This window comes from Leucoraja erinacea, chromosome 24 (genome assembly GCF_028641065.1).
Source record: "Leucoraja erinacea ecotype New England chromosome 24, Leri_hhj_1, whole genome shotgun sequence".
In the NCBI taxonomy this organism is placed as follows: domain Eukaryota; kingdom Metazoa; phylum Chordata; class Chondrichthyes; order Rajiformes; family Rajidae; genus Leucoraja; species Leucoraja erinaceus.
Window position 1 is genome coordinate 1854320 of NC_073400.1, and position 144179 is coordinate 1998498.

The 144179-nt window shown below is 45.7% G+C and overlaps 1 protein-coding gene and 1 long non-coding RNA gene across 2 annotated transcripts in view; both read left to right on the plus strand.

Moving 5' to 3' along the window:
• The first annotated feature begins 47671 nt into the window (after positions 1–47671).
• LOC129708564 (uncharacterized) lies at positions 47672–88171 on the plus strand. The gene is made up of 3 exons (XR_008725368.1): positions 47672–48333; positions 52859–52940; positions 87755–88171. It is a non-coding gene; the product is annotated as an uncharacterized LOC129708564 (long non-coding RNA).
• Positions 88172–138356: 50185 nt separating this feature from the next.
• The window catches only part of foxp4 (forkhead box P4), a 255301-nt gene continuing 249478 nt past the window's right edge, over positions 138357–144179 (plus strand). Inside the window, 1 exon segment of the mRNA XM_055654369.1 lies at positions 138357–138540. Within this exon segment, the coding sequence (XP_055510344.1) occupies positions 138367–138540 (174 nt within the window). The 5' untranslated portion in view covers positions 138357–138366.

Genomic DNA, 144179 nt, shown 5'->3' on the forward strand with positions numbered 1-144179 from the left:
AGGCAGATGTCGTCCGGCATCTGCTCCAAGAAGGCCTGTTCAAAAAACAGGCACGAATGGTTGCCTTCCATGAGAGCAAGCATCTCCGCCATCAGCACGGACGGCTTGCGATCGCCCAACCCGTCCATGTGCAGGAGGCGGGCGGCGCAGTCCCGGCGGCTGAGCCCGAAAGTGTGAAGGAGGAGGACTTCGTATTTAGCGATCGCTGGCAGGTGTCGCAGGAAAGGCAGTAACCGCGAAGCCGTCTCCTGCGTGAGCGCTCCAATGACGTGGAAGTACTTCGTATCATCCACCACTATGTTGCGAATGTGGAATTGTGCCTCCACCTGAGGCTGTTCGGGCCAGAACGCCGGCAGCTTGACGCTGAACTTGGGGAACGGCATCAGGTACGGCGGCGGCATGTCGGCATCCAATAATGATTGGGTGCATCGGGGTCACCAGTTTAGCGTAGTCGGGACCGTGAGCTGGTTTAACGAGCTTCATTGCAAACGGTTAAACAAAGAACAACGCGAGTCTGTGAGACGGCGAAATAAACAATGTTGCTGCCACAAGGGTGGTGCTCTGAATGAATGGACTCGATCAAAAGCGCATAAAACCTCCTCCCCGCACGCACGTGACTGGGGTAGCCAATCCGAGGGTTCGACTACCTCAAGGCACCAGCAGGTGCTGCTGCAACACTACACAAAACTTGGTTTGACGACAAGCTGGGCAGGTTGTGTGTTAAGTACACAATTACCATTAACCCTGAGATAATCCCAGTTGTCCGTCCAGCACACAAGATTCCCCATGCTATGCGGGACCGTGTTCAAAGTGAATTCAACAGAATGGTGACTCTAGGTGTGATTGCTCCCGTCGTTGAACCCTCGGATTGGGTCTCCATCTTGTTTGCGGCAACGAAGAAGAATAAAGATGAAATATGGATTTGTATCAATCCTAAGGTCTTAAACACAGCCATTAAACAACCTCACTATCCCATGCGCGCTGTGGACGAGATTGCAGTGCAGATGGCTGAGGCAACTGTATTCACTGTACCATATAACCATATAACCATATAACAATTACAGCACGGAAACAGGCCATCTCGACCCTTCTAGTCCGTGCCGAACACATAATCTCCCCTAGTCCCATATACCTGCGCTCAGACCATAACCCTCCATTCCCTTCCCATCCATATAACTATCCAATTTATTTTTAAATGATAAAAACGAACCTGCCTCCTTTAACATTACATCCCATCTTCTATACTCAGATGCCAAGAGTTCATTCTGGCAGATTTTGCTGGAACACAACTCCTCCAAGTTATCCACCTTCAGCACACCGTTGGGGCGGTACAGATTTCTTTGCATGCCTTTTGGCATAAGCTCTGCTAGTGAAGTATTTCGACAATCTATGGAACAGTTGTTTGCAGGTTACCCATGCTCCATTGTGGTGGATGACATCCTCGTTGCTGAACTAACTGTTGAAGAACACGATGCTAATATGTCAAAGGTCCAGGATCGCGCCAAGGTCATTAACTTCAAGCTAAACCCTAAACAATGCAAATTCAGGGTAAGTGAGGTGAAATACATAGGCCGTGTGTTCACTAAGGACGGCCTGAAAACTGATCCGGCGAAAACCAGCACCCACAGACGTGCTCGGTCTGCAGAGATTCCTTGGCATGGTGAACTACTTGAGTAAATTGATTCCGGACCAGTGAAATATCAGCCCCGTTGCGCCACCTTACACTCAAAGACACTGCTTGGACCTGGCACGAGCAACAGCAGAGGGCGTTCGACACTCTTAAGCAGCAGATGTCTTGCGCTCTTACTCTCGCTTATTTCGATCCTAAATGACCGGTCACACTGACTTGTGACGCTTCACAACACGGACTAGGCGCAGCATGTCTTCAAAATGATTGTAATGGCAAAAAGCATGTTGCCTATGCCTCACGTATAATGACTGACACAGAACAACCTATGCCTAAATTGAGAAAGAGCTACTGGTGGTTGTTTTCGCCTGCAAGAATTTTAACATTTTTATCTTTGGACATACGGTCAGGATTGAAACTGACCACCAACCTCTGATCAGCATCTTTAACAAACCGATTCATGCTTCTCCAGGGCACCTACAGCGGATGCTGCTACAAGTTCAAAAATATTTGACTGGCCCTGCATGGCTGAATACATTACCGAGAATGTTGCAGTGTGTAACAGCTTGGCAACTCATCAACAAAAGCAACCACTTCTTTCACATCCGGCTCCTACTCTCCCGTGGCCTACAGTGGCAACTGACATATTTGAATGGCATGGCAAGCAGTACCTGATACTTGGCGATTTGTATTCTGGATGGTTTGACATTGATTTTCTTAGCAGCCCCACTTCTCGCGGGGTAGTTTCGAAGCTTGCTCGCCATTTTGCAGACTACGGAGCTCCGTGCATACTGTTACCTTATAACGCCAGTCAATTTACCAGCCAACACTTCAAGGAGTTTGCTGCACGCTGGGGTTTTCGCCACATCACCAGCAGCCCTGAATATCCACAGTCGAATGGACTAGCTGAGCGGGCTGTCAGGAGTGCCAAACAGCTCATGGAATGATCATACAGAGCTAATTCTGACGTGTACCTGGATCTACTCAACCTGACAACAGACAACATATCCTGCCTGTGAATGAGCCGGCTCCACCTGGGTATTATCCAGACCATACAAGCGTACTGCCGTCCGTGCCCAGCGGCAAATATTGTCTACACCAGCACAACAACCCGCTTCTGCAATGGCTGCTCTGCAGTGGCGACGCCTCCTCCACCTGCGCTGCAGTCCCCTGTTTCATCACCGGGAATGCTGGTTCAATCTCCGTCACCCATGAAGCCACCGGCTCTGTCCCCGGTGGGGAAAAAGGAAGATGGTCTTTATCGCAAACATGCTGGTCGTATTTGCAAGCCCACTGTGAAGTATCCGGGCTATGTTTGACTTTCCTCCAGGTTATTATCAAATGCTATGCATGCGTTATTTAGTCAAGGGTTTTGTACTGAATTCTTTAAGAGGGAGGACGTAGATCAGTGTCACTCATGTTATGAGTCATACTTTGTAGCTACGGCCAGTAGTTTAACAGAAAGCTTCTCAGCCCTTTCTCCTTCAGTCTTGAGTTACGTATTAAGATGAAGTTACCTATGCTGTAACGCTAATAAAGTCTTTGGATCTTAATCACTGTGTGTGACCTAAGTTATTCCAACAGCAGAAGCTCGACAGGCCGAAGGTCCTGTCATAGAATGATACAGTGTGGAAACAGGCCCTCTATGACTATCAGAATTGATAGAAATATTTTCCAATGAGGAGCAATGATTCTTGGTTCTCTGCTTTTCCTCTGTGAATATCAATTTGGGTCACTCGGGCCAGGTTAGTGCTTGAATGGGGGATCAATTGGGAACACCAGGAGTAGGAAGCTCATCATCTGGGGAAAGGCAGATCTAACTAACAAACTGAATTTAGTTTGGTTTATTGTCACATGTACCGAGAAAAGCTTTTTTTGTTACATGTTATCCATTCAGCAAAGATTATACATGATTATAATCATGCTGTCCACAATGTGTAGATACATGATACAAGGAATAATAATTTGTGCACAATAATGTCCCAAAAAGTGTGATTAAAGTTAGTCCACAGGTCTCCAATAAGTTAGATGGTAGCTTCTAGTTCATGTCATCGGAGCAGAAGTCGGCCATTCGACCTAATCTGCCATTCCATCATGGTTGATCTATCTTTCTCTCTCAACCACATTCTCCTGCCATCACCGTTACCAATCAAGTATCTGTCAATCTCTCTCTTACAAATACTCAATGATGGTGATAGGCCAACTAGGAAGAAACTGTCCCAACATTGGGACATAACATTTTAACAGTGTTTCCAACAAGAATCTTGGTCATTCTTAAAACAAGTATTTGTCAATTGCTACATGAGGAACGGCAGATGCTGATTAACGAAAAAAGTGCTTGAGTAACTCAACAGGTCAGACACCATCTCTGAAGAGCATGGATGGGAGGCGTTTTGGGTCCAGATCAGGCAGCACCTTTGGACATGGAGGATATGGATAGGTGACATTTTGTGTTGGGACCCATCTTCAGACTGATATTTAGCCTGACCTCGCTTTTGAAAAAAATGCATTTAGAAAATTATAATACGATTACACAGTTATGCAATTTTATGGCAGAAGTCTGATGAATGATCTAATGTGAACCTTTTGTGGATAATCCATTGGAGGTAAGTACATCTTTAAGATTGTCATTAGAAATAAAAATCAGCACGGTTTCAAGAATACTTTTGCTCTCTGTATGTACGGAGCCTATTTGCTTGTCTCTGTGTTAAAGGCATGCATGGATCTCTTGTTCAATAAAGTGCTTTGTTAATGCAACCTTCCGGCTACCCTGCAGCATCTTGGAGTGATATTGATATAAGGGCAAAACAGAGAGTGTCCAGAGTCTGTATTCTCAACAGGCATTTGACAGGAGCAATATTACGTATAGTTGTATATAGAGGGTGTCAGGACGGGACGGGGGGTGGGGTTGATTACACTGTGGCCAGGAATGGAAGTAATACAGCTTTTGCTGGTTGTCAGACTGCTATGGTGTGTCACAGATATGGGTGCGGGTCTTGACTGTTCTGTTTATACGAATAACAGAAAGAAATGACAAGTAATGTATCCACGTTTGTTGATGCAAAGGTAAATGGTAACATGAGCCGGTCAGAGTTTGGAGAAAGACTGAGACAGTGAGACAGGTTTAATGGATGTGTCAGATGGAGGGCTATCTGGGAAACATGTGCTGGTGCCAGAAAGGGGGGGGGAAGAGTAGAAAATCGCAATTAATTTAAAAAGATGGTTCAGAAATGAGTAAAATGGTGTACAAAGGGATCTGCCATTACTGGTTCGGGAGGCACATAGAGTAAACCAATTAGGGAGGAAATGGCCTTGATGACAAGTATTGGAGTGCCCGAGTAAGGAGGTCTTAGTATGGTTTACTTTAGAGATACCGCGTGGAAACAGGCCCTTCGGCCCACCGAGCCTGCTTCAACTACCGATCACCCTGTACATTAGTTCTATCCTACACTAAGGACAATTTACAGAAGCCAATTGACTTACAATCTGCAGGTCATGGGAATGTGAGAGAAAACCTGAGCACCCGGAGGAAACCCACGCGGTCTCGGGGAAAACATACAAACCCTGTACAGACAGAGTCTGGATTGAGCCCGGGTCTCTGGTGCTGTAAGGCAGCAACTCTACTGTGCTGAACCACTCTGCCATCTTGCTGAGATTGTACAATGATTGTACAGATTGTTGAGATTGTACATTGTCAAGATGCTCTAACTGTGCTATTGTTTGCAGGTGTGTGCAACTAAGGGTCAGTCAGTGTAAGGTGGATTTACAGGATCGCTTCCATGTGAAGATGCTGTCCTTTAGGGGACATAGTATGAGGATAAGGGACTGGGCAGGGAGGACGGAGATGAGGTCTTCACGCAGAACTCCGTAAACTCTTCCACTGAGGACATTTGATTGAATGCTCGCTACATGATGGTAAGATCACTCGAATTGTGGACGGGCAATGGACTGTGTCTTTGGTTGCACAAGGATTTTGGGTTTTGCACTATTCCACTATATGTGGTTACCTGGTACTTCTGTTATTGATTGATTGCATTATTGATTATTATATATTATCCGTGTCTTACTGCGTTTAAGGGTCTAAAGTTGCAGCAAGAATGTCATTATTCCGCTGCTGGTACATGTGACAATTAAACACTCTTGAATTGAATAAATTTAAAATGTTGAATAAATTTTATTAGCCAAGTATGTATATATACAAGGAATTTGCCTTGGTGCTTTGCTCTCATTAAGGGGATCAGAGAAAAACTGAAAACAGTCTGGAACAAGATCATTGATTAACTGTGACCTGATTGACCAGGCGAGCTCTAAGATCTCTGGCCCAATTCCAGCTTGTTTCAAATGATCCAATATCTCCAAATATTCTGTTCTTTGAAACAAATAAATTATTGATATGCATGCAGATATTTCAAGATAATCTACATGCTCTGGTCAGTATCTCAGTTAGTCGTAGGGTTTCCTCATTGAAGATAATGACAAGGCATTCACTTCACCCAGTCTAATTCCGTGAACAGACGCTGGAATGTATTTGGAAAATCCACTCAAGTGGAGATCCATATTTTGGGCATTTTCACGGAAATTTTGAAGCAGCTGACAGTTAAACAAGAAAATATTAGAAGTTATATTAGTAAATGCTGACATTCCCTGCAAAATCTGGGCCAGCGTTTTTAATGAAATTTTACTTTCGGAAGCTTTATGCAAAAATTTACACCCGGCTGTCAGCATAAGAATTAACGGCTCAGATAATGAAGGGAAATTTAGGACATTCATGAGGAAATTAATAATGTAGAAAACGTCACCGGGGTAAAGAATGGGGAGACAAGAAAGTATTAGCAAATAATGATGAATTAAAATAGTGAGGTTTATTTGGAAATATTTTTTAAAAGCATTTAATTTATGGGAGGTGTGAAATTAAATGGAGGGAAGTGATTAGTGATGGTTTCTACTGATACAACTTTGCCACACTGGATTTGCAAAAAAGCAAATTTAAAATAATTTCTGGATGAGGTAATGTTGAACGTGTGCAGGAACTTGGGATGAACTGTCTGGATTGTTTTCTCAGGAGAGAGTGGAGAGACCTGATACAAGTATATAACGTTGAGAGGCAGAGATAGGTAGATGGCCAGAAACGGTCCCAGGATGGAGAATTAAATACTCGAGGGCATTGATTTAAGGTGAGAGGGGCAAATTTTAATGGAGATGTGTGGAGCAAGTTATTTTTTGTGGGGTTTAGTTTAGAGATGCAGCGTGGACACAGGTTCTTTGACCCACTGAGCCCATGCCGACCAACAGAAACCTGCATGTGGGTGGAAACCGGGGGACCTGGAGAAAACCCACCCGGTCACGGGGAGAATGTACAAACTCCGTACACACCATACGGAGGTGGTGAGTGCTGAAATGCATGCACTGGTGATTGAAACAGATATGATTGGGGCTAAGAGACTTTTGGATAGGCACATGGATATGCAGGGAAGGAGATGGGTTATGTGCTGGTGGATACATGATGGTATCGTGTGTGGGTTGAAGGGCTTGTTCTTGTGCTCTAATGCTCCATGTTCTATATCTGAGATCTCCATTAGTAAAGCATTCTTAGCCACTGTTGAATGTGCGGTAAAGGGTTACATGGAAGTTGTTTAAATTGTGTGAATGCATGTATGGGGATTGCTTGATCAATCAGGTATTCTGGAAAAAAAATTCTGTTTAGTTTAGTTTAGAGATACAGCACAGAAACAGGCCCTTCGGCCCACTGAGTCCGCACTGACCAGCGATCCCCGCACATTAACCTATCTTTACAACAATTACGACAATTTACATTTTTTATACCAAGCCAATTAGCCTACAAACTGCACGTCTTTGGAGTGTGGGAGGAAACGGAAGATCTCGGAGAAAACCACGTGGTCACGGGGAGAACGTGCAAACTCCCGACAGACAGCACACTTAGTCGGGATCGAACCCGGGTCTGTGGTGCTGTCAGCGCTGTAAGGCAGCACCTCTACCGCTGCGCCACCATGCCGATCTGCGCCAAGCAAATTTGTACACACAAATATCTAGACAAAGGACACAAGCATAGAATAATCTCCATCAGATGGAATAAAGAATGTGATAAACACACTGTTATGTGCAATGGTTGCTGCAGTGATAGTGATGTATTTCAAGGAAGGCTCTAAGTGAGGGAGTGGGGAATATAATGATGGAGGGAGGCACGTTGAGAATTGGAAATCTGATGAGATGTAGGTTTGAGGATCATGCACTCCAGCATACACCTACACTGCCCAATGGCCCTCCCGGTGCTGTACACCCCTCTCAGTTCCATTGAAACTGGCGATGATGTTAGTGTCACCTGCCACTGGTTTAGGTATCCATGGGTCATTGATTCCAATTTCAAACTGAATTCAGTAAAGTTGACAAGTTGTAACTAAGCTTGTAAAAATGACCATGAAAAATTGCAGATTGCTCTTGAAGTTTAACAGATTCGCTGGTGGATTTCCGAGCCTGACCCACCTAACCCAGAATGCCAAAGCTGGCAGATACATGACAGTGTTGGATGCTACCTCAAGCCCTGTGGCCCAATGCACCAACACCAAATTAAGTGAAACTTCACTTGGCCAGTTTGTTGCTATTTTACAAATGACCTTCCCTTTCTCATTAGATGGGAATTGGAACTGGTGATTGATGGCTGAATGGCTTCTGGAGACATTAATACAAGACAATACAAAACATCAAAGAGATGGACCTATTTGAAAGACATAACAGCTGAACTAAATCGGTTTCACTTTACACTTGGTCCTTGTGACATTGTTAATCTCTAGAGATTATTTAATCAATGTAAACTTTAGATTTTAGGCATTAGAGATACAGCATGGAAACAGGCCCTTCGGCCCACTGAGTCCGTGCCGACAAACAATCACCCTGGACACTAACACTATCCTACACACTGGGGACAATTTCCAGAAGCCAATTAACCTCCAAACATGCATGCCTTTTGTAGATCAGTCATTTTACACCTTTGGAGTGTGAGAGGAAACTGGAGCACCCAAAGGAAATCTAGGTGGTCACAGGGAGAACGTACAAACTCCATACAGACAGCTCCCGTAGACAGGATCGAACCTGGGTCTCTGGCGCTATAAGGCAGCGACCCTCGCGCTGCGCCACTGTGCTGCACAGATTTTATCAACAAATTTAGGCAAGCGATCAATTAGTTCTGCAAACCTCTGCTATGATTCCTGCTTCCCACCTGTGTAAACGTAGCTTGCAAGGTGGGCTAAGATCATAAACACACTCATTTTGCTTCCGATTAGTGTCAGAGTGACACTGCTGACGTAACGGCCGCTGTTCAACACTCGAAGCCAGGGGTGATTCAAAGAGATTTGTGTGTGTTTTCAATCATCTCTTCATCAAGACTTTGCCAGGTGTATACCCTTTGGTAGCATAGTCTTTCTGTACTTCAGTAAGAAGTGGGCCAAGTTATATTTGATGCTGAAAGTTGAATCCCCAGCAACACCTGTTACTGAGAGCTTCTGTAACTGTGTTGACTCCTCAACGGCTCCGCTTCAAATTGGGAGGAATGACGGAACAAGTGTTTTTGTTGCCCGTTGCTAGCCAACAATCGGTCTATCAGGGAGACACCTTGCCTGAGGTCATCTGTTGGCGGGCACAATTTTGTCATGTTTTTACTTCTTGCTTCCAGTTCTCCCCCCTCCCTCCCTCCCCCCCCCACCTCCGCCCATCCCACGCCACTACAATAAGTCTGAAGAAGGGTCCGGGCCCTAAACGTCATCCATCCATTTTTATTTTTTTTTAATCTTTTTATTTGAATTTCACAGCAATTTGCATACATACAATGATAACAGACAGTGACAGTCAAGGCATAATTGTGCAACAGTATGTAAGCGACCCTCAAAGCCCTTACCCTTACCCACCTTCAACCCACCCGAATCAGGTCGGAACCAAACGGGGACAAACATTCACATACATACACATCCACACAAATATAACCATATAACCATATAACAATTACAGCACGGAAACAGGCCATCTCGGCCCTACAAGTCCGTGCCGAACAAATTTTTTTTCCCCTTAGTCCCACCTGCCTGCACTCATACCATAACCCTCCATTCCCTTCTCATCCATATGCCTATCCAATTTATTTTTAAATGATACCAATGAACCTGCCTCCACCACTTCCACTGGAAGCTCATTCCACACCGCTATCACTCTCTGAGTAAAGAAGTTCCCCCTCATATTACCCCTAAAATTCTGTCCCTTAATTCTCAAGTCATGTCCTCTTGTTTGAATCTTCCCTATTCTCAAAGGGAAAAGCTTGTCCACATCAACTCTGTCTATCCCTCTCATCATTTTAAACACCTCTATCAGGTCCCCCCTTAACCTTCTGCGCTCCAGAGAATAAAGACCTAACTTATTCAACCTATCTCTGTAACTTAGTTGTTGAAACCCAGGCAACATTCTAGTAAATCTCCTCTGTACTCTCTCTATTTTGTTGACATCCTTCCTATAATTGGGCGACCAAAATTGTACACCATAATCCAGATTTGGTCTCACCAATGCCTTGTACAATTTTAACATTACATCCCAGCTTCTATACTCAATGCTCTGATTTATAAAGGCTAGCATACCAAAAGCTTTCTTTACCACCCTATCTATATGAGATTCCACCTTCAAGGAACTATGCACGGTTATACCCAGATCCCTCTGTTCAACTGTATTCTTCAATTCCCTACCATTTACCATGTACGTCCTATTTTGATTTGTCCTGCCAAGGTGTAGCACCTCACATTTATCAGCATTAAACTCCATCTGCCATCTTTCAGCCCATTTTTTCCAAATGGCCTAAATCACTCTGTAGACTTTGGAAATCCTCTTCATTATCCACAACACCCCCTATCTTGGTATCATCTGCATACTTACTAATCCAATTTACCACACCTTCATCCAGATCATTGATGTACATGACAAACAACAAAGGACCCAACACAGATCCCTGAGGCACCCCACTAGTCACCTGCCTCCAACCCGATAAACAGCCATCCACCATTACCCTCTGGCTTCTCCCATTCAGACACTGTTGAATCCATCTTGCTATTCCTGCATTTATACCCAACAGTTGAACCTTCTTATGGTAAGATAAACGAAACAAAAAGTACTAAAACTAAAATTAAAAAAAAAAAAGAAAAAAAAAAAAAAAAAAGGGGGGGTCACTAATAACAGTAAATAAGTAAGTAATTAAATAAATAAGTGGGGGGGGGGGGGTTAAGGGGAGAGCAGCTGCAGTAGAGCAGAACAATGGGGGAGAGCACTCAGTCCTCTTCTGAGTCCGGGGACAAGTTGAGAGAGTTAACAAGTTCCAAGAAAGGGTTCCATGTATCTAGGAATGTCTTGGTAGAGCCTTTGAGCGAGAACCTAAGTTTTTCAAGCTTTAAATTGTAAAGCACCTCCTTAATCCAGCGGGCGTGTGTCGGGGGACAGGTGAGCCTCCAGTTAAGCAAGATCAGTCTCCGGGCTAACAAGGTTGTAAAAGCTAGAACCCGTTTCACCGCAACAGAGAGGTTGGTGTTGGGAGGGGTACCGGAAATGGCTGATAGTGGGTTTGGAGGAATAGTCTGGCCGTAGGCTCTGCTTATCAAGTCGAAAGCACTCCTCCAAAAGGCTGCTAGTTTAGGGCAAGACCAAAACATATGGCTATGGTTGGCAGGAGATTGATTACATCTGTTGCAGGTGCCCCTAACAGCGGGGTAAATTCTAGATAATCTTGCATTTGTGTAGTGGACTTTGTGAAGGACTTTGCATTGGATTAGGCCATGACGGGCACATATGGAGGAAGAATGGGTCAAGTCCAAGGCAGAGTCCCATTGCTGGTCTGTTAGTTTCGTATTCAGCTCACCCTCCCATGCAGCTTTTAATGAGGTATGAGGTTTCAATATAACTGACCCTAACAAGTTATACAAAACAGAGATGCATTTCTTCCGGTTGGGATCTAGAGCTAGGATGGTATCGGTCAGGGTTTCAGGGGGGCGATTTGGGAAATGGGGGAATGTCTTCTTCACAAAATCCCTAATCTGGAAAAAACGAAAAAGGTGGGAGTTTGGGAGGCTATAGTTGGACGAGAGATCCGCAAAAGACGAAAAGATGCCATCCTTGTATAGGTTTTTGATACTACTGATACCATTGCTATGCCAGGTTTTGAATACATGGTCTGTACTTGAAGGTTTAAAGATGTGGTTTTTAAGCAGTGGGGTCAAGATGGAAGGGCCTTGTAAACCGAAGTTTTTCCTAAGTTGACTCCATATCTTGAGTGAGAGGGACGCAATTGGGCCTGCACCCGCAGATGTTATAGGAAGGGGGAGTTGGGAGCATAGGACAGACCGCAACGGGAGATGTGAACTCGCCTTTTCCATGTGTACCCAGGTCGGTAGGTGATCGCAATCATCATTCATCCAATACAGGAGTTTTTGCAAGTTAGCTGCCCAATAGTATCGCCTAAAGTCAGGAAGTGCCAAACCGCCGTCACTCTTAGGAGACTGCAGTATCGCCTTTCGGATTCTAGCCGGTTTGCTACCCCATAAAAATTCAGATATTGTCCTTTCTAATTTATCAAAAAAAGATTTAGTGATAAGTATAGGGACGTGCTGGAAAAGGTACAGGAATTTGGGTAGGACGACCATCTTGACCAGATTTATCCGGCCCACGAGGGATAACGGTAAAACTGACCAGCGGTCAAAATCTCTTTCAGCTTTCTCAACCAGAGGCAGGAAGTTTGTGCGGAACATATCAGATAAGGGTGTTGTAATAAAGACGCCGAGGTAGCGAAACCCGTCCTCTGCCCATTTGAATGAGGTTAAAGAGCGAGGGAGCTGCTTAGCCAATGAGTTAATCGGTAATAGCTCACTCTTTTGGTAGTTAAGTTTATAACCAGAATACGCGCCAAACCGTTCTAAAATATTTGTAATCACAGGGAGAGAGCTGACTGGATTCGAGATGTACAGGAGCAGGTCATCCGCATACAATGAGACTTTATGAGTTGTGTCGAACCGTGTGATACCTTTAAAGCCCTTCTCTGAGCGTAACCAAACCGCCAAGGGTTCTATCGCGACAGCAAACAGAAGTGGTGATAATGGGCAACCCTGTCTGGTACCTCTCTGAAGGGGGAAGTGGGGCGACATTGTGTCGTTTGTTTGTACTGAGGCCACCGTGGACGAGTATAATAGACTGACCCAAAGAATAAAACTGTTACCGAGGCCAAACCTGTCCATCGCCTCGTAGAGGTACTTCCACTCGACCCTGTCGAAAGCTTTTTCAGCGTCGAGGGAGACCACTATCTCCGGGGTCTCACTACTCGGTGAATGGATGATGTTAAGGAGACGCCTAGTATTGTGGGAAGACTGTCGGCCTGGTATGAACCCTGTTTGGTCTAACGAGATAATAGAGGGCATCACTCGTTGAAGACGGAGCGCAAGGTCTTTAGAGAGGATTTTGAGGTCCACATTCAGGAGTGAAATTGGTCTATAGCTACTACAAAGCAGGGGATCTTTCTCCTTTTTATTTTCTCCAGAAATGCTACCTGAATTACTCCAGCATTTCCTGCCTGTATGTGAGCATTTGGTTCATTGTAGTTTGCAATGAGAATAGATTGGCACTGAAGTGAGTTGTCAAAAGCAAGTACTCTAACTACAACTCCACTGTGTGACCCTCCAGAGCTGGCAGTATTGTTGCACCAACCTAAATGTGGCACTTCACTCCACTTTGAGTGATTCCTAATCACTATCCGGAAATTGTCATTGGCTTTCACACAAAAGTCTGCATGTACTCTTAGTAAAAATCTAGTTGGTCATAATCATGGCTGGAAAGGAGTTTGCTCCTCAGCATTGATCAATACTCCTCTTGTTTACCAATGAATCAAGGTTGCCGCCCAAAAAAAAAAAAAAAAAAAAAAATTGTACTTCGGTGGCGCTGGTGTCAGCAGCCTCCACCTACAGCCCGGTATCTTTTTGTTTTTTTGTTTATTTAGTTTGAAAAAGTGTGTTTTTTTGTGGTTTTTATGTGGGGGAAGAGGGCACGGTGCGGGGGATACCGTCCTTCAGCCGCTTCCTGGTGAGGACGCGACTATTATTCGAGTCGCGTCCTCGCCCCCCCCCCCCCCCCCAGCGGCCTACCTACCTGGATTGGCGCGGCCTTTCCTGCCGGGATCAACCGGAGCTCCAGCAGCGGCGGGACAGCGCTGGAACATCGCGGGGCTGGCGATGCCTTACCGGGGGTCGCCGTCTGGAGCCCGGAGTGCTGGACCTGCTGCACCAACATCCTGGAGCTGCGGTTTGCGGAGCTCCCAACGCGGGCGGCGCTGATGGACAGCGCGGGGTCCTGTGACTCTGCCCGGCTCGGCCTGTGGACTCAGGAGCTGCAGACTCCGGCAGCGGGAGGCGGCTGATCAGGAGGTCCGGGCCGCTGAGGAGGAGGATGTTCACCGTCGGGGTTCGGCGTCGGTGTTCCACCAGCCCGGCGTGAGGGCCTGAACATCGGGCCACCCGGGGCGGCGACTGCGGGTGCTCGGAAGGCCCCGACCACGGATGAACACGGAGGGGAGGCTGGCTGGACTATGGTGCCTTCCTCACCTTGGTGCCATTTATGTTATGTTGTGTCGTGGACTTTCTGTGTTTGTGCTTTTTTTTAAAAATTTTTATTCAATTTCAATTTTATTTTTAATATGTTTTATTATTTATTTATTATTATTTTTATTATTTTTATTTTTTATTATGATACTGCCTATAAGGGAAATTCATTTCGTTGTCTCAAATTGAGACAATGACAATAAATTTGAATACAATACAATACAAAGCTGCCTGCAGTTGTATTCACTCTGCTTACACCCATGTTCTGTGTGGATTTCAGTGAAAATCCATTCTCTCCAATGTATAGACACTACCACTCCATGTCCCCATTGCATCACCCCTGCTCTCTTGACAACTTGCTGCAATAACCAACGAACAGGTTCATATTATTGTCAAATTCTACTCGCTCTGCAAACAGTGTGAAGTGTAAGCTTAGCAAATGTATGCTTTCAACGTCAGTTCATTGACCTCTTTCTAAGTCTTGCCTCTGTTTTCAGATACTTTTATTGGGAAGACCGCACTGATCGTATTTACCTGAGAGATCACATTCTTCTTTCAGTCTCAGAGTTGTGTAGCACCAGATGTGTTTAAGGTTAATGATACAGCATGGAAATGGGCCCTTCGGCCCATCGAGGCCATGCTGACCACTGATCACCTGTTCGCACAAGTTCTATGTTATTCCACTTCCTCAGCCACATTGGGGGCAATTTACAGAGGGCCAATTAACCAACAAAGTTGCACATCTTTGGGGAGTGGCAGGAAACTGGAGCACCTGGAGGAAACCCATACGATCACAGGCGGATTGTGCAAACTCCATACAGACAGCACTTGAGGTCGGGATCAAACCCAGGTCTGGTGCTGTGAGGCAGCAGTTTTATCAGTTTGGACTTCAAGTTCAAGTTCAAGTGAGTTTATTGTCATGTGTCCCTGATAGGACAATGAAATTCTTGCTTTGCTTCAGCATGCAGAACATAGTAGGCATGACTACAGAACAGATCAGTGTGTCCATATACCATTATATACATATATACACACATGATTAAATAAACTGATAAAGTGCAAATAACAGATAATGGGTTATTAATGATCAGAGTTTTGTCCGAGCCAGGTTTAATAGCCTGATGGCACAACGGGGAAACAGACCCTTTGGTCCACTGAGTCCACACCAATCTGTGACCATCCTGTACACTAGCAATATCCTACACACTGGGGACAATTTACATTTTTCTTTACCAATTAACCTGTATGCCTTTGGAATGTGAGAGGAATCCGGAGCACCTGGAGCAAGCCCACGTGGTCACAGGGAGAGCATGCAAACTCCATACAGACAGCACCCGTAATCAGGGTCAAACTGGGGTCTCTGGCGCTGTATGGCAGCAACTCTACCACTGCACCACTGTGCCGCCCAAATGCAATGATATTCTGATTGGAACTCCTGTACTCATTACGGGAAGAATGCAACAGAAGGCTTGCCCACCTCTGCAGCTGTGACTTTCTAATCTGAGCAGAATTGCATTAGTCACAGCTTTCCCATTGAAGCTGGCCTTTTACACAGTTTACTGCAATGATAGATAGTTGCACGCACTGCCCATTGAATTACACAGTGCAGCCCATTTGCTCTATTCCCCATAAGACTTCAGCAGTGTGATGGTGAACATAAAACATAGAACAATGCAGCCCAGGAACAGGCCCTTCAGCCACCAATGTCCGTGTCGAACATGATGCCAACATAAACTAGTCTCCTCTGCCTGTGTGTGAACCACTCCCTTCATATCCATGTGCCTCTCTAAGGAAACGTCACTAAAATATTTGCCAGAACAAAATACTCCAAAGTATAACTAAATTCCTAAAAAAACTTGACTCTTGTACTCAATGTCCTGACCGATGAATGCAAGCATTCTATACTTCTTATTTACCACACTACCTACTTATCTTGCCACTTTCAGAGAGCTATGCACTTGGACCTCAGGATTCGATTTTACATTGATACTGTTAAAGGTCTTTCTATTAGCTTTCTATTTTGACCTTACCAAGTGCAAACCTCACACTAGCTTCGATTATACTCTGTCTGCCATTTGTCTGCTTATGTCTGTAACTGATATGGTGTAGAACACAAAGCACTGGAGTAACTCAGTGGATCAGACAGCATCTCTGGTGGACATTGATAGGCAACGTTTTGGGTCGAGGCTCTTCTGATCTGTTGTTTGCTATCAGGCGTATCTGATTGAACATCTTGGAGTAAATTTGCTGACTCTTTGAGTAGATAGTGACAATCACAACCTACATGTTAAGGCAATGGATGTTGATCATATGAATTAAATTTCCTCTAGCACCTTTTGGAGGCAATTTTCCTTGGCACAACAGCTTACTGCGCAAGTTCAGGTGTAAAGTTTTGCATGGCCAACAGCTTTGATTGGACCTGTTCATCCACCAGCTGCCATAAAATAGCGTGTGTGGAGCGATCCTGAATAAAATTGATGTACTCACTAAATCCCTTGCTCTGTATCTGGCACCCAGCCCCATATTGATAACTTGGAGTTATTTTTCCCAGCTTTAGTATAAAGTCGTCTCCCAGTTTCTGCAGAACATCTATAAGCAAGACATGCCTCCTATGTTTCTGACCCAGAGACATAGAGTGATACAATGTGGAAATGATACTTCGGGCCCACACCGGCCAACAATGTCCCAGCCACACTAGCCCCACCTTCTTGTGTTTGGTCCATATCCTTCCAAACCAAACCTATCCATGTACCTGTCAAACGTTGGGATAGTCCCAGTCTCAACTACCTCCTCTGGCAACTTGTTCCATTCACCCACCACCCTTTGTGTGAAAAAGTTACCACTTAGATTCCTATTAAATCTTCTCCCCTTCACCTTAAACCTCTTTCCTTTGGTCCTCGATTCACCCACTGTGGGCAAGAGGCTTTGTGCATCCACCCGATCTATTCCACTAATTTCTCTTTTACACTAATGTCTGATTATTTTGATTCCTCAATATCCTCTTCTCCTTCACCGTCACGATGTTGGTTTTACAAAGTGTACATCCACTCATTTGTTGTACGAGCAGGATGCTTTTTGCAATTAATCACGGATGTCAAGGCTGCTGGTGTAGCAAGGTTGTCCGTGGCAAGCCGTGGTTTGTGGATAGTCAGCATGGCTGTCTGCTGTTGCTGAGCCATGCGGTGCTATAGCTGAACGCCGGGACTCGGACAAACAATATTCTGTATGATTGGTCACAGGACGGAGAACATCAGAAAGATTCACTTTGGCTTGGCAGGTTGTTGTACCAAAAGCCATCAATGTCTTTCAGACATGAAAAAAAATACAGCTTCGTCAATGATTTGTCATGTGTTCACAAAGGCATCACGATGTACATTTGCAAGAAGTATTAGTTAATTTGCAAAGAGCTATGTTTGAGCTTTACGCATGTTGAAACTGTGCTGTACACTAGCTGTCTATAATATTGTGACAAAGCAGGCCCAGCCAACAAGATCACAATATGAACATGCTCATGTTTAGAGAGAACAGTCTCCATGGTTCATGATGGGCTCCCCCATCCCATCTGCAGCCCCTCAGATAGTGAAGTCACCCTAGAAGACGTGCTCCACGGATAAACAGCAAGTTACATTCACTGCGCATGGGTGTCAGGCAATGAAAGTTCTGATCAGAGGATCATTTGCTCCATAATCTATAGTGTCACACAGTGACCACATGTAACGTGTGTGTGCATCACCATTCACCAGTAATGTACCATGTGCTGTCAATACCCCAGCCATGACCCCGTCGATGCTGGGCATCCTCTGCTTTGCAGAAGCTCTGTTGTACACACCATCAACAAATGCACACTCAACTAGTGATGAGAAGAGAATGCTGGTGACGTTATTAGCACAAACATCGAGGAGGTACAAGGTACATGGTACATGGATAGGATAGGTTTGGAGGGATATGGACCAAACGCAGGCAGGTGGGACTAGTGAAGCTGGGACTAGTTCTGTTCTGCAGAAACTGGGAGACGACTTTATACTGAAACTGGGAAAAATAACTCCAAGTTATCCACACTGTATCACTCTATGACTCTATGAGTGAATAAGACACAAAGCGTAGATATCAACGCAACCCCTGATCTGGAAAGAGAACTTTGATATTCACTACTCACACCGCTACCAGTAAGCAAAATATTGGAGGAACTCAGCGGGTCAGGCAACATCTATGGAGGGAATGGACAGACGACGTTTCAGGTTGGGACCATTCAGGTTGACCTAAAACATTGTCTGTCCAGGAGATGCTTGATTTGCTGAGTTTCCAGGAACTCATGGCGTCTACCATTCCTTGTGTCTGCACTGTTAATCACCTACTGTGGATGACTATGGGGCTGGGGGTAAGGGGGGGTGGGGGGGGTCATCACCCCTGCTCACCTCTGGGGGAATACAGCAGGAAAGCTGGCAGGAGCAGGTGTAACTTTTAATCTCTCCCTGCACGGGAGACCCGACCTTTTCTTTGTCGGGTCTCCGTTGTCGTTGGGGCTGCAACGAGGAGCGGCCTCCAACAGGAAGACCGGGGGCTCTGGTGCCGATGACTCACCTCACCGTTGCTGAGCTGGCCGAGTCCAGAGCGGGTAGAGCGGTGGTGGAGCGCTGCTGTGGCCCGACCTCCAGAGATTCGGAGGCTGCAACTGCGGGTCTGGCGGACGGCGGCACCGGGAGCCCGCGGGTCCCTGGAGGGAGACCGCTTTTCAGGGCTCCCACAACGGCGACTTCTCCCGCCCGAGTTGCGGGGTCGAAGAGCTCCTGGAGCGGGGCCTCACAGCACCTCCCCGCGCGGCTTGGAATGGCTGCGGGACTCTGTGAGCGCACGCCGGGGCTCTAACATCAAGAACCCGGTGTGCGACCTTGCATCACCCGGCGTGGCTTTAATGGCCGCGGGACAATCGCCGTCGCCAGCCGGGAGCTTTGACTTTGGCTCTGACATCGGGGGGGGGGGGAGAGTGCAGTGGAGAGATAGGTTTTTTTGGCCTTCCATCACAGCAATGTGATAGATGTTTATGTAAATTATGTTGTGTCTTGGGTCTATTTGTTTGTAATGTATGGCTGCAGAAACGGCATTTCGTTTGGACCTCAAGGGGTCCAAATGACAAATAAATTGTATCTTGTATCTTGTATCTTGTAAGGGGTCGTGCAGATCTGTTGGTTTCCAGCTCCAACACAAGGGAAAATGGTGAGCACTTGCTCTGCCACTGTAGCTGCGTGATCCAGTCAACGGAAAGATTATACATAATTACAATCAAGCTGTCTAAAGTGTACAGATGCAGGATAAAGTGAATAACACCGTGCAAGATAAAGTCCGATTTTACTTCAGAGTCACGTGAGTTTATACTGGGCAGTATACAAGGCTTTCAAATTGAATTCTATCCAAATTTGAAACCACTCACTCAGCATATTCCAAGTCGAACACTCTTTTTCTCACAAAAATAGAATATGGAGATACAGGTTGAACTTGAAAAATTATACACAAAAGGGGTAATTGAGAAGTCGGTTCACCAACTCCATCAATTCGTGTCCAATATTTTTCCTATGTCAAAAAAGGATGGAGGATGTAGAATCATCCTTGACCTAACAAGCCTTAACCCCTTTGCACAGTATAAAATTTCAAAATGGAAAAGTTTGTTACTGCTAAAGAACTGGTTTCCAGAGAATGTTATATGGCAAGTACAGACCTCAAAGATGCGTATTACTCAGTGCCTGTTCATAGGGATGATAGGAAATATTTGAAATTTAGCTGGATGAATCAATTATGGCAATTTAAAGCACTACCTCAGCCCCTAGAGTATTTACAAAACTGTTAAAGCCAGTACTGGGGCTACTCTGAGCTCGGGGTCATATTGTTATGGCCTATTTGGATGATATTTTAGTCATAGGAAAGACTCGGGAAACAGCTGAATCACCCATTTCAGTTGTTAAGCTCTCTTTTGAGAGATTGGGGTTTATCATTCATCCAGATAAATCCAAATTAACACCAGTCACAATTATTGATTATTTGGGGTTCACCATTAACTCAAATCACATGTCGGTGACTCTGCTCAGGGACAAAAGGCTAGAGTTAATTGAAGGTTGTATCAAGCTCGTTGGGGAGCAACAACCTTCAATTAGACAGGTGGCCAGCTTGATTGGCAAATTAGTGGCTGCTTTTCTAGCAGTCCAATTTGGACCGTTGCATTGCCAACAGTTGCAACGTGCTAAGGAACAGGCACTCAGGATACACACGGGGCATTATGACAGGCCCATGCTTTTACTAGCAGAAGCCATTACTGAAGTACAATGGTGGATAAAGAATGTCTCAAGTTGTTCTAGCAATATTCTGATTGAACAACCTTCCATTTTCCTACAGACTGATGTCAGTGCCCTAGGTTGGGGTGCTACTGATACTATTTCCAGCTCTGGAGGCAGATGGAATATGCATGAGGCCACGCTTCTGCAATTACATGGTATTAATTATTTGGAGCTTTTGGGAGCATCTTATGGGCTTAAGGCTTATTGCTCTACTAAATATCACCTGCATGTTCTGCTTCAGATTGACAACACTACGGCAGTGGTGTATGTGAATCATATGGGTGGAATTAAGTCGGAATCTTGCAATAGATTGGCTAATCAGATATGGAATTGGTGTATTACCAGAAATTTTTGGCTTTCAGCTATCAACCTACCAAGTAGATTCAACGTAGGGGCAAGACACCAGGTCGTGCAAATTCAATGACCACACAGAATGGATGTTGAATCATGAGGTATTTAATGATGTTGTTGCTCTGTATGGGATGCCAGATTTTGATTTGTTTGCATCCAGACTCAATCACCAGTTACCTAAATATTTTTCATGGGAACCAGATCCTGGGGCAGTAGCGATTGATGCATTCTCGCTACATTGAGGAGGAATGTTTTTATATGCATTTCCTCCATTCTGCCTCATCAGTCAGTGTCTGCTCAAAATTAAGCAGGACTCCGCCTCAGGAGTGTTGGTGATACCCGACTGGCCTACTCAGCCATGGTTCCCTCTCGTTTTGGAGTTAATGCCACAGCCCATTATGACTGTGCCCAAAAGTAGAAACCTGCTGGTGCACCCTGTAACTGGTGAACAACATCCTTTACATGACCGTATTGACCTGTTAATTTGCAGATTCTAAGAAGGCCATACCTGGGACAAGGATTCTCTGATCGAACCATGGATGTGATTACTGCAGCCTGGAGACATAGTACCCAAATGCAAAATATATCTTATATTAGAAAATGGGAGATGTTCTGTTCACAAGAGAATATTACATATCACACAGCAGGCATCTCAGATGTGCTAGAGTTCCTGTCAACTCTCTATTTTGATGGGTTAAGCTATAGCTTGATCAATACAGCCAGAAGTGCCTTGTCCTCATATTTATCGATGGGACCTCACACTCTAATCTCTCGATTAATCAAAGGAATTTTTAATTCCAATCCTCCCAGACCCAGGTATGCTGTAATCTGGGATGTAAGCGTGGTACTCATGCTAATTCGTCAATGGACTCCTGTTGCCTCCCTGTCTTTGGCCAAAGTCACCATGAAGGTAGTCATGCTCATGGCACTGGTATCAGCTCACCGAGTGCAGACATTGCAGAAGCTACGGCTAGACAGGATGGAAGTGGCTGCAGATGCCATTACATTTTACGTTTATGATGTACTCAAGCAGAGCAGACCAGGGGTTTAAGATCATAATTTCGGCATACCCCACGGATTCATGTCTATGTGTGAGGTCACAATTGCTATATTATATCAAGGTCACCAGAATCCTAAGAGGTGTGGAATCAGCATTGTTTATTAACCACAAAAAACTGCATAAGAAAGTGTCGGTTCAAGTGGCTGAAGCAGGTGCTGATTTATGCAGGTATTGACACTGACAATTTAAAATCTCATTCCACCAGGGCGACATCAACATCAGTGGCCAGGGCGATGGACGTCCCCATCGACCATATCCTCGCGGCCGCAGGATGGTCAAGTGAATTGATTTTCCAAAAAATCTACCATAGGCCGATTGCCGAACCAGGGCTATTTGCCCATTCTGGTTTAAGTTCAGTTTAGCCTCTCCCTGAGATAGAGGGATTGCTATTGTTTTTCTTTATTAAAATAAACCATTAATACATTTTAATTAATGTAATGGTTAATGCATTGTTGATTATTCATTCATCCTGAGTCAATCAATGCAGTGAGACACCGGGATTTGAATATACAGCATGAAATCACAGAGCTTTGAACCCTTCATTGAATCACTCACGTGACTCCGAAGTAAAATAGTAAGATTTTTGAAGTTTGATCTTTATTTTATGAGAAGTTACGTTGGTGATTGCTTGCCCTCCACTCCCAATTCTCTCTCACAAAGGTCATTTGAATATACAGCATGAAATCACAGAGCTTTGAACCCTTCATTGAATCACTCACGTGACTCCGAAGTAAAATAGTAAGATTTTTGAAGTTTGATCTTTATTTTATGAGAAGTTACGTTGGTGATTGCTTGCCCTCCACTCCCAATTCTCTCTCACAAAGGTCATCTGGTAGTTCTAGGTTTCTGATCTTACTATGTTACTTCAATTACTGTTACCTGTGATTTCATACCGCTGCTTTGAAGATTGACGTGCGTGCGGACAGGCGGGGCTTCTTCACGTAATCACCAACGTAACTCCTCATAAAATAAAGATCAAACTTCAAACTGGTAAATTCTCATTTAATCTGAGTCCGAGTGTCTCCGTTGAAGTAGATGGCAGGTCAGGACCGCTCTCTAGTTGGTGAGAGGATGCTATCAATGCCTGATAACAGCTGGGCAACTGAACCACAATGGGCAGAACTCATTAAAGATGCTCTGGGTGTGAGCTTCTGAAATTTCACCAAAGTAGAAACCTCCTGCATTTAATAATGAAGTGGAAGGTCATTCTCTGGAACTAATTTTCACTGTCCCATGCTCGGTATGTTCAATGTCTTTCCCTCCAGAGGGGTAGGGCGGCATGCTGGTGCAGCGGTAGAGTTGCTGCCGGGGGCTGTCCGTACGGAGTTTGTACGTTCTCCCCGTGACCTGCGTGGGTTTTCTCCGAGATCTTCGGTTTCTTCCCACACTTCAAAGATGTACAGGTATGTAGGTAAATTAGCTTGTTGAATGTAAAAATTGTCCCTAGTGTGTGTAGGATAGAGTTAATGTGCGGGGATCGCTTGTCGGCGCGGACCAGGTGGGCCGAAGGGCCTATTTACGAACTAAACTAAAACTGAGATGCGTTGGAAAGAACTACAGATGCCGGTTTAAATCGAAGGGGGACACAAAATGCTGGAGTAACTCAGCGGGACAGGCAGCATCTCTGGAGAGAAGGAATGGGTGACATTTCGGGTCGAGACCCTTTTTCAGACTAAGATGCCCTGAGTGACTTGCATGACTAATTCTGCCGCCAGCTACAATGGTGACACACAAGTCCAGCAACATTGTTTTACTCCAGACTTTATTTTTGGTGATGCTGTTTATCTACGGACTCTCTGCCAGCATGCCTGGGGTAATGCAGCAAATAACCTTCCTTTCCTTTCTCTTAAAAGAGATACTTATCTTTTAAAACTATCTTTACATTGGCAGATCTCCCATTAGTGCTAAGGAGATGAGTCACAGTGACAAGTTGGTGCACAGACATTGGCAAGTCTCGGATAAAAGTCAATTGTTTGTCTATAGAATGCATTGCGACGTTCTGCCAGTGCAAGCCTGGACCAAAAGGAAAGGACTTCCATTTAACTACTGCGGCCACAATCCCAATGCCAAATGCCTTTGAAGGAAAATAACAATTTAAATGAACGAAATTATTGATGCTAGGCTGCTCCATCCCTAGTCCTATCTTTAGCTGAAACCTGGGGCACTTGTAGTCATCCAGTATGGAAATGGGCACTTCTGCCCAACTTGGGCCATAACCCTCTACATCTATCCTACCAATATACCACTCCAAATGTCTCTTAAATAGAGAGAGTACAGAGGAGATTTACTAGAATGTTGCCTGGGTTTCAACAACTAAGTTACAGAGATAGGTTGAATAAGTTAAGTCTTTATTCCCTGGAGCGCAGAATGTTAGGGGGGACTTGATAGAGGTCTTTAAAATGATGAGAGGGATAGACAGAGTTGATGTGGACAAGCTTTTCCCTTTGAGAATAGGGAAGATTCAAACAAGAGGACATGACTTCAGAATTAAGGGACAGAAGTTTAGGGGTAACATGAGGGGGAACTTCTTTACTCAGAGAGTGGTAGCGGTGTGGAATGAGCTTCCAGTGGAAGTGGTGGAGGCAGGTTCATCGGTATCATTTAAAAATAAATTGGATAGGCATATGGATGAGAAGGGAATGGAGGGTTATGGTATGAGTGCAGGCAGGTGGGACTAAGGGAAAAAAGTTGTTCGGCACGGACTTGTACGGCCGAGATGGCCTGTTTCCGTGCTGTAATTGTTATATGGTTATATGGTTATATGTTATGTTCATACCTGCCTCAACTATCTCCTCCTATTCTATACACCCATCACCTTTTGATTTAATATAAAGTTGCCCTTCATGTTCCTATTACATCTTCCCCCCCTCCCCCCATCCCCCCCTCCCCCCCCCCCCTCCTTAAACCTATGTCCTCTGGTTCTCTATTCCCCTACTATTGGTTCCCCTGTAATTGTTATATGGTTATATGGTTATATGGTACTATGGGCAAAAGATTCTACGTAATTACCAGATCTATTACATAGAAGGAGTATGCCATTCGGCCCTCTGAGCCAACACCGCCATTCAATGTGATCATGGCATCACAATCAGTACCCCGTTCCTACCTTCTCCCCATATCCCTTGATTCCGCTAGCCCTAAGAGCTCTACTGTTTCTAACTCTCTTTTGAATGCATCCAGTGAATCGGTCTGAGGCAGAGAATTCCACAAAATCACAACTCTCTGGGTGAAAAGGCTTTTCCTCATCTCAGTTCTAAATGGCCGACCCCTTATTCTTAATAATAATAATAATAATAAATTTTATTTATGGGCGCCTTTCAAGAGTCTCAAGGACACCTTACAAAAATTTAGCAGGTAGAGGAAAAACATGTAAGGGGAATGAAATAAATAGTAGAGACATGACTAGTACACAAAGTAAAGACAATACAATTCAAAACACAATATGAGGCAATTAATGCACAGATGAAAAGGGAGGGGGACGTGGGGCTAAGGATAGGCAGAGGTGAAGAGGCGGGACTGGAAGATGGTGAGGGACATAGAATTGCGGATCAGTTGGACGAGAGAGTTCCAGAGCCTGGGAGCTGCCCTGGAGAAGGCTCTGTCCCCAAAACTGCGGAGGTTGGACTTGTGGATGGAGAGGAGACCGGCTGATGTGGATCTGAGGGACCGTGAGGGTTGGTAGGGGGAGAGGAGGTCAGTGAGATATGGGGGGGCCAGATGGTGGAGGGCTTTGTAGGTGAGGATCAGGATTTTGTAGGTGATCCAGTGGGAGATGGGAAGCCAGTGAAGTTGTTTGAGGACTGGAGTGATGTGATGCCAGGATTTGGTGTGGGTGTTGAGTCGGGCGGCTGCGTTCTGGACCAGTTGGAGTCGGTTGATGTAGGTGGAGCTGATGCCAAGGAGAGGTGAGTTGCAATAGTCCAGTCGGGAGGAGATGAAGGCATGGATGAGTCTTTCAGCAGCGGGAGGTGTGAGAGAGGGTTTGAGTTTGGTGATGTTGCGGAGGTGAAAGAAGGAGGTTTTAATGACATGGCGGATGTGAGGCTCAAGGGAGAGGGTGGAATCAAAGATTACGCCAAGGTTGCGGGCCTGGGGAGATGGGGAGACAGTGGTGCCGTCGATGGTGAGAGTGGGGTTATTAATTCTGCTGAGTGTGGCTTTGGAGCCTATGAGGGCAAATTCTGTCTTATCGCTGTTGAGTTTGAGGAAGTTATGTTGCATCCAGATTTTTATAGCTGACAAACAGGAGTTGATATGGGGGAGGGGGGGGGGGGGGGGGGGGGAGGGGGGGGGGGGGGGGGGGGAGGGGGTTGTGGGGGGATTTGGTGCTGAGGTAGATCTGGGTGTCATCGGCGTAACAGTGGAAGTCCAGGTTGAAGTGGCGGAGTATCTGACCAAGGAGGAGGATGTAGATGATGAAGAGGAGGGGGCCGAGTACGGAGCCTTGGTGAACGCCTTGAGTGACTGTGGCTGTAGCAGAGGTGTGGTTGTGGAGAGAGATGAAGTGGGATCTGTCGGAAAGGTCTTGAACTCCCCCAACAGCAGAAACATGTTTCTTGCATCTAGCGTGTCCAATCCCTTAATAATGTTATATGTCTCTATAATATCGCCTCTCATCCTAAATTCCAGTGAATACAAGCCTAGTCGCTCCATTCTTTCATCATATGACAGTCCCGCCATCCCAGGAATTAATCTCATGAACCTACACTGCACTCCCTCAATAGCAAGAATGTCCTTCCACAAATTAGGAGACCAAAACTGCAAACAATACACCAGGTGTGGTCTCACTAGGGCCCTGTACAACTGCAGAAAGACTTCTTTCCTCCTATACTCAACTCCTCTCGTTATGAAGGCCAACATGCCATTAGCTTTCTTCACTGCCTGCTGTACCTGCATTCTTACTTTCAGTGACTGATGTACAAGGACACCCAGGTCTTGTACTTTTCCTAGCCTGACACCATTCAAATGACCCCTGACATCAGTCTGAAGAAGGGTCTCGAACCAAAACATTACCCATTCCATCTCTCCAGAGATGCTGCCTGACCCGCTGAGTTACTCCAGCATTTTGTATCTACCATTCAGATAATAATCTGCCTTCCTGTTCTTGCCACCAAAGTGGATAACCTCACATTTATCCACATTATACTGCATCTGCCATGCATATGCTGACTCACCCAACCTGCCCAAGTCACCCTGCATCCTCATAGCATCCTCTTCACAGTTGTGGCATCCGCAAATTTGCTAATGTTACTTTTAATTCCTTCATCTAAATCATTCATGTATATTGTAAATGGCTGCTGTCCCAGCACCGAGCCTTGCAGCACCCCACTATTCCCTTCATGATATTGTAAACCTTTACAAGATCACCCCTCATCCTCCTGTGCTCCAAGGAATAAAGTCCTAACCTGCTCAACCTCTGGAGTTGTTACTCCAGCACTTCATGTATTTTTTTAAACCAGAATCTGTAGTTCTTTGTTTCAACAATAAACACATGTTTGTTTAGATGGGAAAATATTTACAAAGGTAAGCGCTTTGGAAAGCAAATGATGCATTGGCCTTTATTGCAAAAAGATTGGGGTTTAGAATCAAGTCAAGAGCGTTTTATTGTCAAATGGCCCAGATAGAATAATGAAATTCCTACTTGCTGCAGCATAACAGAATATATTAACAAAGTACACTGTAAACAATATGATAAATGAGAAAGAAAACAAAAGTTCAGTGTGTATATATACATACTCACAAGTACACACACATATATATAGTGCAGTTAACTGTGGAGCTCATGCCTGCAGGCTTGTGTATCTACCTAGGGATGGGTATATTTGTGTTGGGGAGGGTGTCATCAAAGCACATTGTCCACGATAATTCCTCCCTATGAAGGGCGATTGCACAGACTAAGCTTCTGCTCTGTAGAGTTGTGGAGAATGAGAGATGGTCTCGTTGACCATATAAAGTACTCACGGTGCTTGACAGAGTGGCTGTAGTGATGTTTCACCGGCTGGGGTGTTTAAAGCCAAGGGTCACACACTCCAAACAAGGGGCTGGCGTTGCGGGCTGAACTGAGAGTGTTTCCTTCACCCACAGACTGATGGATTGTTGGTGTTCGGTCTAAGAGGCCTCGGAGCCTCGGGCTGAGCCGTCTCAAGACAGAGATTGATGGATATTTGAATATTAAGGGAATTAAAGGAAAAGCAGTTTGTTCAGGAAAGTGGCACTTGAGTAAGAGATCAGTCCTGATCTCATTCACTGGCAGTGGTGGTGTTGGGGCTGAATGGTTGCCTCCTGCTGCTGTTGCTTGTATTGAAATATCCATCTCCTCCCCTCTCCCCCCCTCCCACCCCCCCCCCCCCCTCCCCCCCCCCCCCCCCCCCCCCCCCCCCCATCGTATCCCCATGGAATACGATCACTTAACACAGCTCATTCGGTCCATTGCGACAGCTCTTTGATGAAAAACCATCCAGTTACTCCACTCCCTTGCCAGGAACATACAAATCCTTTTCAAATGATACTTTTGAACCCTCCACTGCCACCCTTTCAGGCAACAAGTTCCCATTCAGAGCAACTGCATGGGCAAAGTGTCCTCATCTTCCTTGGTTCAGTTCCCTGTTAGTAGGGATTGGTTTTGTTGGGTCAATGAACACAGATGCATCGACGGTAACTGTTTCTTCATCAATCTAAGGCCGTGATTGCCATGACTTATGAGAGGTGTGGCATCTCTTGGATCGCTCATCCAAATGGAGTGCTTTTGGGGCCAATGTGATCCTAGTCTCAAGATGTGCTTCAGATACTGGAGCACATAGGGCTGGGTCCACTGTCGTACTTGGGGAGCACGACACTGTTGCAGGACTCTCTCTGGGATGAGATGTTACACAAGGACACCTGCTCCCACTGCTATGTCCATGGAACCAGGTTGAGGAACATGCCAGCCATCATCTGCCATTGCTGAAGGAATGGATGATGCTGTTTAGTGGCTTCTATAATTCTATCATTTTTATTTAATTTCTCTGCTCAAAGGAGACCAACTGTACTTTCCACATGTACTTCATACTGTAGTACCTCAGCTGTACCACCTCTATCTGCCCTAATGTTTGGTATCCAGAATTATGTACAAGAATACAACAGATACTAGACTAAGTGGGTTCCGTTGGGTCCCATCATCACACGGGAGGGCTGGTCCCCCAATGCAATATTTCACCTCTCCACCAATTCCAATATTGGTGACCAGTGAGGGGGGGGGGGGGGGGCGGGGTTCTGGAGTGCTAGTATGGGTGTTGTGGGCTGAAGGGACTGGTTTCCAGAGGGCTAGTATGGACATTGTGGGCCGAATGGATTCTTGGGCTGGCGGCTCAGTCACTCAAGCCTGTTGTGCTGGCAGTTGACTCACTCACGGCGTGTGGGCTGGCAGTTGACTCACGGCTATTCCTCGAAATTCCATTTTAAGCAGGGTGCAAGGCCACCAAATTCAAGTGCAGTTTCATACCATTTCAAGCAGGGTGCAAGGCCATTAAAGAGTCGTGACCTCTCCCTCCTCCATCTTGCACAGACTGAGCCATGCCCACACTTCTGGGTTTTCCCTCCCCCCTCCCAGCAGAAGGGGCGTGGCCTTCATGACGTGATTGACAGGAGAGAGAATCTCAACAATTTTTGAACACTAATAACTTTTTTATTTTTCATCGATGGGAGAAATCCTCGGCACCTGATGAGCAGAGGGGGAATGAGTAAGATGGCCAAAAATCACAGCCGTACGTTGTAGCGTTTTTTCTAAAATCAATATAAAGCGCAAACAGGAAGTGGTCAAGATTAGACTTTTAATTATATAGAAGGCAAGGCAACATTAATAGTAAGATTAAACGAGTACTTACCAGTACGAAGTTTGATCTGTATTTTATGAGGAGTTACGATGAGGGATTACGTGAAGAACCCACCCAGCGCGCAGGCGCGGCATACTTCCAAGCAGCGGTGTGGAATCACAGATAGACACTAGTTGAAGTAAAGATAGTAAAGACCAACGAGACATTAGTCCGAATTTGATCTATATAATGAGGGTGGGAGCGGAGGGCACGTAATCCCTCATCGTAACTCCTCATAAAATACAGATCAAACTTCGTACTGGTAAGTACTCGTTTAATCTTACTATTTTACTTCGGAGTCACGTGAGTGACTACGTGAAGACTTCAAAGGTCTGTGATTTCAAACCGTGTAACAGTTATATCACTCACTGCCGAAAGATCATCGAGGGAGGAAGTGGTATCTAAAGACCAACAAGTTTGTTTAGTTATAAAAGAAATGTTTATTAACTATAACAAAAAATAGCTCCCCTGGGCTTTAAATCATAACTTTGCGGTTTCTAAAATGCTTTCCGCAAAGACGTCCGGTTCCATCAGCGGTTTTCTGTAGAATCTTTGGAATGTCGATTCCCTTGACCATCCCGCTGCTCTGAGGATGTTGTCTAGGGGAACCTGCATCCTATCCGCCGCTGAGGTGGACGCTGCCCTGGTTGAATGGGATTTAAAAACATCTGTGTTAATCCCTGCCATGTTGAGGACCTGTTTTAACCATCTGGATAAAGTCTGGCTGGTAACCCGTCCAAAAGGCTTTTTGTGGCTAACCCATAAGGCTTTCTCTCCCCCTCTAAGTGTTTGGGTAGTGTCTAGATAATGATGAAGGTGGGTCACCACACACAGCCTAGGTTCTGGAGGGTATGCCCGGAAGATCAACGGGGAGTTGGATGTACCTGGTCTACTTTGTTTTACCAACCCCGGCATGGTGAAAGTAATGGTATCTGGGGTGGTCACCATGTAGTTCAGATTTAGCTGGTGCAGCGACTGAACCCTCTGAGCCGAGACAAGCGCCATTAGCATAAGGGTCTTATAAGTGGCCTGTTCCAGGCTCAGGGATCCCACCGGAGGCCAACCTCGAAGGTGTGTAAGAACTACACTCACATCCCACATATGGGTGTATCTAGATGTAGGGGGTTTGGTGTTAAAGATCCCCTTAAGGAGTTTGATGACCAGAGGGTGGGATCCGACACTATGCTGTCCTATGGGCATGAGGTATGCGGACAGGGCGCTCCGAGCTGTATTGATGGCACTGTAGCTCATCTTGAGGTCATGGTGCAGGTGGGCCAGGAACTCCAGCACATCCGAGATCGAAGCCGTCTTGTAGGATGTCCCTGCTTCCAGACAGTACTGTTCCCATTTCCTGATGTAGGTCAGGTACTGCTTTTTGGTGGAAACTCGCAGGGATGCCGACATGGTGGTGATTGTTCTCTCTGATAACCCCAATCCCCGGTAAGATCTGTTCAAAATCTGGAAACCAGGAGGTTCAATTTTTGGTGGCATGGATGGCTAATGCCAGTTACCGGGTGAGTCAATAATTGGGGGTGGCTATGAAGAACCATAGGTGTCTCTACCACCATGTCGTGGAACATTGGGAACCATGGTTGGGTAGGCCAGTCGGGTACGACCAGAATGCCAGAGGCTGAGTCTGCCTGAATTTTCTGGAGTACCCGACTGATGAGGCAGAAGGGAGGGAAAGCATAGAAAAAGAAATTTCCCCAATCCAGCGTGAAGGCATCTACCGCTGCTGCCTCTGGGTCTGGTTCCCAAGCCACATACATGGGTAGTTGGTGATTTAACCTAGATGCAAACAAATCTATATCTGGCGTACCATATTGCTTGACAATCTTAGCAAATAATTTGGGTCCAACATCCATTCGATGTTGTCATTGAATTTTCGTGACCTGGTGTCCGCCACTAAATTTAGCTTGCCTGGTAAATAGGCAGCTGATAGCCAAATATGTCTCTCGACACACCATTGCCAGATAATAGCAGTTAATTTGTCGCATGATACTGATTTTATGCCACCCATGTGCTGGATATAAGATACCGCCGTAGTGTTGTCGATCATAATTCTAACATGCACGTGCTGCATATCAGATGCATATGCTTTTAGCCCATAAAAGGCCGCGAGCATTTCCAAAAAATTAATGCCCAGTGATTGTAGTAGCGATGCCTCTGAGTTAGTCCATCTGCCACCCGTGCTGTCTATGGAGTTAGTAGCTCCCCAGCCTAAAGCACTGGCATCCGTTGTAATGATTATGTTAGGATTGGTTACGGCGATAGGACTGTGACTGTGCCAGATATTTTCAACCCACCACTGAAGTTCTGATTTAGCTTCAGTGGGTAATTCCATTTTGCGGTCATAATGTCCCCTATTAAGACGTAATGCATGAGTCCTTGCTCTTTGTAAATTTTGATAATGCAAGGGCCCATGTTGGGCAGCCGGGAATGCTGCTACGATAGAGCCAATAACTCTGGCTACATGCCGTATCCTAGGTTGCGGTATTGCAATTAAATGGTTACAGGCTTCTGTGAGTGTAACTTTTTTGTCTCTGGGCAGAGTGACAGTCATATGAATAGTGTTAATAGTGAAGCCTAGGTAGTCCATGTTAGTAGTAGGCTCCAATATTGATTTATCTGGGTGAATGATGAATCCCAAAGCTTCAAGGAGTTGCTTAGTGGCTAAAACTCCTGCGACAGCTTGTTCCCTTGTTCTTCCTAATATGAGAACATCGTCCAGATAGGCCACGACTAAATGTTTTAGTTCTCTCAATTTCCTCATGGCCACTTTAAGAATTTTCGTAAATAGTCTGGGAGCTGTCGTTAACCCATTGGGCAAGGCTCGGTACTGCCATAGCCGGCCCATCCAGATAAATTTCAGATATTTATAATAATTTTTATGAATGGGTACCAAATAGTAAGCATCTTTGATATCTATGCTTGCCATGTAGTATCCCTTGGAGATCAGTTGTCTGGCAGTGACAAATGTCTCCATTTTGAAATGTTGATACTCAACAGACTGATTAAGTGACGTCAGATCAATAATAATGCGACATCCACCATATTTTTTGGATTTGAGAAAAATATTTGATACAAATTCTTGCGGCTCGTGTGTGGTCATTTCGATGATGCCTTTAGCCACGAGCCGATCAAGTTCAGCTTGTCCTTCTACCTTCTCAATTGCTGAGGGAAGGAATACCCTTTGGGGCATGTGCTGAACTGGCGGTTCTACGACTGGTTTGAACTCAATTTTGTATCCACTAATACTGTTGAGTATAAACTTATTATTAGTAAGGGAGCACCAAACCTGCTTGAAAAACTTCAAACGTCCTCCTGTTAATATTACACCCTTTGTCTGTGTATGTTGACAGGAACCAGACCCACCTACCTCCATGTTTACTTGTGGGGTCGTTTTCGGTGGGTTTGGCCCAAGGTTGTCCGTGTTGGTGCTGCGGTGGGGCGGCGCATCTTCCCACGGCTCCGCCCTGGGCCCCGCTCTAAAAAAGAGCTCTGGGGGTAGTGGGAGGCGGTCACCAGGCTTTCACCAGCTCGGTACCTGCTGGTGGCTGCCGAGGCGTGCTGCCAACTGGGTGTCTTCACCCTGCTCGGTCCTGGCCCTGCCCTCATGAGGCCTACAGGTTTAGCCGCCTCTTCCAGCTCCTTCAGCCTTTTGGCCAGGTCTGCGCCAAATAGCAGCGCCTCCCGTTCGGGCGCTGGAGCCTTGCAGAGGCCCGCATATGTTGGGTTGAGGGCCGGCCTAATGTTGTCGCGCCGTAGGTTGTTTAACTCGTAGGTGGTGCTGCACATCAGTGCGAGGGCATCCTGTTGGGGTATGGTCAGGTCTTCATTCCCAACGGACCGAGCAAAGGCGGTGACGGCTGCTGAATGGAGCTTCAGGACTCGCTGCATTTTAACTTCCTGAGCCCTGATCTGCTGCCCCAGGTGGTTCCAGATCTGCCCATTGACCGTCTTGACCCTCAGCGCCTCACAATTTTCTGGCGCTGTGTATGAGTTGGGCAGGCAGTCCTCCTGGCTGGTCGCTTCCTAGAGGCCATTATTTCCCTGGAGCGACTCTGTAACAAAAAAGGCACTTACCTGAGGTCTTGTCTTTATGCTGCAGCTGGAGAGCCTGGCTCCAGCTGCTGCCGCTGTTGCACTGCTGACATAATGCCGCGCCTGCGCGCTGGGTGGGTTCTTCACGTAGTCACTCACGTGACTCCGAAGTAAAATTAGGCAAGGCAACTTTAATTAAGCAAGGCAACTTTAATTAAGCAAGGCAACTTTATTTAGGCAAGGCAACTTTAATTAGGCAAGGCAACACATGTGTTGAGGGCTTCAGTCATTCTCTGCAAGATGGGGGGAGCGAGAGGGTCACGTCTCTGAACTGTGAATAACACTGAACATATGTCTACTAAACTGTGAGTGGTTTTACTGACCTGTCAGTGCCCTTAATGTGGTTTGAAATATAGTTTGAAAATGCTAAAGCTGTGTTGCCTTTGTTTTGGAAATGCTAAAGCTGTGTTGCCTTTGATTGTCTACTTGATTGAAATTTTATTGCAATAACTCTATTCCCATTGAAATACATTTTTTAGACACCGATCAGAAGCTTCGAAAGGGACATGACTAGGTAGCTCTACGACAACTTCTGAGATCCTTGCTGAGACTTCCGTACATCTACCCTTCACCATCGTGTCATTGTTTCCATGTGATAACATTTGAACACTTTCCAATGTTTTAAAGCAGCATCTTTGGATTTTCTGCCAGTGATTTTTTTTTTTTAACAGGAGTATGGTTGGGAATCCAGCCATTATTTCCATATAAGTCCATTTGGACTCAGCTGCTTTTCCATTGACTCAATTTACATGGAAATTTTTTTTAAACTTTGAACATATCTACAGTTCAGTCAGATTTGCAATAACAAACTTCTTCTCCATAAAACTGTCAGAGTTGACGACTGGCTCCCTTTGGGAACAGGATCTCAGGTTTCCAGCTGCTATATGATTCGACGGTAATTTCATTCAACGTTGTGCATTTGGTTAAAATATTCAGGCTGAAATATCGTTGGTGCTTGCAGCAGAATGAGAATAGTGAGGGGAACTCTTTGTTATTGTACTTTTATACTAACCAGCTGCAGGCATATCACCATCACAAAGTCCAGATTAATGTTCCCTTTTTAATCGTATCAATGGCAAAGTCAGCATTCTACCCATCCTTACTTGCCCCTTGAACTGGGAGGCTTGCCATTTCAGAGGGCATTTAAAAGTCAACCACAGTGGAGGCTATGGCCCTAGACTACATGGGGATGATAGACTTTCAACCATGAAAGCAAGTCATGATCCAGGGGCAGTTTCAATAGTTCTCTGGTCACATTTTCATTCTATGTTTATTTAGTTGATCGTTGATTGGATTCTACAACTATTGTGGAGGGATTCAAACAAGCATCTTTGTAAAGAAGGGTCTCAACCCAAAGCCTCGCCCATTCCTTCTCACCAGAGATGCTGCCTGTCCCGCTGAGTTACTCCAGCATTTTGTGTCTTTCATCTTTGTATACCAGGCCAGTCACTATCACAATGCATTAGACCAGTGATTCCCAACCTGGGGCCATATGGCAAATTTCAGGGGGCCACTGAAATAATTGGGGATTTAGGGGGCCACAGGTTCAATGAAGGGGGCCACTTTTTTTCTGTTAAAAATGTCAGGGGGGGGGGGGGGGGCACAGAAAAATTAAAGAGCACAAGGGGGGCCACGAACTAAAAAAGGTTGGGAACCACTGCATTAGACCACCAATTGAAACAGTGGAACTGACTTCAGGGATAAAATCTAACTAGTACCAATATTTTCATGCTGACTTCATGCCAGTGGAAGTTTTCCCGATGAAATGTTCCAATTTGTTTCATTAACTATCCTGATAACTGATGGCTCTACACGGCTAAGTTTCCAGGAGGCTGATTGTTGACCAAGAAAATATTGTCAGTTCAGTTTAGTTTATTGTCACATGCATCGAGATAAAGTGAAGAAACAATACGTGATTACAATCGAGCCAGCTACAGTGTACAGACACGTGATGAGGGCATAACGTTTAGTGCAAGGTTCATTAAACCATGCCTTCCATGTGTCTTGTGCATTCTAAAATATTCTCAACCTGTTGGTCTTGTGAAGAAAGCTTCTGTGTAGATTTCTGCAGAAGGAGGAATGAGGTGAGATGTAACATGGACCTCATGTTGACCGTAGTCCAAATATTGTTGCCCAAAGTCAAATTCTAGCGCATCACGGAGTGAGGGTGGTCTGTTGACCCAACCTTTTGAAGGTCCCTCCAAACATCTTTCATCATATCTGCCGTCATCCTCACTTTTGAAACCCCCTTAAAATAATCACCTCTTTAACCAAGTTTTCCAAAGTTGACCAAAGAAAGCTCTGCAAAGGTTTAATAAACATTCCTTTTGTCCATGGAAGCAATTTGCAATCCAGTCCCAGGTCAACGCTTCCGAGCACTTTCCACCGTATGCTTTCTTTCAGTATCTTCCTCAAAATCATGACAAACATTCACTGGTCCTGGTAACTTACTTCAGCCAATTTTCCCTAATGTCCATTGTCTCCAGACTATCATTTTTCCATACATTTAGTATTTCATTCATCTCCTCCAATGCCGTCACTTTGGAAGCACCACCTTCATTCTATACTTCTGGAATGCCTCCGCATCAGTGCGAGTTCCCATTTTTTGTCCTCGATGGTTCTTTCTCTGCCTGAGGATGATGGTTTAGTAAAACCCCAGTCCCACGGTAGGAGTTCATTCCAAGAGTTCTCCCGGGTTTGCCCTGATTAGAACTCGGAGATTGACGGTAATGGCCACTCGTCGGTACTCGGGACTATCGTGGACATTTTTCATCATGGTTAAAAATCTTCACGAGTCTTCCTGTGCTTTTCCTGCAGTTGGCGAGTCTTCCCGAGTATCTGCCGTTAGAGCTAAGAGACGTCCCCGAGCTCCGACGTACCCGTTACGTTCATTCTCCTTGTTTACCATGAGTTTGATTTTTTTAAACTCGGGAGAGCTCTTGGAATGAACTCGTGCCGTGGGACAGGGCCATTAAGTATTCACGTACGAAGTTCGTTATTCAGTCTGGGACATATGACGATAAAACACTCTTGACTCTTGGTCTGCTTTAGATGGCACTGCAGAACACAAGCACCATCTCTCACCCAAGACCATTCCTTTGGAATGATACAGTGAATGTTATGCTTGTAAAACTTTCTCCCCGAGAAAGTCCTACCACCGCATGCATATGCTCACTTAAGAGAGAAATATTAGACAGGGTGATAAGAAGACACTCTGAACTCCTGTTATTCTTCTCCGCCATCAAAATGAATGGAGAGAATCTTCAATGTAAAGTGTGAAGAGGTTGATGTGCATATGAAGATATTTAGCCTGAAGATGTCTCCGATATTTTCAAGAGAGAGTTAGATTTAACTAAAGCCAGAAAAACCAGAACAGGGTACTGATTTTGGATGATCAGCCATGATCATGTTGAATGGTGGTGCTGGCTCGAAGGGCCGATTGGCCTACTCCGGCACCTATGTTTTTATGTTTCTATGTTTCTAGGATGCTCTGCAAACATAATTGATTCCCAAGCTGTGTAGGAAACACCCTCCCTATCATTTCACACATTCTTGCATTCCCATGCATACATTTTCTGAATTCACACCTGGTCTCTGGTAACCAACCTGCTTCTCTTGTCAATATGGCAGGCACAAGATGAAATTTAACACACAAAGATAGTAAGTAATCCCAGATAAATCCAACACCTGACTGCAGCTGCCTATTTCTGCAGGATTCCCATTCCTTTCTGTTTTCTCGGTCATGTACCATTTTGGAGTAAAACGCGTTCAATTGTTGAACTTCGGGTGCTATGTTCAGGATGTACCAATACATTCTTTAAGGTGCCCTGTTTGATATTAACTATTTAACAAATACATGGACCTGATTGTTTTTAGCGGGCTACCTGTGCATAAATTAGCTGCAATCTTTGCTTCATCCCAAGACTGTTTAAGTGTCATCATCAAAGGCGCAAGATTAATTTTCTAAAATGCGTTCCACTTGAACCACCATTCAAGTTCACTTGATGGACCCCATTTTACAATAAGAATAGAGGATCAATTCCCATGTCTTGGGAACCACCTCTGTGAATGTATTCATTGCTGGTGAAGCTCACTGCTGCCTTCTGTGCACCTTGGACAGTCTTGTCATGGGTAGAGATTATCGGGAAGAGAAGATTCAAAATGTGCTGAGAGCTTCCATGAAGGAATGTAATTTCCCAACTGACTACTGGGAATTCTCTGCCCATGACCGCTCAAAATGGAGAAAGAGAATTTGGGATGAGATAGGAGAAGCACAAGACCATGCACTAGGCATGCATCGCCACCTTAACTGCCCACCTTCCTCCCGCCAGCCACCACCTGCCTCAATTGAACACCTCAAAAATCACAAAGCTGGGGAGAAAGCAGGTCCTCTTTGACCACTGTCTTCTGTGCATCTCGAACGGTCTTGTCGTGGGAAGAGGTTGTCATTGGAGAGAGAAGAAGATTCAAGAGATTGTGGAAGACTGAAGACGCTTGGGGATTAACCAAAGTGGAGACTAATGATCTGTTTGACTCACTAGGATATCAGGTCATGGGTATCACAGCAAAGAAATATCCACACAAGTTCCTTCCTTCTCCATGCCCACCATGCTGTCCTGAATGTAGATGTGCCACTTTCACTGAGAACAGATGCATGGAGACAAAGTCAACAGAAAACATATGAAGAGGCAAAAAACATATCAGAAGCATTCTCCATAATCAAAAGCAGCACCAATCCCTCCAACTATCATATGGTTGCACAGTTTAGACAAACCAGCTCTTTATTTGAATTGCATGAGAGTAAAAGAACTACATACGTTTAACAAAGCATTTACTGTTTGTGACCTTAAAGCATTTGTTCCTTCAACCATCTGACTACTCAAGTTCATCTCATTTCTTGCATCTTTTTTTTTGGTCACATTTTCTCCTCCACACACCCTCGTGGACCTCTACCCCGAACGTCCAAAAAGTTCCACTCTTGTGTGAATATTGTGGCTAATGCATAGTTTGTAGGATCAAGACACATTGAAACGCATTGCTGGCACCTCAAGGGCTGACTAGTCTTCCAGTAGCTCAGAAGAATGGGCAAAGAATGGAATAGGGCTCTATCTAGCTCTTCCCACTTTGTGCCAGGGATCATAACAAGAGGAATCGAATATATGAGCAAAGAGGTCCTTCTGCAATTGTACAGAGCCCTAGTGAGACCACACCTGGAGTATTATGTGCAGTTTTGGTCCCCTAATTTGAGGAAGGACATTCTTGCTATTGAGGGAGTGCAGCGTAGGTTTACAAGGTTAATTCCCTGGATAACGGGACTGTCATATGCTGAGAGAATGGAGCAGCTGGGCTTGTACGCTAGTTTAGTAGGATCCGAGGGGATTTCATTGAAACATATAAGATTGTTAAGGGTTTGGACACGCTAGAGGCAGGAAACATGTTCCCGATGTTGGGGGAGTCCAGAACCAGGGGCCACAGTTTAAGAATAAGGAGTAAGCCATTTAGAACGGAGACGAGGAAACACTTTTTCTCACAGAGAGTGGAGAGTCTGAATTCTCTGCCTCAGAGGGCGGTGGAGGCCGGTTCTCTGGATGCTTTCAAGAGAGAGCGAGATAGGGCTCTTAAAAATAGCGGAGTCAGGGGATATGGGGAGAAGGCAGGAACGAACGTGGTACTGATTGGGGATGATCAGCCATGATCATATTGAATGGCGGTGCTGGCTCGAAGGGCTGAATGGCCTATTCCTGCACCTATTGTCTTTTGGGCACCAGCCCAGCACCAGGATCTGGGTCTGTACAACTAATTTCCACCTGGTTGCACTAACCTTCCTATCAATACTTTGGGCAAATGCACATCAGTATTAAACAGCAGTAAAGCCAGAGTTACTGGAGACCACAGATACTGTAAAAATGAGCAGAATGCAAAGAACTGGAGGAACTCAATGGGACAGGCAGACACCCTTTTGAGTCTCAAGGGTCCTTACCAAAGACATCATCTGTCCATTCCCTCCACTGTCCATTCCCTCCACAGACGCTGCCTGACCCACTGAGTTCCTCCAGCGCTTTGTGTTTTGCTCAGCATTTAAACAGCAAGTGGTTTTACTGCTCTTTAGTGGCTGACGACAACTTTGTGAGTTTGCATAACTTTAGGGAAAGCTCATTCATTCAGTCTTGCTGTAACAAGAGAGCAAGGTTGAGATGAATGGGTGCAACCCCTACTTGTCTGCCAAATCATGAGATAATCACTCAATTACTGTACAATGATAAACTCATACGCCACATGACACAGCACAGAAGTGAGCTGGAGAGCCTGTCCTGCCTCTGCTGGCAGTTCAAAACGACTAACTGATTCCTGTGCACTTAACAATGTCCGGCAAATGTTTCCAAGTGTTTGTTCCATTCCCTTTTCCAAGGTGATATTTTCACTGCCTCTGCAGCCCACATCATAATGGTTGCAGCATTAAAATTATTCCTCAACTTCCTCCTAGTTGTGCATCCCTGACTTTAAATCCCTGTTAGACACAGTATGCTGGAGTAACTCAGCGGGACAGGCAGCATCTCTGAATAGAAGGAAGAAGTAGAGCCTTAATCCAAAACGTAGCCCATTCCTTCTCTCCAGAGATGCCGCCTGTCCCGCTGAGTTACTCCAGATTTTTGTGTCTATCTTCGGTTTAAACCAGCATCTGCAGTTCCTTCCTACACGTTAAATCCCTGTTCTTTGCTTGCGGGTTTCCCTGCTGGTGAAGCAGACTGAAGGACACATAGACATCAGGAAAGTAGCTGTGTTGCATGGGCCATCAGTGAGTGCTTTACACCTAGTAACAAAGCTCCAAGTATGGCACATGAGTGCCAGAGAGATGGGAATTAGTTTTGCCGCTTGCTACTTGCAGTAAATGTCTGTTTCCAGCTTTGCTCTCGAAAATGAACCCCTAAATTACCTCAAATCACAATACACAACACTCTAGAAAGTGTGAAATACATGGTGAAGATGAGGTCACGTATATTTCCTTCAGTGCATTCCCCTGTTAATATTAGGGTTGTCATAAAAATATATCAGTCGAATAAAATAACGGTGTTTGATGTCAAAGGCTGTTGTAGTGTGAAGGTTGTATTGGATGTGTTACAGTGAGAGGTGTAGCTGGTGTTACAGTGAGGAATGTGGGTAATATCAGTGTGTTACAGTAGGGGGTGTAGTATATCAGAGAATATTACAATGAGGGATATGTTAGTGTTACAGTGAAGGGTCTGGGGAATGTCAGTCTTAAACTGAAGGTCATGATATAATGGGAGGATCTTGTAGGCTTGGTTCACTATGTAAAGAGGGGTGTGCTATTTACTCATGATATCTTTGGAGAGTTTAATTCAGCCGAAAGTGGGACACTGTGCCTGGAGATAGTTTGGAGTGAAGAGAAGAGCATGTTTTATGGTGCATTTTTAAAAGAAAAAAGAGAAAAGAAGAGAGAGAAACGATTTGTGGGAAGAATTCCTGTTCTTCGTACCTTGACCGCTGATTTGGGGAACTGGTGATGCTTTTTTGTTTGGAAAAGGAGGGGGGGGGGGGGGTGGTGGTCGTAGGGGTTTGAAGGATCACAGAAGGATCCAATCTTTACAATAGATAAAGGGATGGAGTATTTATGACATGCGAGGAGTGGTTGAGGGATAACACGGAAGTCAAAGGAGCAAGTCAGAGGGAAATCCATGCTTGGTCTTTCCCTGATCATATCAGTCTGGAAACAAGGGAGCAAATTGCATTCTGCTCCATAGCACCAGGCAATGTCAGGAGAAAGGTGGTGTGGCCAGCTGCGGCAGGCTCCATGAGCTGATTTGGAAAGAACAAGAAGCTTAGATTACCATTGCCACTTTCACACTTGTAACTTAAGCAGACTGCCGACTCTCAGAAGAGTTGTATCAACAGTGTGACGGGATTAGAGGCGCAGAAATATTCAAACTGTGGTGTGTGGAGAAGGTGTACACTGACATATTCAGAGACCATGGGCCAGAATGAAAGTTTGTAGATGTGGTGACTTGGAAAACTGAGGGGTCAGAAGTTGCTTTAATTGAGAACGTTAACAACTGCACAAGATACAAACTGGATTGTACAACGTCGAAGAATGGGCACTTGGGATTTTTTAATTCATTTGAAGGAATTGGGCGTTGTGGCCAGGTCTGCGTTGACTGTTCAACCATACACAACCTTGACATTTTTCTGGGCCAGAAGGTTGATTTTCTTTGGGAGAATCTACAAGTGGTGATCTTTGTGTATGCCTGCCACCCTCATGAGTTTGCTGTTCAGAATAACTTACTTGTGTACTTTCTTGTTGCTACACACAGCAGCCCCAGGGCCACAGTACATACAAACATGCAATGCTTCGTTAACAGATAGCTATGGTGTGTTTGGAATCTATCCAATCTCACGCAGAGATGGACCTTTTGAAATGGAGGAGGGAGCTCTGTCTGATGACAGCACTTTGTCACTGTGGCACTCTGGACTCCATAAGTGGGTGGGCAAGTAGTAGTAACATTTATTTGGCTCCTGCATCCGGCTGGACTTGATCAGTGTGAGGGGTGCTGCCTTGTGACCTAGTTGAGGAATAGCTTGACATGATCATAGCAATAGAATGGGACCCTACAATCCTCCTGCACTGCCCTCAAGCAGTTCCAACCAGTAGTGGTGTTACTAGAAACTTCCACTGTCTCAGTGAGAACAAGCACCACAGATTGAGACCTCAAACATGCCGCAGACATCAACGTCTACAAGGCAACTAGTCTGAAGAAGGGGCTTGGCCCGAAATGTCACCTCTCCATGTTCTCCAGAGCTGCTGCCTGAATTACTCCAGCACTTTGTCCTTATGTGTATCAACCAGCATCTGCAGTTTCTTTGTGTCTACAAGCATCGCTGCTCCCTGCCCTCCTCTAGCCTGCTGAGACATTGACTACATGCTATAGCCAGGAACTGGAACAATGTGCTGTCTCTGTAAACCCTTCAAATCCTTGGAAGGGAAACCAACTACCATCACCATCTTCACCTCTACCATGATCCTTAATACTGAAGTCTACCCAACCAGCTCTCATGGTTAGATCAAGTTGATCACATACTCAATATCGGACTCCTGAAACACAGTGTTCAGTTTTCCTACAGGTTACCAGGTGGGTAGAGGCAACAGGTCCAAGCATGGTTCAATAGTATTGTTATTGTCACACACGCACTGCAGTGAAATTATTTTTGCATCGCTCGTCAATGCATCAGTTGCCATATTTTGACACCATTTACAAAAGTCCAAAGTTTCCTGATCCAGGTAAGCACCAGTCTGCTGCAGGGAGCAACTTGACTAACCGGTCTTCAGAGCCAACGTTATTAGTTTCTATGGTTTTCTACATCACTTGTGGCACTCATTATCTTCTGCGTTTTGCAGATATAACTGTCCACTATGATAGCTGGGTTTGATCCTGACCTCGGATGCTCTCTGTGTGGAATTTGCATGTACGCATAGCCTCTTTGAAGAGTGTAACCTGCTCACCAACTCATGAAAATCACTGGCTGATGATTCTTCAGAATGGAGAAGGATCGTTTAGAATTTAGAGAGAAGGGGTGGGTAACGTTTTGGGTCAAGACTCTTCTTCAGATTGTGACCCTCAGTCTGAAGTAGGGCCTCAACCCGAAACGTCACCCATTCCTTCTCACCAAAGCAGCCCATGCAGCTGAGTTACTCCAGCACTTTATGTCTATCTTCGATATAAACCAGCATCTTCCTACACATTGAGAGCCTAGAGTTTATTTGTCATTCACAGACAGAAACCAACATAAGTGGTGAAGGAGTCGGCAACCTCTCAGACTATCTACATGCCCGCCCCATTAGGCAGCCGTGACCAACCAGGGCCAGGATCGCTGGGGTCCACGTTGGCCCCATCACCCACTCTAGACCTGACACAACTATACTGGAAGCCATCTCCCTTGACACTGCATAACCAGAGAAGGAAGTTATTATGTGGATACCATTTCTATGCTGCATTTCTGTTCCATATTTGTTTAATTAACCAAACATAATTTCAGCCGTTTTAAAGTAGTGAGCATTTTTTTTGCAAAGTAATCTATGTTTTGTTAAAGCTGAGATGGCAAAATGCCCAGCATTTGAGAAACAATAGCAGGCAATCAGTAAAATACAGATTCATGGTCCTGTGATATGTCTCACATGGTAAACTGTATGTCACACACGGCAATAAATTCCTGAATATTCAACTCCCACATTAAATGCTAGCGTCAATGTTCAGGAAATATAAATATTTATTGGGCTGATAATAATGGAGCTGAATTAAGTTGCATGCAGGGGGAGAAAGGGGCTGCATAGTTCAAGTCAAGTCAAGTCAAGTTTATTTGTCACATACACATACGAGATGTGCAGTGAAATGAAAGTGGCAATGGTCGCGGACTTTTGTGCAAAAGACAAACAACCAAACAACCAAACAAACTATAAACACAATCATAACACACATATTCTTTTACATAATAAATAATGGAAGGAAAAACGTTCAGTAGAGTTAGTCCCTGGTGAGATAGGCGTTTACAGTCCGAATTGCCTCTGGGAAGAAACTCCTTCTCAACCTCTCCGTTCTCACCGCATGGCAACGGAGGCGTTTGCCTGACCGTAGCAGCTGGAACAGTCCGTTGCAGGGGTGGAAGGGGTCTCCCATGATTTTATTTGCTCTGGAGTTGCACCTCCAGTTGTATAGTTCCTGCAGGGGGGGCGAGTGAAGTTCCCATAGTGCGTTCGGCCGAACGCACTACTCTCTGCAGAACCTTCTTGTCCTCGGCAGAGCAACTCCCAAACCAGATGGCAATATTTCCGGACAAGATGCTTTCCACCGCCGCTGCATAGAAGCACTGGAGGATCCTCAGAGACACTCTGAATTTCCTCAATTGGTGCTGCAAGTCCAGTCTGCTCCCCACTATGAGTGTGAGTGCACACGTTATTTCGTAAACTGGGTCGTGCATCACCACCACAAGCACATGCAGACTGCACCACTGACAAGGTCAATCCTTGTACAACTGGTACCACCCCTCCAAGTGTGTGCGGGCTTGAGAGGGAGAGGTAGACCAGCTATGAAAGAATGGTGGTTGACTTGATGGGCTGAATTGTTTAATTCTGCTCCTATGCCTGATGGTCTTAAAATCCAGCTGCCTCCATGTCTACTATTGAGAGGGTGAAAACAAACCTAAGACAGCTTTATTCCAAAGGGTTCGAAGTGATGGGCAGATATGTTAGCTGTAGGTCGGTGTATTAGAGAGAAATCAAAGATAGACAAAAATGCTGGAGACACTCAGCGGGTGCAGCAACATCTATGGAGCGAAGGAAATAGGCAACGTTTCGGGCCGAAACCCTTAAGGAAATAGGCAACGTTTTGGGCCGAAACCCCGAAGGAAATAGGCAACGTTTCGGGACGAAACCCGGAAGGGTTTCGGCCCGAAACGTTGCCTATTTCCTTCCCTCCACAGATGCTGCTGCTGCACCCGCTGAGTTTCTCCAGCTTCAACCCGAAACGTTGCCTATTTCCTTCGCTCCATAGATGCTGCCGCACCCGCTGAGTTTCTCCAGCATTTTTGTCTACCTTCGATTCTCCAGCATCTGCAGTTCCTTCTTGAACATATTAGAGAGAAATCCATTGAATCTGTTACTTGAGGACTTTCTTGTAAAGATTACCATCCATTCTTGGAGCTTTCAATAAAACATGGGTGTAATTTGTTAACTCCTGAACTGTGAAATCCACAATATCATTGTACCTGCCTCAGATACCTCTTCTGGCAGCTCATTCTATATACCCACCACTCTCTGAGGTTAGAAAGTTGCCACTCTGGTTCCTTTTTAAATCTTTCCCATCTCACCTTAAACTAGTGCCCTAGAGTTCTTTATTCCTCTATGCTGGGGATAAAAGTCTGTGCATTTAACCCATCTATCCCCCTCATGATTTTGTACATGTCTATAAGATCCCCCCTCAGTCTCCTGCACTCTAAGGAATAAAGTCCTAGCCTGCCCAATCTCTCCCTATAGCTCAGGCCTTCGAGTCCTGGCAACATCCTCATAAATCTCTGCACTCTTTCCATCTTAATGGAGTGAGTGGAAGTTTGCAAAGGAAAGGAAGGTCCACGGTTTCTTGTTGTGGAGGCGTTAATAATAGAAGATGAGACAAACAATGCAAGGAAAGGTGAGCAATTAATAATAATAGTTAAGAATGGGTCTGTAAGGGAAGCTAGCTGGTCACAGTTGTACGGTATAAATGGCAAGGGAGCAAAAGCGGGAAGTCAGGAGTGAGTCTCTGTCTCGAGGAGATGAGGAAGAAACAAGTGAAAATGGGGGCCTGTCGACTGGAAAGGGATGAGAGGAGGTCAAGGTTCACCTGGGCAAAATTCTGGTATGGAATAGATGGGCTGAACGTCCTTAGTGATACTCTGCTGTAGGTACTACACAAGCAGGACTTGATCAGTAAATGGTGGAGTGTTGGAGAACAGAGAGATCTGGGAAGTGCAGGTGCATGGTTCCCTAAAGCTGGGTCAGATGTGCAGGGTGATGAGGGCATTGGGCAAGGGGTGGGTATTGAGTAAAAAAACTGTACACATCATTGGTGAGACCACACTTTGCATACAGTGCACAGTTCTGGTCACACAGCTTGAGGAAGGATTCCATTAAGTTAGAAAGAGTGTACAAGAGATTCACCAGAATATTACCTGGGCTTGAGTTATTGGGAGAGGTTGGATATGCTGGGATTGTAGGAGGTTGAAGGGTGACCCGATTGAGATGTACAGGATCAAACGAGGGGCATGGATAAAGCAAATGCTCATAGTCTTTTTTACCAGAATAGAGGATTCTAAAACTAAAGGGCATAGGGTTAAGGTGAGAGGGGGAAGAATTTAAGATAGACCTATGGCTACCTTTTTCACTCAGAGTAGTCCTGGAACAAGCTGCCAGAGGAAGCTATAGAAGCGGATGCAATTACTACTTTTGAAAGAGATTTGGACAGATATATGGATGGATAGGAAGGGTTGAGATGGATACAGGCCAAAGAAGGCGAATGTGGCTCGCCAGTATGCTAACTTGGTCAGCATGGGCAAGGAGGGCCAAAGGGCCTGTTGTACACCTTAATCAGTAGGACGATAATCTGGGATGGCTGGGCTGACATACGATGAAAGATTGGATCGACTGGCCTTATATTCACTGGAATTTAGAAGGATGAGAGGGGATTTTATAGAAACATATAAAATTCTTAAGGGATTGGACAGGCTTGATGCAGGAAAAATGTTCCCGATGTTGGAGGAGTCCAGAACCAGGGGTCACAGTGTAATAATAAGGGGTAGGCTGTGATGAGGAAAAACGTTTTCACCCAGAGAGTTGTGAATCTGTGGAATTCTCTGCCACATAAAGCAGTGGAGGCCAATACACTGGATGTTTCCAAGAGAGAGTTAGATTTTGCTCTTAGGGCGCTAACGGAATCCCTGGATTTTTGGATGATCAGCCATGATCACATTGAATGGCGGTGCTGGCTCGAAGGGCCGAATGGCCTACTCCTGCACCTATTTTCTGTTTCTATGTTTCTATGACCAGACCCAGGGAACTTTCATCAGTCAGAGGAAAGGGGAGAAATTCAATGTAAAATATGCTGCAGGTGCCTATTTTATACGTTAAGATAACTTCACTTTAAACGGGCCCCTTTATAAATCATTTAACAGCTCTCATTTCACTTTCACACCCAAAAACAAAACTAGTTAGTGGGTCGGTGGGTGACAATGTCACCTTAGCAGTTGCGATACGCCGACAGAGCGGGGTGGCTGCGATGGAAATTGGGCAGCACCTGCTTTAGGTAGATTACGGTGCTGGCGAGAGCTTCGCTCACCCTCACGTTGCCTGTGTGTGCAGTTCAGACCCTGAGTGTAAAGGCTGCTGCTGTCGGCGGCTGTGTGTGAGAGTCTGTGTCACAGTGTGTGTGTGGGGGTGTGTGTGGGGGGGTCAGTGTGCACAGGGATGCGTCTCACAGCCGTGCGGCTTGTCGCCTGAGTAATCAGAGCGGCGGTTGAAATTAGAGTCGCTCTCTCAGCCACAGAGAGGGAGAGGAGAGAGAGAGAGAGAGAGCAGATCTCCTAAAAAAACAATGCAATCCAATCGTCCCAGGAGCATGCTGCAAAGAGTGGAAAGAAAATATATAATATAGGAAGAAAATTGCATCACACAATCCCGACACAAACAGAGACAGAGTGAGAGAGAGAGAGAGAGAGAGAGAGACGGCCACACACCCGGCTGGAAGCTACTTTTCCGAGAGGGCATCTGTGGGTTCCTCAACATTCTCCCATCGAGTCGCGAACACCTCATGATCCTGTGGCAGTGAAAGGGAGAGACAGAGGGAGCCGGCCGCAGGTTAGTGATTCGCATTCTCCGACTTAGCCCCACATTTATGGGTGCGCCTTGCTGCTGCTAAACTTGTCCCACTTAAAAGTTTTGCACATTTAATGTTCTGTTTTTTTTTTCTTGGGAGGGAGGAAGGGAGGGAGGAAGGGGGGGACAGGACAGAGAAAGAACATTCGTTGCTGTGTGTTTTTTAATATATGAAAGGGACGTGTCACTGTGTAATGTAACGAGCAGAGGCGATGTTTGTAACCGCTGGTGAAAGTTTTCTACTTGTGCCGGAGCTGGGAGACTGGAGAAGTTCCACCGAGCGGATCGATCGGAACTTTGAAAGGCTTTGGGCTTTACAATGTGAAAGTGGGTTTAGAGGCGGGGGCTTTCTTTGGAAGTTGATTGTGGACGGGAGATATTTGAAAGGGGAGAGATTAAACCTGCTTCGGGCCCCCGTTTTGTCTCGGATTAATTAGGTGCTTTTAACGGCCGTAGTGGTCAGCTGGTGACAGACCAGGGCGTCGTTGCATGTGTTAAACTGTTGTCTAAACCCCGGCGCCCTGACTTGGCCGGGTTCACGCCTGACTTTGACCGGGTTTAAGTGTTCGGACTGGTTCTGTGAAACCACGCTTTCGGATTGGGAGAAATCGGCGCTGCTTAAATTCGTAAACCCAGCCTGCAGATTTGAGTCCCGGTCAAAATGGGGCATGTGGCGAGGTGGTAGATTCACCCACGCGGGCTGGATGTTGGAGAGCCAGGCGGTCGGTGTTGGTGGTGGTGGTGGGGGCTTTGATGGTCAAGTCATTGTCAGGGTCCGTGGAATGAGAGCGGGCAGGCGGGGATCGGCGGATAAGGCAACGGAGTTTGGGTTCGGGGCCCCCAGCCGTCGGTGTTTGTATCTTTGTCTCCCGGTTATCTAGTGGCCGCGCTCGGCACCGGGAGAGGGGCCAGTCCCGTTGCCCCGTAACCTAACCACACTCGCCCACCCGCTGTCGTTCGCGCTTCCATCTGTTCCAACTACTCGCCGAGTCTCCGCGCCGGGGCTTCCCTGAAGAGAGTCCTGTTTGCAGATAGAGAGATATTCGATGTTGGGGCCACACGCTGTTGCTCACTTCGTTGGCGGGTGAAGGGTCCAGACTGCCTGCCCGCAAACTGCAACACCCCCCTCCCCCTCCACTCGCCCTTTACACCAGCGCCCGCGACAAGTCTACACTCAAAAGCCACCTGGTTCCCCTTTGCAGTGCCCTAATCGATTTCCTGTTCCGTCAAAAGACGATACAACTGCTACACGCTCGGCACAAAAGCCGCGGCGGAAACATTTCAATGGCCAACCTTTCGGACTCTGGTTTTGAACTTTCTAGCCTGGATTCTTTCATTTTGTAGGTAGACAAAAGTGCTGGAGAAACTCAGCGGGTGCAGCAGCAGCATCTATGGAGCGAAGGAAATAGGCAACGTTTCGGGCCGAAACCCTGAAGGAAATAGGCATCGTTTCGGGACGAAACCCGAAGGGTTTCGGCCCGAAACGTTGCCTATTTCCTTCGCTCCATAGATGCTGCTGCACCCGCTGAGTTTCTCCAGCGCTTCGATTTTCCAGCATCTGCAGTTCCTTCTATAAATTCTTTCACTTTGTGTTCAATTTTTGAAATCGATTGGCCTCGATGTAATCGAAAAGCTCCAGTCCCGGGCCGAGACTAATCTCCAACCCCCCCTGCCCGCCTGTAAATGCGCCGCGCACACAGGACAATCGCCCTCGTTACTCTGTAAACTCGGTGCTGGAGGAATCTCCGCCCGTGAAATAATCATTTGCCCGCTTCAGCGGCCGGCGGGAGATTTGTAGCGAACGTCTCCAACTGCGACGAGGTGCAACATTTGCAGGCGTACGGCGCGGCTGTAGAATTGGCTGCCGTTGGTGACTGTTTGAGAGGGGAGAGGAGAGGGAGAGATTACGAGCTCTCGCCGAGATTACCAACTAGACATTGACACATGGGAGTAATCGTTGAAACGGCACAGCCTCTGAGATCTCCCCCAGTGCGAGCGAACCCGGGACTAGTCAGTCACACACCGTGCAGGCTGGCGGGCAGATGTAGCTTTTAGTCTCTCATCCATCCCCGCGCTCTCCCCAACACCAACTGCACACTCTCTCCCTTCTTGTCCTCCGCCACGTTTTGTGACCTGGGGCAAAATTATCCAAGTTGAGCACCGTGTTTGTAAATCCCAAGCAAACATTCCCACCCATCATTTCTAACACGCAGTCTGTGTAAACTTTAGGGAGAAGGCGTTTGAGTGAGAGGCAAGAATCGGCCGGGTTGAATCCCCGGGAGAAACAGATCATTTCTTCCTCGGAGAGAGTTTGTTGCAAAGAGAAACAGTCCCCCGGGAAGGGGGGGGGGGGGGGGGGGGGGGGGGGGGGGTGCTGTGGGAAGCCTGCATGAATGGAAAGGGTCGGATTCTGCCTGTCCCCGGACCCATTGTGTGTTGACCATTGGTGGCAACCGCGGCCGATTTCAAACTATTTACGTGTCCATACTCACTACCCGTGCACCTTATTTACATTCTGCGCGCTCACCCACAAATTTTTCCCACCAGGTTTAAAGTTTGTTATTTTCGAAACAATTGTAGGCTGTGTATTTTGAAGTCTCAACGCGGCAATGTGGCTAATTGGGAATGTGCGATTATTGTACATAAGTGGCCGGGCCGGTCTGCTGACTATTACCACAGTTTAACAGAGGTATCGTCAGTCCGTGAATTCGCACCGATCGTGTCTGTTTGAGGCATTTACAGTTAAACCGTGCCTCCCTCTCGTGTTAATTTCTTCATTAAATCTCGCATCACAAGTGTAGCAATCTCCTTCCTCGATGACCCCCGGTGGCATCTCGGGGAGTGGAGTTCTATCCTAACCCGAGTAGGGCCGTCACTTGTTCACGGCGAGGCGAGGTGTGGAGAGGCACCAAACGTGTCTTTCGTTTTAATGTCGAGGCACAATTAAAGAATATAAACCAAAACAAAAACACGCCAATACTGAATTATTCCAGGACCAAGCGCAGTGTCCGCTTGGCTGAACCTGGCGCAGATAATTTGGGAACGATGCAAATCTATCTGACCAAGAGATCCCATGGAAGTGAACTATTATTCTGCCTGCGATCGAAGCAGGAATACATGCAGTAGTTGTATCTTTTTAATTGGGCATTCCTGGTGCAATTTGGACGGTTTTGTTCCTGTATCTTTCTGTGTATTTACTAACAAGTTGAAAACTCGTTCATAGTCCTCGTCTCAACTGCTCCTCGATTCCTTCCGAGGTTTGGCACTTTGATGAGGAGAGAGTCACCAAAATATAACGCAACTCCGCCTGATCACGGTCTGTGTGTGTGTGTGTGTGTGTGTGTGTGTGTGTGTGTAGGGATTTGTAGCTATAATTGGTAGCGGCCGCTTCAGATTTGAGTTTCACAAAATAAGGTGTAGAAGGTGAGATGCGTGCGGGCTTGCGATCACGGCTGCAAATACAACTCGACACAGTGGGGTGATGTGTTTTTTTTTTAAACAAGTACTTGGCAGTTTGCGGGCAGTGCATTTTCCACAAGAGTTGTACCCCGCGCACCCCATCACTATCAGTGTCGCGCTTCACGGCATACAGAAGTCATGTCATGTGTTGGTCATCTCACAAACTTGGGAACGTTAGATAGCAGCCACTGCAGTCTTTAGCTTCATGCAAAGTGTTTAATTTGAAAAATGAAATTCCGACATTTCGCTGGGGACGTAGGCACGGGGGGGGGGGGGGGGGGGGGGGGGGGGGGGGGGAATGGGGTGAAGTTTGAAGAAAGCAAATGCGGGTGGGAGGGGAGGGGGGGGGCAAAAGTAGCGATCGGCGTTTGAAATGAGAGAGCGAAAGATAGGGAGATCAAAATAGACGGGAAAGAAGAACGATGGTGTTGGAAATAGGGAAGAATTTTAGAATGGGAAGCAGAGATGAATCTCAGGAGAAAGTGGTTTACTAGAGAGTCGCTGTATGCACCTGCGCTGCCCTCAGTCTCAAGTGTGGACGCGTTTAAATTTGCGAGGAGATCGCGCTGCACAAAATAATCAGTCCTTTTGTGAGAAGCGACTCTGTTTGGAACACGAAGTCTTTCGCTTTAAAAAAAAATTCTTCAGCTGATATTCAATCGGAAACTCTTGTTAATTGTTGTGCTGCCGAGTGTTAATTGTTGCCTTTTCTTGTGTCTTTAAAAAAACCCAAAAACTTTTGGATCGGTATGTCTTATAACGATTTCAAAGTAAGTTTTCTGCAGCTTGTTCGCGCCCACTAATAATTGCATAGTCGCGAAGGCACTACGCAACGAGTGTGTGAGTGATTTGTTCACATCAGACTCCAGGTCTTGACATTACTCTGGATACGGCTCGACTCAGCTCCTGCAGAAAGAGCCCGCTGCAACTTTCCAATTAAACCCTCACTAACTCTCTTCATCAGAACATTGAAACCGAAGAAACAGCCCGTAGAACAATCTTCCTTGTTAGAATATTCAAAACCATTTATTTATTTTGTTTTAATCAGAGTTTATTCCACATTCCATGGAGATTGAGAATTCCCTCTAACTTCTATACGAGGCTGCCTCTACCATCTCGGTATATTAATGGTGAGAGATTTTTTTAAATATTTTTTTAATACGGGAAAATTTGTTTGGAATTTTTCATTTTTAATATGAAGCAACATTTGAAAAAAGTTAAAAAAACAAGTGAATATTTGTCTAGAAATTGTAAAAATAATTGGGTAAAGTTGGTCTTGATTAATCTTACTTTCTGTTTATTTTCAATAATTTAAATGATTAAATATATTAGATTGATCAAAGCTAGATAGACACAAAATATTGCCGTTTTGCCATTCTTGTGTAACAACTGGTGCAATAATTGAACGCCTAACTGGGAATCTCGGTAATCATATCTTGTAAAGTTAGGAATGGTGAATCGATTTGTTTAAGTGGAAATGTTGCGTGTCGCTTTGACAGTTAATAACTTGAAACGGGTTCTACTTTGGTGAAGGAGCTCGATAGTTATCAATGAAACAAGGATTGAAAAATGCAACCACAATATGAGATTCTCACAAACAATGTGCACACGCATTTAATTGCAAATGCTAAAACGTGTTTACGGTGTTCCTCGGTCTCCGTAACACGCTTGAGATTTGTTCCAACTTTCGCCTCATCTGTTCCTCTTCCAAACATTGCTCCTGAGTCTCCTTTCATCCCACAGCCTCCAGAAAGCGGCTGTTCCTGTGGACGAGAGGCGTCCACAAAGAAATGACCACACCACATCATACTAGTGACAATTTTGTTTTGTTATTTTGTGTTGAGAAGTGAAGATAATTCAGCGTGCGTGTTATATTTGGCCGTGTAACCTGATACAAAGGGTCCCGCAGAGGTGTTGTGTTGTAGTGTCGCTGAGGTTAAAGGTCATCAGGGCGGTGGGAGTCAGGGATTGGGTGGAATATCGGACTTGAGTGTACAGTTTGACCAGCCATTCCTAACCAACCGTAGGTCGACACAAAATACTGGAGTAACTCAGCGGGACCGGCAGACAGGCAGCATCTCTGGGTGACGTTTCGGGTCGAGACCCTTCTTCAGTACAACCCCCACTCCCATGATCTGTTGCTCCCCACCCCCGTCCACTTCCGATTTTGAGTTCAGGTCACTGCTTTTGTTGGGCTTCACTTTGTGAGCAACAATGTGAAAGAAGATCACCTGCCTTGTGAACAAGCCACGCAATCTTCACCCCACTGACACTGGCGGCCAAAGCCCCTTGCACAGCGCACACGTGATCCGTCAGATCAGTGCCGTGAAGAAGGTGACAATTTACTCATCGCGTCCCGCTAATGCCAAAGTTGCCCCTTGTCCCAGTGGCAGCTCTTCAGCGCATTTAGACGAACCATATCAGCACTGAAGCTGAGGCCAGTCGGCTGAACTGCCGCCATTCACGGGCGCACATTTTCTAATGAAATGAAGAACGTCTATATTCTCTGCACCCCACTTGGCTGTGGTGTTGTGTTCAATCTGTTGTGTTCATTTATGTGCCTTCAAGTCGAAAGATGCACAACATATTTCAGTAATATTCACAACTAGTGTTTGCAGCAGAGGTTTGTGTGCATAAGGCGCGGGGTAAATGGCCTTCCCTGTGAGACGTGTGGGGTGTTGAAGGCTTCACTGTGTGCGTTATGGTGGTAGCGCAGGCCGGGAGTCTACAGCTCCCATGCATTGTTTTTCCGGGCTGTCGGCACGGGTGCATGAACCGGTGCCCTCCACAGCTCTGACACCCCGCAACATCTACTCTGCAGGTTAGAGACCATCGCCCCGGGCTATCCACAACCATCCCGTCGTTACATCAGTAGAGAAGGAACGAGTCCTCTTGTTGCATTTTAATATTATACGGCAGAGAGAGAGAGAGATAGAGAGAGAGTGTGTGAGCGACAGGAACGTGGGAGCAAACTTACAAATATATTTGGGTTGGGGAAGATTTTAGGAAACACAATTTTATCAGTCTCACACACACACTAAATTATATATTGTGTGTGTCTCTGTGTATATGACTATAGTGCGTGTATATATACATGTGTGGATATACGCACATATAGACACAAAATACTGGAGTTACTCAGTGGGACAGGCAGCATCTCTGGAGAGAAAGAATGGGTGACGTTTCGGGTCGAGACCCTTCAGCATTTGCAGTTCCTTCCTACGCGCACATGTACATGGGCAATACACACACATACTCTATGTATATAAACACACATAAGTATATCATTTAGGTTTTTTGTGAGACTGCAAACATTTCCTTTCTAAAATCTTCCAACCCAAATATTTTGTTTGCTTCAGTTTCTCAAAACGATCCTCTCTCCACGTATACATATACGCGTGCTCTAATGTAATACATGTTATTCTGTAACAGAGCTAGGTCCTCGCCGCTTTAAAATGTAAACTAAGCAAACTAAGTGTCGCCCCTCTGAAGTCTAACCTACTCTGGAGCTTTATACACTGACTGAGAATACTCGGCGTGAATTACCGCTGTGTAGTGGTATAAACAGAGCAAAACCAGGCCTGACCCGAAACGCCACCAATTCCTTATCTCCAGAGATGCTGTCTGACCCACCGAGTTACTCAGGCGTATTTGTGTCTATCTTCGGCCATATCCAGGCCGCTCAGTCCGTCAGTCCCAGACTAGCTCCAGTTTATTTAACGATGCAAATAGATAATCAGAACAATAGTCCCCAACGCCTCTCTCTCTGGAATTTGACCTCGGCAGCCAGTTCCATTCCCGTGTCCCGTCATCATTCTAAGGTACACATTTGCAACCCTTAACCGTGCCGAACCGTTCCAGAGTGGATATGTCCCTGTCGCAACTAGGCAGGTGTAGAGGCAGTTCGGCCGCCACACTAACCCAACACAGTGCCACCATTACAGCATCGTGTTGAAATCGCAATTTGTGGGCTCGCTGTTTGAGGAGATTTAAAAAAAAAAAATCAAAATCAACTTTATGCTTATTTTTGTTTTAATGTGCAAAATAAGAACTGTGCAAGAAATATTCGGACTCTCAGTGGCTAAACATAAATTTGCGTCGTAACGTAGTGTTCACAGATATTTAACCTGGCCACCTAGGGTGATATCCCTTCCCTGTTTGAGGGATGTGTACCCCCACCACAGCCCCCCCCCCCCCCCCCCCAACCCCGATGTCCAGCAGCAGAAGGACCCTACACTGTGGTCATCCCCCACACAGCCATGGCGTTGGCTGCACCGAGCTTTAGTGCGTCCGTCAGCACGTCCTCCTGCAGTCTGGAGCGGGCCAGTCGGCAACATTCCCCGATGGACATCCCGCTCTGCTAGACCGAAGGTGTTTAAGAAGGAACTGCAGATGCTGGAAAATCGAAGGTAGACAAAAGTGCTGGAGAAACTCAGCGGGTGCAGCAGCATCATAGATCTAGGCTGAGTTTCTCCAGCACTTTTGTCCACCTTCGATTTTCCAGCATCTGCAGTTCCTTCTTAAACACCTGCTGGAGCGGACCCGCTTCCTGATCCGCACAGACGGTGGGATAGATCAAACTCCACAGAAACGAAAATAGGCACAAAGCGCTGGAGTAACACAAGGGGTCAGTCGACATCTCTGGAGAAACGGAATAGTTGACGTTTCGGGTCGAGGATCGTCTTGAAAAATAATTAGTCGCAAGGAACTGCAGATGCTGATTAATACACAAAAGGACACAATGTACCGGAGGAACCCAGCGGGTCGGGCAGCATCTGAACCCCAGCACTTTATGTCATTTCAGAGAAACAGCTATTCCCCGTGGGTCGCAGAGGTAGGGGGGTGGAGGAGCCGGGCGCTATATGAATTCCCGCGGAGACGCGCGTTGGCGTGCGGGCAGGCCGGGTCGGGGTTAGTATGAGGTGAATCACCCCAAGTCCCCGCTCAACGTCCAACCAACCCGCCGTCTCCCAACAACACCAAATGCTGGAGAAAATATGCGGGATGGAACTGCAGATGCTGGTTTACACTGAAGATAAGACACAAAGTGCCGGAGTAACTCAGCGGGACAGGCAGCATCTCTGGAGAAGACGGATAGGTGACGTTCAGTCTGAAGAAGGGTCTCGATCCGAAACGTTGCCTATCCATGTTCTCCAGAATTGTGTGTCTAACTGTGCTGGAGAAATTCCACAGGTTCCAGCGGCCTGAACACGTAACATCTTTCCTCCACCGACGCTGCCCGACCTGCAAACTCTTGCCAGTATTTTCCGTTTCAACTTCACATTTGCAACAGCTCCAGAGTGGATGTTAGTTCTATGTGCTGGGGGGGGGGGGGGGGGGGGGGGGGGGGGGCTGGGGGGTGGGGGGGGGAGGGGGGGGGTTAGGGGGGGGGGGGGGGGGGGGGGGGGTGGGGGGGGGGGTTGCTGGGTGGGTGGGGGGGAGGTCGGGGTTTAGCTGCCCTGCCGTTCTAACACCCGCTTGCTGCAAGGAAAAGGGGCATCGGTGAAAAGAACAATCAAATTGAATCGTACCCGAGCGGGAAGCAATAATATTTAGTGAGCAGTTATCACAGACTCGCCACGTCCTCCCATGACCGGCCACGCTTGCAGGCAGACGGCTAGTGCTGACGCCCGGCACATTAATGCGGTGTTCTACCGGCAACCTGCAGGGATTATCGGACAATTCCGCGGTGTTGCCCGCTGCAGCACAATGTATGGGCAGTGACCTGAGCCCTTCCTCAACCCCCCTACCCATCTCTCCCTCGCTTAGCCCCCTCCCCCCGTCCCACACTCTCACTTACCATTCACCCCTCCCCCCACACTGCTCACTCACTCCCCTCCCAACCCACTCACCTCCTAGCCCCGCTCACCAGCCCCTGCCCCACTAACTCACCCCCTTTCCTGATTCACTCACCTCTCTCCCGCCCTTCCAGCCCTGCTCACGACCCACCCCCCCCCCCCTTCTCTCCCCGCCTCCCTTACCCCTCCAGCCCTGTTCACCGCCCCTCTCATACCCCCTACGCCCCTATAGCCCCCCCCCCCCCCCCCCCCGCCCCAATAGTCCCTGCACATTCAGAGCTCCAGCACTCCCCACTCCGGCCTCTCTAAGACTCTCTCCTGTCTCTCTCCTCGGACACACTCTCACTCCAACATTGTGGCTATCGTGTCGCGGTGACTTGTAGTTGTGGGTGGGGGGCGAGCTGGGGGGGAGGGGGGAAGCTGCCCTCCACTCGGGGGGTCACGGCTCCCCTTTATACCGTGCGCTCCGATTCCCAGCTCAGCCTTTAAACTATCTCTTGAGATGGAAGGTAATTTGCAGGCTGGCGTTTGCAAGTAGTATACTAACACTGTAATTACTTGCTCAGAAACACGGGCTGTGTTTTTTTTTTAATTCCTTTATTGCGAAGCTGATACGGCTTGTTCTCATTTGGCATGTCTTTTGAATAGTTTTTTTTTTATATAAAAAAAACGCTAATTGCATTCTGACGGAGCGCAGCGCCCAATCGCGGTGTGACAGGTCTTTTGAACAATGCCGTGCAAGAAACTCTTTATTGTGCTGGTTTGACGAAAGGATTATAGTCCCCTGACATTAGTCAAGGGAGGGGGGACACGAAACACTGTAATTACATTTGCTTAAAGTATCACCATCCTAACTGGATATTTTATAAAGTGACTTAACGAAAAATTAAACCCTTCAAATCAGGGATTGTCAGAAAATCTTAGATCGCTTTCACCTTCACTTTATTTTCTAAGACTGTTTGCAAGATCAAATTAACAAGGGGAACTTTGACAAATAATACGTTTCATTCAAAGAACTGGAACGACTTATTTTTGGTGTCATTGGATTTTAAAAGTTGCGTTTCGGTTGCATTCTATTTCCGATTCTCCGACTTATTAATGAATTGACATTTGTTACCCGGCCTCGACTCTTCTCGCCCGAGGCGGGGGGAGTGGAGAGCGGGGGCGTTAAACATGTGGCGATTTGACCCTCACCGCTCCCTTCCCCTGCTTGTCCGACACCCCCTTCATGAGCAGGGGGGTGGGGGGTGGGGGAGATTGTAGGGCTATCCCATGGACAATTGACAATAGGTGCAGGAGTAGGCCGTTCGGCCCTTCGAGCCAGCACCGCCATTCAATGTGATCATAGCTGATCATCCCCAATCAGTACCCCGTTCCTGCCTTCTCCCCATATCCACTGACTCCGCTATCTTTAAGAGCCCTATCTAGCTCTCTTTTGAAAGTATCCAGAGAACCTGCCTCCACTGAGGCAGAGAATTCCACAGACTCACGACTCTCTGTCTCGTCTCCGTTCTAAATGGCTTACTCCTTATTGTTAAACTGTGGCCCCTGGTTCTGGACTCCCCCAACATCGGGAACATGTTTCCTGCCTCTAGCGTGTCCAAACCCTTAACAATCTTATATGTTTCAATAAGGAATCCCTCTCATCCTTCTAAACTCCAGAGTGTACAAGCCCAGCTGCTCCGTTCTCTCAGCATATGACAGTCCCGCTGGGGAGGGGGGCAGGAGGTGGATACAGGTGAGGAGGATGGTTTGGTGGATGGTGTGGGGTGGGGGAGAGCAGACTGAAGATCACAGCAGGGTCTTGGAGATGAATGATGGCCACCAGCGACTGTGGGTGGTGGGACCTGACGGGAAGGTGGAAGGGTGTAAATCGCTTCCAGAAGTGATTGGTTGGGTAGAATGCCTGATGCAGTGACAGGTACAAATGAACATTGAGACTTTTATTTACTAAGTAAAAAGCTTAAAGCATGGACGGCGCTGAGGACAGGAGACCCGATCTGCTGGCGTTCTTTGCAACTATCCAGCGTCGGGCCCAAGGTAGACTTCTTCCCGGGAGGGTTTCAGCTGCAGGTCCCCTGGAGAAGATGGGCAGGAGTATGTGACATGTGGAAGGCAGAGTTTGCGTTGGAGTGAGTGCCTGCCGTGTCTGCGTGACAGTGCCGCGGGTTGTGGGAGGAGGGGGTGGGCAGGGAGGAGCGGTGATTGACGAGTCTTTTGTCTCTGGGATGCTCTGACGCTGATGGCTGGCTGGGAGCGATAATTTAGAAAGTCAGAGATGTTCACCCTATACACGGTAACTAGTGCGTCATGACACACCAGGACCGGAGTGCCAAAGGTACACAAAAAAGCTGGAGAAACTCAGCGGGTGCAGCAGCATCTATGGAGCGAAGGAAATAGGCAACGTTTCGGGACGAAACCCGGAAGGGTTTCGGCCCGAAACGTTGCCTATTTCCTACGCTTCATAGATGCTGCTGCACCCGCTGAGTCTCTCCAGCATTTTTGTGTACCTTCGATTTTCCAGCATCTGCAGTTCCTTCTTAAACCCGGAGTACCAACCAGCCTCATTCATTGGCCTCCCAACGCTCATCTCTGCAAGCGCACCGTGCAAAACAAAGTCGATTTGGATCACCAGGTCTGCATTGTCTCTCTGCGGAAGTAATCTAACGCTAATCCCGTCGGCCTGACCCTTCACTGGAGTCTAATATTCGTTGACTTTTCCCTTAAAATGTACAATGCATTCACTGTCTCAATACTCTAGGGATCAAAGCATTCCTTGCTCCAATAACACTCTGCATAACAATATTAGTGAACTGTCTGACTGACCATGTTAAACCGCTGGCCCCGCTCTGGCACTGGCACTGACTAACCAAAGGCCAAATTACCAATTGGAATATTTATCCTTTGACTCATTTTTTAAGACCTCAGCTAAATGTTCTCTCCTCCGTCTTCTCTCCAATAGGAATTGTTTCCGTTTCTCTGTACATCCTCTTTCCAGTCTCTAGCATCATCCTGGTGAAACTACTGGGCATCTTACAAATCAGAAACCACTGAAGGAGGAAGGCTTTGGCTAATTCTGTTGAGATGAAAAGGGCTGGGAGGAATCTAGTAGGAGCTGGCATGGGCGAACTGGGCCGAATGGCCTGGTGCATTGCTGTATGCCCCATGTCACCTGATGAAGGACTACACTGTCTCTCACGTGGGCATCATTCAGATCTTTCATTTGCCGAGTTTCTGTTGTCATTTATGTTACAATTATAAACCACAAACTTGCCTTTGATGTCTTTATCAGTCTGCACTTTCTGGGAATTATGTGTCAGAAACCAGAATTCCTTTGTACAACCTGAACTTCAAGGTTTCAAGGTCAGTTTATTGTCACTTGTACCAATTAAGGTACAGTGGAATTTAAGTTATCATACAGCCATACTAAGGGAAAAGCAACACAGCCACAAATGTTAACACAAACATCCACCGTAGTGGCTTCCCACATTCCTCACTGTGATGGAAGGTAAATCCAATTGTCTCCCGCTTTATTCAAATGGATGCAATTTTTTCCATCCAAAATCCTATAGCGAGTAAAAATCTTAATTGTCGATCGCATTCATCATCTCCCACTTTATTATCTAGAACTGTTGCTCTTCATCTGCTATAACCAAGTCCCATTAAGGTGGGCAGGAGAACCTAATGGGAAAAACATTTTTTACACAGAGAAGATGAGAAAAACATTTTTTACGCAGAGTGGTGAATCTCTGGAATTCTCTGCCACAGAATGTAGCTGAGGCCAGTTCATTGGCTATATTTAAGAGGAAGTTAGATGTGGCCCTTGTGGCTAAAAGGATCAGGGGGTATGGAGAGAAAACAGATACAGGATACTGAGTTGGATGATCAGCCATGATCATATTGAATGGCGGTGCAGGCTTGAAGGGCCGAACGGCCTACTCCTGCACATATTTTCTATGTTTCTATGTTTCTATAGCCCAACCATCTTAGATCCAAGTCAACGAGATGTGAGAAAATTCCAATCTTTGATTGGCCAGGGAACAAGCCATGGATCAAATCTGTATTTCCTGAACGGAAAATGAAATCCTGGAGGGATATTTCAGACAATACAGGAAAACATTCCTGCAATAACTTGTGATCTGTTTGGCTGATACATGTCTCCCAACCAAAGTTACTCAGAAGCAATTATCTGGTCACTCACTCTGCCGTTTGCAGAATCTTTCTTCGATCAAATTTGCCGCTGTATTTCTTCAACTACGGCAAGAGTACACCCAGAAATATTTTGCTGAGCCTGAAGAATTTTGGAACATTCTGTGAAGCACCATAGAAGTGCAAATGTTGCAGCCACACGTGCCAGCTGAGGCTCAGTGGGTAGGAGCTCTTGTCTCATGTCACAGATTTGCAGGCTCGAGTCCTTCTCCAGAAACCTGGCCACAAAAAACTTTGGCTCATACTCCACCGACGTGCCGAGGGAGTGCTGCTGAAGAAAGGTCTCGACCCGAAACGTCAGCCATTCCTTGTATCGAGAGACACTGCCTGTCCCGCTGAGTTACTCCAGTATTTTGTGTGTATGCCCAGTTGGAAATCTTTCAGCCAAGCCTGTGAACTGAAGTCCTGCCTGCTCCTTGATACTACATACTATCCTGAAGAATCGAGTCATCTTGGTATCTTGCTCAACATTATCCCTCGCCCAATAGTGCGGTTACTTGGGTGATGCCAGTGGGAGCCAGCTGTGTACAAATTGGCTGCAGCTTTTCGACATCACCATAGAGATTTGCACCTCCAAAACCTCTAATTGGTTGCAAAGCACTTTGGGGTCACCTGAAGGTGACATCAAAGGTGTTGCATCAATGCAAAGTTTTGTTTCATTTCACAACTCATTTATGTTGTGCTTCTGGTGGCCTCGGGATGTCCCTGAGCACTTTACAGCCATTGAAGTGAAGCCACTGGTGTAATGCAACATCCACCGCAGCTAATTAGCAGAGTGAACGGCAATGTGATAATGACTGAATAGAGGCTGTTAGTGGTGCTGGCTGAAGCAAAACCAATTGCCAGTGACCCAAGGAAAATGTCACTTCTCCTAGAATTATAGAATCATTACAGCGCGGGAGGAGGCCATTCGGCCCATCAAATTTATGTCTGCTTTTTCTTGAAAAACGCCCGTTGCATATCCTCTCCCGGACCAGTGTAGGGAGGAATATAAGGAGCTAGGCAGAAGATTACAAAGCAGGAGTCCCGAGTATTGTAATCTCTGGATTTTTCTCAGTGCCATCTGCTAATGAGGATAGGAAGAGGAAGATAGGACAGACGGATGTGTGGCTCAGAAGTTGGTGCAGAGGGAGGGCAGGAATTCAGATCTTCAGACCATTGTGATCTGTTCCGGAGTAGAGGTGACCTATACACGAGGGATAGGTTGCATCTGAACTGGATGGGGATCAGTATCCTTGTTGGGAGTTTCACGTCGAGAAGGTTTGAACTAGAGAGAGGCAGGGGGGTTGGGTACCAGGGGAGTAGGTCAGACATGGAAGGTGGCGGTTAGGACCACAAAGTCTCAATTAGTTTCTAAGGAAGTGCAAACAGGAAGAGGTGAAGGAATATGGTGATGGTGATGGGCTGGAGTGTGTAAGCAGTATAGTTGAGAAAGAAGATGAACTTAGCCCCTGGATTGAAGCTTGGGACTGTTAGGTTGTGGCCATTGTAGATTCATAGTTGTGGGAGGGACATCACTGGCAGCTCAATGTTATGGGGTTTTGATGTTTCAGATGTGATCGAGAGTGGAGGAGTTGCACTACTAATCAGGGAGGACACACTGCACGCTTCGTCTGCTGTGATGGTATGGCTGGAGTTTAGAAATAAGAAGTGTAGGCTTTCCAACGGAATTGTGGAATCATTACAGCGTTCCCCAATAAAAAATGGGAGATAGAGGAAGTGATATGTAAAACGATGGCCAAAAGTTGCGAAACCACCAGAGTTGTCTCAGTGGGCGATTTTAACTTTCCCAATATTGACTGGGACTTGCTCAGGGCCAAAGGCTGAGATGGGGAAGAAATTGTGAGGTGTGTTCTTGAAACTGTATGTGCAAGTCCAACCTGAGGAAGCTACAGTAATGGGTGGAGCAAAGACAAATGGAGTTTAATCCTGAGCAACTCTGAGGTGCTGCACTTTGTAGGTCACAAGTATGGGGAAAATATCCAATTAATGGCAAGACCCTCAACAGCATTGATGTACAGAGGGATCTTGGGGTCCAAATCCAAAACTCGCTGAAAGTGTCAACCCAAGTGTACAGAGTGGCAAAGAAGACACATGGCATGCTTGCCTTCATTGTTTGGAGCATGGTATGATGCAAAAAAAAAACGTCCTCTGTAGGTACACAACAGGCCTTTGTTCAGCCTACATTTGGAGTATTGTTTGCAGTTCTGGTCGCCCCAACCCAGGAAGGATGTCGAAGCTTTGGAGAGGTTACCAAGATGGATGCCTAGATTAGGGGGTATTAGCTCCAGGGAGAGGGTGGACATACTTAGATTGTTTTCTCTGGAATGCTGGAAGTTACGGGGAGACCTGATAGAAACACATAACATTACGAGAGGCATAGATACGATAGATAGTCAGAGGGGATAGCTTTAAGGTGTGAGGGGGTGGGAGTGAGGGGGTGTGGAGGAAAGGGGGTGGCAGACCCTCCTCCCTTCTTGCATTCATCCCCTTTCCCCCACCGGTCAGGTCAGCAGTGGGGTCCGACCTGAAACGTCACCCCTCCATGTTCTCCATAGATGCTGTCTGACCTGCTAAGTTACTCCAGAATTTTAGTCTCTTTTTTTAGTCTTTTTGATCCCCTAAACCTGCACTAGTTGGATTTGCGACTGGTTGTATTGTACAAGCCCTCCTTATTTGAAGCAATGCTATCCTATAAAGTTCTCATCAAAACTTGAAACTCCCTTCTGTTCACATGGGACTCATAAAGAGTTGCTCAATTGGATGCAGAGTTGGCTTGGCCATGGAGGACAGAGGGTGATGATAGAGAGGTGCTTCTCTGACTGGATGTCAGTGACCAGTGGTGTCTGCAGTGGTTAGTGCATTCAGAAATGATTTGGATGAAAATGTTGGTAGTTTGACCAGTAAGTTTGCAGACGCCGTGAAAATTAATAGAGTGGGTGATAATGAGACAGATTGTCAAAGGATCCAGCAGAATATAGATCAGCTGGAAATTTGGAAGGGGAAATGGCAGATTTAATTTAATTCAATTCAGACAAGTGTAAGGTGCTGCATTTTGGGTGGTCAAATACAAGCTGGGGGTCAATGGCAGTGCCCCTTGTAGATAGACACAAAATGCTGGAGGAACTCCGCAGGTCAGACAACATCTCTAGAGAAAAGTGATAGGTGGTTTTCGGTTTGCTACCCTTCATTAGAGCATTGATGTACAGCGGGATCTTGGGGTGCAAGTGCATAGCACCCTGAAAGTAGCAACAAAAGCAGATTGAGTGGCAAAGATGGTATGCTATGGTTGCCTTTATCAGTCAGGGCTTTGAGTGTAAAAATTAGGAAGTCGTATTGCAGCTGCATAAAACTTCAGTTAGGTCACAATGGGAGTAGTGTGTGTATTTCTGCTTGCTACATTACAGGAAGGATATGAAAGCCTGGAGAGGATGCAGAAGAGGTTTACCAAGACATTGCCTGGATTCAATCTGTTAGTTGCAAGGAGAGGTTGGACAAACTAATACTTTCGCTGGGACGTTGGAGGTTGCAAGAATATACAATTATGAGAGGCATATATGGAGTAGATAATAACCATATAACCATATAACAATTACAGCACGGAAACAGGCCATCTCGACCCTTCTAGTCCGTGCCGAACACATAATCTCCCCTAGTCCCATCTACCTGCGCTCAGACCATAACCCTCCATTCCTTTCTCATCCATATAACTATCCAATTTATTTTTAAATGATAAAAACGAACCTGCCTCCACCACCTTCACTGGAAGCTCATTCCACACAGCCACCACTCTCTGAGTAAAGAAGTTCCCCCTCATGTTACCCCTAAACTTCTGTCCCTTAATTCTCAAGTCATGTCCCCTTGTTTGAATCTTCCCTCCTCTCAGTGGGAAAAGCTTATCCACGTCAACTCTGTCTATCCCTCTCATCATTTTAAAAACCTCTATCGTCCCCCCTTAACCTTCTGCGCTCCAAAGAATAAAGCCCTAACTTGTTCAACCTTTCTCTGTAACTTAGTTGCTGAACCCCAGGCAACATTCTAGTAAATCTCCTCTGTACTCTCTCTATTTTGTTGACATCCTTCCTATAATTAGGCGACCAAAATTGTACCCCATACTCCAGAATTAGCCTCACCAATGCCTTGTACAATTTTAACATTACATCCCAACTTCTATGCTCAATAATCAGTTTTTTTTCCCCCAAGTGTGGAAATGTCAAATACTAAAGGGCATTGCTATAAGGTAAGAGGGTGGATGTTTAAAGGAGGAGTGAACAGAGTTTTTCACACAGAGTGGTAGCTTTGCTAGTGGTGACGGAAGAAGCAGTGACATTTGATAGGGACATTTAAGAGACATTTAAGCTGACATGTGAACAGTCAGGGAATGGAGAGAAAGGACCGTGCAGGCAGCGGGGATTAGTTTAGATCGGCATCATGGTCGGTGCATACATTATGGCCTAAAGCACTTGTTCCACTTCATCAGAGGCAACAACGTGTTGAATCTCTGCTAGCACTCTCCAGCCCAGCCACATGCTTCCTGTGGCGTGTACTGTTGTCTATCTTTGCTAGGTCACCACCTCTAGCTACAAATATTAATTGGAATAAACTCACCACAAGGACAGCAGAGTTTGATGAAGATGGCTCCCTAATCCCTCCTCAAGGGCAGTTGGGGAAAGGTAACATATGTCCTCCCAGAACTCTGGATGAGTTAAAGGTAAATCTAGACTGACTAACACTCAGGGAAAAAATGAGATCTCCAAATTCAAAGACAATATAAGATTGTTAAGGGCTTGGACACACTAGAGCCATGTTCCCGATGTTGGGGGAGTCCAGAACCAGGGGCCACAGTTTAAGAATAAGGAGTAAGCTATTTAGAACGGAGATGAGGAAACACTTTTTCTCACAGAGTGTGGTGAGTCTGTGGAATTCTCTGCCTCAGAGGGCGGTGGAGGCAGGTTTTTTGGATGGTTTCAAGAGAGAGCTCGATAGGGCTCTTAAAAATAGCGGAGTCAAGGGGATATGGGGAGAAGGCAGGAACGGGGTACTGATTGGGGATGATCAGCCATGATCACATTGATCGGCTCGAAGGGCCGAATGGCCTACTCCAGCACCTATTGTCTATTATCTATTGTCAATGCTGAGCAGAAAGCTGGGAATTGGTTTAATGGTGAGCGACATCACCAACTCTTCATAACAATCACCAACTCTTCACAAGCAATCGTTCCAGGTGCGACAGAGGTTTACCTGCATCTCTTCCAACCTCATCTATTGCGTCCGCTCCTCTAGATGTCAGCAGATCTATATCGGTGAGACCAAGCGGAGGTTGGGCGATCGTTTCGCCGAACACCTCCGCTCGGTCCGCAATAACCAAGCTGACCTCCCGGTGGCTCAGCACTTCAACTCCCCCTCCCACTCCGTCTCCGACCTCTCTGTCCTGGGTCTCCTCCATGGCCACAGCGAGCAGCACCGGAAATTGGAGGAACAGCACCTCATATTCCGTTTGGGGAGTCTGCATCCTGGGGGCATGAACATCGAATTCTCCCAATTTTGTTAGTCCTTGCTGTCTCCTCCCCTTCCTCAGTCCCCCTGCTGTCTCCTCCCATCCCCCAGCCTTCGGGCTCCTCCTCCTTTTTCCTTTCTTGTCCCCGCCCCCGATCAGTCTGAAGAAGGGTTTCGGCCCGAAACGTTGCCTATTTCCTTCGCTCCATAGATGCTGCTGCACCCGCTGAGTTTCTCCAGCTTTTTTGTGTACCTTCATAACAAGAATTGTTTAGGGTTTGGAATTCCATGTATAAAAGCAGGGATCCCGGGTACATTAAACCACACAGCTGACTATATAAGTGAGATCTTCTGACTCTAAATCACAAGCAGTAATTGTGAAATGACGAATAGCTTTCAAACAGTTTTGAAATAATTTGGAAATTGCAAAATCAGATTGTTGTGTTTGAAAGTATTTCCATTCAGCCCGTATGGGCCTCTTCACCCCTTTATATAACACCATCAATACATCATTCTGTTTCTTTTACACTGGTGTTTATCTGCCTTCCTCTTCAATCTGTCTTGGCTACTCACTTCAATGACTTCTTGTCGAGCTAAGTTCCACATTCCAACTATTATCTGAGTCAAACATTTTCTCTTGACTTGCTGGTAGAATTTATTAGTGGACATTGTGGAAATATTGCTCGTAGTTCTGGTCTTACCTGGAACTGGAACCAGCTTTTCTACATTTGCCTCATTAAAATGTTTTGCCGTCTTAAACAAGCTCATCATATCATCGAGCGTTCTTTTTGGAGCAACGAGCCCCGGCTTTTTCAGCGAGTGCAGATTGTAGTCTGAAGAAGGTCTCGACCTGAAACATTACCCATTCCTTCTCTCCAGAGATGCTGCCTGTCCCACTGAGTTACTCCAGCATTTTGTGTATCTTCAGTTTAAATCAGCATCTGCAGTTACTTCCTACTCAGATTGATAGTCTCACAGTTCAGCTAGAATTCCAGCAACTCCGCTTGGTACCTTTTCTAGGGTCGTTATGCCCCTATTTGTCTTGAAAATTGAAAATATTGTTCCCACAAAGCATGGTCTAACCAAGATTCCCCGTCATGGTCTAACCATGTATGTTCATCATCAGCTTTCTCCTTTTCATTCCTATTCCTCTTTGCCTTGCTTGTTTTGTTTTTTTTTTGTCTGACGACCTTAATAATTGAATTGTAAATGTGTTCTCTCAGATCTCTTTCACTCCAGCTCATTCAGAAACACATTCTAAGGAATCATGGCTATTTCACAGAATAAAACAAAACGTTGTAATGTCTCAGATCCTATAACAAAATGTAACCTCTATCGATACGGAAAAATTAATTTGCAAATTGCAAATATTCTGCCAAATTGTAAATGTTTTCCTCTATCTTGTCACAAGTCTCCGCCATTGTAAGTGCACTCTTCAAATGATGTCACCTGCTGGAGTTTTAAAAAAAACCCCGTAGTTTTGGCATTCGTACCAAATGCAAGATAAATTGTTGCATGATTTATCTCCTTTTATAGTTCTCAATTGGCATCATTCCTTTAGTTAAAATTAAGCTTTAAGTATCATAATAGTGGAACCTTATCTGAAAAAGAAACTTTTCAAACTTACTTTACAATCTTACTTTCACAATATTTAGGAAGACAAAGAAACCAAGATTATGTTCAGCGAATTGTGTCCCTGCTTGCACTAGGATGTAACACCCACCTACTCCCTCAAACTGAAGGGTGGTGAGACTTGCGGACACATGTTTATTGAATACTGCCTGCGGACGGCACACACCCTGTTTCTCAGGGTAACTGGGGATGGGGCAGACAACACTGGCCTTTCACTATAGACAAAAAACTTCAGTGGGCAAACAGGATGAGAAGAGGGAAGTTTCAAGATAAACTGACATTTCACCACTAATGTTTTAACGCAGATATCAAAAGACACAGGGGAAACTACACAGCGACATGTGTATGCGCTGCTATGAAATCTGTCATTGTCTCTGCCTATTTTCTGGTTTTGCATATTTGAATTAATGGGAAAAGATAAATGGCAATTGAAAGGTTCTAATTATGATTTGTTTTAATAGAGTGTGTTTCTGTTTGCCTGGATTGGTTGACTCTTATCATTGATCGAGGGAGAATTCGTAATCTCTCTAAACTCCAGCACAGGAGTTGCCGCTGAGGAGAGACCAACCTTATGATTGACTACATTGCCACGTGTGTGATCCAAATGAGGTTATCTACAGACAAACCTGCGTTAGGTTTGTTATTGTCACGTGTACCGAGGTGCAATGAAAAACTCTTCTTGTTGTCACTGAGGTTCCATGGATTCAAAGATAATGGGGTCAAAGATATCAGCTAAACCTGTATGCTAGAATGTTATTGCAAAAATGATGGATCATATGTTGTTTATGATGATGTTGACTAATGTTTGAGCAATGTGGATGGCCTTTAGCTCATGATAGACACAACAAACTGGAGTAACTCAGTGGATCAGCCAGCATCTCTGGAGAAAAGGAATAGGTGAAGTTTTGGATCGAGACTCTTCTTCAGAGCTCATGGTTGTGTTGCTTGCCACTTGTGAATGAATTAGACTCCTGTCTGATTAGTGAGGCTGGAAGCACCGTGGTTACATGTCTTGATGTTGTGGTTCTCAGCTGGACTCACAATGGACCCTAAAATTGGATTCTGCTTTTGGTAAAGAATAACCTGCTCAACAATGCATCAGTTAAATGTCTTCATTGGATGTTAGTCAGGCAAGAAATTGCAAACCTTTCAAAGAATATGAATGATTCTCATCTGATTGCCCACACACTGGAATGGTAAGTGGCAGGTCAGGGAGACTGTTGGAGGTGAGGCCATTGTGAGGAGCAGGATGGGTCGTAGCATGTACTCCAGCAGTGGGGCGGTACAGAGCCACTGCCTCACAGCTCCAGGGACCCAGGTTCGATCCTGACCGCAGGTGCTGTCTGTGTGGAATTTGCACGTTCTCCCCGGGTTTCCAAAAGAAACAAGGTTTGTCGGCTATTTGGCCTCTGTAGATTGCCCCTAGTGTGCAGGGAATGGATGAGAAAATGGGATAGAAACAGAAACATAGAAAATAGGTGCAGGAGTAGGCCATTCGGCCCTTCGAGCCTGCACCGCCATTCAATATGATCATGGCTGATCATCCAACTCAGTATCCTGTACCTGCCTTCTCTCCATACCCCCTGATCCCTTTAGCCACAAGGGCCACATCTAACTCCCTCTTAAATATAGCCAATGAACTGTGGCCTCAACTACCTTCTGTGGCAGAGCATTCCAGAGATTCACCACTCTCTGTGTGAAAAATGTTTTTCTCATCTCGGTCCTAAAAGATTTCCCCCTTATTCTTAAACTGTGACCCCTTGTCCTGGACTTCCCCAACATCGGGAACAATCTTCCTGCATCTAGCCTGTCCAACCCCTTAAGAATGTTGTAAGTTTCTATAAGATCCCCCCTCAATCTTCTTAGATAACATAGAACTGGTGTGAACGGGTGATCAATGGTCGGCATGGACTCAGTGGGTCGAAGGGCCTGTTTCCATGCTGTATCTCTAGAGATGTTAATCTAAGAATGCCTGTGTGTGAGATGTGATGTGGACTAATATGCTCGTGAATTATCTCGGCGCGGAGACGAAGCTTGGTTTGACATCACAAAGCTGGTACTGTGTGGAAATTCAATCTTGCGCCAACAATGGAAAAATAAGTTCAGTTGAGGAATGATATCATGATTTTCTTAGCTCATTTGGGTGTCTGTCATGGCTCAGTGGGCAAGGCCCTTGCTTCTATAAAAGAAGGTCGAGGGTTCAAATCCCGCTCCAGGGATCGGCACAGATTGAGGTGCTCACATCCTTTCACGTGGATGTAAAAAGGGAAGAAAAGTGGAAAGGGCTTCCTGTTTTAACGACTAATATTCATCATATCATTAAACCAGAGTGTGCAAGAGATTCTTTCACATAACTGCAAGATGGAGTATTGTGGCACAGTTGTAAACCATCTAGACCCAGAGTCGTTCCAAGCTCCGCTCATTTCCCTCAGAATCCAGACTTTTTGGAGGAGCCCTTGTTTACCTTTGCACGGTTTTGCTAACCCTAGAGTTCTTTAGATATGGTCAACGACAGAGAGCATTCATACCATATGCACTGAGGGTTTGAACCTGGCTGGCCTGAATAAAGAGAGTTCCTTTACACTTACAGAACAACTGGGTTTTGTTAACCCTGCTTCCCTCCACACAGTGCTATTTAAAGGGGCAACAAAGAAGGGACATTCGTTGTCTGTCCTGAGATCGGTGAGCTCCTGTGAATGTGAATGCTGCCGCCTCTGTACCTGCAGTCATTGCCTGCGGAGGTCAAGGTCACAGCCACGCACCATTTCCCAGCCTCAAGGTCATTCCTGGCCGTCTCCACTGGGTATCTGGTACATCGCAGTTTGCTGCTCACAGCTGGGACGGGAGGGCAGGCAGCCACCGTGTGTACAGAGTGAAATTAACACCTGCTTTACCTGCAGCCGAGAGGGTCAGCACAACACTGGGCTCCGTTACAGACTTCTCCAAAGTATCAACATGCAAACACCCTGACGGAGATCGCCACGCAATGTCCTACCGCACATGGGTCTTTGTGGCCCACATGTAGATCTGCCAGACACTGGGATTACCAGCATGTTCAGATTACTCTGATGCATGAGGGAATTCTTGAATCTACCCCCCCTGTTACTGTGACATCTGTTCAATAGCCTGAGGAATGTAGTTTTAGCGTTCCTCATGCCTCTCTGCATGAGCTAACTTCAGAGTTAGCATGTGTTGTGTAAACTTGCACCACATCCTCTGGGATCACTGTGCTGGGGCTGACAATGTCTGTTTCAACATGGCATGGCTTAACAACGCTGAGACGTTAGTAATGGGCTCTGAAGAAGGGTGCTGACCCGAAATGGGGCCTGTCCATTCTCCTCCACATGCTGCCTGACCCATGACGTCCCTCCAGCACTTTGATTTTTTTTGCTGAAGATTCCAGCATCTGCAGTTCCTTGCATCTCTCTCAATACTGACCTTCATCTTTGAAGGCCTCAATCTTTTTGAGACTTTGGCCAACTATGGCAGGGTGATCCACAACACTGCTTTAACACAGTTAAAAGGCACTATTGCAATTCCAGCCTCTCCACCTGGCGATTATCACCTGAATATTATTCGTTTTGCACAAATTAGCTGTTGCATTTCCTACATTACAACAGGGGCCAATCTTCAAAACGCATTGAATTGGTTGAAGGCACTTTTGGACACCCTGAGCTTGTGAACGGCATGCTGGAGATGCAAATGTTTTGTTGAAGTTTAATGTTACAGCACAGCTATGAATGAAAAGCTGAGTCCAATCTTGCCAGGTCGTGTTTCCATAGAAACAGGCACGGCCACTTGCCGCTCCAGTGGTCCCATCAGCTGGTTTCCACTTTCATAAGGTCATAAGGCCAAAAATGATAGGAACAGAATTAGGCCATTTGGCCCATCTAGTCTACTCTGCCATTCAATCATGGCTGATCTATCTCCCCCTCCAAACCCCATTCTCCTGCCTTCTCCCCACAACCCCTGACACCCGCACTAATCAAGAATATATCTATCTCTGCCTTAAAAATATCCATCGACTTGGCCTCCACAGCCCTCTGTGGCAAAGAATTCCACAGATTCACCACCCTCTGACTAAAGAAATTTGTCCTCATCTCCTTCCTAAAGGAACGTCCTTTACTTCTGAGGCTGTGACCTCTAGTTCGAGACTCTCCCACTACTGAAAATGTCCTCTAGACATCCACTATCTATGCCCTTCCCTATTCTGTGTGTTTCAATGGGGGCATCCCTCAAAACCCCAGCATGTACCGTCAAACTCTCATCATATGCTAACCCACTCATTCCTGGATCATTTGTGTAAACCTCCTCTGGTCCCTCTCCAGAGCCAGCACATCCTTCCTTAGTTATGGTGCACAAAATTGTTCACAATACTCCAAATAAACCCAACTTTTGGATTTATTCAGCAACCATTTGTGAGCATGTAGGACCAACATAAGTTCATGTGATAGGAGCAAAATGAGTCCATTCGCACAATCAAGTCTACTCTGCCATTCAATCATGGCTGATCTATATTTCTCAACCCCATTCTCATGCCTTCATCCCATAACCCCTGACACCTGTACTATTAAGAATGTATCTTCACTTCAGACAGAGACAGGAACCAGAGCAGAGTCTACATTCCTCAACTGCAAAAACAACATGCTTTGATTTAAAGTCTTTGAAATGTCAAAACATACCCAACATGGGAGAGTCTCGAACTAGAGGTCATAGCTTCAGAATTAAAGGACGATGGAGATGAGGAGGAATTTCTTTAGTCAGATGGTGGTGAATCTGTGGAATTCATTGCCACAGAAGGCTGTGGAGGCCAAGTTGATGGATATTTTTACTGCAGTGTTAGATAGATTCTTAATTTGTATAGGTGTCAGGGGTTATGGGAAGAAGCCAAGAGAATAGGGTTAAGAGAGAAAGATAGATCAGCCATGATTGAATGGCAATGTAGACCAAATGGACTAATTCTGCTCCAATCACTTATGAACATGAAATTATATTTCCAAATTTGATTTAAACGCCCATAAAGTGATAACAGAGCAAGGAACAAAAATACTGTTTTATACTTAAAGAAAAGTGTTGAAGGTAGGAAGGTCAGGGTACATTCGGCCCATTTGTCATGGGATAACACAACTCCACTGACATTTGTGACCAGATGATTGGTGCCTGTCAGTACCACACCAGGCAATGTATTTCATTTAGAGAGTCACAGAGCAACAGATTGTTGTTTATAACATTGAAATAGAAACATAGAAACATAGAAATTAGGTGCAGGAGTAGGCCATTTGGCCCTTCGAGCCTGCACCGCCATTCAATATGATCATGGCTGATCATCCAACTCAGTATCCTGTACCTGCCTTCTCTCCATACCCCCTGATCCCTTTAGCCACAAGGGCCACATCTAACTCCCTCTTAAATATAGCCAATGAACTGGCCTCAACTACATTCTGTGGCAGAGAATTCCAGAGATTCACCACTCTCTGTGTGAAAAATGTTTTTCTCATCTCGGTCCTTAATCCTTAAACTATGACCCCTTGTTCTGGACTTCCCCAACATCGGGAACAATCTTCCTGCATCTAGCCTGTCCAACCCCTTAAGAATTTTGTAAGTATGGTGAATGGACAAAAGGACGCAATATGCTGCGGTAATTCTGCAGGTCAGGCAGCATCTTTGGAGAACGTGAAGAGGTGACGTTTCGGGTCAAGACCCTTCTTTAAACCTGAGACGTCACCTATCCATGTTCTCCAGAGATGCTGCCTGACCTGCTAAGTTACTCCAGCACTTTGTGTCCTTTTGTGTATTGACAAAAGCATCTGCCTTGGCTCCTTGGTTGCCACATGTTCTTTACAGTACTGTTGAAGGATACAGTAACTTCAATGGTGAGAACCTGAAGTCTAAACATTGAGCTCAGTGCCTGTAGAACTTCCCCGTCCTGCCCAACGTGCAGAAAGTTACGAGCACCTTTCATCAGTGAGATGTCTGCCTACTTTAATTCAAACAGTTCTAGCTGCTGTAGCAATGGCAATGTGCTGGAGGACCTACCTTGCTGTGGGAGGAGGACCAACACCTGGGCAATCCAGAGAAGATTCATCATGTGGATGTTGACTTAAGGGCTCTGCATGTTCGATGATATGTTAGAGCCAAAACCTTGGATGATATTTGTCACTCTGTGTGTAGAACGCATAAAAAGGCAAAAACATATTTTTTACAATTAAATCTAAAGTCCACCAAAGATCACAGTTGTTGAGGTTATTGTTGTGCAGTGTTTAAGAGCATGAGTATTGCTGGGAAGATGTTGTTTTTGTACCTGGAGGTGATGGTTTCAGGCCCCCATACATACCCTTCTTGATGGTAACACTCGGTAAGGCATTCTTCTGGTCCTGTAGTCTTCCAGCAGGTCATTCTAGTCTGAAGAAGTGTCCTGACCTGAAACGCCACCCATCCTTTATCTCCAGAGATGCTGCCTGATATATGCTGAGTTACTCCAGCAATTTATGTCTATCTTTCGTAATGCAGCATTGGTGTGGGATCTTGAGTGATATTCGGCCCAGATGTACTAGAATCAAAAACGTAAGTATAGGTTTTGTTCAGTTTTGTTTATTGTCACGTGTACCGAGGTACAGTGGAAAAGCTCTTTGTTGTTGCGCGCTAACCAGTCAGCAGAAAGACAATACACGATTACAATCGAACCATCGACAGTGTACAGATACAGGATAAAGGGAATAACATTCAGAGCAAGATAAATTCAAGTGAAGTCTGATGAAAGATAGTCCTCTCTAGTTATTGATAGGATGGTTCAGTTGCCTGATAATAGCAGGGAAGATACTGCAAGTTACTGAGGACTGAGACTGTTTTTTATGTGTCGGATGAGATGATGTCGTGTACATCCAAGCAGCCTAAACACGGCAGTTCAAATTTGGAAATCAGAAATGCTTTACTGAGAAACATGACATGATGCAAAAAGATATGGAACCAAATCTCGGCATATTTTTGTGCTTTCTGACTTCATACCATTCTACTGAGGTGGAAGTAATGAGTGGGTCCGATGAAGTTAAAGTTCATGAAACACCAAGGTTGCAACATTCTTGCCAGGATTAAAGGCCCAGTCCTTTTGAAGTTGAAGGGTTTTTTTTAATCTTGCTGTTTGGGTTTTCTCCATTTGCAGAAAGAACGGTTTTAGTCAAAGTTTGAGCTGTGTTTAAATGCTTTGATCTCTGATTCTGTTTCTTCCCGAGTGTCACCTAGATTCAAAGAGGCCCGGTCTGTGAGACGGACTTTATTCCTTCTGCAGGGCTGCAGTTTTAGTGCAGGGAGGCAAAAGCTAAACTTTGCCGGGGTTGAAAAATGAGGGGTCAGTGAGGTCGGCAAGGTCAGGAACGTCGCCTCTGCCTCAGTCCACAGCAACAGCTTGGCTGGGTGTTTATTGTGGCTCGGTCTGCTTACATACTTTCAGGAAAAAAATAATTTCTTCCAGTTGTTACTGTGATCAGAATACTTGACCCAAGGCATCCCCCATCTTGTTTTGTTCTCTCCTGGTCTCTTGTGCAGCACTGACGTGTTCCACCCTAACATTGTAGACATTGTGTGTGAGCAGCCTTGTCTAATGCACTGTAACTCTCTACCTATCTATCTCTTCCTCCTGTGCTCTCTCTCTCTCTCTCTCTCTCTCTCTCTCTCTCTCTCTCTCTCTCTCTCTCTCTCTCTCTCTCTCTCTCTCTCTCTCTCTCTCTCTCTCTCTCTCTCTCTCTCTCTCTCTCTCTCTCTCTCTCTCTCTCTCTCTCTCCTCTCTCTCTCTCTCTCTCTCTCTCTCTCTCTATCCCTTGCGTCTCTCTATCTATATCTCTCTCTGTCTCTCTCTCCTCTCTCTCTCCCTCAATCTCTCCCACTCTCTCTCTCTCTCTCTCTCTCTCTCTCTCTCCATCTCTCTCTCTTTCTCATCTTCTCCCTTTCTCTCTCTCTCTCCCATCTCTTCTCTCTCTCTCTCTTTCTCTCTCGTTCTCTGTTTCACTCTCTCTCTCACTCTCCTCTCTCTTTCTCTCTCTCTCTCTCAGTGTCTTCATCCCTTTCTGGGCATCTCTTTCTATCCAAGCTCTATTTAATTCCCCCAGTACCCCTGACCGTCCTTTGTATTAGTCCTTGTCTTCAATTTTTATCTCTATATCTTTACCTCCTTAAATAGAAATGTATTTCACAAGTTAAGCGTGCTTTGCAATGAACAAGCATTTCTGATCCTGGTCATAAAATGCATCTGTTGCTAGGTTGTAATCCGTTGCAAGCTCTCCCATGATTTAATTCCCCAGATACTGACCCTTTCTTTGTATTATTTTTGTCTTCAATTTATCAATCTAAAAATGTCAGTTTGAAATCACACAAGCTTTTGCTTGACCCCAATGAGTTTTAGAAATAGAATGATTTTCACAGTTAAGGTGCTTTGCAATGAAACAAGATTATTTTTGATCCTGAGAGGTCAATGATCTCATATAAACCTTCCTTAATTGCCCCCTAATTCTTTTGTATTTTTATCTTCCATTTTCAAACGCCACTGCTTAAATGAACAAGGCATTTCTGATCCTGGTTAACAAGAATAGCTGCAAAATGATTTTTTCTGATCCTGGTCATGATTTAATTTTGTAACGTTACTGATTCACCCTTTCAAGGCAACTAATTATTTTCTAATTTTATCAATGATCAAAATGCAGAGACGCAAGGCATGAGTGAGTTGGAGAGAAGCGCGATGAGTAAATCCATCGTTAGGAATGGGACAATGTAAAGATTTATTTGTGGGACAAAGAGAGAGAGAAAATGATCTGTATTCTTAATTTGAATAATTACGAAAGAGAAAGCGGGATGAGAGGAGAAGTGAGCTACCCGCTTAGGATGTCAATTGATCAGACATTCAATACGGCCAAAAATGAAGGGCCTTAAATTAAACTTTTTATTGTCAAAACATTGAAAGTAGAATGGCTTTGGATTTTAGCTGAATAACAATATCATTAGAATGTTCTGGAAACTAATTATATCATTTTTCTTCCTCCGGAGTAAGTAAGTTTAAAAGGGTTGTTATATCTATAACGAGTTGAAAGTGCCGATAATTTTTTTGTAATAATTTCACAAAGTGTTTTTTTTTAAAAGAAGAATTTTTTAACCATATGGATTAATATTTTACAAACCAACAATGGATGGAATAGAGTGCTTTTCCAGCTTGCATCTAATTAACGGCAAACAGAAGAAGTGGCTCGGATTATTCCGAGATTTTAATTCATTTTTTTATTTTATTTTACTGGTGTGAAAGGGTTTTATGTCACACTATCTCCAAATGCTAAGGAACAGAGAAAGATTCTTAATCGCAGTTAAGTTACAATGATTTCTAACTAGATTTAATTAACTGATAAGAGAGAGTCTGCAATTAATTTTTCAAGGACATTTGCCTCTGATTAAGAAAGATCTTTTTTTTGAAAAAAAAAAATTTCTTCTCTTCTCGATATAAGGTGCTCACATTGAGCCCAAAGAAATAGAGAAATATAGAAGCTTTCACAAAAAATCATTAGAAAAATAATTTTATTTAAAAAGGCTAAATACCTAGTATGATATTTAGCTGATTTTTAATTAGGTTTTAAGTGGTATCGCGGAAATCCTTTCCTACCCCAGTAGTTACAGTAAATTCAGGGTCTTGCTTTGTGTCTGTTAAATTGAAAAAGAACTCCAAAACCGTCAGTCTTTTCCTTTTGATGTTCCAACCCTCCTGAGATGGTGAAGGGTTCAGTATTCTCAACGTAATTCAGGATAGCAGGCAATGGTTTTAATTATTCGTTTGTGGAAATGTCGCTTGCGATGGCAGTTCCCTGTAGCCTTGAGGAGGAAAACTAGTGTGAGAGTGAATCCCAGCTTCAGAGGGCAGTTACAGAGCGGTCGTGCAATGTGGGTCTGGACTGCCACAGTGCCCACTGCCAGGAAAGTCTGACACATCTCCGTCCCCGAAGGACATTGGTGAACCCATGGTCAACTAGAATTACTGATTATTAACGTATTGTATTATTGATTAGTGTATAGTTATTTCTGTGTGTTATTGGGTTCTTGACCCTGTAAAACTGCAGCAAGAGAGAACATCATTGTTCCGTTGCTGGTACATATGACAATTAACCATGAGAAGACACTAGAGTACTGCAGTAGCTCAGCGGGTCAGGCAGCATCTTGGGAGAACATGGATAGGCAACTTTTCTGATCAGGATCCTTCTTCAGAATGTTCCTTGTTCTCGAGATGCTGCCTGGCCCACTGAGCTACACCAGCACTCTGTGTCTTCTGTAAACCAGCATCTACTGTTCCTTGTTCCTTCCAATCTCTCTCTCTCTCTCTCCCCCCTCTCCTCTCTCTCTCTCTCTCTCTCTCTCTCTCTCTCTCTCTCTCTCTCTCTCTCTCTCTCTCTCTCTCTCTCTCTCTCTCTCTCTCTCTCTCTCTCTCTCTCTCTCTCTCTCTCTCTCTCTCTTTCTCTCTTTCTCTCTTCTCTCTCTCTCTCTCTCTCTCTCTCCTCTCTCTCTCTCTCTCTCTCTCTCTCTCTCTCTCTCTCTCTCTCTCTGTCTTTCTCTCTGTCTCTCTGATTTATACAATCTGATTGTTATCTTTGCTTGCAATAATCTTGTGATTTCCAGGTTTTTAAACTTGAGTTGTAGACTGAGAGATTGGCATGTGCTCTCTGGAGTATTAATCCAGCAACACGACCATACCATGGCACAGTCTCAATTCATGGCTTTCTCTTGCTACCCACCACACCCAGCAATAATGTGGCCCCTTCACTCGTCCTACCTTATCAACAGCCCACACACATCCCAGGTAGGACTTGTGTACACACAGCACCCGAACACAGCCAATTGTGTCACTGTGCTGAATTATTTGGGACTAGAAGAAACGGAGTGACTGTGGCCACCATTACAAGTGTCTTGGGGCCACCCTTCTGTTTTTGCTGGTACTGGTAGAGTAGGGAAGGTTGACTACAGCATAAGAAGAATTTCTTACCGGAAATATTAAATGCTTCCACGGGAAGTTTAGCGTGCCCTAAACCTGTTTGGTTTAATTCAGGTGTTGGAAGTTTTTGGCCTAAGACTAGGAGCCATTGACGCAGATTCAGCAGAATCTCCGCCAGCCAGAGAATAGTCCCAATGTTGGATGTACGTTTGCACGGAGAGGACTAGCTGGGTGCAGTTACTGGGATGCCAGCTGTCTACGGATGGAAGAAATGAATGGCGGGACGTTTGATAGAGTACGATCAGGCAGGGTGTGTGAGGCTGTGTGGAGAATCCACGTGGTTTAGGTTAGTTGAAGCAAATGAGCCATTTCCATACGCTTCCGTCAGTGAGAGGGCTGGGGGTTGAGGGCCAGAGGGCAGGAGGTGGTTGTAATTGTTTATATGAATTGCTGTCCTCAGAAGCCATCAGGTCCCAGCGCAAGGACTATCTGCTTGATCATTCACCAGAGTGTCTGGGAGCATCATATCCCTGTTCAAACACATTTGCATTTCAATAAGATGAGGGATGTTTGGATTGTTGTGAATATATTCCATGTGAAATAACTGGTCAGGTTGCAGCAGCCAATGCTAACACTGGCCAATGTTCACTACTCATGGGGGTCGCTGTGTCGGAAGGAACCGCAGATGCTGGTTTACACCGAAGATAGACACAGAATGCTGGAGTAACTCAGCGGGACAGGCAGCATCTCTGGAGAGAAGGAATGGGTGATGTTTTGGGTCGAGACCCTTCTCTAGACTGAGCATCGGGGGAGAGGGAGACACAGAGATAAGAATCTCCCCCACTTTCATATCTCTGTGTCTCCCTTTCCCCTTACACTCAGTCTGAAGAAGGGTCCCGATCCAAAACGTCACCCACTCCTTCTATGCAGAGATGTTGCCTGGCCCGCTGAGTTACTCCACCATTTTGTGCCTACCATAGAGCTATTGGTGGGGTTGCAGGTGCCTGTGTTGCCCAACCATGGGTTTAGGCGTGAGGGCAAATGGAGAGGCTGAGTGTAGGAGGCATAAGAACTGGCACGCATTGACCCTGCGTTTGACCCGTCCATTGTTGAGCTGGCCTTGTACTACGTCAAGTTCAAGGTCAAGGTTGGACAACCAGGTCTCTCCAATTAGAGACTTTCCCCGAAGCTGATTGTTGGTGCTACGCCCATGGTAATGATTTCTAACCTTGCTCCATTTGTGCATTTGTTATCGGAAAAAAATCTCCGCCGCTGAAGATTCTTCCCCATTAGGACCACACATCTTGAAATAAATTCTACACCACTTTCACCAACAAAGAGTGACAGTCGGAGAATGAATCTCTCCATGGGGACGTAATATACGAGATTAATACTCATTATATCCTTTCAAAAAAAAAAAAACTGAGCTACCCAGAATAATATGAAGAAGAAGCAGTTCGCTATTGCTGTGAAACAATCCACAACATGATCTCAGACACCGCACTCTCTGCTCCAGATATTACAGGGCATCCAATGCCAGATCACCAACCTATTCTTGGCTGCAAGGGTGACAACTCGTGCAGGAAGGAGCTGCAGATGCTGGTTTATGCCCCTGTCCCACTTAGGAAACCTGAACGGAAACCTCTGGAGACTTTGCGCCCCACCCAAGGTTTCCGTGCGGTTCCCGGAGGTTTTTGTCAGTCTCCCTACCTGCTTCCACTACCTGCAACCTCCGGCAACCACCTGCAACCTCTGGGAACAGCACGGAAACCTTGGGTGGGGCGCAAAGTCTCCACAGGTTTCCGTTCAGGTTTCCTAAGTGGGACAGGGGAATTAAACTGAAGATGGACACAAAAAGCTGGAGTCATTCAGCGGGTCAGACAGCATCTCTGGAGAGAAGGAATAGATAATGTTTCGGGTCACCTATTCCTTTGGCTGACAAACTCAAAATCTCATTTGCCTGATAGTCCTGCTAACAATGTTTGCCATTTTAATTACAAAATGGTGAGATTGATTTGCTTCCTGCACCCAGTATCATCGTTGTTTATAGAAATATAGAAACATAGGTGCAGGAGGAGGCCATTCAGCCCTTCGAGCCAGCACCGCCATTCAGTGTGATCATGGCTGATCATCCCCAATCAATAACCCGTGCCTGCCTTCTCCCCATTTCCATATAACCATATAACATATAACAATTACAGCACGGAAACAGGCCATCTCGGCCCTACAAGTCCATGCCGAACAATTTTTTTTTCCCCTTAGTCCCACCTGCCTGCACTCGTACCATAACCCTCCATTCCCTTCTCATCCATATGCCTATCCAATTTATTTTTAAATGATACCAACGGAACAAGGTTTCCCTTGATTCCACTAGCCCCTAGAGTATCTAACTCTCTCTGAAATCCAACCAGTGATTTGGCCTCCACTGCCCTCTATGGCAGGGAATTCCACAAATTCACAACTCTCTGGTTGAAAAAGATTTCTCTCACCTCAGTCGTAAATGGCCTCCCCTTTATTTATGAATCAGATACAAAGCAGTGGGTAAACATGGAATGGACTATCATGGTCTTAGTAGCTGGTAACGTTGATCAGTGTCACGGGGTTGCCCGAACACCAGGGTGGATTAAGCAGCTGGGTCAGTTCATTGCCCACCCTGTTTGTCCCTGAGCGAGTGAAGGGGAGTCCGCTTCTTCTGATATTCTGTAAGTGTTGTTGGGGAAGTCCAGGATTTGAATCCAATGTTGATGAAGGAATGAGCACCTGTTTCCGGTCAGCATTGGGTGCAATGTAAGGGACACATCTGAGCAAGCGATGGTATTCCTGCAGCTGAAACCCTCCGCTCTTCCCAGGGACAGGGATCGTGACTTTGGGAAGGTGCTGCTGGAGTAACGCAGTAACGGCGCTGCATTCTGTCCAAGGCTCGCTGCCGTGCGTCAGTGTGTCGGTGACACACCTCGTCACCACCGTGTGTGGGTAGTGAGGGGAATCAACATTTAGGGTGTTGGAAATGATTTGTCTGCTGCAGGAATATCCAGAGAGTTGAATTGTCATATGTACACACCAACGGAACAACGAAAACCTTACTTGGAGCATCATAGGCCAGTAAACCTAACACACGCACACACACACACATAAACAAAACATCAATAAATTTATCAATAAAATCAACATGGTTCTTAGTGTAACCAAAGATAGTTCATAGTTACACAATTAATCAGCGTGTGATCTGTCGGTGGCCTGGTATTCATGTGTTTGTTCCATTTGTGTTTCTGGTCAATGTGGAATCCAAGCCTATTGATGATGGGGGACTTGGCCCTGGTAGAGCCATTGAATATCAAGGCTATGTGGTTCAATGACTCCTTCTTGGAGAAGGTCAACGCCTGACATTTTGGTGGCATGAGGTTTCCTTCTCAAGCTCTAGTCTACAGCATATGTGGACGGATTATCGACTGGGAAATTGAGTGGAGCTGACCATCAGCAGATATCACCATTGTGTATGAGGGTCATTGATGGCAGCTGAAGATGGGCTGAGATACATGTGGACTGCCAGGGTTGGAATGATGGCATCAGTCATCACCCTCAGTGTGAGGTTTGCCTTCAATCACTGGGGTCACCTCCAATTAATGCCTATCGAAGTCCGTTCACCAGACCTGGTCAATGACATATACGGAGAGACTTTGCAGTGAATATCCAGGGCAATGTGCCTCCTACACCTGCTTAATGACAAGTGCTCTGACCATGGTTTTGAGGTCTGGAACCAATTGTGTATCTGTGTGAAGGTCAAGGCAGGAAAACATGCCCTTTAGCACAACCTCTCCATGTCTAAGGAGATTTCCGTTTGAACCAGTCCCTTTTGCTGGGATTTGGCCCAGATCCCCACTGGTGAATAAGTGCCACTTGGCAGCACTGCTGATAATTGTCAGTGGGTTGACCAGGTGACGATTACTCAGATTGGAGTTTCCTGATGTTTGTGAATGGGACACATCTGGGCAGCTTTTCAAGATGTTGGGTACATGGATATGACAGGTTTAGAGGTACATGGATATGATAGGTTTAGAGGGATATGGGCCAAATGCTGGTAGATGGGACTAGTGTTGGTGGGGTATGATGGTCGACAGGCCTCAGGGCCTGTTTTCACACTTAATGACTCGAGGACATTAAGTTGGGCAGAAGCCACTGTTGTGGCCAGTGTATGAGAACAGGTTAGATGAGGTACTGCCAGTCACAGTCTTGCCACCGTGCTGTCCAGATTAATTGACCTTGCTGTAGGAATTCATAGTTCCTAAGTTCCAGGAGCAGTGTTAGGCCATTTGACGGATCAAGTTCTCTCCACCATTCAATTATGACTAGTCTGTCTTCCCCTCTGAGCCCCATTCTCCTGCCTTCTCCCCATAACCATTGACACCCTTCCTAATCAAGAATCTGTCAATCCCCACCTTAAAAAATATCAGCATTTAAAACACATTTTGGCAGGTGCATGGAAAGGAAAGGCTCAGTGGGATATGGGCCAAAGACAGGCAGGTGGGACTAGTGTTGATGGGAGCATCTTGGTCAACATGGCCACGTTGGGCCAAAGGGCCTGGGTCCGCACTGTATGACTCCTGGAATAGAGAACAGGTTGCTGATCCATTGTGAGAACATTATTTGAATTAAACATTGGAGGAAACAGCTTAGTGGAGGCTGGATTGGATACAGTAACAAGGAGGATAAACCACAGTGAAAAGCATGGAGTTAACTGGTCTGACATCCAGCAACTGCTGAGGGACATTCAGAGTGATAGCTTAGTGGGTCCCCGTGTGCAAGAACACCACACCTGTGTTCTGATAGATACAGAATCTCTTGGGAACTTTGCAGAGGAAACGTTGATGCAACACTGCCGAGAAGTCAAATTGAACAACAAGTGTGGCTGGAGACATGAGACACTGCTGGAATCCAGGGCAACAAACTGGAGGAATGTGAAGTTGGCACAAATTGCTGGAATAACTCAGAGGGACAGGCAGCAATCTCCAGATGAAAGGGATGGGTGACTCAGTCTGAAGAAGGGCCGCGACCCAAAAAGGCACCCATTCCTTCTCTCCAGAGATGCTGCCTGTCCCGCTGAGATACTCCAGCATTTTGGGTCTATCTTCGGTGTAAACCAGAATATGCAGTTCCCTCCTACACTGCTGGAGGGTCAGTCAGCATCTGCGGAGGGAATGGACAGACGATGCCCCGTCAACAATCCTGCTGCAGGATGTTGTGTCGACCCAACACGTGAACCTTTCCGTTCCACCCACGGGTGCTGCTCAACCCGCTGTGTTCCCCCCAGCAGATTGTTTGTGGGTGATTTCACTTGGTAGCTTAGAAAACGTAATTAAGTTTGCACAATCCTTGAGCAATTTATTTAAAACATGTCCAAATAATATTCTTGCAATTGCATGACAGCAATTTGTTTGGAAATCTTGAAACTATTATAAATAAATGAAGACGGTGCAGCAAACAGCATTAAAGTTTCCTGGCTGATGCATATGTTTTTTTTTTAAATGCCAAGTTTTTGGAATAGGCTCAAGTTCTAATGTTTTAATTGTGTAATCTTCTCTGCCCTGTGTCGAGGTGCAGGGCCTTGTGCTGGGGGATAGTGACACAGCCGGGCAGCTTCAGCAGCGAGCTGACCGCGGATTGGTGTGAACAGTGGCTGACTCTGTACAGTCTCTGCATGCGTTGTGGAGGGGACACGGTGTCAGGGACTTTTGCATTAGACTTTTAGGGATGCAGCACGGAAACAGGCCCTTCGGCCCTCCGAGTCCGTGCCGACCAGCGACCGTCCCGCGCAGTAGCACTCTCGTACATGTAGGCAAAAATGCTGGAGAAACTCAGCGGGTGCAGCAGCAGCATCTATGGAGCGAAGGAAATAGGCAACGTTTCGGGACGAAACCCTTCCGGGTTTCGTCCCAAAACGTTGCCTATTTCCTTCCGGGATTTGGCCCGAAACGTTGCCTATTTCCTTCGCTCCATAGATGATGCTGCACCCGCTGAGTTTCTCCAGCATTTTTGTCTACCTTCGATTTTCCAGCATCTCCAGTTCCTTCTTAAGCACTATCCCACACACTAGGGACTGTTTGCAATGTTACTGAAGCCAATTAACCTACAAACCTGCAATTTTAAGGATAAAGGCGAAATCCTTTATCCTTAACATTTTTCACACAGAGAGTGGTGAATCTCTGGAACTCTCTGCCACAGAAGGTAGTTGAGGTCAGTTCATTGGCTATATTTAAGAGGGAGTTAGATGTGGCCCTTGTGGCTAAAGGGATCAGGAGGTATGGAGAGAAGGCAGGTACAGGATACTGAGTTGGATGATTAGCCATGATCATATTGAATGGCGGTGCAGGCTCGAAGGGCCGAATGGCCTACTCCGGCACCTATTTTCTATTTTTCTATGTGGGAGAAAACCGGAGCACCCGGAGAAACCGACTTGGTCAAAGGGAGAACGTGCAAACTCCGTATAGACGGCACCCGTAGTCAGGATCGAACCCAGGTTTGTGGCGCTGTGTGTGAGGCAACAATTTTACCGCCGTGCCACCCCTTCCCCACAACGCTACCAGGGTAACCCTGGCATTCCACCTTCTGCTGCCACCTCCGATAGACAATGTCCCATTCAGTGTGAAGTGGCTGGAAAGTGAAGAGTGGGGGGAAGATATTTAATTAACAAAACTCGGAGCCAAGACCGGCCATTTGTTTTTTTGTGTGTCATAAGTTGGGGGTGCGGGGGGTGGAATCCTGAATAAATCCCTTTGAAATGCTAATCGCTGTGTAATTTAATTTCAAAGCCTACAATTACCATCGTGTTGTGGACATGAAGAGCTAAGTAGTGTAATCTAATTTGCATTAGTAATGAGGCAGCCTAATTAAAGGCTTAATTAGGCTCCTCTGATTACATTTTCAGTGTACATTTTTAATAAAGTGTACATTTTCTTTTAAAAGAAAAACATTTATCTATTCACAGCTGGCTGTTTCATTCCAATACGTTTCATCGTTTATTTCTAAAGTTCTGCTTCACTTATTGAATTCTTATATTTGACCCTCGATTGATTTCTGCTGTAATCTGTTCCCATCACTCCTTTCATTTCTGTTTTCTGTTCTGTCATCTTGATGAGTGAAAGTGGTAATAATTAGGCAATTTGGGAGCAGGAACCTGACGGCAGAAGTTAGTTAGCAAAACCTAGCAATACCGTATCATAAAAAATAATGCTTCCCTATTCATTCGACATACTCTGGAAGTAAACCGACTTCTGTGGCACCCTCCGAAACAATGGTAGTTACATTTTCATCCCGTCATTAGATCCAGCTCCTCTAGTTTGTCCGAACAAGGGCCTCGACCCAAAACGTCACCAATTCCTTTTCTCCACAGATGCTGTCTGACCCGCTGAGTTACTCCAGCACTTTGTGTCTATCTTCGGTTTAAGCCAGCATCTGCAGTTCCTTCCTGCACTCCTATTTTACTTTTCTTTAACTTTTCAAGAGAGAATAACATGCTTCACATCAACTGTACCTGGGGCAGCACGTACATGAATTAGATAGTGGAGCTGCAAATAAAATCCATCAATACAAAGTGCTGGAGTAACTCAGCAGGGTCAGGCAGCATCACTGGCGAGCATGGATAGGTGATGTTTCTAGTTGGGACCCTTCTTCAGACACCCCAGGAAATATTGTTTGCAGAATAACTATGCTACAATATCCGATCAAGTACATTTAGTATTGACTAAATAAATGTAGTATTTAGTGTAATTTAGTGGCCTACTCCTGCACCTAATTTCTATAAACCGAGTTAGATACAGTTGAATCTCCACTGCTCACTGACCCTTTGTATGTTTCCTAGGTAGGTATAGCACTGCTGGAAGGACAATATTGAAACCCCACTATATCTGAACTGACTCTGGCAACCTGAAACGTTAATGCAAAGATCTACTCTGTGCTGGTTTTACTCCAGTCTACTTTGTTTTAAAAATGATGAATGCAATCTTATTTTTCATTTGCTTTCTACCAGTTTGTGCTTATTGATATAACCTGGATGTTACAAAATTACCTTTAATTTCCATTCATGTTATTATTTGATTGCCTGGAGCATCATCCTTGGGCTGTCCACGTTGACAAATGTTCACTCTATATAAGGACAGAATGACGCTGTGCCCATGTGTTGCTGCACACATCCAGAGTCTGCACCTTCTCCGTTCAGACATTGAGATCTGGAAGCTCCGCCATTATTTGTATTAAAACATGGTCATGGATAAAAAGAGAGTAAGCCATCATTCTTCATTGCTTTAATCTCACATCTGGAGGCTGGCAGGGACTTACAAGCAGTGAATTTACAAGCACTTACAATCAGTAACAAGCTGATGTTGGCAAGTGACAGAAAGCTCTCTGTAACTGGCCTCAGGATGGGCAATCGCAATTAGCTTCTAGCTGACCACAATAGAGGCTCACACACAGCAACCTATGCTGGCTTCTCAAATGCCCGGAATGCCCAGTCACACAATCCCATCCAAGTGGTTGCATGTTTGAGGCAACAGCTTAACATCGGAGCAACACCACAGGTGGCCAATTACTCTGTCTCTGTCACTTCCCCCCCACCCCTCTCTCACTCTCTCACTCACTCACTCACTCACTCACTCACTCACTCACTCACTCACTCACTCACTCACTCACTCACACACTCACTCACTCTGTCTGTCTCTCTCTGTCTGTCTCTCATTCCCTGTCTCACTCTCCCTCACTATCACTCTCTGATACACACATCCTGATACAAATGCAAGTCCAGTCTGCATGCTGGCTGGCTGAAGAGCAAGATGACAGCAGGGTGTTAGGGGACATTACATTGTGCCACCACGTGGCCCCCTGTGGGTCAGGTACGGACTAAGAGGAATGAGCCTCAGTAAATGGTTCTCTGAACGAGACTCACCATCACGTTTGAAGAAGGAGCTACTTCCAGAGGTTTCAAGTCGGGGTGGCTGGCAGTTTTGCGGAGCAGGACTGGAGATATTTGTGTCTTGTTATACAGATGTACAGACATTGTCTGATGTAAAGTCAAGCATTTGTCTGTCAAGGTACTGATTGTGGATGATCAGCCATGATCACATTGAATGGCGGCGCTGGCTCGAGGTATTGCACCTATTGTCTATCGTCTATAATGTTATTTGGTCCAATTGCAGGTGACCTTGGCTAGCTTGGTTTTATTCCCTTTGGTTTCCTGAGCAATGATCAGGACTGGCTGCACACTGGGCACAAAGTGCTGGAGTAATTCAGTGGGACAGGCAGCAGCATCTCTGGAGAAAAAGGATGGGTGATGTTTCGGGTCAGGACCCTTCTTCTGACCCTTCTCCAGAAACCCTCTCTCACTGTGTCCCTCCTCTGTGATTCCGACTGCTCTCTGGAAACGACACACTTTGTCAGGTCACAAGCTACCTGTTTGTGCTTGACATGGTAAATGCCCCCAGTGGGTGAGTGGCTGCACTGTGTGCCATAGTTATCACCACCGCTAGAATGCACTGGTTAATGTTCACTGGTTCAGTGGGGCGAAGTTGGCACTGGCGGGTGGGTGGCTGTGAGTTGCGTGTCACACCCAACCCTACCTCTGCCCATCCTCTGTCTCTGCCCATCTTTGACAGTCCCATTTCAATCCGACCGCCAAAAGCAGAGCTCGATTGGGAAGCTGAACCCTACCCTTGGGTTTTTAAATGCATTTCCACCACCCATCTGGGATAATTGAGGCTGACATTGGTGGGAACCGATGTTGAAGTAACCACAACAGTTGTACTTTAGTGTACACAGCGCTTCATCACAGCCAGATATTTTAATGCTCTTCACACAATGAACTGCCTTTGAAGTGCAGCGCTGTCACAGAGCAGTTAAACACATGTTTGATCGATACAGGTCGGTTATAAACCAGCAGAGCCATCAGGGAACAGTCATTTCTATATTAAAGATCATACGTCAACAATGCAGGGAGTATTTGTGGACCAGTTCAATTAACAGAGCTTGAAGTGATTTGTGCGCTGTTTAGATGCAGCTGTAGAAACATGTACATCCAGATCCTGTACCCAGTAACAGAGAGGGAATCACAACCGTTACACCAGCTTCCTCAGCCAGTTGTGAACAACAACCTCAAGTCATTTGTGAAGGTGTTTAGCAGAGTTAAAGATGATGAGTATCAGGAATGGAGGTGAATACACACCGTGTGATCCTGTACTTGGGAAGGAGTTTCCATTTATTTATTTATTGATATTGTGTGAGTGATTCATATGCCTGGTCAGTATTTATTGCCTGAACCTAATCGCCCTTGACTGAGGAGGCAATCAAAGAGTCAGGTCGCACTGATGAAGGCCGGCAAATCTCTTTCTCAGAAGGACATGAGTGAATGCAATAGGCTTTTACAGCAATCAGGATTAGTTGTTGCAAAAATTAGCTTCTATATTTCAGATGTGTTTAGTTATTTGAATCTGAATTCCCTAGCTGTAAAGGAATGAAGATATAACTTGATATCAACAGTCCATCCATGGGACCTTGGTCCAGTGGTTAACGGGTGTAAATGTCCGTAAGGGATACACCTGCACATGTCCGATAACGAGTGACTCACAGAGTAACGCACACCATGCATTGGGCTGCGAGCAAGGCGATAGGTACACCTTCACTGGTAATCACGCACTTCTTCTTGCATATGGCGTGCACAGCCTAAAGTTGTAGGACAACTTGTTCTATTTGATCTTACTTGATTGTGCATGCCCGGTTGCAGGGGCGGATTGGTGCCCTAAGCACTGACCAATCTTGGTGCCCCCCTCCTTTCCACACTGACCCAGTCCATTTTAGTTGTTGACCTTGTGGTACACCTGGGAAGATAACCCTAGGGTGCACCATGATCAAGAAACAGAACATTATGATCAATTTGCACTAGTTTTATCAATTTTTTTTTTTTTTTACAAATCTTCATTTGTTTTTTTTCCTTTTCACCCTTTTCCCAACTTTGTGGTGCCCCCTTTGGCCCTGGTGCCCTAAGCACGTGCTTAGTCTGCTTAATGGTTAATCCGCCCCTGCCCGGTTGATTGCATTCGTCGAAACAGGGCGGACCAGGTGAAGGTTGCAATGTCCCACCCCGATCACACACATGGCAATGGTACACCTTCACCGGTAATCACACGCACAGCAATTGTGTACTTACACTGGTAATCACACACATGGCAGGAGATGCCCACCAGCATGTTACCTGTGGTCATAAGTTCCAACCACTGAGGTCGAAGCAGGGCAGTAGATGCTGATGAGAGTTACATACAGGGTCATGGGTTGTTGGAAGGGAGTTACATACAAGGCAACACGTGTGTGTCAGGAATTGCATACAAGAGATTTACATGTGTGACAGGGAGGTTTACATAGCACAATAGATGACTGGTAGGAAGTTATATACGAGGCAATAGATACCCGATTCGGTTATATTCAAGGAAATACGTTGTCCTAGGAATTGTACAAGGGGAAAATATCCCAGACAAGGAGCTGTACAGTCTTCTGGGGGGGGGGAACACAAATAGAAATTCGTGTTATGAGAAACATCCAAGCCATTTACTATCATTATCCACATAGTAGTGTTGCCAATCCCAATTAAGACAGAATATTCATACTGCCTAATTGTTACCGTTTATAGAACTTGTGTCAGACTGGGATGATGAAGTGGTATGTTGTTCGTGGTGGGGCAGAGCTAGTACAAAATGCCAGAGTTATTCAGCAGTGGAGGAATGATCTTCAGAACAAAATGGTCTTTTGTGTGTTGAGCTCCATGATTGAGTCACAGTCATAGAGTGATACAGTGTGGAAACAGGCACTTCGGCCCAATTTGCCCACATCAGCCAACATGTCCCAGCTACACCAGTCCCACCTGCCCAGGTTTGGTCCATATCCCTCAAAGCCTGTCCTGTCTAACTGTTTCATCAAAGTTTGGGATAGTCCCAGCCTCACCAGCCTCCTCTAGCAGCTCGTTCCATACACCCACCACCTTTTGTGTGAAAAAGTTACCCCCGCAGATTCCCATTAAAGTTTCCCCCTTCACCTTGACCCTATGACCTCAGGTCCTCGATTCCCTACTCTGGGCAAGAGACTCTGTGCATCTACCCGATCTATTCCTCTCATGATTTTATACACCTCTATAAGATCATTATATAGATAACTATAATCAATATAATATCAAGATGATTTACCCAGTGAATGCGCTAAGGCACTATTTTATTTTATCATTCATACAGTTCTTTATTATGAACTGTGATTATCCCTGAACTGAGGCAGATTCTTGCAGTGAGCTCCGACATTGATAGATTCCACTTGGAGACTAGAACTGCCGGAAGAAGAATTCCCCGCTCTGCTCCTGTACTCTAGACTTCCCTCTTCTCATATCTTTTGCAGCTCTGTCGCTGTAAGCATTACCACGACACATGTACAAACTCGTAAATATCCCCTTGCAATTTAGATGTCACTTTTTGGACAAAGCTTCAATAGTTCACAAATGGACATTCTTTAAGGAACGACACAGAGTGCTGGAGTAACTCAGCGACTCAGGCAGCATCTCTGGAGAACATGGATAGGTGACGTTTGGGGTCGGGACCCTTCTTCAGACTGATTGTATGAGGGGGGGGGGGGGGGGGGGGGGGGAGGGGGGGGGAGAAAGCTGGAAGAGAAGGAGGGGCAGGTGAGACCAAGGGCCACTTATAGGTGAACACAGCCCAGATGGGTTTTGACGGGCAGGTTGTTGGACAAAGGCCCTGAGATGAAAAGACAGGTGTCTTAAAGGATCAAGAATTTGGAATTGTGGGAGGGGGGAGGGGGAGGGGAAGGGAATGGGGGAGGAGAGAGACCGATGCTAGGTCAGCCAGGGTTCAGGGGAGGAGAGTCGCAGAGAGGGGGTTGCAAGAGGGGCGGATTTTGGGGGAGAAAGGGGAGGTCTTTTTGGATTATTCTTCACGGATATCCTTTAAAAAAGTTAGCGTATTTAAAAAAAAAACAGTGCTTTATTTTCCTTTAATTTCTAGTCTTTTTAACGTGCAAATAATGTAATCTGTCTCAGAGGGACTGCTGATCTGTATTAACTTCCAGCAGTAATTAACATCTAATTGACCCTGGTGATGCTGCTGTATGCAACACCTCTCCACAGGCTTCAGGAGCAAGTGGACATTAGTGTCATGATGCATATCGACAGCCCTCCATTCATCATTAACTCAGCAGGTCAATGCGTTCTGTGGCAGGATTTCGGAAATATTAAGATGCCTTGAAACGCTGCCACAAATACTGTGCAAACAACCAGAGCGAACATGGAACAAAAATGAGCTTCACATCGCACCTTTCCAGCTGATGAAGAGATTTAGTGAGCTATAAATGTGCACAGTTCTTGTCAACTTCCCGTCCGACGACCAGCTCATTGGCTACTGATGTAGACGCAAGGAACTGCAGATGCTGGTTTACAAAAAGAGGCACAAAGTGCTGGAGTTGCTCGGCAGGTCAGGCAGCACCTCCAGAGAGCATGGATAAGTGACTTTTCAGTTCCAGCCACTTCAGGGTACTGATATTGTAGACTGAGGTGTAACTAATAATGCTCTTCCTTACCACCGCATCTTGATCTATCACATGTGCAGGAAGGAACTGCTGATGCTGGTTTCAATTGAAGATAGATACAAAATGCTGGAGTAAGTCAGCGGGGGGGGGGGGGGGGGGGGGGGGGGGGGGGGGGGGGGGGGGGGGGGGGATCAGACAGAATCTCTGGATTTGAGGGTTGATATGGGTCATTCATAAGGCAGCATTACAACTTCAGCACACTACACTACACTTGATCTAGGTTCTTGCATTCAAGGCTCTGAAGCAGCTCCTGAACGCATAGAGTAACTAACGGCAGAGGTGCATCTGTAGCATCATGTACAGAAGGTGCGGCACCAACATCCTAATTATTCCATAATGATCAACATTGTTCACAAAGGCAGACCGCAGGACACCTCTTCATCAACTCAAAACCTTTTTAAAAGTCACACATCTTTTGTAATAATTCACCACAGCCCGCTGTTCTCGAGTTTCACTATTGAATAAATGATCTTCGGTGTCACAGGTCAACTGATGCTTTGTGATCTGAATCGTGATTTTCATACCCGGCCAGTAACCTGCTCCCCATGTGTAAGATCTCTCCTCTGAGAAACAGGCACATTATAATTGTTAGTAATTAATGTAGGTCAGCATCTGCAGTGTCAGATACCAAAGGTAGATAAACAGAAGTGCTGGAGAAACTCAACGGGTGCAGCAGCATCTGTGGAGCGAAGGAAATAGGCGACGTTTCGGGCCAAATCCCTTCTTCAGACTGATGGGGGGTGGGGGGGGGGGGGGGGGGGGGGGGGGGGGGGGGGGAGGGAGAAGAAAGGAAAAAGGAAGACGAGGAGCCCGAGGGTTGAGGGAGAGCTGAGAAGGGGAGGAGACAGCAAGGGCTACTGGAAATTGGAGAATACAATTATTTATGCCGCTAGGGTGCAGACTGCCCATATGAGGTGCTGCTCCTTCAATTTCTGGTGGTGCTCACTCTAGTCATTGGAGGAGGCCCAGGACAGAGAAGTCGGATTGGGAATGGGAGGGGGAGTTGAAGTGCTGAGTCACCGGGAGATCAGGTTGGTTAATGTGAACCGAGCGGAGGTGTTCGGCAAAACAATCGCCAAGCCTACGTGTCAGATACCATCTTCAGAAAAGCTCGTATGATATCACCTGCTGCTTCTATAAAGAATATCAGCTGCTCTGTGTAAAGTCTGCCTGATCTTTGAAGGCATTTTTGCACGTAACTTTGAATCTCCTGCACAGTGTTCACAGTGAGGCGAAGGATGAACTGCTGGATGAAAAGATCTGGAGGTGAGAACGGAGAAAGGACATGGTTTTCTTGCGAGAGATTGACACAAAGGTATTATTGATACACTTCCCTTGGAATAACCAACACTGAGTGTTAACCTGGTCTGTCATCGTTGGTAAGGAGAGTGCAACTGTTTCCTTGGGTATCTGCAGGTTTCATGTTCATTGATGTGGTGTGTGAATATGAGTACATATACTTGTGTGTATAGAATGGAACTGCAGATGCTGGTTATACACTGAAGACTGACACAAAATGGTGGAGTAATTCTGTGGGACAGGCAGCATCTCTGGAGAGAAGGAATTGGTGATGGAAGGGTCTCGACCTGAAACGTCACACATTGCTTCTCTCCAAAGATGCTGCCTGTCCCACTGAGTTCCTGCAGCATTTTGTGTCTATCTTAGATGCATGTGTGTATATGTGGGTGCTTCATCCTAAGCACACATGTACATGGGTGTGCAAGTATGTGTCAGCAAAATGCCAGCCTCCCGTCCACACTTGGACGATCGGGTCTGGGGGAATATAGAATATGGGCTAAATGTTGGGTGTTGGCTGAAAGCCCAGTGGAGATTGGTCTCCCCTACATTTGGAGGACAATTGCAAATCACAAAATGAAGACGCAATGAACATCAGATGCTGGAATCCGGAGCAAAAAGCAAACTGCAGAAGGAGCTCAGCGTCTGTGGAGGCAGAGGGAGGGTCAATGATTTGGGTTGGATCCTGCGTTGAATAACAAAATATTGCAGCAGAAGTGCTTGCCTGTAGGTTGTCTGCGATGCAAACATCAGGACTTACCAGGAATCAGTTTGTACAAACGCCCATTATAACTAGTACCTTGCTTCATAGGTATGGCAACCAGGGTATTGTAGGAAATATGCAGCTAACTCGTACACACCAAGATCCCAATCACATTATCCTGTGTGATAATGATCTGATCGTTTGTTATCTCATCACTGATTGGGAGATGCATGTTGGAGCAACGTGTAGGAAGGAACTGTGGAAGTTGGTTAAATGACACCAAAGATAGACACAAAATGCTGGAGTAACTCAGCTGGACAGGCAGCATCTGTGGAGAAAAAGAATAGGTGACGTTTCTGAACCAGTCTGAAGAAGGGTCTCGACCCGAAAAGTCAGCCATTCCTTCTCTCCATTGATGCCGCCTGTCCCTCTGAGTTACTCCAGCATTTTGTGTCTATACAAGTTGGAGCGAGATACAGGGAGGACTCGACTATGGATTATTTATTTCTATTCGACCACCTGAGCAGACGTGGTCTTGTTTTAACATCTCATTCCAGAGATGTCAATGTGGACAATGTATTGCCTGGTCACGGCTGGCAACGAGAGGCTGGGTGAGCTTAAACACACAACCTTCTGATTCAGAGGCGAGAGAGCTCGGTATTGATCCAGGGCTGACACACATTAAACAGGCAGTCCATAAATTCACTCCACACTTCGAGTTGCTTTCTCTTTAATGGGGGATCCTGGCATGACTGTGTTTAAACGTGATTAATGTCCCGTTTCTAATGACAATTTAGAAGCTGTAATCACTGTGATAAAACCCTCATTGCACTAGGACTGTTGGAGTCTGTTCTGGGCTGATACTTCTCAGCCCCTGTCACCAGAAGACCATAACACATTGGAGCAGAATTAGGCCATTCGGCCCATCAAGTCTGCCCTGCTGTTCAATCATAGTTGATCTATTTTTTCCTCTCAACCCCATTCTCCTGCCTTCTCCCTGTAACCTGTGATGCCCTTACTAATTAAGAACCTATCAACCTCTGCTTTAACAATAACCAATATTGGCCTCCACTGCCGTATGTGGCAATGGATTCCACAGATTCATCACCCTTTGGATTAAAACATTCCTCTTTGTTTCCATTCTAAAGGAACGCCCTTTTATTCTGAGTTTGTGCCCTCTGGACTTAGACTCTCCCGCTAGTAGAAACATCCTCTGCACATCCAGGTTCTTCATTATTCAGAAGGTTTCAATGAGATCACCTCTCATCCTTCCCACTTAGAGATACAGCACGGAAACAGGCCCTTTGGCCCACCGAGTCTGCACCGAACAGTGATCATCCTGCACACTAACATTTGGCCAACTTACCCCTGCCCGATCCCAAGAACTCCAATCAGCAGTTTCAAGATCAGTTAAGGGCCTGTCCCACTTGGTGATTTTTCGGCAACTGCCGGCATCATTAACTGACGTATCAGGTCACCGTAAAAATACGCGGCATAGATGGCGTTTGACACGGTGATGACGTACGGCGTGCGGTGTTTTTTCAAGTGTCTAAACATTTTTTTTGTTACCCCAGGATTTTGAAATGTTCAAAATCTTTTGGCGACACTGATACCGGCAAAATTGCCAAGTGGGGCTGGCCCTTTATACCCTGGAGGTCAGCTCAAGCAACATAGCCCATTCCTCCTGCTTTGTACGGGGGTTGGAATGCCGTGTCATTTAATTTAGTTTAGAGATACTGCACAGATACAGTGCCTTCGGCCAACTGAGTACGCGCCGACCTACAATCCCGCACACTAACACTATCCTACACTCGCTAGGGATCATTTACATTTATAGCAAGCTAATTAGCCCACAAACCTGTCTGGCTTTGGATTGTTGCCATTGTGCAGGATATTTACCAAACCTCCCTTGGGGTACTGCATTCAATTTTCCTCCCCATTTAACAACATTGCAGCATAGATTCACCTGATTGATTCCAGAATTGAGGCGATTGTCGTTGGCAGAGAATTTAGTCTGATGCTTTACTCACCTTAGAGAAATACGATTCTGTATTGGATTGAGTAAGATTGACAGTGATGTATAGAGGTGCTTAAAATCATGAGAGGAATAGAAAGGGTGGATGCACAAAGTCTTTTGCCCAGGGTAGGGGAATCAAGAACCAGAGGATATAGGTGTAAGGTGAGAGAGACAAGGTTTAATAGGAATCTGAGGGGGGACTTTTCCTGTCAGAGAATGGTGGGTGTATGGAATGAAGTGCCAGAGGAGATAGTTGAGGCAGGTATAACAGCAACGTTCAAAGACACTTAAGGGCCTGTCCCACATGTGTCCTTGGCACGCAAATTGCTCGACCTCGTGGTCGTGATGAGGCGCACGGGCATCATATAGCCGCGCGGGACCGCAAATGACGCGACCTCATAGTTGCGTTGAGCCGCGACGTTCCTGCGAAGGCCGGGCGCGATTTCATGCGCACGCACAGCCGTCTGGAACGCGTGACGTTATTTGAAGATGGACACAAAGCTGGATTAACTCAGCGGGACCGGCAGCATCTCTGGAGAGAAGCAATGGGTCAAGACCCTTCTTTTCAGACTGAAGAAGTGCTTCGACCCGAAACATCACCCATTCCTTCTCTCCAGAGATGCTGCCTGTCCCGCTGAGTTACTCCAGCTTTTTGTGTGATCTTGTGAATGACGTGTCGGGTTGAGGATGCTGCTTTATTGTGAATTCCACAATAGAAGTTGCACAACCACTGAGTGTGTGGGAGTCCACACTCACACACGTCAACTTGTAGCGGCATGCGTGCCCATCTTCCAGTTCTGCGTAGCTGCTGAATTATCAAGAGGTTCCTTCAGCGAATGCTTCACTTGCATCTGCAGGAAGACAATTATAACGCTGACTTCATCTTTTGTAAATGAACCATGTGTGCTGAGTGAAAGCAATTGTTTGTGGTGGCTGACTTGCATCAGTTTAGAGCCGGCCGAATTTAGGCAGAATCACCTAGTGCTTTAGTTCACTATCACACCCATCTCCATTTTCTTTCATCAATTGCATAAAATGAAAATTAAATTCACTCAATATGTAAATACTGCAAGAGATTTCCGAAGACGCAGAACATTGTGCAGTGTAAGGGAATCGCTGAGAGAGAAAGGAGGTGCATGATTAATGCTGCAGCGGAGATAAAGATGGAATTACACAGAGTGTACACGGAGAGACATCGCAGCGACAGGACAAGTGAGAACTCCGGACAGAATAAAGCCTGGAAGAAGAGAAAACACAGACCAACAAAATAGGGACAGAGTTGAGAGTCTGTTGTATTCATAGGGACTGGAACAATAAACCTCTTGAGCAAAACTGGGCTTGTACACTCTGGAGTTTAGAAGGATGAGAGGGAATCTCATTGAAACATATACGATTGTTAAGGGCTTGGACACGCTAGAGGCAGGAAACATGTTACCGATGTTGGGGGAGTCCAGAACCAGGGGCCACACACAGTTTCAGAATAAGGAGTAAGCCATTTAGAACGGAAAAGAGGAAACACTTTTTCTCACAGAGAGTGGTGAGTCTGTGGAATTCTCTGCCTCAGCGGGCGGTGGAGGCCGGTTCTGTGGATGCTTTCAAGAGAGAGCTAGATAGGGCTCTTAAATATAGCGGAGTCAGGGGATATGGGGAGAAGGCAGGAACGGGGTACTGATTGGGGATGATCAGCCATGATCACATTGAATGGCGGTGCTGGCTCGAAGGGCCAAATGGCCTACTCCTGCACCTATTGTCTATTGTCTATTGTCAAAACTAGCTGGAGTAACTCAATGGGTCAGGCACGTCTGTGGAGGGCCTGGGATAGGCGACATGTCAGGTCACAGCTCTTCCTCAGGTCGATTTAACTTCTTACTTGCTGCAACTTTGTGGGCACATTCAACACGTGGGCTTTCTCCGGGGGCTCTGATATCCTCCCACACTCCAAAGACGTGCAGGTGTGTAGATTAATTGGCATGGTATAAACGTAAAATTGTCCCTAGTGTGAGTAAATTAATGTTAATATGCGGGGATCACTGGTCAGCACGGACTCAGTGGGCCGAAGGGCCTGTTTCTCTAAACTAAACTCAAATATATATACAATAATTTATCAGTATATCGGGTAAACCAGATTATAATAGTGCAAATTAAAGTACGGGGTATCTTCTTCCCGACAGTGACGGTAACAATAGTTAGTGGCAATAACCAGTGCAACGTTATGGCCGCTATATCTGAGATTCTATTAGGCGACCTCCAGCTTCACCATTTCTGCTTCCCCACCGGAGTTGATCATCTACCATTTCCACGGCCAGACAACTTTTATTGTCGAGTTGAGGTGGCTTGTTTTCCAAAAGTGCTTCAGCCAAGTAACTGCTGAAGCTGAAAATTATCCCCTGTGATTCAATATTCCACACTCAGGCCACAAAATAACGGTTCACAAGATCGCAGGACGGAGTCGGGGAGAAGCAACGAACTGGATATAAAACCAACTTATAATGGATAGACACAAAATGCTGGAGTAACTCAGCGGGACAGGCATCATCTCTGGAGAGAAGGAATGGGTGACGTTTTAGGTCAAGTCCGTTCTTCAGATGACCTGAAAACATCACCCATTCCTTCTCTCCAGAGATGCTGCCAGTCACACTGAGTTACTCCAGCATTTTGTGTCTATCTTTGGTTTAAACCAAGATCTGCAGTTCCTCCCCATACAACTTGTAGTGGTGATTGACAGGTTATGGATGAGTAAGAGTGTCAAAGATTATGGCTGGAGAATGGGTTTGGAAGGGAAATATGCTGTGGATCATCCATGATTGAATGCCAGAGCGGACTCGATGGGCTGAATGGTCTATTTCTGCTCCAAAGTCTTTTGATCTAAGGGGCAGATGGTTGAGATGTGAGCATTGATGTTCCACAGGGGTCCATGCATGTGTTGTTCTTGTTCTCCATTTCATGATAAGGGTTTGGCAACGGGAATGGCCGTGGCAGGAAACTGATGCAAATAGATAATAGCGAGAAGGGCACAACACAAGTGCAGGATGGTGTTAATAAACCTGCAGATTGGCTGGGTAATTGGCAAATGAATCTCAATTTTGGGAAGTGCAAAGTGTCACATTTTGGAAGGAGGATTAATTAGGCCACGTACCCCAGGGGAAGAGTGAGTCTAAATGGAGTGGGAAACGGGAGGATCAGCAGGGAGACCATGAAGGTAGCAATGTAGGTTCATAGGTCGATAGGAAGTCAGACACAAACACTCGTAATCCTTTTCACGAGCAAAAGACTTAAAACACGAGCAAATTGTTTGAAAATTAAATTACTACAAGGACAGAGAATGATGCACACTTCCGATCTCTGCAACATAATAAAAAAGAATAAACAATGTTTATTTGCACTTTATCAGTTAATTTATTCATGTGTGTATATATTTATATAATGGTATATGGACACACTGATCTGTTCTGTAGTCAATGCCTATGTTCTGTTGTGCAAGAATTTCATTGTCCTATCAGGGACACATGGCAATAACCTCTCTTGAATCTTGAATCTAGAATCTTGAATCTGAATCTTGAAAAGTGTAAAACTGATTGTATCAGCACGAAGGTGGTAAAACTATAAGGAAAGTTTGAACAGTCACAGGTTCTTCTCCAGAGAAGAGAAGACTGAAAGGTGGCATGTCTTTTAAAGGCGTCTTTAAAATGATGAAGCAACTTTGTACAGAAATGCAGGATGTTTGGTGAAAATGATCCCACTGTTCTAATGGGTAGTTAATTCCTGTATTTGGACAAGATTGTTAAGGGCTTGGACACACTAGAGGCAGGAAACATGTTCCCGATGTTGGGGGAGTCCAGAACCAGGGGCCACAGCTTAAGAATAAGGAGCAAGCCATTTAGAACGGAGACGAGGAAACACTTTTTCTCACGGAGAGTGGTTAGTCTGTGGAATTAGAGGGCAGTGGAGGCAGGTTCTCTAGATGCTTTCAAGAGAGAGCTCGATAGGGCTTAAAAATAGCGGAGTCGGGGCATATGGGGAGAAGGCAGGAACGGGGTACTGATTGGGGATGATCAGCCATGATCACGTTGAATGGTTGTGCTGGCTCGAAGGGCCAAATGGCCTATTCCTGCACCTATTGTCTATTGTCTATTGGACTCAGCAATGATAAAGGTATGTGTAGCGATGGGCACTCACAAGGGTCCTAGCTGTGTCCCCAACGCTTAGTCTGCCACAGCAACAACTGTGTTTGGGTTGACTCCTGCACTCATGCAGAACTGGTCAGTTTCATCTACTTTATCACTAACTCGCACCCTGCCCTCAAATTCACTTGGACCTTCCTGACATCTCCGTCCCCTTTCTCAACCTCTGCCCACATTTCAGGGCACAGATTATCCACAGATATCTACTCCAGACCCACTGATTCCCACAGATAACTTGGCATTTCAACATTTGGACAGACATGACAGACATGAATAGAAAAAGGTTTGCGGAATATGGGTCAAGGAAGGCAGATGGAATTAGCGTAGATGGGCATCTTGGTCAGTACAGGCAAACTGGGCTGAAGGGCCTGTTTCCATGCTGTGTGGCCCCATGACAAAGAATATAGAAAGGTACAGCACAGGAACACACAATGTCCACACAATGAACATGATGCCATCAAACTAACCACTACTGACTGCACGTAATCCATATCCCTCCCATTCCCTGAATATCCATGTGCCTATCTGAAAGCCTCTTAAATGCCACTATCATATCTACCTCCACCACCACCCTGGCACAGTTTCCAGGCTCCCAGAGCCCCCTTTGTGAGAAAAAGTCCTCCTTTAAATCTTGCCCCACATATTGCCTTAAAGCTATGTCCTCTAATCCTTGACATTTCCCCCCAGGCAAACAGGTTCCAACTGGTCTACCTTATCGATGTCATTCATCATTTTATTTACTTCTATCAGGGCTCCTCTCAGTGTCCAATGCTCCAGAGTTTTTCCAAACTCTCTTCATAGCTCATCCTCTCTAATCCAGGCAGCATTCTGGTAAACCTGGTGCACCCTCTACAAAGCTTACATATACTTGTACCTGTAATAGGGCAAACAGAATTGCACACAAGACTGCACGCAGTAACTGCACGCAATATGTTCAGCATGGACACAGTGGGCCGAGAGGCCTCTTCCTGTGCTGTACTGTTGTATGCTCTATGTAAGCTCGCGGTATGTTGAAGCAACTCTTCAGATGATGAAGGAATGTGGGGACTATTTGAGATGAATTGTAGCAGCCAATTTAAAAGTAAGGTGGGCGGGTTTTTTCCCTTTGTACTGCTTACGGAATGTAATTGTTTGTGCTCAGTGCGGGATGTGATAACTAGACCCCGTCATAAACATTGACTGCTCACTGGAGTACAGTAAATGCTGTCTTTCAGATGAAGACGTCAACCGCTGGGGCATTGGTTTCCATGTTGAAGACTCTGATCATTTGGATTGGAAATCACTCAGGCCATTTAGAAATGACATTTTGTTTGAGAGAGGGCGAAATCAGACGGAACCTAACCTGAAGGGTTAAAAGAGTCAAGAGTCAAGGGTGTTTTATAGTCATATGTCCTAGATAGCACAATTACTTTTGCAGCAACGCAACAGGATATGTAAACATGGTGCACTGTAAACAATATCATAAACGAAAAACAAAACTTCAGTGTGTGTATATATACATATACACACACATATACATACTTACATACAACTGCAGATGCTGGTTTAAACCAATGGTAGACACAAAATGCTGAATTAACTCAGCGGGCCAGGCAGCATCTCTGGAGAAAAGGAATGTGTGACGTTTTGGGTTGAATCCCCTCTTCAGGCTGACTATATATACAGTATAGACAATAATAGTGAAATAAAGACATGAATGGCCCCAATTTGATGTAGTTCAGAGCTTATTGGAAGTTGTGGTGTTTAATAGCCTGATGGCTGTGGGGATTAGGCAATTCCTGAACGTGAATGTTACTTTTTTCAGACTGCTGTACCTTCTTCCCGATGGTAGTAGTGAAATGAGTGTGTGGCCAGGGTGGGGTGGGTCTCTGATGATGCTGGCTGCTTCTTTGAGGCAGCGACTCCTGGAAATCCCTTCGATGGTGGGGAGGTCAGAACTCATGATGCACTGGGCAGTGTTCACCACATTTTGCAGTCCTAACAGCCTGAAGGGTTAACCTCAGCCTGTCTGAGGCAGTGCTTGCTGTTGGTTTTCTCTCTTGTTATGAGCGATGAATGTAAGGTGACCCAGTGTCCCCTCAACAAGAACAAGCCTTTTGTATTCCCACCTGAACTCTTGTGATCTGTGAAGGTGATTTGGAAACTTATGGTAATCAGAAAATTGTGTTAAATTGCTTTTTGTATCTGTAAATGAAGTTGGTTTCTGTCACATTTAAGTCTCAAGCCCCATTTCCATAATACTTTCTAATTCCGATTCAATCAGCTCTAATTTGGATGGAAATGTATTGCTGGATACGGAGGGAAGTTAGTTAATTCTGATTAAATCGGAATTAATATTGCCTTTTCCCTCAGGTGACTTGCTCCTGGATCGGATCCAAATTCAGTGTCCATGAAGATGAATTAATGAGAGAGGGAAAGTGAGAAAGACAGAGAGACTTCAGAATGAGTGGAAAATCAAAAGAATGATCAGAATGAATGAGTGAGAAGCAGAGTAACGGAGAATGCGAGGGATAAGAGAAGGGGGGATGGGCACAAAAAGTCTGGCAGAAGTGTGCTGAGTTTATGGCAATGTAAAAATATCTTCAAACTTTCCGGACTTCACACACCATTCATTAATTTTCTTTCATTTTCCCCATACACAGACATTCCCATTTACTTGTTTAAGAAGGAACTGCAGATGCTGGCAAATCGAAGGTAGACAAAAATGCTGGTTGAAACTCAGCGGGTGCGGCAGCATCTATGGAGTGAAGGAAATAGGCAACGTTTCAGCTCGAAACCCTTCTTCAGACTGATGTGAGGGTGGGGGGACTGGAAGAAGAAAGGAAGAGGTGGAGCCAGTGGGCTGAGGGAGAGCTGAGAAGGGGAGGAGAAAGTAGGGACTCATCCTATTCCCATTTACTTCCTGTCTGTTGTTCCTCATCACAGACAATCATTATCGTTTACTTTCTCCTGTTGCTCACTCTGGCTCTGCCATCCTCACCACCATCATTGTCCAGTCTCTCCCTCCACATCCATCTCTGGCCCATTCACACTGTCTCTTGACGAGTGCCATCTTCTTTGTGTCCCTCCCCTTGCCCCCGACCTTCAATGTCCCTTCTCACCTTCACCGGCCGTTCTGTTTTCGGTTTATTGGATCACTCCTCCAGCTATCAGTACTTCCAGTTTGGTGCTGTTTATCATTTTACAATCATTCAGCTGCTTTCTGAATATTACCACTGTGTTGAGCTGCAGTTCTTCCCTTTCCTGTTTCACTCTGTCTGCAGTAAAGTTGGCTGCAATGAGGTCAGTGTAAACACATCACACCTTGATCCACCTGTGTCTATCTTTGGTGTAAACCAGCATCTGCAGTTCTTTCCAACACATTTTGTGAAATGCAGTGGCTGATTAAACAAGTGTGATAGCTGTTTAGGCAAAGGCCGATCCCACACGAGACAGCGGGGAAGGGAATCTGTTTGCTGCGGTGTCGACTGAGTGATAAATGCTCCCCTTTGATTCAAACTGTGGAATCCTTACATCCACCTGAACAGAATGTGGGGTGAATGGTCTGAAGAAGGGTCCTGACCCGAAGCATCACCTATCGGGATGCTCCCTGACCTGTTGGGTTATGTCCAGGCGAGGAGAGTTCACTGGAACAGCTCCAGTACATTGAGCATGCGGGCCAACTAGTCTTTGAATTTTGAATAAAGGCGCCTAAAATGGCGGCGCAGCCATGTGTAATATAAGCAAAATGAATTTCGCAAATAACGCACTATTGACCATTGACACTTCGTGTCTGTGTTGTCGGGGGGGATGAGTAGTTCTCAGGAAAAGAACAAAGTTATTTCTATTTTTGTCCACCCCATTCTCGAGCAGACAGAGGCAAGCTGCAGACCCAGCAGTGACTGGTGGGCTGGTTCACATCACCGGCCTGGGGTACAAGAGGGGAAAGGTAGCAGGCGTCCCCCTCCTCTAAGGCCAGACATAAATGTGAAGCCCCCATGTTGAAGCAGCAGGTATCACTCACTGGTTAGAGATGAGGAGGAGGTCATTGGGAAAGGGGGAGATGGGGTGGTGGCCGATTGGGAAAGGGGGAGATGCAGCGAGACCTGGGTGTCATGGTACACCAGTCATTGAAGGTAGGCATGCAGCTGCAGCAGGCAGTAAAGAAAGCGAATGGTATGTTAGCTTTCATTGCAAAAGGATTTGTGTATAGGAGCAGGGAGGTTCTACTGCAGTTGTACAGGGTCTTGGTGAGACTACACCTGGAGTATTGCGTACAGTTTTGGTCTCCAAATCTGAGGAAGGACATTATTGCCATAGAGGTAGTGCAGAGACGGTTCACCAGACTGATTCCTGGGATGTCAGGACTGTCTTATGAAGAAAGACTGGATAGACTTGGTTTATACTCTCTAGAATTTAGGAGCTTGAGAGGGGATCTTATAGAAACTTACAAAATTCTTAAGGGGTTGGACAGGCTAGATGCAGGAAGATTGTTCCCGATGTTGGGGAAGTCCAGGACAAGGGGCCACAGCTTAAGGATAAGGGGGAAATCCTTTTAAAACCGAGATGAGAAGAACTTTTTTCACACAGAGAGTGGTGAATCTCTGGAACTCTCTGCCACAGAGGGTAGTTGAGGCCAGTTCATTGGCTATATTTAAGAGGGAGTTAGATGTGGCCCTTGTGGCTAAGGGGATCAGGGGGTATGGAGAGAAGGCAGGTACGGGATACTGAGTTGGATGATCAGCCATGATCATATTGAATGGCGGTGCAGGCTCGAAGGGCCGAATGGCCTACTCCTGCACCTAATTTCTATGTTTCTATGTTTCTATGTCATCAGGTGGAGATCAGTATCTGCGTAATTGCAATATGCCATTAGGACAATGTTTAGAGATCTGGACCAAACACATGGGGAATCTTGGTCGACATCTACGAGTTGGGCCGAAGGGCCTGTTTCAATGCTGTATGATGACTCTTAGGATAATGGCATGTTCTTGTCACATTGCCTATGCTGTTGATTCCTGTGGAGACCTTTGTATAGGTTCTCATGAAGGTGTATATTTGTGTTCCTCCCCGTACAGGCCCGTGTGTATGGGACATACGCAGGCCTGTACCAATGCTCCTTGAACATCATAACGTGAAAGCCATTGAGTTCTACTGCAGGGAAATAAGGCCCTTTGATCCAACTTGTTCATGCCAACCAAGATCCTGCATCGGAGCTAATCCCATTGCCTACGTTTGGCCTATATCCCTATAAACCTTTCCCTGCATACCTGCATAAATATGTTTTAAATTTTGTTATACCTCAACAATTTCCTCTGGTAGCTCGTTCCATACACCCACCGCCCTCTGAAAGTATTTCATCTATTTGCAGGTTCCAAGAAGGTTAAAGTTTGATGCTGCTGCTGTGTTGAGACCTCTATTAATTTCACTCCTCGTCCCTTGGGAGAGCAAATAAGAAAATTAGATGATGGAGAAAATACAATTTGTCTGAATCTAATTTTAAGCATGCTATATGAATTAAATTGGAAACAGTCCCTTTAGATGCTGGTGGAGATGGAGTCAAAGAAATGGCCAGTCTGTCAGGACTAGTGTTGCATCTCCAGCGTGATCGCTGCTATTTCCAATTAATAATACTGATGCTGGAGTGGGCTGGGACAGAACCGAAGCCAGGCTTTGATATGGACCTTCATCCCGGCTGCTCACATAGTGTGTAGGAAGGAACTGCAGATGCTGGTTTAAATCAAAGGAAGATGAATAAAAGCTGGAGTAACTCAGCGGGACAGGCAGCATCTCTGGAGAGGAGTGCGTGACGTTTTGGGTCGAGACCCTTCTTCTGACTGACATAGTGCTGTGCCTCTGGCCCTTCACAAGATGAGGGAGGTATCAGTTTAGTTTAGCTTAGTTTAGTTTAGTTTTGTTTCGATTCTTTTCACATGAAAAATCTTTGTTGCGTGCTAACTAAACAGTGGAAAGACAATACAAGATTACAATCGAGCCATGCACACTGTACAGATACAAGATGAAGAGAATAACATTTAGTGCAAGATAAAGTCCAGTAAATTCAGATGAAAGCTAGTCCGAGGGTCTCCAATAGATAGTGGCACTGGACTGCTCTCTAGGTTTTGGTAGAAGGTTCAGTTGCCTGATAACTGCTGGGAAGAAACAGAATCAGGTGCATATTGCTTGTGTCTTGAGGTTTCCAGTTCAGGTAATCAACCTGAAATGTCATGAGGCGGAACTGCAGATGCTGGTTTATAGGCTCAATGTGCTGGAGTAATCAGTGGGTCAGGCAGCATCTCTCAAACTGGGATGCATTACTCCATCACTTTCTGCTCACCGGAAATGTTAACTCTGTTTCTTGCTCCATAGTTGTTGCCTGAGCTGTTGAGTATCTTCAGTATTATCTGGCCTTTGATCCCTGTACAAGACACTGCTGAAAATGCACAGCTCCCTCTTCATAGACCCAGCTCCCTGTCTATTTAGTATGCGCCGTTCTGTGTGTTAATGCAATGTGCACAGTTCCCCCTGTAACCCACTGTAGCCCACTGTTCACTGTGCACAGCCCCCTGTCTAACACACACCATCCCTGCACAACTCCTTGCATCCCCCTCCTCTCCACCTTTCTTCCTTCGAATCCCCGCCTCTTGCTATTCACGGCGTTCCTTCTCTTGGGGTCCTGCCGACCTCTGTAATCATTATTTTTCTTTCAGTTACCATGACACCATGGGTTAGTCATTCACTAAATATGCAGTAATGTTAAGTGAAAAATGCTGTTTATAACCATGTCGTGTTCCTTCTAGTTTAAAAAGATATTTAATGTAAACACGGAGTGCTATTGTCACAGCGCTGCAGCTGTTTGAAGTGTTTGCGAGGGTTGAATTCCACCTGTGTTAGTAGTCTGGGTTCCGCTATAATTGATGTGAGGATGTGTCTTGCTGACAGACCCCCAGCCCGTGTGAGAAGGGGCTTCCAGTGGCACTGTGTGTGCTGCTCGGGTGCTGGCAGATTGAGGCCGAGCGGAAAATGAATATACAATGGTGAAAATGTCACTGGAGAGAATGAGTGAAGGGGAAACAGTTTATACAGGAGAGCGAGAGAGAGAGAGAGAGAGGCGTTGATAGGAAGCGATAAATAGCTACTTCAAATCATGGATGATGTGTGGCGTCAACTTTTCCAACATAATCTTTGATTATCAGAAATGCACCAATTTTGGATTTTAAAGTAACATCGAGCAACCGCTAGTGTGCATGAGAAAACCAAACATTTGTAACCTCTGGGTAAAAGTGTGTCCGAATATCTGACTTGTCGCCCAAGTCCCAAATAGTTTTGTTCTACCCACCCCATCATTTTGTCTTGTAAATTTCAATTAAATCATCCCTAAACCAACTATTATTCCCGTGTAAACACATGTTAATTTGTGCTTTCCCTTTCCAGCGTATGTGGTTCCTTATTTCTCCAGCCAACTTCTGAGCACGGTTAATACCTTGGCCTTAATTCCATGAGTTGTAAATGTTACCAATAATCTTCCACGGATTACGTTTTCCGTAAGTCCACGTATTAACATCCCAAAGACATGGCCCCATCACATCTTCAATCAAGTCAGTTCAGTTCATCACGTTTGGCCAATTATTCAGAAGCTCACATTTAAGGTCATAAGGTCATAAGGAATAGGCATAGAATGAGGCCATTCGACCCATCAAGTCTCTGTCATTCAATCATGGCTGATCTATCTCTCCCTACTAACCACACTCTCCTGCCTTATCCCCACAGTCTCTGACACCCGTACTACGCACTTGCTCTCTCTGACCAACTGAAAGTTTTCAAGCAGTTCATTCTTTTTATTAATTCTACACTTTCCAACAACAGATATTGACCAACCAGTCTCCAATTCCAAATTTTCCCTTTTGCAATTAAAATTTGTAGTGATATGTGCCGATTTTTTCATTCCCAAGAAACTGATCTCAAATCCGAAGAACTCACCACGTTTTATGGCTGGTGGATTGTAATGTTTTGACTGTCTGTTAAATATTTGGGGTGGAAGTCACCTGGTCCAGGTGATTTGTCACTGCAGTTCCATTATTTTCTTCATCGCTGCTATTTGGTTGAGATTTAGTTGTTGTCTATCTGTGATTCAATAATAGCATTTTTGAAACACTATCCCCTTTCTCAAATGACACAAATCATTTGCAGAGTGGTTGTTAATCTTTTTATAACAAATCTACCGTGCATCTGACAACCCTCGTAGCTAGTTTTAAACATTTTTGATTTTGATTTTTTTTCGTTGCTAGATTTGTTGCAAATTCTTTTCAATTCTCTATTTAATATGCTTCCTTTTTGCTGTTCTTCGTGTCTGTTCCATTCTGTGGAATCTGTGCTAGTTCTTGCCATTTAAAAAAATTGTTTTAAAAGATTATGTTGTCCCTTACATCGCAACATCATTTGATATTTGGACTGGCAAGTAGATACTTTGCCACTTAGTGTTTTTAAAAGGTTTGTATCACATTGATAATTTTTTGTTTGTATTTGAGGAAATTCGCTAAGTTTGCAGCAAACATATTTGCCTTGTATTAAAGCCAGCTTCACTGAGTCTAGTGAGTGTTCAATGTCTCTCCCTGTCTTGAACTCAATCATATTTCAATCTGTATTAGAGAAGTGCGTGTGTACCTTGGGGCTGTTTAACAGAACCTGGCTCATTACTCATTATTAAATCTAATATAGCTTGCTGCCTTTTAATTCAAGAACATCTTTTGGCAGGTATCTATCCTTAATACACTCTAGATTTCCACAGCCTCTCAGCCATGAGAACTTCAGCCCCTTCACAACACTATTGAGCATGAAAGTGCCTCATTAAGACTATCCTTCCTTTGTGCCCAGCTTTTCTAATATCTGCAATCATACATTCTGCCACTTGTACTGAGGCCCATCCACACCTCCCTCTGAATATTTCTTTAATTGTACTGCAATTAGTCGCCATTTTACCTCCTTTGTCGTTGACCTGATTAATTGCAGAAGCAACTCCTAGACGGGTTAGTGAGGATGGGCAATAGTGTCCATCTTCACCAGGGACAGTACAGGATGGGAACAGGCCCTTCGGCCCACAATGTCCATGCTAGCACATGGTTAAAACCCCGCAATTCCCTGCCACAAGGATGTCCACAATCTGACAAGATATTTTCCAAAATATTAATGTGCCCACTAGGATCATAGAAACATAGAAACATAGAAATTAGGTGCAGGAGTAGGTCATTCGGCCCTTCGAGCCTGCACCGCCATTCAATATGATCATGGCTGATCATCCAACTCACTATCCCGTACCTGCCTTCTCTCCATACCCCCTGATCCCCTTAGCCACAAGGGCCACATCTAACTCCCTCTTAAATATAGCCCATGAACTGGCCTCAACTACCCTCTCTTGGCAATGGTCTTCTGCTAACATGAATAACATCACCCATGTGATTCCTTCCTTCCCATGATCACTACTTCACCCCCTTCAATGGTTCAATGCTTCTCGATATAGTTTTCCTAACCTTTCCCAGAAGTGTCCATGTTTGCCACCACTGTTTCTACAAGTACATTCTGACTCTCCTCTCCTCTCCCCTCCCTCCTCCCTCCCTCTCTCCCCCATCCATCAGGTTCATCCTGATGTTCAGAGATATCCCACCCGCACCTCTCGTACTGCCTTGTGCGACACACTCAGCCCAGCCCTTCAACCTGTTTGGAGGCGCAAGAAACTACAGATGCTGGAATATTGAACAAAACACAAAGCGAACCACATGTCTGAAGAAGGGTCCTGACCCCAAATGTTGTCTGTCCAATCCCTCTACAGATGCTGTCTGATACCTTGAGTTCCTCCAGGAACATTGTGTTTTGCTTTCAATCAGATTCGTAGTTAGCTGAGCAATAGAACTCGAACGAGGCTATTCCATTAAGTTTGCGGAGATTTCCACTTTTCCGATCTTTCCCGTGTTTTAGCTCTTGGCGTGCCGGGTCCTTTGCTTGCTCACTGACTTTTTCACAACATGGGTCACTCACTGTCTAAACCTCTGCCTCCCTTGTTGATTCTCTGTAAATATCAAGGACTAGATTTTCTTTCCTGAGTAGTTGCCAACCACCGTATTTGCTATGGGGTTGTACCTGCTCAGTGGGATAGTGCGTTTGCTTTGGTGCCTGAATGTGTTTACTGTTTAACTTTATAGCACGGTTTGGCAGCTCCCTCTGGCTTTCCGAGTGAGATTTTCCAATAATTAGGTTACAGTTTACGTTATCTTGGCTACAGTTGTGGGAAATGTTATATTCTATCTTGCCAATTTCCTTTCTGTCTAGCTTCAGACTGCAGCACAGGGTAGCGCAACTGGTAAGTGTGCATGTACCCACACACCTTTTGTTCCCAGGGACCTGGCTGAGAGGTTGGATGATATGAGGCATCAGGAATGGCTCTCCACATACACATACACATGCATGGTTTTGCAAACATTTGGAAATGGACGTATGCACATTTCCACACACTTCAATTTAAATTCATTCCTTGGATGTCATCAGAATTTCTTGCCTATCCCGAACTGCCTGGAGAAGATGTGTGTAGGAAGGAACTGCAGATGCTGGTCTGAACAAGGGTCTCGACCCAAAACGTCACCTGTACCTTCTCTCCAGAGGTACTTCCTGTCCTGCTGTGTTACTCCAGCACTGTGTCTGCTTTAAGAAGTTCGTGAGGAGCTATTTTTTTTTAATTAGAAACGAGGAGCTGTAGATGCTGATTTACATTTTTTTTAAAGGCACAAAGTGCTGGAGTAACTCAGCGGGTCAAGCAGCATCTCTGGAGAGAATGAATGTGCGACCCTCCTTCAGACTCCCAACCAAAACGTCACCTATCCATGTTCTCTACAGATGTTGCCTGACCCACTGAGTTACTCCAGCACTTTGTGGGTTTTTTTCATTGGTTCCCAGGATAAAGATTCCCCTACTAAACATGAAGGTTGAATGTTGAGTCCAAGTGAAGTGTGGGATACATGTGTGTGTGTGTGTGTGTGTGTGTGTGTGTGTGTGTGTGTGTGTGTGTGTGTGTGTGTGTGTGTGTGTGTGTGTGTGTGTGTGTGTGTGTGTGTGTGTGTGTGTGTGTGTGTGTGTGTGTGTGTGATACGTGTGTGTGTGTGCGTGTGTGTGGGATGTGTGTGTGTGTGTGTGTGTGTGTGTGTGTGTGTGTGTGTGTGTGTGTGTGTGTGTGTGTGTGTGTGTGTGTGTGTGTGTGTGTGTGTGTGTGTGTGTGTGTGTGTGTGTGTGTGTGTGTGTGTGTGTGTGTGTGTGTGTGTGTGTGTGTGTGTGTGTGTGTGTGTGTGTGTGTGTGTGTGTGTGTGTGGTGTGTGTGTGTGTGGTGTGTGTGTGTGTGTGTGTGTGTGTGTGTGTGTGTGTGTGTGTGTGTGTGTGTGTGTGTGTGTGTGTGTGTGTGTGTGTGTGTGTGTGTGTGTGTGTGTGTGTGTCATGGCGGTGAATATGTGAGGTGTTGCATTTTGGCAGCACTAACATGCGCAGAACCCACAAAGTGAATGATAAGGTAGATAAAAATGCTGGAGAAACTCAGCGGGTGAGGCAGCATCTATGGAGCGAAAGAAATAGCCAACGTTTTGGGTCGAAACCGTTCTTCAGACTGATGTGAAGGTGGGGGGGGGGAGGAGGAAGAAAGGAAGAGGTGGGGCCAGATGGCTGAGGGAGAGCTGAGAAGGGGAGAAAGACTACCTGAAATTAGAGAAGTCAATGTTTATACCCTGGTCAATTCGTCCCTTCCCACCTGAACCACCCCCTCTCCGGGCACTTTCCCTTGCAACCACAAGAAATGCGACACCTGTCGCTTTACCTCCCCCCTTGACTCCATTCAAGGACCCAAGCCGTCTTTCCAGGTGCGACAGAGGTTCACCTGCATCTCCTCCTTCGCTCCATAGATGCTGCTGCACCCACTGAGTTTCTCCAGCATTTTTGTGTACCTTCTCCTCCAACCTCATCTACTGCATCCACTGCTCTAGATGCCAGCTGCTCTACATCGGTGAGACCAAACGTAGGCTTGGCGATCGCTTCGCCCAACGCCTCCGCTCGGTTCGCAATAACCAACCTGATCTCCCGGTGGCTCAGCACTTCAACTCCCCCTCCCATTCCGAATCCGACCTTTCTGTCCTGGGCCTCCTCCATGGCCAGAGTGAGGACCACTGTAAATTGGAGGAGCAGCACCTCATATTCCGCTTGGGCAGTCTGCACCCCAGCGGTATGAACATTGACCTCTAATTTCAGGTAGTCCTTACTTTCTCCTCCCCCTCAGCTCCCCCTCAGCCCACTGGCTCCTCCTCTTCCTTTCTTCCTCCCGAACAACCCCCCCCCCACCCTCACATCAGTCTAAAGAAGGGTTTCAACCTGAAACTTTGCCTATTTCCTTCGCTCCGTAGATGCTGCCTCACCCGCTGAGTTTCTCCGGCATTTTTGTCTACTGTCAATTTTCAGGCATCTGCAGTTCCTTCTTAAACAGTGAATGATAAGGCTCTGGGCAGTGTTGTAGAGCAGAGGTATCTAGGAGTGTAGGTATATAGTTTATTGAAAGTGGCACACAGGTAGATAGGGTTCTCAAAAAAGGCTTTTGGCACTTTGGTCTACATCAGTTAGAGCATTGAGTATAGAAGTTGGAACATCATGTTACAGTTGTATAAGACGTTGGTGAGGCGCATTTCGAGTATTGTTGTCAGTTCTGAGCACCATGTTATAGGAAAGATGTTGTCAAAACCATGAGAGGAATAGATCAAATAGACGCACAGAGTCTCTTGCCCTGAGTAGGGGAATCGAGCGCTAAATGACATAGGTTTACGGTGAAGGGGAAAGGTTTAATAGGAATCTGAGGGGTAACCTTTTCACACAAGGGGTGGTAAGTTTATGGAACGAGCTGCCAGATGAGGTCGTTGAGGCAGGTACAATTGCAACATTTAAGAAGCATTAGACAGGTACATGGATAGGACAGGTTTAGTGGGATATGGACCAAACACACATAGGTGGGACTAGTGTAGATGGGACATGTCGGCCGATGTGGGCAAGCTGGGCGAAGGGCCTTTTTCCACACTGCAAGACTCTATGACTCCCTATGACTCTAACCTGTAAATAGTTCCATTCCCTTAGCTTAATGGCATTGTGCCGTGGAGGTAGACTTTCATCTACCTAAAAGGCGCAGTCAAAGAAAAGATGCCACATGTATGTACACGCACAAACACGCGTGGGCACAGAACGTGTCCCATTTACGTGTGCCCCACGACTAAAAAAGAGGGTGAGGTGAAGGGGGAACCTGGGAAGCTAATGTGATGATTCAGGGCGAATAGTGTTCCTCAGAATCTTCATTAGTATCCAGTGAGTTTAATTAATCCACTGGAAAGATAACCCATATTTAATTTCAACTTCTTCCAATGTTCAAAATGCAGGACTACCTTTGGTAAAGGTATATGCACCTCATATATGGGGACGTTTACTGAGGTGGAGCAAGCCGTGCTCTGGTTAAGACCCTGTGGGATAACTGCAGTTATAGCACTTTCTGATTGCTTCCTAAATGCCAGCTTTACCTACTGATTATTTCAAATATTCCTGAAAGGTCACCTTCAATCATTGGAGTGAACTATGTGCCAAGGCCTTGGTACGATTTCAGTGAAAAGTGGTATCATTCATTGCTGAGTGGGCTTTAACCCTTTCCCTACCAGAGGCAAGACACACTGGGATTGCGGCTTTCTCCTGCTATAAATTCATGGTCATAAGTAATAGGAGCAGAATGAGGCCATTCAGCCCATCAAGCCTAATCCGCCATTTAATCATGGCTGATCTATCTATCCCTCTCAACCCCATTCTCCTGCCTTCTCCCCATAACCTTTGACACCTGTACTAATTAAGAATTTATCTATTTATCTGGCTTAAAAATACCTATTAACGGCCTCCACAGCCTTCTGTGGCAACAAATTCCACAGATTCACCACCCGCTGATTAAAGAAATTCTACCTCATCTCCTTCCTAAAGGAACGTGCTTTAATTCTGAGGCTGTGACCTCTGGTCCTACACTCTCCCACTAGTGGAAACATCCTCTCCACGTCCACTCTTTCCAGGCCTATCTGTTGAATGAAATCCCAAGTCGGTGACACCGTTACCTAATCTGCTGCTAACTAATTTCAACATCCTGCAGTTATTCTTGGGCCCACATCCCAGAGTAGTTAATCCAAACCCTTGTGAGAGGTGGTTGCTATTGAATCATCAACCACGTAAAACATGGCACACAAGAAAGCATGCACAAAACACAAAGCGCTGGAGTAACTCAACGGGTCAGGCAGCATCTGTGGAAGGAATGGATGTCAGACTGAGTCTGGAGTTTAGAAGGATGATGGGACACCTCATTGAAATGTACAGAATGACGGAGTACACTTGATGGACTGAATGGCCTAATTCTACTCCTATCACTTTTGATCTTATGATCTTATGTTCTTAGATTAATGTACCTGGTCTATTTAAATTGTTCTGAAGAAGGGTCAACCCGAATCGTCTCCTACTCCTTTTCTCCAGAGATGCTGTCTGACCCGCTGAGATGTTTGTGCCTATCTTTGGTTTAAACCAGCATCTACAGCTCTTTCCTACACTATTTTAGTTGTTGGCATTTTGAATGCCAAGAGCAGGCCATCAGTCCTGTTGGAGAGGTTCCTTTCTTGGCATAGAAGCTGCTCGCCAATGTTGAAGAAGGGTCCCAACCTGGAACGTCACCTGTCCATGTTCTCCAGGGATGCTGCCTGACCTGCAGAATTACTCCAGCACTTTGTGTCTTTCCTTGCCAATTTTCAGTTCAGCCATGAATTTTCCTTACTCCTGCTGCCTGTGAGCAGATATTGTTTACCGTGAGAGGAGGTGCAAGCTGGAGTCACCAGAAAACGCTTGCAATCCTGATTTGATGGTAGATTTACTCAGAGGGTGGTGAATCTGTGGAATTCTTTGCCACAGAAGGCTGTAGAGGCCAAGTCAAGGCAGAGATAGATATATGCCGGTGACAGAGGTTAAGGGGGGATGGCAGGGAAATGGGGTTAGGAGGGAGAGATATATCAGCCATAATTGAATGGCGAAGTAGACGATGGCCCAAATGGCCTATCACTCATGACCTTGTGAAAACAGGGTGTTGTTGAGGCAGGTGAAGATGGCTGGACTTGGATAGTGCCGTGTCCTGGAGCAGGAGTGATTGCCCAACTGACTTAACCCGTCTTTCCCCAGTTCTCCTTTGATTCCCATGTTACTGGAATCATCTGCCCCATGCTTGATCAAAGGTTGCACATGTGCTCTGGCCAATGGGCCGAATGTTTGTAACTAATGTTGAAAACTGCTTCAGTTCTCCCGCTGATAATTGTAACTAGGTCTAGTTAGAGCACACGTCAGCTGATTTCATTTTCTGTAGAACCTATACCCCAAAGGTAGCCAACGCACATCGGGGCTGTACACCAGAGTAGGTCCCTGCCAGGAGAGTTCCTACCTCAGTGAGAGTCAGTGCCAATGGGAAAATAAATGCCCAAGCCCACACACCAGTGCGAGTTAGCATGGAGCCCATAGGCCACAAACCAAGGGGAGTTACAATGGAAACTGGACCCCACAAACCAAGGACAGTTAGAATGAAAGATAGTCATTAAATGCTGGAACAACTCAGCGGGTCAGGCAGCATCTCTGGACACCTCTGAATAGTCTGAAGAAGGGGTCTGGACCTGGAACGTCACCTATTACTTTTCTCTACAGATGGCCTTCTGAGTTGCCCCAGCAATCTGTGTCTATCTTTGGTATAAACCAGCATCTGCAGTTCCTTCCTACACACAGAGTGAATATGGAACCTGTGCCCCATAACCAGTGAGAGTTCTAATGGAACCCGTACCCGACTGAGGATCAGTGTTTGTGGGATCATTCCCCTGGCTGAATCAACTAGGGAAAGTGAGTAAGAAGCTCGCTCCATAGATGCTGCCTCACTCGCTGAGTTACTCCAGCATTTTTGTCTACCTTCGATTTTCCAGCATCTGCAGTTCCTTCTTAAACAAGAAGCATGAATAGGCTGTTTGGCCTCTCCACTGCCCTGTAAGATCATAGCTGAGTTGTTCTTTAGCACCACTTCACTGCACTAACTCCAACTCCTTTGATTCCCCTAAAATCTTGGACCTGCACTCCACCAAGAATCAGAGCATATTATTTTAAACCATCTTGTGGGAGCTGGATTAAATTTGTTTATGTTCAGAGTTCTCCAAAAACTGGTCTCGTGATGTTTTTCCAACTATTGCTGGGGAATAGTTGTCAGCTACAAAGGCACAGTGACCCCTGCATCTAGCAGAAGCCGTGGATACTCTCAAGATACTTCATCCAAAATCCATTCAGGATTGGGGATAAATGTGTTTTTGTTCAGAGTTATGTGGATACAACCACGATTCTACAATTGTTTTGAAGGGATAATTTGTTCTTTATCTCCTGGGTAAATTCACATGCTGAAATCAGACAGCGATACTATCCTCAACTCTACACCAGAGTCATGTTTTCCTAGTCCTGACCCTGGCCCCACCATCTCAGCCACTCCCTTTGTTAGAAACGTTCAGATGCATCATAAACATTTCTAGCATTAAAGCATAAAAGATAAATTTGCAGCAAGCGCAGCCTTTAGAATTTAGAAATACAGGGCGAAAAACAGGCCCTTTGGCCCAACGCGTACACTCTGACCCTGTACGCTAGCACTATCCTACACAGTAGGGACAATTTACAAGTTTTTTTACTGAAGCCAACAAACCTGTACGTCTTTGGAGTGTGGGAGGAAACCGGAGCACCCGGAGAAAATTCACGTGGTCACAAGGAGAACGTACAAAATCTATACAGACAGCACCCGTAGTCAGGATCGAACCTGGGTCTCTGGCACTGTAAGGCAGCAACTCTACTGCTGTGCCACTGTGCCGCCCCTAAGCAGCCTTTCACAAGTTCAAGGTATCATGAGAGCTGTGCAGCCAGTATTTCTCTGAACGACAGGTTTAGCAATTATCTTGACAAAGTCACACCAAGTTGCTATGCTACATCTTAAAGTTGGAGCAGTCTTTTATGTCACTGTAGAAGGTAGTTAGAGTAGACTGAATTAGAATGGGGTGTAGAAACACATTAGAACCAGTAGGCGAGAGTGGTAGATTTACTTGTTCAGAGGACAGCAGTCTGATCATCATTACTGCTACCAGCATTTTTTTTCCAGATTTATTTAAGCAACTGAATTTTGAACTCCATGGTTTTTCGTGGTTGAATTTTAATTGCTATGCCTCCATCATTCATCTCAGACGTACATGTGGCAAGTGGCAGGCATTACTTCCACCAGGAGAGAGGCCAACCCTCACTCTCTGAGATTCAACAGCACCGCCATGAATATCCTGTGGAAGGGCATGGAGCTGAATTAGTTGTAGGGAGATACAGCAACTTCGGCCCACTGGGTCCATGCTGACCATCGATCGCACACGTTTAACTGGGCCGGCCATGCTTATAATATAGCTACACCTGTGAATAGTTATAAATTCACACAGCCTGGAAATGGGCCCTTCAGCCCAACTTGCCCATGCTGACCAAGATGCCCCATCTTCACTAGTTACACCTGCAATATATATAAAAGCCCCACCTACAATGACCTCAACGGCGGTGCCTCAAGACACACCTTCATATATAGTGAATAAATTAAAATGAAAAGACAGTGCAAATCTGGTCTTGTTAAACAGTTTCTGACACTCAGTGTCTGTTAGGCTTTGGTGAATGACTGGGATGAGTGGGACAGTGTGGTACAGTGGGCAGCACAGTGGCACAGAGGTAGGGTTGCTGCCTTACAGTGGCAATAGACGCGGGTATGATCCTGACCACGGGTGCTGTCTGTACAAAGTTTGTACTTTCTCCCCGACCTGCGTGGGCTTTCTCCGAGATCTTCGATTTCCTCCCACATTCCAAAGACATACAGGTTTGTAGGTTAATTGGCTTGGTAAATGTGTAAATTGTCCCTAGAGTGTGTAGGGTAGAGTTAATGTGCAGGGGTTCCTGGTCGGTGCGGACTCGGTGGACCGAAGGGCCAGTTTCCGCGCTGTATATCCAAACTAAACTAAACTAAACTAAACTAAACTAAACTAAACACTGTTATGAGATAGGACTGAGGCAACGTTGAGAAGGAGTTTCTTCCCAGAGGCCATTCGGACTGTAAACGCCTATCTCACCAGAGACTAACTCTACTGAACGTTTTTCCTTCCATTATTTATTATGTAAAAGAATATGTGTGTTATGATTGTGTTTATAGTTTGTTTGGTTGTTTGGTTGTTTGTCTTTTGCACAAAAGTCCGCGACCATTGCCACTTTCACTTCACTGCACATCTCGTATGTGTATGTGACAAATAAACTTGACTTGACTTGACTTGACGTAAGTGAGACTAAAGGGCCTGTCCCACTTCCACGACCTAATTCACAACCTTTTTTACTTGTGGACATTTTTCCTCGTGCTAGAAAAAACGCCCCGACCTCCTTGATGCCCCAAGTACCTACGACTAGCATCACGACCTGCTACGACCTACCTATGACCTCATGATGACCATGCTGTGAGTATGAGTCGAGGGCAAACTCGGCAGAGTTGGTGAATTAGGTCATGAAAGTGGGACAGGCCCTTAATGCACCTGGGCAGGGTAATACCTCCAGAACCCCCGCCTCATCCGCAAATTCCTCAAGCCCAGCTGTTATAGACTGTGACAGCAACCGGGCAAAAGATACCAAGGGAAAAATATTGCAAGTTAAAAGCTGCAGGGAAGGTTTGGCTTCTGTGTCCTGAGAAACAGAGATTAGTGAACACAACAGCAGAGTAAATCAAAGCCAGGCTACGTTACATGGGGTTGACTTTGTTACTTACAGGAGATAGTTGAACGCTTTGTCTCTCTGATTTAGTTAATTAGGCTGCGGGATGAAAGCAGTACTTGAGTTCTAAAGCTTCATTGTTTCACAGTTGTATGATTAGCAAGTCTTGGCAGCAAGTAACCTAACTGCAGCCACAAAGGGCTGTCAGCAGAGAGGATTATTAGTTGCACACTGGTCCAGCCCGTCCCACACAGGGCAGTCAAACCTAAACCCTAGATCATCCCAGTTGACTTTCAGAGAAACATTCCAATCCAATCCCATTATTAGTCGAGTGTTTATACCATAATCCTTGGACTGTGCCCAAGTCCCTAATGCCTAAATTACACCTCGTTCATTTGTCCAAATTCTCCCGTTTCCTGACAGGGTTTTGTTTTATTTATAGTTTTACTTTATACGGACATTTTCCAAGACCTTTTTCCCCTTCCTTTCTTGCTGGATCTCGGAGAGGTTTTATCCCGAGTCAGGGAACACCATGTCTTCCTCAGCCTGTTAACCCATGATGCCATCCAATCAGCGGTGTGCGGACAGGACATGTCCCGGCTGAAGCTGCTCAGTCATTTCCCTTTCTCCATCCCACGGGAATGACTGGAAAGTGGGCAGTGGGAGAAACCAAAGTTAGAACCAAACCATTTTGCAATGGAAACAGGAAGCATAGGTTTCGGAAATCTCGAGCTTATTCATCTAAAACAGTAAATGTTAAAGATCAGCTGGAGATTTCCAGGTCGATGACAACAGATTTTGTTGGATAATGGCAGTGAGAAGTACAGACCAGGGGTTGTCGAGCTGAGATATAGACCAGTGACGGCCTTGTTGAATGACAGAATGGTCCGATGGGCTGAATGGCCTCTTTCTGTACAAGTTGCCAAGGTCAATCACCTTGTCTAGCTTTCAGCTTCTCAGTGAACCTTCCTCTTGGCCAACTTAGGTCATTGAACCAAACAAGAACTTGGACATAGGTCCTCTTGGCCATTGTGGTCCTTATCACCATTCCAAGGCTTAAAGGAACATTAATACACTGAGCAGGGTTAGAGTAATAGGGACAAATAATTTGCATGAAGCAATGCCTGCTGACTGTCAGCGACGGCAAATAGTTCACAAACCATCAACATTTGGTCTCCAGTATCCTCCATTCACCTTCTCCTCCTGAATGTGGTGGCCGACCACTGGTGTGGTTTGAGTAATGGGTGCCAACTTCCCTCAGATACCACCATCGAGCCATTATATAGTGTCTAGTAAGGAACTACAGATGCTGGTTTACACTGAAGATGGACACAAAATGCTGGATTAACTCAGCGGGAGAGACAGCATCTCTGCAGAGAAGACCCATCTGAAGAAAGGTCTCGACCCGAAACGTCACCCATTCCTTCTCTCCTGAGATGCCGTCTGTCTCGCTGAGTCACTGCAGCACTGTGTGTGTGTATGTGTGTGTGTGTGTGTGTGTGTGTGTGTATATGTGTGTATATGTATATATATATATATCTACTAGACTAAGTGGGCCCCATTGGGTCCCAGCATCACACGGGAGGACTGGTCACCAACGCAATATTCCACCTCTCCACCAATTCCAATATTGCTCGCCAGTGGGGGGAGGGGGCTTTCTGTTGCGTTAGTATGGGTGTGGCGGGCCGAAGGTACTGATTTCCAGAGGGCTAGTATAGACATTGTTGGCCGAATGGATTCTTGGGCTGGTAGCCAACTGTTGCAACGATTTTAAAAGCCAAGCCAAGGCAAACAATTGGGCAGCAGCCACCTGACAACCAAAATTCATTTTGTGAACACAAACTTTTTTAAAAGGAGAGGCAAACAATTGGGCAGCAGCCCCTTTACAGCCGCATCGAGGGGACTCACCGTGGAGTAGACGTGCGTTCAGTGTTATTCGCAGACGTGACCCTCTCGCTTCCTGGGTCTGGCAGAGACTGAGTGAGGGACTACACTTCCGGGTTTTATCGTCCCTCCCCCCTGCCGCCAGCGGGGGCAGCAGGGAGAATGGCAAATTTTTAAAAAACATTAACATCTCTCTGATTTTTCATCGATGGGAAAAATCCTCCAGTCCCGGAAGGCGGAGGGGGGCTCTGCGCGAGGTGGCCAAAAATGATGGCCATAGGTCTCGGTGTTCTCTCAGAAATCGCAGCACAGTGGGCCAAAAGCGGTCAAGATCAGACTTTTAGTAATATAGATATATATATATACACACATAACATACACACACACATATATATATATACACACACACACACATATATATATATACATACATACATATATACATATATATATATATATATATATATATATATATATATCCCACATTATTTCCTAGGTGTGTGATGGCCTACATTGTGCAGGACTTGTGCAAGTGCACAGTGTCAGAGATTCACCCCCTGAAGCCGGAATCTTTCCTTGTGGGAGAGAGTGCAAGGCGTTGCCATTTGACCCCAGCCTACCTGGTACACAGCCTCCTTCCCTGAGGAAGTGAGGCTACAGTCTGGAGCAGCCTCTTGCTGAGGGCCCGGCTGGGACAGGGAACAAAGGCAGCCTGTGTTTATGTGGAGCATTAACCTGTGTAGGAGGGAGTGTACACTCAAACTGTGAATAATCCAAACCCTGACAAAAGCTGCAGTGTCCGTCTTCAATTTATGTGCTCCGTGCTTTTTTAAAGAAATATTTGTAAAGTTTGACGAGGAGCCAAGACTATTTTAAGCGGGCAACTTAAACGGGCAGGAACTATGTGATTAGAAAAAAAATACTTCCAGTAAATTTGGATGTAAAAGGAAACATGCCAGAGAAGAATAAAGAATATGGGATGGAGTTCTGCATGTTGCCTCTCTCTGAACGACTTTACCTTATCCATTGTGATGATGTGGCATAAACTGTCACACAGACACTACTGCCTCCTGCCCAGTGCATTCTGAAGTCTTTCTCTTGCGCTGTTTGTTGCCTTGGGTTCTGGCTCCTTGTTGTGGCGGTGTTTGCCATCTTCTGTCACTCATGCACGTATAACCACCGTCGCCAGGCACTCGTGACTGGGCCACTTCCCCTGATCCACGCCCACATGTTCTTGCACTAGGGCTGCACCTCAAGTGTTGGTCATGGCCCAGATATTCCTACACTTCAACGTTAGGAAGATGACAAGCTTGAGTTCCAGGCCCAGTCCAGGCTTCTGCCTTCCATGCCATGCACTGGCTCTGGGCAGAGAGGATCTCGGCCCTCTACAATCCATGCCAACCTCGCCTTGAGTTTGACTATGTAAGGGTTATATCAAGAGGAAATTCCTCACACAAACTGAGGGTGGAAGTCTGAAAATGGATGTCTCTGGATGTTTAAGGCTGGGGTATCGTTGAAATTTTCCATCTGAGATTGATCTCTTGGTTATGATTGTTATGAAGCATTTAGGAACCATGGCAAATCAGTAAGATCAAGGTGTAGATCAGTTGCAGAGATCAATGGCTTCCAGTTTTTCATTGAGCCGGTGACAGCAATCAGTAGACAACATCGGACATTGTTCCTCACCAGGAACACTCACATCTACCCGGCAGTGATTCCCCTCTCTGGTTCTGGGTTTGGGATGGGATAGCAGAAAGCAATGAGTGTGTGGAGTGGCCGTCCTCTGGAACAACTGCAGTCTGTGGGGCAGAGGTAGTTACATAGAAAGATAGTAAATAGGTGCAGGAGTAGGCCATTCGGCCCTTCAGCCAGCACGGCCATTCTATATAATCATGGCTGATCATCCAAAATCAGTACCCAGTATCTGTTTTTCCTCCATAACCCTAGATTCCCTTAGCCCCAAGAGCTATATCTAACTTTCTCTTGAATCTATCCAGTGAATTGGCCTCCACTGCCATCTGCGGCAGAAAAATCTACAGATTCACAACTCTTTGGGTGAAAACGTTTTTCGTCATCTCAGTCCTAAATGGCCGAACCCATTATTCATAAACTGTGACCACCTCATTCTGAGCTCCCCCAACATCAGGAATAGTTGGCAGGGGTGTAACACACAAACCCAGAGAGGGGACGACAGGTGACCTGTTAGAACAGTCAGATGCAAACCAGATGTGACTTGTAGTTTAGTTTGGAAGGAACAGAATTATCATAATCATAATCATAATCATATTTTATTAGCCAAATATGTTTTGCAACAAAGCACTTTGGTTCAAATACTGGTTTTGTTGAAAAGTGCTATATAAATAAAGATTATTATTATTATTATTATATGATGAATTTATGTTCATAAGTCATCGGAGCAAAACGAGGCCATTCGGCCCATCTAGTCTATTCCACAACTCAATCATGGCTGTCCTATCTTTCCTTCCCAGCCTCATTCTTCTGCCTTCTCCCCATAACCTTTGAGATTTAGTGATCTCTATAATGGAGGTTGTTATCTGTGACTTTCTACAGTCTCATGTGTGGCTTTGGAGGGGAGGGGATGGGACGACATTGTCAATCCTTGCCTCTACCCCGAATGCCCCAGAGACCCCTGACCTTCAGACGTGACACTCGTAGAAGATCTGCCTCCACCATCTGCCCATTCTCCAATGTCCAAAACACCACCAGTCTCATCCTGTCCTGCCTCACATCCTTGTTGAGCAATGTTGGCTTGTTTTCCCTTCGACAAATAGAGTCATAGAGTGATACAGTGGGGAAACAGGCCCTTTGGCCCAACTTGCCCACACCGACCAACATGTCCCAGCTACACTAGTCCCACCTGCCTGCGTTTGGTCCACATCCCTCCAAACTTGTCCTATCCATGTACCTGTCTAACTGTTTCTTAAATGTTGGGATAGTCCCTGTCTCAACTACCTCCTCTGGCAGCTTGTTCGATATATCCACCACCCTTTGTGTGTAAAAGTTACCCCTCAGATTCCTATTAAATCTTTTCCCCTTCACCTTGAATCAATGGTCCTCGATTCCCCTACTCTGGGCAAGAGACTCTACCCGATTTACTCCTCTCATGATTTTATAGATTTTACACAACGGCTGGTCATTGTACTGGGAGAGTGAGGACTGGGACACAGATACCTGCTTCCATCCTGAGTTACAGAGCTGGCTGTTCTGCCTTACACCCATTTGGAAGAGAAGGCAGATTGGCTATAGAAGCCTTCCCTCGGCGGCATCAGGAGAAAATGAGCTACCAGCAAGAAATGTATAAGATGCATCAGCAAAGTAAAGAAATATGTTTCATAGCGAACAAAGGATACAGATGATGCTGGCTGTATCCTAATGACATTCATTGAATTACACACAGAAATATAATTTGACCTTGTCATATTTGCAGCGGGGCTGTCACCATTACTGAAGCCGTATTCGTTATTGCTTTTGTTTGCTATTAATTTTCGTAATTACTAATTGAAAGATGAGGCCCAATATTATCTGCAGGAAAGGGCAAATAAATATGTCATAATTAGGGTTGAAGACAAATTTTGTTTGTCAAATTTCAGTCAGAGTGTTCAGCAACTCCAAACGTGGCTGGTGTTAAGAAGCGACCGAATGCGCTGGGATTTACTTACCTTTTCGCTCCCTACTTTAGTAATTGCAAAGAGAGCAGGGTGATTGACTAGCATTGTAAGCAGAGAAATGAAATATGATATGATAATTATCTGGGAGAATGTTAAAGTACTGAAGGAACAGTCTTTTCTATAGCCTTCATGCTCGATCCTAAATGCACGGTTGAAATATGCTCTTGGTGAATTAGTTCTCGCCAACCTGGCTATGTTATTATGCTGCGATTCCCTCTCTCTCTCTCTCTCCCTCATTCCCTCTGTGGTGTTTGATGGGTTTTTTTCTATATTGTGAATTCACGCGGGAATTACTACTCATTCATTGCCCCTCCAGAAATTACTTCTGAAATGCATATAATCTAAAAGATGCAAATGAGCTTGACTCGCTGCTCCCTAGTTAATACAAATTATCATCTTTCTCCACTGTCATTACAGACAGCAATTCCATCACCCTTTTGTGGTGCGTTTTCAGATATAAAAATAGGCCCTTTTGCGTTGCGAGGGGGAAATTTTTAATATAACGTAGGGAGGTAGAGAATTATTTTTAATTATTTTTTCCTATTCAGACCCGAGTACCCAGTACACTGAAACTCCCAGTGTTATAGATGACCTATTTAATCTTGCCGTTTGTACAGGAATTGTAGGCATCCCCTGCCTGCCTTCTGAGCGCGGCGGAAATACTCATCACATTCACGGGCAGAAGAATGACTTTCTCCCCACCCGCTGAACCCCTCAACTCTCGGAACCCCCTGGCCCCGGGCACCCCCGGAATCATCCCGACACAAACAAAGTTACAAATACATCTTCTCCCAATCAACTTCTGCTCCGTGCGTTGAAACGTGACGGTGGTTTGTTTTGGACTATTTGTCAAAACTTACCTGGAAAGTAAACATCGCGGAGAGAAACAAAAACACACACATTTGACAATAAAGAGGTTTTGCTTGATGCCTTGGTTTGGCAGGGGAGATAGTTTACACCGTTGTCAGAATCTCATTGGATCTAAACCTTTAGGTTTTCAGCCTCGTTGGACGGGAATCCCAACAACAGTGTACAAGACAGAGAGAAAATAACAGACAGTCCACATCATCCGCGCTCTTTAATTAAACCGAACACAGCACAAACCACACAGCTTGTTCAGTGTGAGCATCATTCACAAAGTGTGATCACTTGTGTACAACGTGGCCTGAACTCCTTGTATTTTGTTTACAGCCAGTTACTGACTGAATGATCAAACAGGCTGCGGGGTAGAGGGTTACAAATTGGCTGCTCTTATTCTGTTGATAGGAACCCTGAGCCAACAGGGACATTCCTTGGCAAATGGATTATCTGTGTTCGGACTCAGGCTTGTGATTTATTTCTCGTTTCTTTTGTGCTTTTCGTTTTGTTTATTTGAGAACGTCCTGTGTGCGGCTCCATTATTGTCCCGCTCTGTAATTGTGCGTTTCTCGGACTGGCTGTTCTTGCCTGTCTTTGTTTCATTGCCCTCTGTGACTCTATGCCCCTGTTTCTCTCTTCCTTTCTCCTGTCTTGCTCTCTGATTCAGCGCAAGCCCCTTCATTCTCACCCACCCCCAGCCCCTTATCACAACTCATGACCTGAACAAGGGTTCCCAACTCAAACCTCACCTATCCACGTTCTCCAGAGACGCTGCCTGCCTGCCTGGCCCGCTGAGTTACCCCAGCACAGTGTGTCTACCTCTCATTGCCTCACACTCAGTTCCATTCATCCTTTATCTCTCTGCTCAGTACTAGCCCATCTTTAAACGTCCTCACCTCTGTACACATTTTCCACAGTCCCATTTCTCTATAAACTCCAGCTTTGCCTCCCTCTGCGATCCCCGCACTCCGACAAGTCCAATCTCTGGGGTAACCCCAAATACCGCCGCTTCATCAAAGCCAGCTGTGTGCATTCCGCTCTCCAAACGTTGGAATCCACCTTCATCCAGAGCGCTTCCATTTCCCTGTACTCACTTCCATCTCATCGGAGACAAACCCATGCTATCTGAGCCAGTGCTGTGATCCTCTTGTCTGATATCACTTTACAAGTCCTGATTTTGGATAACACTTCCGTGAAGTGGCGTAGCATGAATTACCATGTTGACTGCATGCTATCAATAAAAGGTCTTCCTTCGGCCACTTTGTGGCCTCTTTAGGTGTTAAAAGACGGACCACACTTGAATCCCACCAGCCATTGGCGAATGCATAGCAAAGTTCAGTACGGAAGGCAGGAGCACCATTTTCAAGTTCAAGGTCGAGTTAGCTCCACCTATAGAGATGGTGACAATCTGTCCCTGCCCTGGTTCTTCAAATGGCATTTGAAATCTTGGTCCACGGACACCATTTGGGATACTTTAAATATTTATTTTCATATCAAGAACACTTCAAGGGAAATGAAACATTGGAACATCAATGAAATTGGCACATCGCACAATATGGTTACAAAATAATGTCCAATCAATTTAGTTAGTCAAGTGTCAAAAGTATTTTATTGTCATATATCACAAAACAGAACAATTAAAATCTTAATTGAAGCAACAGAATTGATATATAAACATGTTACTGTGTAAAACCCACAATGAATAACAAAAGGTTCAGTATAGATTAAAAAAAAAACAGATGAATAAATGGACAATAGGAGCACAAAGTCACAATTAATGTCCCCAGGACTATATAGCTCCAAGCCTATGTGGAGTTGTAGTTTTTAATAGCCTGATGGTTGTTGGGAAGAAGCTGCTCCTGAACCTGGATGTTACAGTTACACTTTACAGTATCTTTTTCCTGATGACAGGAGTGACATGAGAGCCTGGTCAGGGTGGTGTGGGTCCCTGGTGATGCTGGCTGTCTTTTTGAGGCAATGAATCCCGTAGATCCACTCAATGGTGGGGAGGTGGCTCCCTGTGATGGACTGGGCAGTGATCACCACTTTTTGCAACCATCTTCATTCCTGGGTGTTTGTTGCTGAACCAGGCCGTGATGCAACCGGTCAGTAGGCTCTCTATTGTACACCTGTAGAAGGGTAAGAGAATATTTGTTGACATACCAAATCTCAGTTGGCAGAATTGAAATTCCATAAAATAGCTGCATGTAGTCTTGAGTCAGGTGGTCTGTAGTTCGACAATCGGGACAGGCCAAGGGTTACTTTATTCTTGACAATATTGAATGGTTGTGATTTGCGATTGTTGTGTGATAGGTGGTCAGCGTCAGGATGCAGAGAGTTTGTAACAGCTCTGCGGTGGGTTGGTGCATCACACTGGGGCAGGTGTTGGCCATAGGCTAGTGGGACATGCGGGGGAGGCAGATAAGGACCTCCTGTAACAGGGACCTCGGGGGAGTTGCCAGCACAGCCGGCTGGGGGCTTGCTCTCCTGCATGTTGTAATGCAGCAGGCTGCATAATTGGGTGAGAAACTCCCTGCTGCATGGGTGTCCAGCAGGCAGCGCATGTGCATTTGAGAATTGCAACAACAGTGTTCCGACATGTATTGCAATGGATTGGATCAGCAAAAGAAATTTGTGTGGAGTTTTATTAAATAATTGCACCAGACTATCTCACGTTCACTAAGATGCATATCTTTAATGAAAATAATTAACTCAACCATTTTGCCCAATATGTGTTTTTTTAAATATTAATTCTTTAAAGAAATCTGAGTGTTGTAATGAATTTTAACGAAACGTTGAATTGCAACGGGAGCTAATCAGTTTCAAACATATTTGGGTGAGGCCACAAAATACTACAATTTTATTATTTCTTAATCTTCTGCCTTTTGTACTCAGTTTACCGTCAATCTCTCACTTTGTCGGTGTTTTACTAAAACTGGCTGCATGGAACAGTGAAAACAATTGCCACAATTAAAAGACAGATATATATTTCAACAGTTTTTTATTTCACTCCCACTATTCTATGAGATTTTATTTAAAGAAAATAGAGTCCTGGATGAGAATTGAACCCTGAAGAAAACCCTTGGTCTTTATAACCGATACTGGCCACTCACACAGTACACATGGTGAAAGATTTGTTACCAGTGAGAGATCTTGAAAAATATCAAATGACTATTAGGAACTGAAATACCCTAATGACTGGCATTATCATTCATTATGCAGAGGATCCAGTGGGTACAATTGCTGCCTTTTGTTTTCTGTCAGACTTCAAGACTGAAAGTGATGTGTGCATGATAGTATAATGAAATCGGCTGAAGATAATGGATTTGAAAATATGCAGAAAACCCTTTAGTGCATTTGGAACAGAACCAAGCCTACTTTGAAAGAATTGTCCCAGAATATATTAATGAATTATTCGATACTAAAGATTCTTCTTTTTAATTCAGAATTTTGAAGTGTTTTCTAAATGTAGGACTGAGATTTGAACCTTTTTGCTCCATGTGTGTCCACTAACTTCTCTCAGGGTCTTCTATCTTATTGATGTCACAGCAGATCTTGGAGATAGGGAGCAAGTTGCCACTCCTGCATTTAACATTGACTTTCACTCAGGCTGACAAATGGATGGCATGCCGCCTGCTGCATGCAAGGGCCGTGGCCAGAGGGGTTGCATTGGCTTTTTAAGTGCAGCTCAGGTGTGTTTTCCCCAATGATCCAGGATTAGGGTGCTATTACCAAGAGGTGGTATTGTGTCAACCCCATCTTGCGGCACCTGGGTTAGTGAGGGTACAGCTTAAAGTTGTTCCAGCTGGTAGGGTATCCCTTTGTCTATCAATGCCTGCTCACACTTTGTGTCTTTGATGCCTTATCCAAAATTACAAGGACTGTGAGCAGCGTTAGCTCAGGCTGTCCTTTGAACTTTCTCCCACATTCACGAGCACAGCGGATTTGTAAACAGAATACTCAATAGATAGCACAATAATCTAAAAAAGAAATGCAATAAATTAAAAAAAAAAACCAATACGGAGCAAGAAACAAAACAAGGCCTGAAGTCCCTTGTGCAGTCCCAGGCAGCTGACATGCCGGAGTTCCGTCGGAGTTTGTAGTGTTCACTAGCCTGATGGCTGGAGGGAAAAAAGCTGTTCCTGAACCTGGACATTACTCTTTTCAGGCTCCTGTACCTTCTTCCCAATGGCTGGGGGTGAAATGAGAGCGTGGCCAGGATGGTGTGGGTCCTTGTTGATGCTGGCTGTCTTTTTGAGACAGCGACTACTGTAGATCTCACTGAAGGTGGGGAGGTCAGTGCCGGTGATGGAGCGGGCAGTGTTCACCGCTTTATGTAATCTGCTTCATTCCTGAGTGTTCGCTTTGCCAAACCAGGCCGTGATGCAAGCAATCAACTAGTGAGGAGGGGTGCAAAGAGGCTCTTACCTGAAGTGCCCTGACAAAGCCCTGGGACAATGAAAAGGGACCTAGAAATGTTGTTCAAGAAAATAAATTATGTTTTAGTTGCTTGACTCTGAAAACGGAACAGTGGGGTCGAATTAAACTCTCTCTCTGCTCCCAACTTCCCAGTGTAGGAAAGAACTGCAGATGCTGGTTTAAATCGAAGATAGACAAAAAATGCAGGAGTAACTCAGTGGGACAGGCAGCATCTCTGGAGAGAGGGAATGGGAGTTCCCTTTCCAGCTCTCTCTCCTTTTCCCTCTGCCACTCTCTTGCTTCTGCTGTGTTCTCTTGACATCTCTCTCCTTCCCTCTGCTCTGTGTTTTCTCCTTTCCTCTCCTTTCATCTCCCTTGTTCTGCCTCATTTATCCTTTCATACTTTCTCACTCTATCGCTCGTTATCTCGCCTCTCTGACAAATTTATTCTTGTATCCTTGTTTCTGCTTTTATATTTTCTTAGCCGGAATGTTAAAACGTTGATGTAAAATTGATCTGTCAGTGATTGTAATATCTTTATTAATATGTTCATCGCGAAGATTTCAAAGCATAACACCAGGTCAATGCTTTCTATCATTGAGATTCCAAAACATGCATTTAAAATGTTACAATAATTACAGTATGGTGTGTACGGGTGTCAAGGGTTATGGGGAGAAGGCAGGAGAATGGGGTTATGAGGAAGAGATAGAAAGAACACCCATGATTGAATGGCAGTGTAGACTTGATGGTGTGCAGAGAAGGTTCACCAGACTGATTCCTGGGATGTCAGGACTGTCTTATGAAGAAAGACTGGATAGACTTGGTTTATACTCTCTAGAATTTAGGAGATTGAGTGGGGATCTTATAGAAATTTACAAAATTCTTAAGGGGTTGGACAGGCTAGATGCAGGAAGATTGTTCCCGATGTTGGGGAAGTCCAGGACAAAGGGTCACAGCTTAAGGATAAGGGGGAAATCCTTTAAAACCGAGATGAGAAGAACTTTTTTCACACAGAGAGTGGTGAATCTCTGGAACTCTCTGCCGCAGAGGGTAGTCGAGGCCAGTTCATTGGCTATATTTAAGAGGGAGTTAGATGCGGCCCTTGTGGCTAAGGGGATCAGAGGGTATGGAGAGAAGGCAGGTACGGGATACTGAGTTGGATGATCAGCCATGATCATATTGAATGGCGGTGCAGGCTCGAAGGGCCGAATGGCCTACTCCTGCACCTAATTTCTATGTTTCTATGTTTCTAAGGGCCGAATGGCCTCATTCTGCTGCTATCACTAATGACCTTATCTGTTTCCACTGCTCCCATTCTATAATGCTGGTTTCTCTACCAGTATAATAAGACTGAAGTTGGAAAGATTACAGAGAAGTGGGAAGGAGGAGTTTGAATGGTGTGGTGGTTATTGATTCTCTCAACAGGTTAGTCTCCGCAATGTGAAAAGTTATTGACTGCACAGAGTTTATACAACAACCGTGTTACCTTGCAGACTGTGTTGCCCAGCAAACATAATGCATCGAACATGGAGTGGTGTCTGCATTGCATTGCTTAATAATGTATATTATATAGGGGTCCGTGAACTCTGTGCAGGAGAGTATCGCCAAATAAGAAGATGTTTCCAGAAGTATTCCAATCAATGGTAGAACAAGAGATGCTTCTTATGTATAGGATGAATGTTTGTTAACTGAATGCACTTATAAGGCATGGAGGTATCTTCTATTGCGACTTTTAAGGAGGAATTGGACAGACAATAGACAATAGGTGCAGGAGTCGGCCATCCGGCCCTTCGAGCCAGCACCGCCATCCAATGTGATCATAGCTGATCATCCCCAATCAGTACCCCGTTCCTGCCTTCTCCCCATATCTCCTGGCTCCGCTATTTTTAAGAGCCCTATCTAGCTCTCTCTTGAAAGCATCCAGAGAACCTGCCTCCACCGCCCTCTCAAGTCAAGTCAAGTCACTTTTATTTCTATAGCACATTTAAAAAACAACTCTCGTTGACCAAAGTGCTTTACATTGGTGGAGCTACGAACGTTATACAACAGTGGTTCATAGATTAAGTACATACATAAATACATACTTATAGCCCTCCCTCAGAGGACATTGGAAGGGAAAAGTTTTAAAGGACTATGAGAAAAGAGCAGGGAATGAGATGAGTTGATCTGCTCATTCCCAGAGCCAGGAAAGGCACAGTGGGCCAAATGACCGGGGTCCCTATGTATGAGTTCATGTTGTGTGAGTGATGGCAAGGAGTGTGATGTAAGGGCAGTTGGGGGAGAAGGTCAGGTCATGAAACCTCCAGGAATGACTCCAGCCCAGAGTTAGCAGCCATGCTCACTCACACAGGTCATTACGACACTGAATGTGAGCTTAATTTGACTCTAAATCAGCCACATCCATTCACAGTTCCCCACCCGGTGAAGCTGGTTAATATCATAACACTAACCTGGGAATCAGCTGTTCCATTTGGAAACTCTGGCAGTTTCTGAACTGAAACTGAAGAACAATATTTCATATCATGCCAGGGATTGTATCATTCAAAGTCAATAGGCAATAATTAGTGCTCCAATATACTTTAGGTTTAAGGGATCCAATTTCCAGTTCTTGTGCAATACATACATGTATATAACTCATATTTATGTAATGATTCTCAATCCTGAGGACACTCCGAATCGCTTTGATGCCAATGATTGCTTTTCAAATTTAGTCACTACAGTCATAATGTAACAACTATGTCAGGGAATTAATGCATAATAAGTTTCCATAAACAGTGAGATAAATGACCAGACAATTTGATGGTTAAGCAGTCAATATACAGCCAGTAAATTATCCAAATGAGAAACAGAGAGTCATGGCAGGATTGTTTGTTGATATCGTGCTCGGTTTCGAAGGATAAGATTACAACAGTTCTTTGAAGGATTTACAGGTTTTGTGCATCAGAGTTCTATATTGGAAACAGGCCAAACATCCCAACCCAGCATCAAGTGTACATCAGCACTAGATGTTGTACAACAACTGCACATGCTTTCAAACAGCTAGGAAAGACAGATGCATTTTGTTTTCCCGAATGAGAAATCAGTGTGTTTTTAATGAAGTGAGGATCAGATGAAGCAACTGGACTAATGTAAAGTTATTGAAGTGTTTGAACTTCCCACAAACCATTCCAGGGACATCCACATCTGTAATTACCCTGTCAACCCAGCCAGGCTGAAGAGTTCAAAAGTTGAGAAGTCCCTTGGATTTATGACTGGCAACACGTTGCAACTGATGGGAGTGAACATTGCTGGCATGCCACAGAGCTGCATCACACAGCCATAAATTACCAGATAGCAGCTTGATAACAAGTTTAAGCTGCAAACCGCAGGGCGGCAAGGAGAAATGGAGAGCCAGTGGACAAGAGAATCTGTTCTTCCTTTTGACTCCTTTTGGCTCCGTTCCCTGCTGTCCTCTGAACCTGGACGGAGTCTGAATGGGCTTTGTGTTTGATTGTGCTGGACTTAACTCCCTAATATCATCTTAGAAACGGGAATTCCCTGTCATGCATTTAATCAATAATGTAACATATCCCCTGACTCTCTGTCTAAAGAAGGGTCTTGACCTGAAACATCACCTGTTCCATTTCTCCAGAGATGTTGGCTGACCCGTTGAGTTGAGGTTTTTAAAACGATGAGAGGGATAGACAGAGTTGACGTGGAAAAGCTTTTCCTGCTGAGAGTAGGGAAGATTCAAACAAGGGGACATGACTTGAGAATTAAGGGACTGAAGTTTAGGGGTAACATGACGGGGAACTTCTTTACTCAGAGAGTGGTGGCTGTGTGGAATGAGCTTCCAGTGAAGGTGGTGGAGGCAGGTTCATTTTTATCATTTAAAAATAAATTGGATAGTTATATGGACGGGAAGGGAATGGAAGGTTATGGTCTGAGCGCAGGTATATGGGACTAGGGGAGAATATGTGTTCGGCACGGACTAGAAGGGTCAAGATGGCCTGTTTCCATGCTGTAATTGTTATATGGTTATATGAGTTACTCCAGCTTTCTTCCACTGATTGAACTATAAAATATAGATTGAAAATGGGATAAAAGTTTGCACCAAGCCTAAAGGAAAACTAATAAATATTATCATACAAAGTGCTGGAGTAACTCCGCAGGTAAGGCAGCATCTGTGGAAGGAATAAATAGGCGATGTTTCAGGTTGGGATCTTTCTTTATTCCTTTCACACATTCTGCTCGCCCATTGAGTTCCTCCAGCACTTTGTGTTTTTCTCACGATTCCACATTCTGCAGTTCCCTGTGCCTGCAGGTTATTCTCCTTGCACCAACACTGGGCAGCAGCTCTGGGCTCAGTGTAAGGACAGGGACCTACTACAGAGCTGCAGTTGGCATCTGCCACATGCCACCATCTCCCAGTGCCCCTGGCAGATGCTCTGGCAGATGCCCTGGCCTCCTGGCACAGCGGACCTGCCAATGGCGCACATTCCCCCTCCACCCTCTCTCCTCCACGGCCAGCAGATGTGTATTAGGCTGTTTGGTTGTCATGTGCCTTTAGGACCGACCCTCTCTGCCTGTTCTGCAGAGGATGATGCGTTGAGAGTACCCAGGTTACATGGGCAGATGCACAACTGTACTCCTCACCTCTGGTTGTAAATTAGCCCAATACTGTTTCACACTGGATTGTGATCAATATCATGACTTATTCCAGTAACCTGATTTGGCACAAGTGCTGGAGTAACTCAGCGGGAGAGGCTGCATCTGAGGAAAGAATAGATAGGTGGTGTTTCAGGTGAGGACACTTCATTTTGTACTTGATCAAAAACACAGCAATGTCTTAACACACCGACACAACTGGTCTTAACACAGCGATACAACTGAGACCAGGACCACCACTCAGTGTGACTCACAGTATGGGCGGTACAGTACGCAGCGGTAGAGTTACTGTCTCACAGTGCCAAAGAACCAGGCTCGATCCTGACTATGGGTCCTGTCTGTATGGAGTTTGCACGTTCTCCCTGTGACCGTGTGGGTTATCTCCAGGTGCTCCGGTTTCCTCCCACATTCCAAAGACATACAGATCTGTAACATAATTGGCTTCATTTAAGGGCCTGTCCCACGAGCATGCGACTCCATGCGGCAAGCGCTCCCTAACATGGTCTCTTGAGCAGTACGGTCTCGCGAGGCCGGTCCCACTTCGATTGCCGGAGCAGTATGGAGTTGTGCGGGGCTGGTCCCGACATAGCTCTGGGCTCCGAAAAAACTGACCGTGTTCAAAAAGTCCGCGCGGCAACGGCCTACCGGCCCGCAGCCGCCTCGACGCCGTACGTCACGCGCGAGCTTCCCGCCGACTTCGCTCGCACTTCATGTCACTCACTTGACCTCCGCGCGGCCCTCGCTTCTGGTTAGGTCGCGCTTGCCGCATGGAATCGCTTACGTCGCGCTTGCCGCGTGGAGTCGCATGCTCGTGGGACAGACCCTTAAATTGTCCGCAGTGTGTAGGATAGTGCTTGTGTACGGTGTGATCGCTGTTCAGCATGGACCTAGTGGGCCGAAGGTTCTGTTTCCATGCTGTATCACTAAACCAAGCTAAATTAAACTCTGTGAAATACGAGCCTTGTAAAGCATGGAAGATGATGCAATGGTGCCAAATATCAAGATGGAGAACCCAGAGTTTATCTCCTTGAAGCATAGAATGTTCAAGGATGATTTAAAGTAAGGATTCATCATTGGTTGTGATGAAGAATAACCGCTGCCTCTGGCAGGACTGGAGACTGGAGAACCCGGGTTCATGTTATTGGAAACGAGAAGAAAATGAACGGAATTTATTTTACACCATGGGTTGTTGTTACCTGTTGGAAACAGTAACTTTCAAAGGACCAAACGTTGAAACAAAGAACGACAGATGCTGGTCTACACCGAAGATAGACAAAAAGTGCTGGAGTAACTCAGCGAGTCTGGCAGCATCTCTGGAGAAAAGGGGTGGGTGACGGTTTGGATCAGGACCTTTCTTCAGACACGTCCTGACCCAAAACACCACCCATTCTTTTTCTCCAGAGATGCTGCCTGACCCATTGAGTCACTCCAGGACTTTGTGTCTAACTTTCAAAAGACAGCTGGACAAATACTCAACGATAATGGGGACAGAGCAGAGGACTGATATCAAATGGGCAGGTTTATCAAAGACTTGGTACCGACGGGCTGAGACATTTTGCTGTTGATTCTGAAACATGAGAGTCTGGAAGCCTTCCGCGTGCATGCATGCTGAGTATACCGTGCCCAGGGAGAGGGGATGGTTGGGGTGGAGGGTCCGACACTGACCTGTCCCGTGCAACCTGTTTCTCTCGCGGTTCACAGAATCGCCAGCCGCCTGCCACTGTTGCGGGCTGGATGAGTCTATGTTCCATGTGTATATGGAGTGTGTGAGGTTGCAGCTCTTGTTCCAATATCTAAAGAGGTTGCTCCTTGCCTTCTGGCTGCACTTCACACCCACCACCCTCATCTTTGGACACCCTGTGGGCAGGGGAGTGGGTAGGGCTGAAGATGTCCTGGTGGAGTTGCTCCCGGGTCTGGCCAAGCTGGCCATCTATGAGTCACGGTGCCAGTCTCTGCCCGAGCCGGCTGCCTGCCCCTTTTACGGGGTTACGTCTGCACCCGGGTGCTACTAGAAAGGGATTACGCACAGCAACCTGGGCACTGCTGGGGGGGGGGGGGGGGGGGGGGGGGGGGGGGGGGGGGGGGGGGGGGGGGGGTGGGGTGTGGGGGGGAATATATCCTTAATAAGGATGGGGAAATAGTGCTTTAAGAATTTTTGATTTACTCGTACTATGCTGGTGGGTTTTGTTTAGATTTATTAAGTATTGTAAATAGTATTGTAAATACTTGAATAAATCTATTTTTGGTAAAAAAAAAGAGAGGGGATCATCGATCAATTATTTTCCACTGTTGTTCCCTTTTAGGTGTTAAGCCATGATGGTGGAGTCTGCATCAGAGGCAATACGCAGCACTTCTGCTAATCAGAATGGAGTTAGTAATTTAAGCAGCCAGTCTGATGGAGGGGGACGAGAGGGCAGCTCGAACGGGGACGCAAACGGTGAAGTGAGTCCCGTGGACCTGTTGCATCTGCAGCAGCAGCAAGTTCAGGTAGGTTACGTTGTTCCTGCATTCATCTGTATGTAATAAAAACACTGATGAGCCCAGACTGAGGAGACCTGCGCTCCTGACACCTGCAAATGTGCAAGATGACAGATTGGATCTCACGCTGGGTGAAGGGTCGGCAAGTCTGTGGTCATGGCCCTTCGCTGGGAGCTCACACAGTGACCGCTTGGCAGGATTGATGGGAATGGGATTAAAGATAATGAAACTGAAATCCGAACCTCTTTTGCAACGTTAATCCCTCCTCCCGCTTCCTTCTTCCTGCCAAGGATGAAAGGAAGGAGGAATTCATGGCGTTTTGTGCTCTAGGGGTTTAGACTCTAAACCTGTCAGGAATACGGTCGGTGGACAGGGGTGGAGACGTGCACTTCGTCTGTGTAGATGTGCCTCTAGGCTTAGTCCCACAAGCCTAGGGCCAAAGGGGCAAGAGTTGCCAAACACTCAAGTTGCCAAGAACAGGGAGAAAGTTCAAACAAAGCCTCATGGCGAATTTTGGGAGGAATGAGTGCTTCGTTATTTGGATCCCTGAAGACCAGAGCTATTTTGCCGTCAGTGTTGTTCGTGCGGAGGGGACCTGTCCTGAAAGGAGGTTGGAGTAGGAGAGCTGTTGTTGATGGCGGGCGTGGAATGATGCGAGGCGTGTCAGGGCAGATGATGCTCCCTGGCTGGAGGAACATCGGGGAATCTTAGTCTTGGTACAAGACATTTTGGACAGGAATGAGGACAAATGCATGAATTAGATGACCTGGATATGTTTGAAATTCTCAGCCTGAGAGGGCCATGGGTGCTGAGTTGTTGGGAATGCTGATAACAACATATCATTGGGCATTAATACAGTCAAGGTAGTTGATCTGGAGTTGGGAAGAGCAGTGGGTGTAAAGGTTCATTGATGGTATTGAATGTTGGCCTAAGTCTGATAGTCCACATGGCAAACTCCTGCTCCTCTCTCTTACGTTTTAGGATTGGAAAGAGCACGAACAGAACTGATGTTGTATTTCAATGGGGACGTAAATGATCGTGTGTCTGTGACGGATGTGACATTTATTTTTATTCTGCATAATTTAACTTTGAAAATGTTCAGTCATCCCTAATGTTGCCTTTCCAGCTCGTAGAATCTTCCCTCCTGTAGGTGTGATTGGTTGATACCCAAGATTAAGATCAGTGAAACTTGTTAACGTTTATATTTCATTCAAACACAAACTCTAGACTCCTACATTTCCTCCTATTTACCTTGAACTGAAGCCAGCATCGCATCTTGTGATGTTCAGATGAATGTTCCGATCTGTTCCAACGTGCCTGAACCAGCAGATACATATTAGGTCAGACCTTGTCATAGTCTCTGATAGACAGATAGAGACATCTGTGTAAACTGTAGCAGATGACACTTTCTCATAGCCAGTGATAGTGCAGCTACCTAATCTCATCTTCTGAAGGTCCATCACGTTGTGTTTTCAGAAGAAGACCAATTTGCAAACCAACACACTGGATCTGTAATTTCATTAGGTTGATGCATTTGGTTCATTGAATTGACACGTTTGGTCCTGGGGAACAGCAAGTGTAAGGACGAAACATTGATTGTTCATCAGCGTCTTCCATGACCCCAGAATGGTCCACAGTACTTTCTGACTAATTAGAGTCATAGGATCACGCAGCTCAGAAACAAGCCCTTATGCTAAACTTGTCCCTGCCGACCAATATGCCCCAACTAAGCAAGTCCCCCATGTTTGGCCTACATCCCTCTGAACCTTCCCTATCCATTTACCATTCTAAATGTCTTCTAAATTGGATTGAATATTCCAAATCCAATATCCGACTCAGCTGTCTCCTCTTAAATGCTTTCTGAAGTGTGATCAGTGTTTTGTAGGAATTTGCACAGATCCCACAGGTGCAATAAGATAGTCGGCAGCACAGTGGCACAGTGGGTAGTGGTGTTGCCTCACAGGACCAGAGACATGGGTTCGATCCTGACCTCAGGTGCTGACTGTTTGCACGTTCTCTCTGTGACCGCGCGGGTTTCCTCCTGGTTTCCCGCTACATCCTAAAGACATGCGTATTTCTAGGTTAATTGGCCCACTGCAAATTGCCCCGAGTGTATAGCGAGTGGATGAGAAAGTGGGATAGCACACGGGTGATCGATGGCCAGCGTGAAATCCGTGGGGTGATGGATCTGTCTCCGTGCTGGATCTATAAACTGAAGTCAACTAAACATAATGATCAGATAATCTGAGTATTACTGATGGCCAATGGACAAGGATCAGGTGGGACCTGGGGAACAACTGCCGTGTCATTACCCCAACCAGTGGCAGGTTATACTTTCACCCCCTGAGACGGCAGAAGGGGCAGCAATTTAATTTTCTCTACAGGAGCACATCTATAAATGCATCATTTTCTTTACATAGTGATATTTTTCCCCGAGTGCCAGGTGGGAAATCGAACCACAGATTTCCAGTATAATTTTCCACTTTATGTTGAACTTTGAAGCTAAATTTAAAAAACTGATTATCATATTTTTCTCTCTATTTCTTGTTCCTCGAAGTGAGTGATAGTGACAGGCAGCGGTCCTTGAGAGCTTATTCTATGAGGAAGTTGCTTTGTAAATGTAGGCTGTTATTGTTGTCGTAGTAGCATTAAATCCTGTGGCATCACCCTCTGGGAAACACCGTGGGGATGAAGGTTAGCAAATGATTACCTGAGTTGAACTATTTGTATAACAGAACTGAAAGGCCTATTATCATTTTCCATTTAACCTCCAGGACCTCTGAGAGTTGAGGCCAACACATTGAAAAGTCACCTTGACTGAAGGCCGACTTGTTGACCAAGTATTTACTGGATATTTTACTTTTGTTTGGCCTCTTTTATTCCCCCAGTCTGGGGAAATTGAAAGCTAAATGGATAAGGCGTGCAAATCGCAACAGTGGAGGATCTATCACCATTATTGAACCAGCTGGCGGCTTCATTACTGCGAAGACTGATGACAATTTCTGATTTCTCCCCATTCATCCTGCCTGAATGTGACGGTGTAATTGTGGATTGCAACGATACTTTCTTGCATTGCTTCATCATTGTCAAATGACCATCTCATGATGTGAAGATAGACACACAAATACTGGAGTAACTCAGCGGGAAGACAGCATCTCTGGAGAGGAGAGAAGGAATGGGTGACCCTTCTTCACAATCTCGACTCGAAACGTCACCAATTCCTTTTCTCCAGAGATGCTGCCTGTCCCGCTGAGTTTCTCCAGCTCTTCGTGTCTCTCTTTGTTTTAAACCAGCATCTGCAGTTCCTTCATACACATCTTATAGAAACATAGAACCATAGAAATTAGGTGTAGGAGTAGGCCATTAGGCCCTTCGAGCCTGCACCGCCATTCAATATGATCGTGGCTGATCATCCAACTCAGTATCCTGTACCTGCCTTCTCTCCATACCCCCTGATCCCTTTAGCCACAAGAGCCACATCTAACTCCCTCTTAAATCTAGCCAATGAACTGGCCTCAGCTACATTCTGTGGCAGAGAATTCCAGAGATTCACCACTCTCTGTGTAAAAAATGTTTTCCTCATCTCGGTCCTAAAATATTCCCCCTTTATCCTTAAACTGTGACCCCTAGTTCTGGACTTCCCCAACATCGGGAATAATCTTCCTGCATCGAGCCTGTCCAACCCCTTAAGAATTTTGTAAGTTTCTATAAGATCCCCCCTCAATCTTCTAAATTCTAGCAAGTACAAGCCGAGTCTATCCAGTCTTTCTTGATATGAAAGTCCGGACATCCCAGCAATCAGTCTGGTGAACCTTCTCTGTATGTGAACTGTCTGGCGAACCATCTATGATGTGATCGCCCTAGCCACAGTTAGACTGAGGTCATGGCCGATGCAGATTTGCAGGTAGTTTGCAGGCACTTTCTCTGTTCTAACCAAAGATCTTAGAGCGAAGCAAGATAGGTTACTCTCACGCAAACGTGAGGTACGCTCATGGGCGGTTTCATGGGTGATTACAGGACACATTTTAGCAAGCTGACTCCGCCATCTTGTTCCGCCATCTTGCTCCGCTTTCTTGCTCCCGCCTTCTTGCTTCCGGCCAAAGATTGGATCCGCAGCGAGGAGAAGGAGTGCAAGGCCCGGGGCAGCGGGGAGAGAGAGTGCGGGGCCCAGGGCAGCGGGGAGAAGGAGTGCAAGGCCCGGGGCAGCGGGGAGAGAGAGTGCGGGGCCCAGGGCAGCGGGGAGAAGGAGTGCGGGGCCCGGGGCAGCGGGGAGAAGGAGTGAGTGCGGGGGAGAGAGTGCGGGGGGGTCCGGGGCAGCGGGGAGAAGGAGTCCGGGGCAGCGGGGAGAAGGAGTGCGGGGCCCGGGGCAGCGGGGAGAGAGAGTGCGCGACCCGGGGCAGCGGGGAGAAAGAGTGCGGGGCCCGGGGCAGCGGGGAGAGGGAGTGCGGGGCCCGGGGCAGCGGGGAGAAGGAGTGCGGGGCCCGGGGCAGCGGGGAGAAGGAGTGCGGGGCAGCGGGGAGAAGGAGTGCGGGGCCCGGGCAGCGGGGAGAGGGAGTGCGGGGCAGCGGGGAGAAGGAGTGTGAAGGGTGCGGGGCAGCGGGGAGAAGGAGTGTCCGGGGCAGCGGGGAGAGAGTCGGGGCAGCGGGGAGAGGGAGTGCGGGGCCCGGGGCAGCGGGGAGAAGGAGTGCGGGGCCCAGGGCAGCGGGGAGAGAGAGTGCGGGGCAGCGGGGAGAAGGAGTGCGGGGCCCGGGGCAGCGGGGGAGAGAGAGTGCGGGGCAGCGGGGAGAGAGAGTGCGGGGCCCGGGGGCAGCGGGGGAGAGGGAGAGTGCGGGGCAGCGGGGAGAAGGAGTGCGGGGGCAGCGGGGAGAAGGAGTGCGGGGCCCAGGGCAGCGGGGAGACAGAGAGAGTGCGGGGCAGCGGGGAGAAGGAGTGCGGGGCCCGGGGCAGCGGGGAGAAGGAGTGCCCCAAGACAATGTTTCTTATTTACAATGTTTCTTATTTAATGTCCCTTGTCTAGTCTGAAATAAAGTTCATTATTGGTTTAGAATAAATATAATTGTGTGTGTTATATACATTTATATAATTTTCATGTATGTGTGTTTATAAACATTTTATTCCTTAACAAGAATCAACAGAATTATGAATCTAACAGAATTATGAATCTAACCCTATAATCACGCACAAAAAGTCCCCCCTGTCAATCACCCTGCGAGCCGGGTCGGTTCCGGTTACTACAAAATCAACTCAAACACGGCTTGTGAGCCATTTAAAAAGAAATGATTTAAAAAACATTAAAAAAGACAATTACCAGAATCAAATTTTATTCTTGACAAGAAGTTTGAACTGACAGATTTATGAATCTGACCCACACAAACTGTTGCCCCGCAACATTGATTACAGTGCGAGTCGGGTCGGGTTAGGTAGGCTCAGGTTGCTAAAATGGGCGTGGAAAATGCCCATGATCCTCTCCATAGCGTACTACACGTCAGTCCATTACATTTAGCAGGAGTAGCCTATCTTGCTCCGCTATAAGATCTTTGGTTCTAACCTAAAGCAGTAAATGAGGCATCGCTTCATGTGCCTGCTACTTGTAAAATCATTGTGGTGATTATTTTGTTTTCATTAAGATAAATAAATTAACTTTTCAA